This window comes from Oncorhynchus clarkii, chromosome 7, assembly GCF_045791955.1.
Source record: "Oncorhynchus clarkii lewisi isolate Uvic-CL-2024 chromosome 7, UVic_Ocla_1.0, whole genome shotgun sequence".
NCBI lineage: Eukaryota > Metazoa > Chordata > Actinopteri > Salmoniformes > Salmonidae > Oncorhynchus > Oncorhynchus clarkii.
The window spans coordinates 36,946,599-37,068,494 of record NC_092153.1 but is presented as its reverse complement, the minus strand read 5'-3'; the positions used below and the strand labels follow the sequence as shown (position 1 = coordinate 37,068,494).

General features: G+C 42.5%; 4 protein-coding genes across 7 annotated transcripts; 2 read left to right on the top strand and 2 right to left on the bottom strand.

Annotated features, from left to right (window-relative positions):
- The first annotated feature begins 1,014 nt into the window (after nucleotides 1–1,014).
- LOC139413248 (diphosphoinositol polyphosphate phosphohydrolase 1) lies at nucleotides 1,015–26,629 on the top strand. 2 transcript variants are annotated; one of them, XM_071160396.1, is made up of 6 exons: nucleotides 1,015–1,293; nucleotides 14,314–14,424; nucleotides 22,106–22,150; nucleotides 22,264–22,348; nucleotides 22,472–22,657; nucleotides 26,082–26,629. In XM_071160396.1, the coding sequence occupies exons 1-6, from the start codon at nucleotides 1,195–1,197 to the stop codon at nucleotides 26,084–26,086; spliced, it is 531 nt and encodes a 176-aa protein (XP_071016497.1). In that variant the 5' UTR covers nucleotides 1,015–1,194; the 3' UTR covers nucleotides 26,087–26,629. The 2 variants fall into 2 exon arrangements, with proteins under 2 accessions (XP_071016497.1, XP_071016496.1); XM_071160395.1 differs by lacking the exon at nucleotides 26,082–26,629 and having other exon boundaries at nucleotides 22,472–22,898.
- Nucleotides 26,630–26,885: 256 nt separating this feature from the next.
- On the bottom strand, nucleotides 26,886–31,172 carry LOC139413249 (small ribosomal subunit protein eS10-like). The gene is made up of 6 exons (XM_071160397.1): nucleotides 31,084–31,172; nucleotides 30,378–30,527; nucleotides 28,608–28,782; nucleotides 27,672–27,758; nucleotides 27,378–27,433; nucleotides 26,886–26,971 (listed from the first exon to the last, which is right to left on the bottom strand). The coding sequence occupies exons 2-6, from the start codon at nucleotides 30,525–30,527 to the stop codon at nucleotides 26,924–26,926; spliced, it is 516 nt and encodes a 171-aa protein (XP_071016498.1). The 5' UTR covers nucleotides 31,084–31,172; the 3' UTR covers nucleotides 26,886–26,923.
- A 1,315-nt stretch (nucleotides 31,173–32,487) lies between these two features.
- LOC139413247 (protein kinase C and casein kinase substrate in neurons 1b) lies at nucleotides 32,488–90,190 on the top strand. 3 transcript variants are annotated; one of them, XM_071160393.1, is made up of 10 exons: nucleotides 32,488–32,541; nucleotides 67,661–67,779; nucleotides 72,712–72,868; nucleotides 83,493–83,728; nucleotides 83,918–84,073; nucleotides 85,079–85,254; nucleotides 85,412–85,532; nucleotides 85,732–85,862; nucleotides 86,728–86,936; nucleotides 87,618–90,190. In XM_071160393.1, the coding sequence occupies exons 2-10, from the start codon at nucleotides 67,720–67,722 to the stop codon at nucleotides 87,725–87,727; spliced, it is 1,356 nt and encodes a 451-aa protein (XP_071016494.1). In that variant the 5' UTR covers nucleotides 32,488–32,541; nucleotides 67,661–67,719; the 3' UTR covers nucleotides 87,728–90,190. The 3 variants fall into 3 exon arrangements, with proteins under 3 accessions (XP_071016494.1, XP_071016492.1, XP_071016493.1); XM_071160391.1 differs by lacking the exon at nucleotides 32,488–32,541 and adding an exon at nucleotides 50,280–50,480; XM_071160392.1 differs by lacking the exon at nucleotides 32,488–32,541 and adding an exon at nucleotides 60,487–60,613.
- A 6,178-nt stretch (nucleotides 90,191–96,368) lies between these two features.
- Nucleotides 96,369–114,549, bottom strand: LOC139414214 (SAM pointed domain-containing Ets transcription factor-like). Its single transcript, XM_071162103.1, has 6 exons — nucleotides 114,476–114,549; nucleotides 99,547–100,024; nucleotides 97,883–98,080; nucleotides 97,452–97,499; nucleotides 97,073–97,207; nucleotides 96,369–96,935 (listed from the first exon to the last, which is right to left on the bottom strand). Exons 2-6 carry the CDS (start codon nucleotides 100,010–100,012, stop codon nucleotides 96,757–96,759), a joined length of 1,026 nt encoding a protein of 341 aa, XP_071018204.1. The 5' UTR covers nucleotides 100,013–100,024; nucleotides 114,476–114,549; the 3' UTR covers nucleotides 96,369–96,756.
- Nucleotides 114,550–121,896: the final 7,347 nt, after the last annotated feature.

The window sequence follows — 121,896 nt, the reverse complement described above, 5'->3', positions numbered from 1 at the left end:
ATCAACACTACCTCGTCATTCAATGTAATGGGCTTGCCTTCCAACCGCAGCCTGACTTACACCTTACTCATATATTCTCCATGGTGCCCGTTACGGAGGGGTGGGGAAATACTTATACGATATTTAACATAGTCAGTAGTATGTAAATATAATAACTTTAGCAACTAGAACTCACCTTAGAATACTAATCCACAATTGAAAATTAGGCTCTAGTAATTTCTTTAATTTCATATTAAAGGGTAATATTTGGGGAATGTCCTCACCTTGGAGACGTTTCTTCGTCTCCTGTTCTCTGCATCTATGCACAAGGTACAGAATACTTCCAGAGTTTTGTGTTTAAACTGGTTAATATTTCACACTGTCTTTCAGAATTCATGCAAGACACTACAAAACATTTGAATCGGTTTTTATTACATCTATCTAATCTATTTTATTGTGGTCGCGGTCACATACTGTTCAGGCTGTCCATAACATCACTATGAAATTGATGCATAAAACATGAATGAAACAAATAATGTAAAGCATTTAATGAATATACAATACTTTAGGCTAATCAATTTATTGCAACATTGAAGTATATTATTTGATATGCATAAATGGACATAAGTAGCCGATAGAAATTTCCCACTAATGTTTTTTTTTTTTTTTTACTTGTTTGATTTTAGGTAATAACCTACCAGGTTGCTGTCCATTGCCTGGTGTGCTGAAATATTGTCTGAAGTTTCGCGTGAACACACGTTGTATATGTTATTGTGGTTCATTTTACAAGCTCGGCGTTAACGTGCCATTTAGTCATTGGTATGAATTACAACCAAAGATAGAATATCGGTCTGTTGATAGTCATGGCGATGAATTCTTCAAAGCATCTCCATGAAATATATCAACAGAAACTAGCGTCATTAGCGTAAATTCTCTACTTCGTTTCGTTTTTTTGGCATTCAATATTGTATTCCTCAAAACAAGATACGTAATATCCTAATGCCACCATCGTTAAGATATGCCATGTTACGTTGTTTACGCAGTTATCTTCATAATGGCGACCGTGCTGGAGATGTGCTTATGCTTATGAAAATGAAGCGAAGAAGAAGTTATTTCTCATAAGAAAACGCCGGGGTTCCTCAAAGGAGGACTTTGCGTCGACGACAGCGTCTTTCCCAGTGTTTGAATTACAGTTTTGGTCCATTGGTACCCGAAATGATGAAGCTCAAGTCAAACCAAACCCGGACATACGATGGGGATGGCTACAAGAAGCGGGCCGCCTGTCTATGCTTCAGGAGTGAAAGTGAAGAGGAGGTGAGGCCAAGGATGCTGGGGTGTAGGGTGGGCCGCAGTTCAGGAAAGCACAGATAACATGGTAGATAGATGTTTGTCGCAGTACATTTGTTTTACTTTGCTAATTACGAAGATGAATTAGATAGCTAGTTAACGTTAGCTAACTATCTAACTGGCTGGTTGTTACTGGTTTTGGTTTGCTTTGTTGAATCAGCGACCACCCAGGGATAATTAACGTTGAGTTAGCTAACGGAAGCTAGCTACTCAGCTATACTGAGTATGCTATTTATTCTTGCAGCTAACCAAACATTGAAGTTAGAAAGATTATAGCTAACGTCATTCTCTTTTGTTAGATTGTTAGGTAACTGCTGGACACAGTCACCTCAGCTAGGTAGCAAGCTAGTGAACGTGTAGCCAGCAAACATTACTGCAACAACATATATTGGTAACCGGCTACTAGCTAGCAGTAGGACGTTATCGTCTTGCTAGCTAGCTTGAGCGCTAACAAGCACTACATGACAAAAGTATGTGGACGTCGAATTCCAAAATCATAGGCATTAATATGGATTTAGTTCTGCCTTTGCTACTAAGGCTTTTTGTTTACCTTTATTTAACTAGGCAAGTCAGTTAAGAACAAGTTCTTATTTTCAATGACGGCCTAGGAACAGTGGGTTAACTGGGGTGTTCAAGGGCAGAACGACAGCTCAGGGATTCGAACATGCAACCTCTTGGTTATTAATCCAACGCTCTAACCACTAGGCTACCTGCCTCTTCTGGGAAGGCTTTCCACTAGAGCATTACTAAGGTCGGGGCGGCAGGGTAGCCTAGTGGTTAGAGCGTTGGACTAGTAACCAAGAGGTTGCAAGTTCAAACCCCCGAGCTGTCGTTCTGCCCCTGAACAGGCAGTTAACCCACTGTTCCTAGGCCGTCAATGAAAATAAGAATTTGTTCTTAACTGACTTGCCTAAAGGTAAAATAAATAAATAAAAGGTCGGGCAACGATGTTGGGTGATAGGGTCTGGCTCAAGGGTGTTTTCCAATTCCTCCCAAAGGGGTTGAGGTTATGGCTCTGTGCAGGCCAGTTAAGTCTTGACCACATCTTGACAAACCATTTCTGTATGAACCTTGCTTTGTGCACGGGGGAATTGTCATGCTGAAACAGGAACCCCAAACTGTTGCCACAAAGTTGGAAGCACAGAATCGTCTAGTATGCTGAGATTTCCCTTCACTGGAACTAAGGGGCCTAGCCCGAACCATGAAACAGCCCCAGACCATGTTTCCTCCTCCACAAAACCTTAGTTGGTACTATGCATTCAGGCAGGTAGCGTTATCCCGCCAAACCCAGATTCGTCCCTCGAACTGACGTGATTCATTACTCCAGAGAATGCTTTTCCACTGCTCCAGAGTCTAATGGTGGTGAGCTTTGCGACACTCCAGCCAACTCTTGGCATTGCGCATGGTGATCTTAGGCTTGTGTGCGGCTGCTCGGCCATGACAACTCATTTCATGAAGCTCCCGACAAACAGTTATTGTGCTTCCAGAGGCAGTTTGGAACTCTGTAGTGTGTGTTTTAACCGAGGACATACTATTTTTACGTGCTTCATTACTCGGCGGTCCCGTCCTGTGCGCTTGTGTAGCCTACCACTTCGCGGCTGAGCCTCCTAGAAGTTTCCACTTCAAAATAACAACACTTACAGTTGACCGGGGCAGCTCTAGCAAGGCAGAAATTTGATCAACTGACTTGTAAGAAAGGTGGTGTCCTATGATGATGCCACGGTGAGAGTCACTAAGCTCTTTAGTAAGGCCATCCTACTGCCAACATTTTTGACATGGAGATTGCATGGCTGTGTGCTTGATTTTATACACCTGTCAGCAGTGGGTGTGGCTGAAATAGCCAAATCCACTAATTTGAAGAGTTGTGTGTGTGTGTGTGTGTGTATTGCTACTGCTAGTTAGTATCGTTCTGGTGATAATGGTAACATAAAACACTGACAATCAATGTTTAGCAGCATTATCAATGGCTCAAAACTCATGTCAACTCGTGACATTAGAGCTAGCGATAGTTAGTTAGCCACATTTACTAGATAGCTAGTTAGATATAGGCCTTGCTTAGATTGCCTAGAAGTTGGACTAACAACGAGTTATTTTACTCGACCGACCACTAGCTAACTGTGCTTGTGATCAAACTAGCTAGCTACCTACCCATTCAATATAACGTTAGCTAGAAAATAGTCTGATGTAGAGGTCGACCGATTAATCCGAATGGCCGATTTCAAGTTTTCATAACAATCTGTAATCAGCATTTTTGGACGCCGATTATATTGCAATCCACGAGGAGACCACCTGTTACGTGAGTGCAGGCAGCAAGGAGCCATGGTAAGTTGCTAGCTAGCATTAAACTTATCGTATAAAAAGCAATCAATCTTAACATAATCACTAGTTAACTATATATGGTTGATGATATTACTAGCAAATAATCAATGTGGTGCCTGAAACTGTGTCACTTCTCTTGTGTTCAGTGTAAGCAGAGTTGGGGTATATGCAGCAGTTTGGGTCGCCTGGCTCATTGCGAACTGTGTGAAGACCGTTTCTTCCTAAAAAAGACTGTAATAAATTTGCCAGAATTTTACGTAATTATGACATAACATTGAAGGTTGTGCAATGTAACAGCAATATTTAGACTTAGGGTTGCCACCCGTTCTTTAAAATACGCAATGGTTCCGTATTTCACTGAAATAAACTTTTTGCTTTCGAAATGATAGTTTCACACTTCTGTGAAATCAAACTGTCCACTTAGGAAGCAACACTGATTGACAATAAATTTCACATGCTGTTGGCCTCCTCCTACGGCCTCCTTCACGTCTCCTGATGTACTGGCCTGTCTCCTGGTAGCGCCTCCATGCTCTGGACACTACGCTGACAGACACAGCAAACCTTCTTGCCACAGCTCGCATTGATGTGCCATCATGGATGAGCTGCACTACCTGAGCCACATGTGTTGGTTGTAGACTCCGTCTCATGCTACCACTAGAGTGAAAGCACCGCCAGCATTCAAAAGTGACCAAAACATCAGCCAGGAAGCATAGGAACTGAGAAGTGGTCTGTGGTCACCACCTGCAGAACCACTCCTTTATTGGGGGTGTCTTGCTAATTGCCTATAATTTCCACCTGTTGTCTATTCCATTTGCACAACAGCATGTGAAATTTATTGTCAATCAGTGTTGCTTCCTAAGTGGACAGTTTGATTTCACTGAAGTGTGATTGACTTGGAGTTACATTGTGTTGTTTAAGTGTTCCCTTTATTTTTTTGAGCAGTGTATAACATTTCATACGGAAAGAAGTATGTTCAACAGGAAAATGATATTAGCAGGTGCGTCTTGTCTTTATCGCGCGCGCATACACGAATGTCCAAGTCTGTGTCCCTGTAATAAAACTCATATTTCTTACCTGTTTTGGAAGAAACCAGCCTGAAATCTTGAACAAAAACAACTGACACCCAGTGGAAGCCATAGGAATTGCATACTGGGAGCTAGATTGAATTATTTCCCTATATGTTCCATTGGAAGCGCATGGGCTCTCAAAAGAAAAAGAATTCCGGTTGTTTTTTCTTTGGATTTTTCTCCTACCATATTGTGTTATAGTCTCCTACATTATTTTAACATTTCTACAAATTGCAAAGTGTCTTCTTTCCAATGGTACCTATTATATGCATATCCTGGCTTCAGTGCCTGAGCAACAGGCAGTTTACTTTGGGCATGTCAGTCAGGTGGAAATTGAGAAAAAAGAACCCTAGCCCTAACAAGTTTTAAAAGGAACCACCAGCTTTCATATGTTCTCATGTTCTGAGCAAGGAACGTAAGCTTTTTTACATGGCACATATTGCACTTTTACTTACTTCTCACTTCTCTTCTCACTTAGTTTTTGCATTATTTAAACCAAATTAAACATGTTTCATTATTTACTTGAGGCTAAATTGATTTTATTGATGTATTATATTAAGTTAAAATAAGTATTCTTTCAGTATTGTTGTAATTATCATTATTACAAATACTTTTTAAAAAATCGGCCGATTATTCGGTATCGGCTTTTTTGGTCTTCCAATAATCGGTATCGGCGTTGAAAAATCATAATCGGTCGACCTCTAGTCTCCAGCCACCCAAGACATAGCCTGTTCTCTCTGCTACCGCACTATAAGCGATGCCAATGAACCAACAGGACCCCAAACAGCTACCCCCAAGTTATAAGACTGCTAAATAGTTAGTCCGGGAACTGATTAGGATAACTATTTGAATATCTGCATGACCCTTTTTTGCACTAACCTTTGACTCATCACATCCGCTGCTTCTACTGTTTGTCTATCCTGTTGCCTAGTCAGTTTATTCCTAGTTACAGTGCCTTAAAGTATTCACACCCCTTGACTTTTCCACATTTTGTTTTAAGTCTGAATTTATAATGTATTACGTTTAGATTTTGTGTCACTGATCTACACACAATACCCAATAATGTCAAAACCTCTCTCGTCACTCAATGCTCAGGTTTAACTCCACTGTATTCACATCCTACCATACCCTTGTCTGTACATTATGCCTTGAATCTATTCTTCTGCACCCAGAAACCTGCTCCTTTTACTATGTTCCGAATGCAGTAGATGACCAGTTCTTATAGCCTTTAGCCGTACCTTTATCCTACTCCTCCTCTGTTCCTCTGGTGATGTAGGGGTTAATCCAGGCCATGCAGCGCCTAGCTCCACTCCCATTCCCCAGGCGCTCTCATTTGTTGACTTCTGTAACCGTAAAAGCCTTAGTTCCATGCATGTTAACATTAGAAGCCTCCTCCCTAAGTTTGTTTTATTCACTGCTTTAGCACACTCTGCCAACCCAGATGTCCTAGCCGTGTCTGAATCCTGGCTTAGGAAGGCCACCAAAAATCCTGAAATTTCCATCCCTAACTAGAACATTTTCTGACAAGATAGAACTTTCCAGAAACAAGTCTCTCACAGTTGCCGCTTGTTATAGACCACCTTCAGCCCCCAGCCGTGCCCTGGACACCGTATATGAATTGATTGCCCCCCATCTATCTTCAGAGCTCGTACTGTTAGGTGACCTAAACTGGGAAAGCTTAATACCCCGGCAGTCCTACAATCTAAGATGGATGCCCTCAATCTCACATAAATTATCAATGAACCTACCAGGTACAACCCCAAATCCGTGAACATGGGCACCCTCATAGATATCATCCTGACCAACCTGCCCTCTAAATACACCTCTGCTGTCTTCAACCAGGATCTAATTTAATTTTTTATTTTACCTTTATTTAACTAGGCAGGTCAGTTAAAAACAAATTCTTATTTTCAATGACGGCCTTGAGTGCCTTGTTTAGAACGACAGATTGTCAGCTCAGGGATTCGAACTTGCAACCTTTCAATTACTAGTCCAACTCTCTAACCACTAGGCTACCCTGCCGCCCCAGGATCTCATTGCCTGCGTCCTTAATGGATCTGCGGTCAAGCGACCACCCCTCATCACTGTCAAACATTCCCTAAGACACTTCAGCGAGCAGGCCTTTTTAATCGACCTGGCCCGGGTTTCCTGAAAGGATATTGACCTCATTCCGTCAGTAGAGGGTGCCTGGTTATTCTTTAAAAATGCTTTCCTAACCATCTTAAATAAGCATGCCCCATTCAACAAATGTAGAACCAGGAACAGATCTAGCCCATGGTTCACTCCAGACCTGACTGCCCTTGACCAGCACAAAAACATCCTGTGGCATACTGCATTAGTGTCGAATAGCCCCCGCGATATGCAACTTTTCAGGGAAGTTAGGAACCAATATACACAGGCAGTTAGGAAAGCAAAGGCTAGCATTTTCAAACAGAAATTTGCATCCTGTAGCACAAACTCCAAAAACTTCTGGGACACTGTAAAGTCCATGGAGAATAAGAGCACCTCCTCCCAGCTGCTGAGACTAGGAAACAATGTCACCACTGATAAATCCACGATAATGGAGAATTTCAAGAAGCATTTTTCTATGGCTGGCCATGCTTTTCACCTGGCTACCCCTACCCCGGTCAACAGCCCTGCACCCCCCACAGCAACTTGCCCAAGCCTCCCCATTTCTCCTTCACCCAAATCCAGATAGCTGATCTTCTGAAAGAGTTGCAAAATCTGGACCCCTACAAATCAGCTGGGCTAGACAATCTGGACCCTCTCTTTCTAAAATTATCCGCCATAATTGTTGCAACCCCTATTACTAGCCTTTTCAACCTCTTTCGTAACGTCTGAGATCCCCAAAGATTGGAAAGCTGCCTCGGTCATCCCCCTTTTCAAAGGGGGAGACACTCTAGACCCAAACTGTTTCACACCTATATCTATCCTACCCTGCCTATCTAAGGTCAACGAAAGCCAAGTTAACAAACAGATCACCGACCATTTCGAATCCCACCGTACCTTCTCCGCTATGCAATCTGGTTTCCGAGCTAGTCATGGGCGCACCTCAGCCACGCTAAACGATATCATAACCGCCATCGATAAGAGTCAATACTGTGCAGCCGTATTCATCGACCTGGCCAAGGCTTTCGACTCTGTCAATCACCACATTCTTATCGGCGGATTCAACAGCCTTGGGTTTCTCAAATGACTGCCTCGCCTGGTTCACCAACTACTTCTCAGACAGAGTTCAGTGTGTCAAATTGGAGGGCCTGTTGTCCGGACTTCTGGCAGTCTCTATGGGGGTGCCACAGGGTTCAATTCTCAGGCCGACACTTTTCTGTTTACATCAATGATGTCACTTATGCTGCTGGTGATTCTCTGATCCACCTCTACGCAGACAACACCATTTTGCATACTGTTGGCCCTTCTTTGGACACTGAACACAACTCTCCTTCCGTGGCCTCCAACTGCTCTTAAATGCAAGTAAAACTAAGTGCATGCTCTTCAACCAATCTCTGCCCGCACCTACCCGCCCGTCCAGCATCACTACTCTGGACTGTTCTGACTTAGAATATGTGGACAACTACAAACACCTAGGTGTCTGGTTAGACTGTAAACTCTCCTTCCAGACTTACATTAAGCATCTCCAATCCAAAATTAAATCTAGAATCAGCTTCCTATTTCGCAACAAAGCATCCTTCACTCATGCTGCCAAACATACCCTCGTAAAATTGACTATCCTACCGATCCTTGACTTCAGCGATGTCATTTACAAAATAGCCTCAGACACTCTACTCAGCAAATTGGATGCAGTCCATCACAGTGCCATCCGTTTTGTCACCAAAGCCCCATATACTACCCACCACTGCGACCTGTATGCTCTCTTTGGCTGGCCCTCGCTTCATATTTCTCACCAAACCCACTGGCTCCAGGTCATATATAAGTATTTGCTAGGTAAAGCTCTGCCTTATCTCAGCTCACTGGTCACCATAGCAACACCCACCCATGGGCACGCGCTCCAGCAGGTATATTTCACTGGTCACCCCCAAAGCCAATTCCTCATTTGGCCGCCTTTCCTTCCATTTCTCTGTTGCCAATGACTGGAACGAATTGCAAAAATCACTAAAGCTGTAGACTTGTATCTCCCTCACTAACTTTAAGCATCAGCTGTCAGAGCAGCTCAAAGATCATTGCACCTGTAAATAGCCCACCTTATCCCCATATTATTTTTTTTCTTTCTATTGTGTTGTTGACTGTAAGTTTATTTACTTCAATGTGTTGTGTTGCTTTGCTTTAATGTCCAGGTCGCAGTTGTAAATGAGAACTTGTTCTCAACTGGCCTACCTGATTAAATAAAGGTCAAAATAAATAAAGTGGAATTATGTTTTTAGAATTTAAATGTTAATTTATTAAAGTCTTGAGTAAATAAGTATTCTACACCTTGTTTATGGCAAGCCTAAATAACTTCAGGTGTGTACATTTGTTAAAGTTGCATGGACTCTCTCTGTGTGCAATATGGTGTTTAACATGATTTTTACTACCCCATTTCTATACTCTACATATATAATTATATGGAGGTCCCTCAGTCAGCAGTTAATTTCAAACACAGATTCAACGACAAAGACCAGGGATGTTTTCCATTGCCTCGCAAAGGAGGGCACCTATTGGTAGAGGGAGAAAATAATCTGACAATGAATATCCCTTTGAGCATGGGGAAGTTATTAATTACACTTTTTGATGGTGTCTCAATACGCCCAGTCAATACAAAGATACAGACGTCCTTCCTAACTCAGTTGACGGAGAGGAAGGAAAACGCTCAGGGATTTCACCATGAGGCCAATGGTGAATTTATAAGAGTTATAGGAGAAAACAACTGAGGATGGATCAACAACATTGTAGTTACTCCACAATTCTAACCTAAATGATAAGAGTGAAAAGAAGGAAGACTGTACAGAATAAAAAATATTCCATAACATGCATCCTGTTTGGCACTAAATAATTAGGCAAAAAATGTGGCGATGAAGTTACATTTTTGTCCTGAATTCAAAGCATTATTTTTTGGGCAAATCTAACACATCTAGTACCACGCTTCATATTTTCAAGCATGGTTGTGGCTGCATCATGTTATAGGTATGCTTGTCGTTGGCAAGGACTAGCACGTTTTTTAGGATAAAAAGGAATAGAGCTTAGCACAGGCAAAGTCCTAGAGGAAAACCTAGTTCAGTCTTTCCAAAACACTAGGAGACAACTTTCAGCAGGACAATAACCTAAAACGCAAGGCAAAATATACACTGGAGTTAATTACCAATACGACATTGAATATTCCTGAGTGGTATAGTTAGTTTTGACTTAAATTTGTTTGAAAATCTATGGGAATATTTGAAAATGGCTTTCTAGCAATGATCAACAACCAACTTGACTGAGCTTGAAGACTTTTTGAAAGAATAATGGGCAAATATTGTACAATCCAGGTTTGCAAAGCTCTTTGAGACCCAGAAACACTCACAGCTGCCTAAAAGTGATAATTTTACTTATGGGGTTGAATCTAATCAAATATGTTTTATTTTCCATGACAAAATATATATATATATATATATATATATATATTTTTTTTTAACTTTGACATAGTATTTTGTGTAGATCGATGACAAAAACAATTAAAAATCAATTTTAATCCCACTTTGAAACACAACAAAGTTGAAAAAGTCAAGGGGTGTGAATGCTTTGAAGGCACTGTATGTACATATACACATACACATACTCCATTACCTTGTACCCCGTGTATATACAGTTCCTTCAAAGTATTCAGACCCATTGACTTTTTCCACATTTTGTTACATTATAGTCTTATTCTAAAATGTATTTTAAAAAACATCCTCAGCAGTCTACACACAACACCCTATAATGACAAAGCAAAACGTTTTTAGACATTTTTGCAAATGTATAAACTTATTAAACAGAAGTACCTTATTTTACATAAGTATTCAGACCCTTTGCTATGAGATTGAAATTGAGCTGAATTGCATCGTGTTTCCATGGATAATTATTGATGTTTCTACAACTTGATTGGAGTCCATCTGTGGTAAATTCAATTGATTGGGCATGATTTGTAAAGGCACACATCTGTTTATATAAGGTCTCACAGTTGACAGTGCATGTCAGAGCAAAAACCAAGCCATGAGGTTGAAGGAATTGTGCATAGAGCTCTGAGACAGGCTTGTGTCGAGGCACAGATCCGGGGAAGGGTACCAAAATATTTCTGCAGCATTGAAGGTCCCCAAGAACACAGTGGCCTCCATCATTCTTAAATGGAATAAGTTTGGAACCACCAAGACTCCTCTTAGAGCTGGCCGCCTTGCCAAACTGAGTAATCGGGAGAGAAGGGCCTTGGTCAGGGAAGTGACCAAGAAACCGATGGTCACTCTGACAGAGCTCCAGAGTTCCTCTAGGTTTGATGGGAGAACCTTCCAGAAGACAACCATCACTGCATCACTCCACCAATCAGGCCTTTATGGTAGAGTGGCCAGACAAGTCACTCCTCAGTAAAAGGCACATGACAGCCCTCTTGGAGTTTGCCAAAAGGTACCTAAAAACTCTCAGACCATGAGATACAAGATTCTCTGGTCTGATGAAACCAAGATTAAACTCTTTGGCCTAAAGGCCAAGCATCATGTCTGGAGGAAACATGGCCCCATCCCTATGGTGAAGCATGGTGGTGGCAGCATGCTGTGGGGATGTTTTTCATCGGCAGGGACTGGGAGACTAGGCAGGATCGAGGCAAAGTACAAAGAGATCCTTGATGAAAACCTGCTCCAGAGTGCTCAGGATCTCAGACTGGGGCAAAGGTTCACTTTCCAACAGGACAAAGACCCTGAGCACACAGCCAAGACAAGACAAGAGTGGCTTCGGGACAAGTCTCTGAATGTCCTTGAGTGGCCCAGCCAGAGCCCAGACTTTAACCCGATCTAACACCTCTGGAGAGACCTGAAAATAGCTGTTCAGCAATGCTTCCCATCCAACCTGACAGAGCTTGAGATGATCTGCAGAGAAGATTGGGAGAAACTCCCCAAATGCAGGTGTGCCAAGCTTGTAGTCATCCAAGAAGACTCTGCTGTAATCGTTGCCAAAGGTTCTTCAACAAAGTACTGAGTAACGGGTCTGAATACTTATGTAAATGTGATTTCTGTTTTTTATTTGTAATAAACTTACAAATATTTCTTAACCTCTTTTTGCTTTGTCATTATGTGGTGTTGTGTGTAGATTGTAACAATGTGGAAAAGTCAAGGGGTCTAATTTAGTGGTGCTCCGATATGACATTTTTGGCTGATACCGATATCATATATTTTCCTTACCAAAAGAAATGATACCGATATTACATTTTTTTTCGGCCTTTTAAACATTCTAGTACAGTTAACTATTTAACACACACACATGGACACAGCGGTCTAAGGCACTGCATCTCAGTGCAAGAGGCGTCACTACAGTCAATGGTTCAAATCCAGGCAGTATCACATCCGGACGTGATTGAGAGTCCCATAGAGTGGCTCACAATTGGCCCAGGTTCGTCCGGGTTTGGCCGTCGTTGTAATTAAGAATTTGTTCTTAACGGACTTGCCTAGTTAAATAAAGGTTACACACACTGACCAAAAAGCCATTTTGCTGGCTTTTACTTATGTCGCCATCACCAGTAAAACATAATCAAAACCTATTTCTTTCACTTACTTGCTGTGCTGTTTTGTTGTTCAGTCTCAACCAGGATTTCTATGGAACGCCGTTTGGGTCTTTGTGTGTCACATATACTATTTAACACGATTTGACGTGTCATAAAAAAAATTGATGCGTCAAATAAGCTTGTTGATCAATCAGGACCTGAATAGGATTGCACGTCACATAATAATTTAACACGTTCATACATTTTTTAAGTAGTTATTACAAATTGATTACACTATCACTTGTATTTCATTTGTCAAAAACGATTCAATGCAATGATGCTGGTAAAGTTGTCTTGCGCACCTACAGTGGTGGTCATTAAAAAAATAAATAGAAATAGCTAGCTCATGGATGCAAACAATGTTCTTCCCCAAAAACATAGCAAAACGACACCTGTTTCAGTAGCTATATAGTTAACACCTAGCTATATAGTTAGCCAGCTATCTAAAATAACCCTAATTTATTAGACAGTTCTTATTTGACTAATGGTGATCGGACCCATCTATGTGAAGCTAGCCACAATTAGGATTAGCCACAACAGTGGACTTTGCGTTTAGCCTTCAAAATAAAAGTACGGCATAATTATATTTATATTTATTTGCGTCACTGTCAATGACACTTTTATTTCGAAGGCAAACTGCAAATTCCACTATTGAGCCTAATCCTTATTGTGGCTAGCTTCACAACACAACCCGGTTCGGTCGAGCCTCACTAGCCAGATGAAGATAGCTGGCTGCTTATAATGTTTGCTTTTGGCAACAGGGTTATGTTGCTGGCTAGCTAAGTTAAATTTCAATAGGCGAACAACAAATGGCAACCTAGCTAATACTTACTCACAAGGGTTCCTAAATCATTGCTAAGAATAATAAAAATGAGTGCAGTTTCTACTGGTCATTGTTTTCAGGCTGGTTGTATTGGTGCTAGCTAGGTACCCCAGAAGTTGAGATCGAACAAATTACGCTTTATTACCAACGCGATATTGAAAACACATCGTTCGGGGCTGGTGTTGGCTTGTTTGCAGACTTTTTTGCTTTGACAGTGCTACTGTATCTTTTTTGAGATGCAAAGATCCAAACGGCGTTCCATAGTATGCATGTGTGGATGTTGTGCAGCTAATAGCAGTGACGCTATTACTGTGTAACTGCGGTAGGCCAACATCTAAAAAATAGTGCACTTAGTGTGTGGTGCTCGACCAGTCGCGAAAGCCAACATCACTCACGACAGAGAACGGTTGATTGTCAAGGGCAATGAAATCCATTATCTTGGCTTTAATGGATTTCGCCTTTGAGTTGTCTCACTGAAATGTTCTTACTCTTTCAAATGACTGCTCGACTTGACTGCTCGATCCACACAGCAGTCATTGTAGGCTAAGTTAGGAACGCTGTGTTGCGCTCGTAGCGCAACATTTTACATGGCGTCATTACGTCATGTGCATACCTTAATAACGTAGGTACGTCAGTTTTGACATCGGTTTTGCACATCGGCGTTAAACTAGACATTGGCTGATAACGATGTTGGCATTTTTAGCTAATATCGGCCGATTCTGTGATGTTCACCGATATATCATGCATCCCTAGTCTAAATACTTTCCGAAGGCACTGTAGCTAAGTTATCGTTACTCATTGTGTATTTATTTTTGACTTTTATGTGTTATTACTTTTCTATTACTCTCTGCATTGTTGGGACGGGCCCGTAAGTAAGCATTTCACTGTTACTCTACACCTATTGTTTATGAAGCATGTGAAGAACACAATTTTATTTGATGTGTTATTGAGAATATGTCACCTGTAATTTGAATAGGATTGAGGTGTTGTCTTTCAACTGAGTAGAGAAGTTGTCTCAAGCAACCTGAAACACTGGATTTGATTGATGGTGCTCAATGCTGTATCGTCTTTTTCTGCAGGTGCTGTTGGTGAGTAGTAGTCGTCATCCAGACAAGTGGATTGTCCCTGGTGGGGGGATGGAGCCAGAAGAGGAGCCCAATGTAGCAGCAGCACGAGAAGTCTGTGAAGAGGTTTGTTTCTTTCCCTCTCATTTCATTGACCTTAGCTTATTATTCAAACTACATTCTCACACTGTTCAGGGAACTTGTGGTGTTTTTCATAAGTGGTTATGGATATTAGAAATGGTCTCTTTGTTTTAAGTGTGGCTTTTTGGGTAGACAACCTCAAATGTTTTTTTCTTGCAAATCACACCACACTCAATTACAGTATGGTATTTGCTGGAATGGCAACCAGATATTAAACTGAGATTTGCCATTGTGACTACCGTCATTGTCATACTTTGAAAAATAACACATTTGGCCTGCCATTATTGGTCCCATGCTGATTACCTTGATAAAGCTTGTGGAAACATGGCTATTGAGCTCAACATAGGGATGGGTGATATGGCCAAAGAATCGCTAAATAACCTTTGTTGTACTGTTAAGGGTCAAATATACTGCATTTCAAACAGTCAGCGATAATGTAGTGATTTCAGGGCTTTACGTTGTACGCCAATGACGCGCGTGACAAACTGAGCAATCATTTTCGAGACTCAATGTTCATTGATACTCCCGTTTTTAGTGTTATCTGCTATGTGCGCGATTTGACCAGTTGAGACGTACTGTAAAAAGGGTATCGTTAGGAAGGTTAACTTCTCTATTACAGGTTCTAAATAACAGAACCTGTAATAGGTTCTAAATGTTAGTTTTTACCCTGTTATTTAGAACCTGACGGACAATTATAAAAGCTCAAACCAAGTTTATTCAGACAAAGACATGTTTCCACCAGTGGTAGTATATATACCCCAATTTTGGGTGGAGCATACTCCTTCCCTCTAAACATTAAATCTTTATTGTTAGGCAGGAAATTAAGTGATGCGGGCAATGAACCCTTTCCTTCTCCCTTACTGTGACCTGACCTGACCTCAGCCCCCATTCCTCACTAAACCACATTTCTCAACCCTTATCAGTGACTGCAACCATGTGATTGCCTTTCCTTTACTCATTACATTCCACGCTTAATTGACTCCACCATATACATTCATCCTACAGATAACCATTCACTTCTCGTGTAGAAACCAGTCTGGCACTCCGCATTGCCTTAGAATACTTGATAATTAACAATATTTCAAGTTTATGAGTCAGAACCCATCACAGTAAAAATGTCTCAATATGTTTCAGTGTCCATATGACCAACTATGTTGGACCAAACCTCAAATGCAAATAGCGAATTGAAACTGCTTGTCAGAAAGGAAGAAGTGATTGCTCATCTTTGTAGTGAGTGGCAGGGGGAGAGGCGTGTGTGTGAGTGTGTAAACAGAGGAAGAGGCGACATGAGAGGTTTCACTCTCGCAAAAATCATTACGTTTCTATAGGTTTATTTTGGACCTAAGCTTAAGCTTTTGGACCTAAGCACCTCGTCATTATATACACATATCTGGTCTAAATGGGAAGGTGCACACAGCACAGAAGGAGTGAAGGAGACAAGCCCAAAAACCTGAGAACAAGCGGACATAAACCATCATAAAAACGGAAAATAGCAAAACCCTGATTCTTGCGATACAGGCGTTTTGAAATATCACACAAAACATACATTTGAAAAACATACATTTGAATTAAAGTGATATATTACACAGAACTAGCTCAACACATTGTTATTTTGATGTTGGTCAAAGCACATTCACTGTTAGCACTTATCCCGAGCCCTGCTGGGCAGAGCAGTTGGTCTTGATCATACTCTGTTTATGTGTACTGAGAAAGCACATCCACAGTAAGCATGCAGCCAAGACTCGTCTCCCAGAGTCATGTTACACAGGAGTGTTAAAAGTGCCAAAGGGCACATACTGAAATTAAACACTGCCCTTTACACAATGCTGTGGCTGCAGGCCAGACAACCAAGCCACAGGCCCAACTCATGCTCGGAAGGAAGGAACATGTTTCCTCTTTCTATGGAGATCATTTTTGTTTGTTTACATAATGTAGCCTATTCTGTACTAATCACTAATTTAACCATGATGATTGAATATGTTCATTTAAGATTAGTTTTTTTTGCCCACTAGGGGGTAAAGAGGGTTTCTCTGTTGCCAAGTAGTGTCTCTTCAACTAAGGCTTAGGTTCCAGAAAATAATATGATAACTTAGCTTTCTGAGATAAGCGTTCCAGAAATCATAGCCTACTTACAAGATTGCATGGACACTTTGAAAGCCTGTAGACTATATGCAGGGCTCTAGACTAATATTTTCCCCTGGTGACCAACTTTTTCAGTTGGTGGCACCAGCCTAGGATTTGGTCGCACCCCCCCAAAAATTGCAGCTTCACGCAATAGAAAAAATAAGTAATCATGTTCTAAAGTAATTCACAGTGCTTTATTAAAGCTAGAATCTTTCTTTGAAACAATGTCACCCCACCACATCAATTAGATTTGCTCACCACCTGCGTCCTCTCTCGCCTCCTTTTGAAAAAGGTCAAAGTTAATCAATGAGAGTTGGCGAGGAGAGTGGAAATGCTCTTGCTTGAAAGGAGACTGTCCTTCTCCACTCGGGTGTCGTTCGGCAAATGACGTTACAGGGATGGATCCCAAAATAAATGTGTAAAGTGCTCAAAACAAATTAAGCTAGTTGTGCAAGACGTTTTATAGATAAAACAATAAGTAGCATATTGATTTTAAATGTATGCATGTTTTTCTCTGAGAAAACAAAAGCTGATTCGAAGGGGGTGTGGCAGATTTCAAAACTCTTCTGCGGTAAGATAAACATGAGTATCCTCAATGAAAGGTGGCTATCAAGGTGGGCAGGACAGTCATCCATTTGCCTACTAACGATTTGACACACTCCTCGACCACTTATATTTTACTGTTAACATAGGGCTCCAGAATTTTATTTTAGTCAATAGAGATGGATTTGCCTACATCTTTATGTGCACTAACAGGTATCCTAGGCTAATTTTGTTGGGGCTAATTCACCACGGAGTAAGTGGAAACTCAAAACACATTGGCTAGATCGCTAACCTTAACCGCTATGGGATCGGTGTGTGTCTGTCCCCCCACGGGAAGCTCTATCTCGCCCTCCATTTGGCAAATCTGACCATAATTTTATCCTCCTGATTCCTGCTTACATGCAAAAATTAGAGCAGAAAGCACCAGTGACTAGATCAATAAATAAGTGGTCAGAGGAAGCAGATGCTAAGCTACAGGACTGTTTTGCTAGCACAGACTGGAATATGTTCTGGGATTCCTCCGATGGTATTGAGGAGTACACCACATCAGTCATTGGCTTCATCAATAAGTGCATCGATTATGTTGTCCCCACAGTGACTGTACGTACAAACCCCGACCAGAAGCCATGGATCACAGCAGGCATCCGCACTGAGCTAAAGGCTAGAGTTGCCTCTTTCAAGGAGTGGGTCTCTAACCCGGAAGCTTATAGGAAATCCCGCTATGTCTTCCGACGAACCATCAAACAAGCAAAGCAGAGAGAACAGACTATGACTTCAAGTTTCTTGGTGTCCACATCACCAACAAACTATCATGGTCCAAACACACCAAGACAGTCGTGAAGAGGGCACACCTTTTCCCCCTCAGGAGACTGAAAAGATTTGGCATGGGTCCTCAGATCCTCAAAGTTCTACAGCTGCACCATCGAGAGCATCCTGATTGGTTGAATCACCGCCAGGTATGGCAACTGCTCGGCCTCCAAACGCAAGGCACTACAGAGCATAGTGCGTACGGCCCAGTACTTCACTGGAGCCAAGCTTTCTGCCATCCAGGACCTCTCTTCCAGGCTGTGTCAGAGGAAGGCCCAAAAAATTGCCAAAGACTCCAGCCACCCTAGTCATAGACTGTTCTCTCCACTACCTCACGGCAAGCGATACTGGAGTACCAAGTCTAGCTTATTGATGAGCTTTGAGGGCACTATGGTGTTGAACGCTGAGATGTAGTCAATGAATAGCATTCTCACATAGGTGTTCCTTTTGTCCAGATGGGAATGGGCAGTGTGGAGTGCAATAGAGATTGCATCATCTGTGGATCTGTTAGGGCGGTATGTAAATTGGAGTGGGTCTAGGTTTTATGGGATGATGGTGTTGATGTGAGCCATGACCAGCCTTTCAAAGCACTTCATGGCTACAGACGTGAGTGCTAGGGGTCGGTAGTCTTTTAGGCAGGTTACGTTAGTGTTCTTGGGCACAGGGACTATGCTGGTCTGCTTAAACCATGTTGGTATTTCAGACTCAGACAGGGTTAGTACGTGTCCTGGTAATCCGTCTGGCCCCGTGGCCTTGTGAATGTTGACCTTTTTAAAGGTCTTACTTCGGCTATGGAGAGAGTGATCACACAGTTGTCCAGAACAGCTGATGCTATCATGCATGTTTCAGTGTTGCTTGCCTCGATGCGAGCATAGACATATTTTAGCTTGTCTGGTCGGCTCGTGTCACTGGGCAGATTGTGGCTGTGCTTCCCTTTGTAGTCCGTAATAGTTTGCAAGCCCTGCCACATCCGACGAGTGTCTGAATCATACTACACCGGCTCCATCTTAGTCCTGTATTGATGCTTTGCACGTTTGATGGTTCTTCGGCGGGCATAGCGGGATTTCTTATAAGCGTCCGGGTTAGAGTCCTGCTCCTTGAAAGAGACAGCTCTACCCATTAGCTCAGTGTGGATGTTGCCTGTAATACATGGCTTCTGGTTGGGATGTGTACGTATGGTCACTGTGGGGACGACGTCATCAATGCACTTATTGATGAAGCCAGTAGCTGATGTGGTATACTCCTGAATGCCATCGGAAGAATCCCAGAACATATTCCAGTCTGTGCTAGCAAAACAATCCTGTAGCTTAGCATCTGCGTCATCTGACCACTTCCGTATTGAGCAAGTCACTGGTGCTTCCTGCTTTAGTTTTTGCTTGTAAGCAAGAATCAGAAGGATAAAATTATGGTCAGATTTGCCAAATGGAGGGCGAGGAAGAGCTTTGTACGCATCTCTGTGTGTGGAGTAAAGGTAGCCTAGAGGTTGTTGTTTTTTACATTTAACATACTGGTCGTTAGCGAGTTGGGTACTAGCAACACATCAGCCCCATTCATGTACAGAGCGCATAGGAGGAGATTACTGTGACTCAACGGTCACATGGAATTTGACTGTGGTCATAACTGCCGGTCACCACAACAGCCTGACAGGATGCTCTCTGGTGCATCTGTAGAAATTTGTGAGGTCTGAACTGAAAGACATAGGAGCAGGTTAAGGGTTATGCATAGTACCTTGTATTAGTGTCCACATCCAGTTAAACAACCTGACACAATGGAGGCAGCTCTACGGCTCATGGAATGCAGCTCTACGGCTCATGTTCTTCACTCATGTTCTCATTATGATATGGACAGGGTGGCCATTTTGAGTAGAGGTGGTTGAGGTTTACCAACGCTATCCAAACCCTGCCTATTCTCCAGTCACCCCAGTGCTGGTCTTCCCCATATGATCTGGTTGAAGGCATGAAGGGTGTGGGATTGATACTGGGGTACATACTGGTATATATTCACTATGGAGTCCAAGTTTATTAATAGGCTGAAACTAGAGGATGCCAGCAGTACGCACCAGCAGCCAAAGCCTATTACCAATGGGACCTGAACCTGCTGGCACAACCATCAGGGAAAAACATGGCCTTCCAAGGCAGTCTGCAGTTCTTTGGACCACTGCTCTGGAATATACTGGACTTATCCACACGGCAGCTAGCTAGCCAGCAGCTAGCTAGCTCAGTAAAAATGCAGCTAGCTATCACAAAAGAGCTGTACACAAATCTAGTAGGATATGTGAGTGTCATTTTGTATTTATGCTACTGCGAATGATGTGTGTGCTTCTGTGTATGCTGTTTTTATCTAGTCAACTTTTATGTGATGTGTATGTTTTTATTAATTAAATGGAACCCAGGACTCCCTAGAAAACAGTGGCAGTTGTTAGTGGACTATCCTGGCTAAATAAAATGACAATGTATTGAAAACTGGGGGACACAAACAAGATATGCCATTTTCACACTTTGAGTTGTACAGTACCAGTCAAAAGTTTGCACACACTTACTCATTCAAAGGTTTTTCTTAATTTTTACTATTTTTCTACATGGTTGAATATTAGTGAAGACATCAAAACTATGAAATAACACATTGAATCATGAGGTAACCAAAAAAAGTGTTAATCAAATCAAAATATATTTTAGATTCTTCAAAGTAGCCACCCTTTGCCTTGATGACAGCTTTGCACAATCTTGGCATTCTCTCAGCCAGCTTCACCTGGAATGCTTTTTCAACTATCTTGATGGAGTTCCCACATATGCTAAGCACTTGTTGGCTGCTTTTTCTTCACTCTGCAGTCCATCTCATCACAAACCATCTGAATTGGGTTGAGGTCGGGTGATTGTGGAGGCCAGGTCATCTGATGCAGCACTCCATCACTCTCTTCCTTGGTCAAATAGCCCTTACACGGCCTGGAGGTGTGTTGGGTCATTGTCCTGTTGAAAAACAAATAATCCCACTAAGCGCAAACCAGATGGGATGGTGTATCGCTGCATAATGCAGCAGCAAAGCACCATCACACTTCCTCCTCCATGCTTCACAGTTGGAACCACACATGCTAAATTAATCCGTTAACGTACTACTCTGCGTCTCACAAAGATATGGCAGTTGGAACCAAAAATCTCAAATTTGTATTCATCAGACCAAAGGACAGATTTCCACCGGTCTAATGTCCATCTCTCGTGTTTCTTGGCCCAAGCAAGTCTCTTCTTATTATTGGTGTCCTTTTAGTAGGGATTTCTTTGCCGCAATTCGACCATGAAGGCCTGATTCATGCATTCTCTTCTGAACAGTTGTTGAGATGTGTCAGTTACTTGAACCCGGAAGCATTTATTTTGGCTGCAATTTCTGAGGCTGGTAACTCTAATGAACTTATCCTCTGCAGCAGAGGTAACTCTGGGTCTTCCTTTCCTGTGGTGGTTATCATGAGAGCCAGTTTCATAACGCTTGATGGTTATTGCGACTTCACTTGACTAACTTTTAAAGTTCTTGAAATTTTCTGGATTGACTGACCATGTGTTAATGGCTTTAACCAAATAGGGCTGTCTTCTGTATACCACCCCTACCTTGTCACAACACAATTGATTGGCCCCAACTCATTAAGAAAGAATGTCCACAAATGAACTTATTTGTCACAGCTGTTAATTGAAATGTATTCCAGGTGAGACTACCTCATGAAGCTGGTTGAGAGAATGCCAAGAGTGTGCAAAACTGTCAAGGCAAAGGGTGGCTCCTTTGAAGAATCTCAAATATAAGATATTTGTTTAACACTTTTGTTCACTACATGATTCCATATGTGTAATTTAATAGTTTTGATGTCTTCACTATTATCCTACAATGTAGAACATAGTACAAATAAAGAAAAACCCTGGAATGAGGTGTTAACTTTTGACCGGTACTGTATATAAAACACCATTTGCTGTGAACCATGACGGGTAGAGGTACTGGTGTGTACACTTTATTACATTTTATAGCAGGACAGTTGTGTGAAGGATGTTTTATCTAATGGCATCTTCAGGACATATTGTAACACACAAGCTACACACACCTAATGAATCGATTGCCACAGTGACACAGACTCTTAAGATTGAAAGAGTAATGTTTTTAATCCTTAGATAGGATTTTGTTTTGATTTGCTTTCTTGTTTTTTGTTGTTCCACAGGCAGGTGTGAAGGGGACTTTAGGTCGCCTAGTTGGAATATTTGAGGTGAGTTTATGTTATGGCATGCTTAGGCATGCTAAAGCTTGTTTGGGAGTGGAGAGAAAATATGGACTTTGTTCTGAAAAAATAAATAAAGGTCAAAACTGTCTATCTTACAGAACCGAGAGAGGAAACACAGAACCTATGTCTACATTCTTATCGTAACTGAGGTCCTGGAGGATTGGGAGGACTCAGTGAACATTGGTGAGTGGCTTTTATTTCAATCTGATTATACTACATTGTTTGAATTCTGGTTATAGATGCCTCTCATGTCTGTCTTTCTAAATTTGTGCCACAATGGTGTCTGTTCTTGTCCATTTTTAACAGGGAGAAAAAGGGATTGGTTTAAAATAGACGATGCAATACAAGTGTTGCAGTGTCACAAGCCTGTGCAGGCCACATACTTCGAGCCTCTCAAGGATGGTTGCCTGACCAGCAACGGGACGCCCCTGGTGGCCACGATAGGCGGAGACCTCTCCCCAACCTACAACATCAGCCAGAGCTCCGTGTCGGGTATCAGATAACTAAAACACAACCCCAGGAGCTCTTGCCACCACTCTTCCTCTTACTACTTTTTTTTTTTTTTTGTCTCAAAATAACATGGTTTGCCTTGCCAACTCATTTGTGCCAGAATTGTGGTGCAGACTTGACAAGGGTTGAGTGAAGATTCTGAAACAATTTGGAAATGTAATTTTTGACCCCTTGTTCGTTTCGTTTTAATGAAAATTTTGTGAAGCATCCCTCACTCCCTCATTCTCCTACCTTGAACACACCCGTAGTGTGGTGTTTATTGAATGCAAGAACTACTTTTTACTGTTGTGATGTAAAAGTGTATACTTAGTGCTTAAGCGCAATGCTTTCAGTGGTCTTTTTAATGTCTCCTCTTTTGGTTATTGTCTGTGTATGATTGTGCCCAAGAGCCTGTTTTCCCTCTGTTAAGGATAGGAAATGTTCTGTGCATCTGAATAGACAGTTGTAGGAAGTGACTTGTTTTACATGAGTGCTGGCTATGTTTTGCACATTGGGGTCACCTGATACAGATTGTGCAGCAGGTAGTCTTTGGTGGTAACTAAGTTCTTTTGAATTCTCATTTAGCTCCACATTGTGGTTCTTGGTATTAATATCTTGCAGATTTCATCAGAAAGACGAGGCCCTTTTCCCCATTTGACCCGATTCGTCATCGTCAAGTAGCCTATACATTTTCCCTTAGTCTGGAAGCTAGCTAGCCATTTCAATATTCACTTTTAGGCAGAAAAAAATATATATAGAAAGAATGTCTACTCAACTAAATATGTAGCACAGTCCCCATTTTGGTGAGTTAGCATTGAGAGTTTACCCTGGTGTTTTACCCAATAGCCTGAGACCCTTTCTTTCTCCACAGTGTCCATACCTACTTAACGGTCTAGTAGTCTGTTAGTAGTGGTTCACTACAGACACCGAAACAGTAAGCAGACCCCCCCCCACCGACCAAAATGTAATGGTTTATCATTTATAATGGCATGGTGTGAACAACTGCAGTCTTCCTCCATTTATTTTGTGCCATCCATGGACTGACAATTGCCTTCACACAGCACCTTTTTATCCAGTTTTCAGATTCTCACCCCTTACTTTAACCTCTGTTTTATATCAGATGTTTACATTGCGTTCATAACATTTTATTTTTCACTTAAACAAGCACTAGAAGCTGTATGTATATATATATATATATAATAACGTAGATGGTTTTTTTTTGGGGGGGGGGGGTCAGTAAAAAATGTTTTACCCTTTTTAGTATTGAATCTGCATCCCCAAAACAAACACCTGCTTGATATTGAAAGTAATTGAATCTAAAATGCTGTCTTTGGCTAGATGCAGAACAAACAAACAAGCCTTGTACAGTTTGAGACCTTGTTTTTAACATGTAAAAATGCTTTGAATACTATTATTTTTTTCTTAAACGTCTAGCAAATCTCTAGCCAACCTGCTATACTTGCCTTAGATGTGGCATGGAGCAGCTGGCTCAATACTGTGAAACTGGAGGCCCTGTAGATAGCGTGTAAGACGTTTTTATTGTAAATTGTTTATTTCTGTATAGATCAAAGGTGAGTACAAATGACAAAACAGTTCCTCTGATGCATTTGTGAGGGCTATATTTTGCTCAGCCATGGCTGTAGAGTTGACTCGATCCCTAAACAAAGGGTGGCGTTGGCTTTGTAAGGTTTGTTGACGAGTTGCTTTGATACACAGTACATGTTAAGGCTGAAGAACAAGTAAATGTTGCTAGCTTTGTCTTGGGGGAGTGAAGACCCCATTTATTATGAATGATATAAGCAGCAGAGATGCCTCAGATGTTCTACAAAGACCAGAGGCTGAGGTGTAATAAAGTGAAGTCCATCATAGTTGAATTGTTAACATACAAAATTGAAGGTTTCCACTGGGCTGAATGCTGTTTCCAGACCACTACCATTGAGCTTTTGTCATTATCCTAGTCTTCTGACAGAACCAACTCTTATATGTATTATCTCTTCTGCCCTGTCATTGTTGCAGTAGCTCATCATTCGCCCTCCAAAATGAACATTATATACACTCAGTGGTCAGTTTATTAGGTACACCACCCCATTCCCGAAAATAGTTTGCTCCTCCAGTGTCACGTGGCTTGCTATTGTTATAAAAAGGAGGCATCCAGTTACCGGATGGGCACAGATGGGCTAATGCGGCAGACGACCAGGTTCCACTCCTATTAGCTAAAAACGAGCGTCTCCAGTGTGCACGCAATCACCAACATCACCTGGTCAAACGAATCCTGGTTCCTGTTGAGTCATGCAGTCAGGATTTTACATAAGCAGCATGGGGCAATGGTGTAGGGGATGTTTTCCTGGCACACGTGAGGTCCCTTGGTACCAATTGAGCAATGTTTCCATGCACTGAAGAATTCAGGTTCTGGAAGCAATGGGGGTCCGACCCGGTACTAGATGGGTGCACCTAATAACTGGCCACCAAGTGTATGTTATCCCCAATCCCAGACTCAAGGTCTACTCTATAATGTAAGGGTTGAACTAAATTGGTGAGTGGATTACTGATATCAATAGAAATTTTACTTTGAACCATTTATTGCTTTTTTATAAACTAGGTGGTTCAAGCCCTGAATGCGGATTAGCTGACAGCTGTGTTATACCAGATTTTATTCCACAGGTACAACAAAACATTTTGAACTGCTCTAATTACATTGGTGACCAGTTTATAATCGCAATACGGTAACTCGCGGTTTGTGATATATGGCCAATATACTATGGCTAAGGGCTGTGTCCAGTCACTCCGCGTTGCGTCGTATGTTTAAGAACAGCCCTTAGCCGTGGTATATTGGTCATATACCACACCCCCTCTGGCCTTATTGCTTCATTAAATGAGCTGCATCGAAAGGTGTGGGGGGCTAAGTCTTGGAACTGTCTAGTGGAAACCAATTTTTCCAATACCACCTTAGCCCCACAGAGCAGAATAGATTCAGGCCTATTATTGAATTTTGTGGTCAGCCTCCCTTAAAGTCCATTTTCTTTATATGATAACGAGCTATCAATCAAATTAGAGATGGAATTGGAAAATCTCTGATACAAGTGAAGGGGTTCTATTCAAAATGGGCACAAGCGAGGGCAATGAATGTGGATATCCATATGTAACAGCCGATGAATGACCACTTGTTCTTTAACCTGTTTGTACTTTTGTCGATTTTCTTGTGTTCCTGACAAGAAATCTTGTACATACTAGCTAAAGCAGCACTTATATCTAGATACACTTACTGACTAAAGCATAAGGTTTATTTTTCCCCTTTCCTTCCATCTCATATATAGTTCTGTTAATATAATGAAAGTTGGGTTTAATATTTCTCATTAGGAAAGGGGTAAGTACTGTATAAATATACCCTGCTCGAGTCCTTTAAGAAATGCATTTCTCTCTTCCTTAGGATGATTTCACACAGCACGCAGTGAAAGCCGGAAGTGGATGTAGGCATTTTAAAAGGCTCAAATGCAGCCTCTGCTCAGATAGGCCTCCTTGGTCCTTCACCGGAGTGATGTAAAAACCTGCCTATATCACACCACCTAGTGGTCAGGCAGTATTCTGCAACGCATGTGAAACAGTTTTGCCTCAGTCAGGGAATGTCCACTTGAGGATTCTTGCATTCTCAGCAGTATTTGGATAGTGACTACTCTTAACAGCTTGACTATTTTTCTATTGGACCATCCTGTAGGAGGGGTAATACGCCCTTGCTATATACAAATTGATAAAGCAAAATCACAATCAGATGGGATTCAGTGAAGAAAGCTATTTGGGCTACCTAAAATGTAAGATTGTGAAAGCCCTTGACCTTCCCTACATATTTGTAGTATCTGTTTTCTCCAAAGTGTACGTCACTGGAATATTTACTATTGTCATTTGGGACTGTGAAAAACCAGTGAGAAGACTGAAGATTGTAATATAAATGTGCCAACAAATAAACACCAGTATTTCAGATCTGGATTCCATTTGCCTTTTTTTGATCATTGTAAAAGTGTCTAGCTACTTGGTATTCCACTTTTAATACCTGTATTTACTATAGGTTGTTGATAAACCCCTGACTAAAGGACTGTACTTTGAATAACCTCTGCCACGCTTTAGCTAGTATAATTACTGTAGTGTGCAAAATAATAAATCTCCAGTCCACACAAACAATGCTACATTAATCCAGAATGGTCCATATTTAAAGTACTGACAAATAAAAAGGACAAAGTTGTGTTGTGTGTTTATTGTAAAGTAATTGATGGACATTTACTCCTGAGGAGGCTGCTGTCCTCGGCCACGTCCAAATCCACCCCTCTGAAAACAAAGAAAAGGATAAGCTTCCACATCACAAGATAGTTGGTCAGCAAAACATGTCCCAAATTTGTCTACCCGAATAACTTTACTCAATGCGTTAGAACAGTGCGTCTGGCTGCCCCATGCATGTTGTTTTTCACAATAGCGTATAATCAATTACAATTGCTCGTGGTAATGACATTTCGTTGAGTCTCAACTTAAATGCAAACAATTAAGGCTTTGAATTGCCTATTCTAGTACCATATAGATGTACAGTATACAACCTTTCAACAGTAGGCTATACAATAAACTTGACAATTTATTATTCAGACTTGTCATGGTAACCAGCATACTGAGTCGGTCCCCAGGAACAGAGTTGAGAACACCTGCTTCAGACTACATTACCATTAGGCAATACAGTACTTACAAATTGGAACTCTGTGGCTGAACCAGCACCTGCCTCTGCTTTCTTGTCTCCACCAGCTGTAAAGAAAATACCAGCTTGTAATCAAAACATATTCCAAAACGTTTTAATCACCATTCATACTAGTCACAAAGGTTGAGGAAACAAGTCATTACCAAGAACAAATGTGCTCACCAACTACTGGATCTCAAGGCAGATATTTGGAGCTACAAAGCACACTAGTCAGCAGATAGTGAAATGCCCAGTTGGTTGAAAGCGATGGTTAGGATTAGAGGGATTCTGTAAAACTATACATACGCGGTGCAGCAGATCTTCTGTAGTTGTCTCTATCACCCCCATCACGGTTGAAGCGGGCAGGCCTTTCTCCCCTCTCTCCCTCCATACCTGGAAAAGAAAAGACGCTCAGCTGGGTGGGATGTCAGACTCAAAAACACAGGAAGGAACATCCGTTTTGGGTCCAATCAGCACCTATGACTATACAGTACAAAATCCGATAGTCCTCACTGTCCAGCTCTTGAGGGATGCAGTGTATACAGACTTGTTCCAGCCTGGCTCTTAACACACCTTATTCAAAAAAATCAAGGTCTAAATCAAAGACCACAATTAGTTTTATCAGTTAGTACAGGGCTGGTATGAAAGCCAGCACACTGCAGCCCCCCAGGACTGGAGTCACCCAGACCAAAGTATCGATATGTAAAAATAAACAATCTGACTAATGAATACACCCCAGATATGGATAATCTCATCGCTGTAGCCCATGACAAACACACCTCATTCAACTCATTAAGGGCTTGATGATTAGTTGAATCAGGTGTGCTTGTCTAGGGCTACAATAAATGTGTACTGTTGGTGGTACTCCAGGACCAGGGTTGGAACACAGCGCCAGGTAGCATTAGCTAACGCTAGTCAGCTGTATATGCGCTAAAATGCCTGTATTTTTTCATCCTATAGCTTGTTTTTAAATAGTAAACACCCCCCCAATCACTTTCATTGCCATGACTGATCAAAAATGATCACGTCCTTGTCTTTCTGAAGCAGACATAGGCAGCAATGTTTGAAACATCAAATCGCAGTATCGAAATGTAATACATATAGGAAGTGAGGATCGCAATACATATTGTATCAGCAACTAAGTATTGTGAGGTTCCTGGCAATTCCCAAGCCTAATGTGTAACCAGTCCAGGACAGTGCAGCTCATTAGTGTGAAAATGGTTAGCCTATATGTGGACGTACCCTTGGGCCGGGGCCTCGCGGTCTCAGGACGCATCTGGCGACGCAGGGTGGCAGGAACAATCTCAGGTGGAAGGTGCAGGAAGTCTCTCAGGTACTGGATACCTTCATTGGTGAGGTACCAGTAAAAATGGCGCCAGGCAAATTGCTCCTTGACATACCCAAGTGACTTCAAGGACTGAAAAACAAACATGAAAAAATATAAAGACAAAGCCCCAAAATCCAACAGTCATGATCCAACAGTCATGCTAGGGAAACATTTTCCGTAACCCAACTGTGGCTGTAGTCTGAAAATCCATTAGTCGGAATCCGTTGAAAAACGTTTAGCAACAGAAACTGTTTACTAAAGGAACCAAACGGTGAGGGACATAGATAAAATGTGTCCAATAGAAACTCTCGTTTTCATTGAAAAGCGTTTTCAGATTGAAGTAAACAGTTTCTGTTAATGAATACACTAGGGGTGTGCCGAGTCATCTGACAAAATGAGTATCGTAACTGATATGGGCAATTTTCTGGACACAATTATATCAGAGTAAACTTTTTTTTTTTTTTTTTTTTCGGGTGCATGCAAGTATGTTTCTCATCTCTGTCACAGAGTTTCTAAACCATCCGTCTTTGAGGGTGGGCCTTGGAGGGCATAGGCCCACCCAATCAGAATGAATTTTACCCCCAAAAAATAGCTATATTAGACAGAAATATTCCTCAGCACCCGCCACCCCCCTCAGACGATCCCGCAAGTGAAGAAGCCGGATGTGGAGTTCCTGGGTTGGCGTGGTTACACGTGGTCTGCGGTTGTGAGGCCGGTTGGACGTACTGCAAAATTCTCTAAAACGACTTTGGAGGCAGCTTATGGTAGAGAAATTAACATTCAATTCTCTGCCAACAGCTCTGATGGACATTCCTGCAGTCAGCATGTCAATTGCAAGCTTCCTCAACTTGAGAATTCTGTAGAATTGTGTTATCAAAAGTGAATATTTAGAGGAGTGGCCTATTTAGAGTGGCCTTTTATTGTCCCTAGCACAAGGTGCACCTGTGTAATCAGCTTCTTGATATGCCACACCTGTCTAGTGGATATATTCTCTTGGCTAAGGAGAAACACTCACTAACAGGGATGTAAACACATTTGTGCATTACATTTTAGAGAAATAAGCGTATTTAACATTTCTAGGATTTTTTATTTCAGCTCATGAAACATGGGACCAACACTTTACATTGTTGTTTTGATATATATATATAAATAAATCACAAGGTGTGGATGTTAGCCAGCAAACTATCAATGAGCATAATATCCAACAAGTGGGGAAAGGGTAGGGAAAATAGATTAAACACTAATGCGCATTTTGACTAAGTGATGGCAAACTTAACCACTGCAAATTGAGGAAACAGACATGGTGAGAATGGGTAGGGAGGTATTTTCCCAACATCTATTTAGGCATATTAAAAACACTCCAGTTTTTTCCTATCACGAGTATAACACGATCCGACTATCAACTGTCACTTTACATATATGATTACGAGTATGGTCATGTTGGCACCCCCCCTAGAATACCCCAGAGATATACATAATTTCATCACTGTGACCCTTTTGTCCACGCACATCAACAAGTAACAAAAATCCCAGAATTCACAGATACAATCCAGTCTTTAACTCAACAGCCACAGTTTAACTGTGGACATCATACTACTTGACAATAACTGCACCGGTCTCAAAGGACAGAACCAACAAACTCAAACAGTAGAATCAATATCTCCTAAAGTTCAAGTGGCTCTCACCAGCATTGCTTTCATCACATGAAGGTTGGGCACGTTCTTGTCGGCCAATTCAGGGTGCTTGGGCAGATGCACATCTTTCTTTGCCACCATGACGCCCTCTTTGAAGAGGAGCTCATAGATGGCAATACGGTTCTTCTTGGGCATCAGCATCTATTCACACAACCGACAATGAGACAAGCGTTAGTGTACATGCAAAATAACAGGGATGTCCACCTACCCACATACTGGCTGGCTAACAGCCCACTACAAGATTGTAAGGTTACTAACGTCACAAGATTGGGAGTCCTAACTTATGTCAACTAACGTTACCCCAGCCGGTAGGAACGTTAAACTAGCTTCTTCGGGCAACTATGGGCTCATTTCCCATGTAAGGTAGGTAACAAACCTTTACCAGGCTTCTAGAGTCTAATGATAAAACTACATTTGTAACGACTTGCATCCGGCAGTGGTTACTACCTATCACACTAGCTTTAAAAAATAAATAAAAGATGAAGTGATGCGAGGACTTAGCAGGGAAGTCCTTGTAGGTAGCTTGACTACCCTGTGTATTTTAACCTACATCTCGAATAATATTAGGCTTTTTGGGGAAATGTGTGGATGTTTACAACAATGACATACACATCTATCTAAAATTGAGAGTAACAGCTTCATACAATGTAAGATGTCTTAGATTTATTCAGATTATTTTTGCTAGGCATTTGCCTACCTTGCCACTTGCTAGGGGACCGAAACCGGAAGGAACGACGGAAGGCGTTCAAGAGCGTTTATGCCCAGACGTTGGACCTAGCAGCTTTAGCGTCATCTACTGAACTGGCGGAAAAAGCGCAGTAGACTAAATGGAATTGCCGATAGACAGGGAATTATTGTTCCGCATCGTCATTTTTGCAAATTAGCCTATGGGTAAAATAGCCATGCACTTTTGTTAATCAAATACATGAATTGACACATATCTGCAATAGGTATACACTGTCTAAGCTTACACCACTTATCAAAGTGCTTTTCAACCTGAACCACCACTCGTCCTTTTTTTTTACGTTACAGGAAGCTTCAGATACATTTTCCCGTCTTGTGTGGGGATTCAGCCAGCGGTATTTGTACTGGGGTGTTAATTTAAAGACCATAACATTATTCTTCCATTGGACCATCCAGGGCCGGCTCCAGGCATAACCGACATAAGAAGTTGCTTAAGGCCCCAGGCTGCTAGGGGGCCCACCCCCCAAAATGTTTAGGAACTGTCTGTTTTTCAATTTAGAATAGAGAGTTAGAATAGTAGAACACACAAGGTGTAAATTCAACATTTGGTTGTGCTTCAGCAGTTTCTCCTGTTTTCAAATACAATTTTATTGGTCACAGGAGGCTGGTGCTGCCTTAATTGGGGAGGACGGGCTTGTGGCTGGAGTGGAATAGGTGGAATGGTTACCATGTGTTTGATGCCATTCAATTTGCGCCGTTCCAGCCATTATTATGAGCCGTCCTCCCCTAAGCAGCCTCCATTTACATACACATATTTAGCAGATGTTATCGAAATGCTTGTGTTCCTAGCTCCAACAGTGCAGTAGTATCAATTAGCCATGTCAGTTAACATTTTTTAGATTGTTAAATTAGTCTAGCCAGTAATCTAAATTCATAGCAATCATGGCCGAATACCGACTGGGCACGCAGAGCACATATCCAGGGGCCCTGACCTCCAGGTGGTCATTGATATCACTCAGATATCATTAACATGGCAAAATGCAGAAAACATGCTTTGAAACAGCAAATATATATCTCTGCCCAGTTACAAAATAGTAGAATTGCATGAAATGTGTTAAAAATTTGCAACATTTTCTCTCCTCCACATGGCAAAATGTGTAGAATTGCAGGAAATACACTTTTAAACATACATTTTCTACCCGTCAAGAGGGGGGCCAGACTTTTTTTTGATCCGCTTGGTGGGGGGGTCCCCAACCAAATCTTGCTTAGTGTCCCCAAAAAACTAGAGCCGGCCCTGGGACCATCCCCCATATGTTGCCTCTTGTCCTGCCGCTTTTTGTGCAGCAGAAGGCAAGCCTTCACGCTGTCAATTGACGGAGCAGGGTCTACCTTTTTTTCTAGTTGCTATAACGGGAACTATTTTTATATTTAGGCCAACAGGGGAGTCGGACACATCGCATTGTGTTCTCTGGTATGTTATGCATTTACAGGATATACGCATGCACCATTTCCAATTTGTTTCAGTAGAGACGGAAAGAATAGGCTAAGAACTGCATCTTAGACTGGTAGGCTACGCAACCCATCATATTCTGCTACCGGGGACAGCGAGACTTTTCAACCCTACAGTTTTTTTTTGTTGCATTATTCTTTAGTGGTCTACATGTTATTACAATATACACTACAAGACCAATAGTACATGGACACCTGCTCTTTGAACATCTCATTCCAAAATCATGTGCATTAATATGGAGTTGGTCCCCCCTTTGCTGTCACAACCACCCCCACTCTTCTGGGAAGGCTTTCCACTAGATGTTGTAACATTGCTGCTGGAACTTGCTTCGATTCAGCCACAAGTGCATTAGTGGGGTTGGGCACTAATGTTGGGCGATTAGGCTTGGCTCACAGTCGGCGTTCCAATTCATCCCAAAGCTATTCGATGGGGGTTGAGGTCAGGGCTCTGTGCAGGCCAGTCAAGTTCTTCCACCCAGATCTCAACAAACCATTTCTGTATGGACCTCGCTTTGTGCACAGGGGCATTGTCATGCTGAAACAGGATAGGGCTTTCACCAGACCGTTGCCACAAAGTTAGAGGCACAGCATATTCTAGAATGTCATTGTATGCTGGAGCATTAAGATTTTTCTTCACTGGACCTAAGGGGCATAGCCGGACCCATGAAAAACAGCCCCAGACCATTATTCCTCCTCCACCAAACTTTACAGTTGGCACTATTCATTGTGGCAGGTAGCGTTCTCCTGGTATCTGCCAAACCCAGATTCATCACTCCAGAGAACGCATTTCCAATTCTCCAGTGTCCAATAGCAGTGAGCTTTTAATAAAAAAAAAACATTTAACCTTTATTTAACTAGGCTTTACATCACTCCAGCCGATGCTTGGCATTGCACATGGTGATCTTAGGCTTGTGTTCGGCTACTCGGCCATGGAACCACATTTCATGAAGCTCCTGGCGAACAGTTATTGTGCTGACAATTTTTACGTGCTTCAGCACTTGGTGGTCCCATTATGTGGGCTTGTGTGGCCTACCACTTCGCGGCTGAGCAATTGTTGCTCCTAGACATTTCCACGTAACAATAACAGCACTTACAGTTGACCAAATTTGACAAACTGACTTGTTGAAAACGTGGCATCCTATAAAGGTGAAGTGGTAGGTCACACAAGCTCACAGAACTGGAACGGCAAGAGCTGGAGCGCGTAGCACATAGCGCGTAAAAAAGAAAATCGCAACACTCACTACCGAGCTCCAAACGGCCTTTGGAAGCAACGTCAACACAATAACTGTTCGTCGGGAGCTTCATGAAAGGGGTTTCCATGGCCGTGCTGCCACACACAAGCCTAAGATCATCGTGCGCAATGCCAAGCGTCGGCTGGAGTGGTGTAAAGCTCGCCACCATTGGACTCTGGAGCAGTGGAAACACGTTCTCTGGAGTGATGAATTATTATTATTATTATTATTATTATCTGGCAGTCCGACAGATGAATTTTGCTTTGGCGGATGCCAGGAAATTGCTACCTGCCCGAATGCATATGCATAGTGCCAATTGTAAAGTTTGGTGGTGGAGGAATAATGTTCTGAGGCTGTTTTTCATGGTTCGGACTAGGCCCCTTAGTTCCAGTGAAGGGAAATCTTAACGCTACAGCATACAATGACATTCTAGACGATCCTGTGCTTCCAACATTGTGGCAACAGTTTGGGGAAGGCCCTTTCCTGTTTCAGCATGACAATGCCCCTGTGCACAAAGCGAGGTTCATACAGAAATGGTTTGCCGAGATTGGTGTGGAAGAACTTGACTGTCCTAACCTCAACCCCATTGAACACCTTTGGGAGGAATTGGAAAGCCGACTGCAAACCAGGCCTAATCGCCCAACATCAGTGCCCGACCTCACTAACGCTCTTGTGGCTGAATGGAAGAATGTCCCTGAAGCAATTTTCCATCATCTCGTGGAAGCCTTCCCAGAAGAGTGGAGGCTGTTATAGCAGCAAAGGGGGGGAACAACTCCATATTACTGCCCATGATTTTGAAATGAGATGTTCAACGAGGAGGTGTCCACATAGAGTACTTTTGGTCATTTAGTGTAGGTTGGCCTTGGTGATACTAGGCACTAGGCAGACCCAATCATTCCAAAGTTTACCTTAAAGAACAAGGAGTACTGTTTGTCTTCAAAACTTTGTAAGAGTTGGCTCTGTTTAAATGTCCACGTGTTGTTTGGTCAGCACCAAAAAAAACAACCCAGTAAACTGGCAATAGGTATGTGACAGCAAGAGGATTTTGCAGGACTGATGTGTCATTCCTCTCGCCTCTGACGTTCTCATTTTCTCAACCATGTTTGCCTTCAGAGCATAAACGAGCTGCATGAAAGCCATCTGCCGTTTAAAAGAAATGCATGTATTTATGATTTTATCCGTCTGTTATTCTGAGTTCCACAATGTGTCCACACAAGGAATGCTTATGTTGAATACTTATATAGGACAGGAGGCGACTAGAAGAGCGGAGGGTCATATAGAGTGAAGTCTGTCTTGCTCTTTTGTATGTGTTTGATTAAGTGCATGCATGTCTCTGCATGCTTCTACGTGTTTGTGTCACGTGTCTGTGTATGTGTGTGTGTCTCTCTGCGTGTCTCTCTGTGTATGTGTGTGTGTGTGTGCGTGCCCTGTGTTAGTGTGTCATTTCCTTAAAGGGATGAACGGGGACCAGGGCACACATCTGATTTATACACCCCAATTCAGCCGACCCCACTGAAGGAGGAATGACAGATAGGCACCATTACTAATGTAATGAATTAGCCCATATCATTTGGATTTCTCTCCTCCGAATGATTGCCCATCTGCCAAGGTAGGGCCAGTCCCCATGGAGACATACGTGAATTGTTTGCCTCAGTCATTGTCATTCGTACCTACGAGCCCGCTTGTCCATTGTGCCCTCCACAATCTTAACCCTACGCTAATAGACACTGCATTTTACATGGCAGAAATCACTGGTTTTATCCGTTTCCAGATTGTGTAGCCTGAATATGCTTTATTTGGAATAGTGAGGTTCAGCATTGCTGTATACAGATTTTCCAGCTTTGTAGTAGGCCTAGATGGAAATAAATTACCTGGATCCATATTAAAACATATTTGGGTGGCAAAAACGGAATATGCTACTTTTCAGTATTGTGTGTGTGTGAATTTCACATGCATGTTATTCATCTGCAAGATGCCTTTTTACATGGCTTCCTATTACTCTAGAATTAACCACATCCATCTTCGTAATATAAACAACACTATTTTCTGTGATATCCATGGACTTTTTTGGCAACAAAATGGCTTTGATGAAATTGACTAGTAGCTCTCATGTCTTACTTGCTTAAACCTTTTTGCAACATACAGCGTTATACTACCATGTCCCAACTTCCCGCACCCTCTCCTCTCTGAGTACTGAAGCTCAAGGGGATTTCCCCCCTCAACCAACTACACCGCTAAATTAAAAGGTTGCTCCTAACACGTTCTGTGTGCTTGATCTGAACCATAGAAATCGAATGACTAGACCAGACAAAGCCCCTCAGACCATGGCAATGTATTCTTTGTTATTCTAGTCTAGTTCTATGGTCTGCCTGGTGGTGGAGTGCAAAGTTTAGGATTGAGCTGTTTGGTAATTGGAGATAGGATACTCACATGGGACAACTGGAGTGGACAGAGAGAGAGGCTGCATGCAGTGTCCTTAAAGGCCCAGGCCCAATATTTCCCATCGACTGTGTTATTTTTTTTCTTTACATTTGATATTTAAGACATTTAGCAGACGCTCTTATTCAGAGGGAGTTACAGTGGATTCATCTGAAGGTAGTTAGGTGAGACAAGCACATAGCCTATCAAATCAAATTGTATTTGTCACCTGCACCAAATCCAACAGGTGTAGACACTCTTACTTACAATCCCTTAACCAACAATGCAGTTATGAAAAATAAGATTAAGAAAATATTTACTAAATAAACTAAAGTAAAAAGAAATAAAAGTAACAACAAAATGACAATAACGAGGCTATATACAGGGGGTACCGGCACCGTGTCAATGTGCGGGGGTACAGGTTAGACGAGATAATTGAGGTAAAATGTACATGTAGGTAGGGGTAAAGTGACTAGTCATAGCAAGCAATTTCTTCTCGCAATTAAGCAGCTATTAGCAAAGTCAGTGCTAGTTAGAAAAGACAAGTGCAAGTGTTAGTGCAAGAAAGGCAATCATTTTTTGTTGTTGTTACGCTCACGTTACATCACTGCCTAGTTCACTGTCTGCATCGCAGAATGTGACTGGGGACTCGCTTACTTCAGGTATAGTGTTTTGTGGAGGCCCCTAAAATTAGCACTTAGAAATTGTTACACAGGTTGTTCCAAGTAAAGCACATCATGTGCTTTCATGAATTTGGTTGAGTCCTTCTCCTTCTTTGTTCATTTCTCCTATACACAACAGAACGACCTTTGCAAAATGTCCAGCAAACATAGGTCAGTCTCATCTGACGTCACAGCCATAACCCTTGCCTCTTTCTCTTGGATGAGGAGAGGGCAGACTGAGAATCTCTGACTATCTTTTCTGCTGTTATCTCCTTTCTGAGGGACAGACAGACAACGATGGCGAGCGACATTTGAAGAGAGGAGATCAGATGAATCTTTGTAAAGGTCCGGGTTGATATTGAGGGATTAGAGGAGATAGAACTGACGACTCCGTCTCAGAGATTCATCTATCTTGTTTGTCTGTCTGCCATTTTGTTTTATTTTGAAATCCGTCATCCTCTCTCTCTTGTCTCCTTAGTTGTGCCCCTTCAGGGGAAGGGATTCTATAGGGCTCAGTCCTAACCTAGGGCGGCAGGGTAGCCTGGGGCGTTGGGCTCGTAACCGAGAGGTTGCAAGTTCAAATCCCCGAGCTGACAAGGTACAAATCTGTCATTCTGCCCCTGAACAAGGCAGTTAACCCACTGTTCCTAGGCCGTCATTGAAAATAATAATTTGTTCTTAACTGACTTGCCTAGTTAAATAAAGATTAAAAACCTGGGGTTATATGGAAACCTGATTGACCCAATTGAGAAGGTAAAGGTTTTCACTGGTTTCTGTTTAGGCTAGGGTTGTGACAATGATGGAATATTGATTAATTGTCATGCAAATAACCACAGTGATTTTTGTAGATTTTCTTTTTTAGATTGTAATCATCATAATCCATTTTTGAAAATATACCTTAAGAAATACCTAATAAACGCAGCACAGCTTTGGTGTCTACATTTTTTAATGGTTTTTAACCGCTCGGAAGTATTGGAAACTAGTATTGGAAACTAAGCTTCTCCTCCCAACCGTGCCGTTCTGCTATTATAATGAACTTTACCCACTTCATGTAAAAATGTAAAACTGCTAATGGGTTAACTATATTTACTTGAATATAAAGTTGAATCCACCCTTCTCCTAAAATGAATGTATTAACGCAATTATGATGATTTTTTTTCAGTTCACGGTTATTCCATAATTGGTTACACGATTATACAATAAATGTGTCAGCCATAGATAATGCACTCAATGCATTCCACATAAACGTGCTACACTATGAGCATCTGTCACGCGGGACTAGGTGGGTGAAGGAATCAGGCGCAGAGAGTTCCAGTTGTGAAAAGTGCTGTTTAATATGGCACACAAAAATGATAAGCCCAACAACACGGGGTGCCAAGTTCCGAAAATATATCCACCACTACCTAAAACGCACACTCGTAACATAAAGACAATCCCGCACAAAACAAGGGCGGGTACACGTACTTAAAATAGGGAAGCTCATTAAGCCATACAACAGAACACAGGTGAAACTAATAAGACAAAACAAACAGACAAACGAAAAAGGGATCGGTGGCGGCTAGTAGGACGGTGACGACGACCGCCGAGCACCGCCCGAACAGGCAGGGGAGCCAACTTCGGTGGAAGTCGTGACAGCATCACACCCTCTGTATTCTACTGGTTACACTTCCTCTATAGATGCTGGCCTTGAGCTTCTTAAACGCGTCCCTACTTTCTCAAACATATCGAACTGTGCCTGACCAGTGATAGGGAGAAAGGAAGATCTGTAGTTACTCCAAGAAAGGGAGGATGAATGGATTTCTGGACTATGCAACCACGGCCATTGTATTATTGGGATCTGGATGAGTGGCGGTGAGGGCAGCAGGAAGGCCCAGATCAGGCAGGCCCGGACACCCAAACCAACCAGGCTTGTCAGTAATTGAGCAAAGGGCCCAATAAAGGCTCTGATAGAGGCTAATGGGCCTGGTCAAAAGTAGTGAACTGAATAGGAAGCCATTTTGGGATTCAAACAAAGAAGAACCCCTGTGGATGTTGGCTGCAGGTTTTAACTGTTCATCTATAGTATTGATTTAGAGTGTCACCTGGAGCCTGGGAGTGGGCAGTGAGGGGCGAAGGGGGAGGGAATGGCTTTATGTTGCCACAGCAACTGGATTTATTCAAGTTTGGTGCAGCAGACAGAGCTAAGGTATTTCCTTGGTGTGTGCCTGTGTGCATGCATTTGATCGTGTGAGAGAGAGAGGGAGAGAGAGAGAGAGAGAGAGAGAGAGACAAAGAATGAAATACCCTGGTAGCAGAGAGCGCTTGTTTGATTGTAGACTGCTCCAAGGCCCCGTTTAATCCTCTGAACCCATTTTAGCACGTCAAGGGTTTGTCACTTTTACAAGGGCCAGTCTCAGTATTAATGTGCTCTAATCTGCGCCTTAATTGTGCTTTGACTCCAGCATCTCTGATAATGTTGATAGGTAGGTATTTGTTTACCTGCATCCTTGAATGGTTTTCCCTCTCACTACGCAGCCGAGAGAGCTCATTCATGAAAACACCATCAGAGAATCTCTCTCTGTGTGGATAGTCACCGTGAGCAGCTGCAGTGTGTATTTGAGTGACTCATTTCGCCAAGTTGGCACTGTAATCTCTAAAACGATTGGCTGCCTCTCTACAGAGCTCTGTAGCGTTCCTGAGTATGGTTGCTCCAATGGTTGCTCTAGGCCAGGGCGAAGCACCGCCGCAACGTGTTTCAGTACGTTTCGACCAGAAGCGGTGCCTCCGCTTGACAACTCCTCGCTCCAAAAGATTGGTCGCTTTATGGGCGTAGACGTGAATCTATTCAAGTAAGTAAATACATTTTAAAAATATATATACGGACAGTACCAGTCAAAAGTTTGGACACACCTACTCATTCAAGGATTTGTCTTTATTTTTTACCATTTTCTACATTGTAGAATAATACTCGTAGCCTGGTTCCTCTCTAGGTTTCTTCCTAGGTTCCGGACTTTCTAGGGAGTTTTTCCTAGCCGCCGTGCGTCTACACATGCATTGCTTGCTGTTTGGGGTTTTACGCTGTGTTTCTATGCAGAACTTTGTGACATCAGCTGATGTAAGAAGGGCTTCATAAATACATTTTATTGATAAAAAAAAATGAACACATATGGAATCATGTAGTAACCAAAAAAAGTGTTAAACAAATCAAAATATATTTTATATTGGAGATTCTTCAAAGTAGCCATCCTTTGCCTTGATGACAGCTTTGCACATTCTCTCAACTAGCTTCATGAGGAATGCTTTTCCAACAGTCTTGAAGGAGTTCCCACATACGCTGAGCACTTGTTGGCTATGGCTTGTTGGCTGCTCTGCGGGCCAACTCATCCCTAACCATCTCAATTGGGTTGAGGTTGGGTGATTGTGGAGGCCAGGTCATCTGATGCAGCACTCCATCACTCTCCTTCTTGGTCAAATAGCCCTTGGGGCGGCAGCGTAGCCTAGTGGTTAGAGCGTTGGACTAGTAACCGGAAGGTTGTCAAACCCCCGAGCTGACAAGGTACAAATCTGTCGTTCTGCCTCTGAACAGGCAGTTAACCCACTGTTCCTAGGCCGTCATTGAAAATAAGAATTTGTTCTTAACTGACTTGCCTAGTTAAATAAAAGTAAAATAAAAAAAATTAAATAAAATTACACAGCCTGGAGGTGTGTTTTGGGTCATTGTCCTGTTGAAAAACAAATGATAGTCCCACTAAGCACAAACCTGATGGGATGACGTGTCTCTGCAGAATGCTGTGGTAGCCATTGTTATGCACGCCTCTTGGAGGGAACGCAACACCCTGCTACACTCAACTCCCCGTGGAGTGAAAGAGGTATGTGACTGCAGGTGCGGGTAAGGATGACAGAGGCAGGATATATTACCATTTACAGGGAATTTATTTCCTTCACACAGTAATTTGGGGAAAAGGGGCTGGACAAAACCAAAGCAAAGAAAGTAAAAGTTAGAGCCCCCCCTCCTACCTTACCTACCCACAACTTACCTAACTAGCACCAACTGGCGCACTAACCAAAATACAGGGGATGGTCCGCCCAGGTCTTATCTAGTGTGCATAGACATAGTAAATACTACCGGTATATGTATGCCCGCAGGCCTCTTACCTCAGCACTCCCAAGGTACCTTCCCCCCTGGGAACAAATTAAACAGAATAATACAAACTTAAAGTGAGCAATTTCTCTAATCAAAAACACAGTCCTATGGCATACACAAACGTCAGCAGGACCGGCTACAAAATACTATACAAATTATACAGACTAACAACGAAACACTGGATCTTTCTCTCTCTCTAACAACCAACACAGGACATACCAAGAAGCTCTCCCTTCCTAACAAAGGAACTCTGGCTTTTAAAAGCCATGCTGGCTGTCACTGACAGTTCCACAAGCAAAGCACCCCCACGCCATCACACCTCCTACATACTTCACGGTGAGAACCACATATGTTGAGATCATCCGTTCACCTACTCTGCGTCTCACAAAAACATGGCGTTTGGAACCAATAATCTCAAATTTGGACTCATCAGACCAAAGTACAGATTTCCACCATTCTAATGGCCATTGCTCGTGTTTCTTGGCCCAAACATGTCTCTTCTTCTTATTGGTGTCCTTTTAGTAGAGGTTTCTTTGCAGCAATTCTACCTTGAAGGCCTGATTCATGCAGTCTCCTCTGAACAGTTGATCTTGAGATGTGTCTGTTACTTGAACTCTGAAGCATTTATTTGGGCTACAATCTGAGGTGCAGTTAACGCTAATGAACTTATCCTCTGCAGCAGATTTTGATTTGAACTCTGGGTCTTCCTTTCCTGTGAAGGTCCTCATGAGAGCCAGTTTCATTCATCATAGTGTTTGATGGTGTTTGAAGAAGCTTTCAAAGTTCTTGAAATCTTCCAGATTGACTGACCTTCATGTCTTAAAGTAATGGACTGCCGTTTCTCTTTTCTTAGAAGAGCTGTTCTTGCCATAATATGAATTTGGTCTTTTACCAAATAGGGCTATCTTCTGTATAGCACCCCTACCTTGTCACAACACAACTGGTTGGCTCAAACTCATTAAGGAAAGAAATTCCACAAATTAACAAGGCACACCTGTTAATTGAAATGCATTCCAGGTGACTATCTCATGAAGCTGTTTGAGAGAATGCCAAGAGTGTGCAAAGGCAAAGAAAGGGTGGCTGCTTTGAAGAATTTGTTTAACACTTTTTTGGTTATTACATGATTCCATGTGTTATTTCATAGTTTTGATGTCTTCACTATTATTCTACAATGTAGAAAATAGTCAAAATAAAGAAAAACCCTTGAATGAGTAGGTGTGTCCAAACTTTTAACTGGTGCTCTATATACACTGCCTTTCAAACGTTTGGGGTCACTTAGAAATGTCCTTGTTTTCCATGAAAACATACATGAAATGAGTTTCAAAATGAATAGGAAATATAGTCAAGACGTTGACAAGGTTATAAATAATTATTTTTAATTTAAATAATAATTGTGTCCTTCAGACTTAGCTTTTGTCAAAGAATCCTCCATTTGCAGCAATTACAGCCTTGCAGACCTTTTGGCATTCTAGTTGTCAATTTGTTGAGGTAATCTGAAGAGATTTCACCCCATGCTTCCTGAAGCACCTCCCACAAGTTCGATTGATGGGCACTTCTTATGTACCATACGGTCAAGATGCTCCCACAACAGCGCAATAGGGTTGAGATCCGGTGACTGTGCTGGCCACTCCATTATAGGTCAGAATACCAGCTGACTGCTTCTTCCCTAAATATTTATTGCATAGTTTGGAACTGTGCTTTGGGTCCTGTTGTAGGAGGAAATTGGCTCAGGACCTCTACACCAGGCAGTGTCAGAGGATGGCCCTAAAAGAAGACTCCAGCCACCCAACCTATAGCCTGTTCTCTCTACTACCGCATGGTAAGCAGTACCGATGCACCAAGTCTGGAACCAACAGGACCCTGAACAGCTTCTACCCCTGTAGCGGTATTGTTAGAGGGGTAAAGATAATGATTTTTGTTTGGACGCCAGGCAGGTATTAACCCTGCAGAAAGAAAAATTGTAGGATAGATAGGGTACCGCTACCAGACACACACATCAGCAGAAGAGACTGCCTAGAGTGTAACCTGTTTGCCAGATAGCCAGTGTAGAGAAAGGATAAGACACCATCTAAAACACACGTTACCACACAGGGGTAACCCAACCAATAATACCTCATACAAGAATAATGGCTGAGCAATTCAAAAGCAACTTAATTGAAAGAGGGGTTATGAATGGGTGTGTTTATTGACAAAACAAAGAAGGCCTTAAAATGTCCAAAAATCTTCTTGATGCTGACACAATTGTACGCAAGCCACCACGCCTGTCTAGACTGTCGGTCTTCTGTCCTTTCAGACCTTTTTATGAATCCTGAAGCTGGCCATAGAGAGGGCAAGAACCTGGAGGATATTAGATCTTACACATTCAACACATAACTGGACTTTTGTCTTGGTTCTTGGGCTGAGGCTTTTTGGGATACCGGGATGAGGGAACAGGGTTTTGAGTTTAGAGGTGGTGCTTCCAGTCCTTATACAACGGAGTCCCATGACGCACCAGATCATCCACATTCTGCACACGTTCACGAAGTTGACTGGCAAGGTGGGGAACAATGTTCTTAAGAAAAAGTTTGACCATCTCCTGCTCAGTTATGTAATGTCAGCCTTCCATCTCCTACAAAGAACTCGATAGGAGAAGGCAAATTCCCGTATTGGGAGGAAGGCTGAGAGGAATAGTTTCTGAAACTCCTCCCAGGTTGACACATGTTCACGGGCTGTCTCCCACCAGTCTCTTTCTGTACGATGGAGAACACTGCAGAGGGTGGCGAAAACCTCCAAGTCAGTAAGAGGCCGGATAGAAAGGAAATCTTTACACTTAGATAGGAAAAGCAGTGGATCAACATCTTCTGGGCTGCCAAAAGTAGCTTGATAGGGAGGGAGCTTCTAGAGGTGGCATGACGGTGGCAAGGGGTCTTTGTGAAACGGGAGTTCTGTTGTTTAACAGTATCGTCAGGTTTTTTTTTCTAGTGCTACCTGATCCTATTCCTTTAATGGCAGAGGTAAACCCTGAGGGTGGTGCCGAGGATTTGTCCTGAAGGGAAAAGCACGGCATTACCTCCTTGTGCAGCTCCTCCAGTTGAAGGTCTGTGGCCTTCTGTGCTTTTTTCATCTCATTAGAGCTCTCCTTTTGAGACTGTTCAATCCAAACTCGTAGTTCCCCTGTCCTCCATAACATCTTTCAGATGAGAACACAATTGCTTCACAAACGAGGCGGACTCCTCTGCTCTGCTCCTCTGCTGAAACTTAGCATTTTCCCTTGAACAACCTGCTTCAGAGAATCTTGCAAATATTTCTGTCTCTGAACAGTTTGTTGGTTTTCCTCCACTTGACAGGGAACGTGAGCCAACCTCAGCTGCACATCTTTCTGATGAGCCTCCACACTTTGAGGGGGATTCATTTGCATTGTCAAACTATGGTTGGTGTGTGATCATTATTGTTCCATTTGTCCAGTGAGAACAGAGACACCCCTCCCAGTCTGTCTGGCAGGTTAACAGGAAGAGGTTGAGGGGATGGTAATGGTGAAAAAGTTATAGGTGAGCCAGTAACCAAACTAATAATACCTCATACAAGAATAACGTCAGAGCTTCAAAGGCAACTTCTTAGAAAAATAATTGACAAGAAAGAACCCAGTAATAAACATTAGAGAATTTGCAATATTCTGTATTACCTCCCGGTAGAAGAAAGAAGAGGGTATGAATGGGTGTGTGTGGGTGTGTTCATAGACAAAACAAAGAAGGCCTTAAAATGTCCAAAAGTATTTTTGGCCAAATTTCAATAATCCCCCAGAAAATGAATACAGTTCAAACAAAAATACATAATAAACAAACTCACAAAACCTCCCTTTTTAACTAAAATGTTAAACCATCCTACAGTGCATTATTAGTTCACCAAAGGCACTGAAGGCACTGAACATAAAAGGGAGCGCACCACAAAGGGAGACATTATTTCAGTGTAAAGCACTGAAGGAGATTGAAAGAGAGATGGGCTCAGCTGTTGCATCCAGGCTTGAACGTGCACTCGTCCGTCCGACACAATCCTCGGTTGTTTGTTTTGACAGGAGCTTGCAACAGTGTTGCTAGTAATCCATGTGATCCGAGGATGGAAAGGTTCTAATGCATCAGCAGTAGCGCGATAACGAGGCGATCAAACTTACAAACTTTGAGAAACTAGTGCTTAGTTTCGAAACTACACAAGACTTCTGCAGAGTTCCACACACCGTCAAAACTGCCGCGCTAACCGAGAGCCAGAAGAGACATCTTTATTTCCTTCTTCCTGACTGTTGCTGTGCTCTTAAAGTGGCAAGGCACAGTGATGGCTCCGTGCAGGATTTCGCCAGACCCCCAAGCCATAAGACTGCGAAATAGTTAACCAAATAGCTACCTTGACTATCTGCGTTGCCCCTTTTTGACTCAGCACCTTATTCCTAGTTATAAAAATAATAAATAACAAAAACAACCCAAGGGGCTGAGCTGGACCCAAGGAAAGAAAAAATATCCCAAAATACCCCTAAGCTAGACTAGCCTTCTTCAATACAGCTAACTAACTAACCAAAAATACAGTGGGTGGCCCGCCCAGTTCTAACTAGTGTTTTTTTAAACTAAGTTTACCTACGGGTAGTGTTTGCCCATGGGCAACTTGTCTTGGTTCCCCCTTTTCGCACCATCAAACACCATAACAAAAACAACACTCACAGGTGGGGACAAAGTGAGTTGCAAAAAACAAAACCAGAGAACTACCGAGAGATTGACAGAGAGATGGGGGTTCAGAGGAAACAACTGAATGGGTTTTTAAACCAAGGGAAAGGGGATGTGATTGGGTAATGGAAACAGGAGGAGGCGTGTCTTCTGATTAGCGACCGATTGATGACAGATTGGGGAATGATGATTGCCACCTGTGAGGAGGGGAGAAGGAGAGAAAAGAAATACACACACACAGAATACCTGTATCTGTAAAATTAGTCTGCTGAAGGGACACTGACCTGGAGGAGTGAAGGGTGCGTGTGGGGCAGGAGGGTAGAATGAGGTCTGACAGGTACTTGGGTTCAGAGCTGTGGATGACTTGGTAGGTGTGAAACAGGATTTTGTTGTCTATGCGTGAGCATATACGGAGCCAGTGACGGTTGAACAGTACTGGAGTGATCAGGATACTTGCAGAACACTTCTGGGAATCCTGTAGCCTGTTTAGGCACTTGGCAGACGCGCCAACAAAATGGGCATTACAATAGTCCAGACGGGGATGAGATAAAGGTGTGGATGAGTTGCTAAACTGCAGGTTGTGATAGCATAAATCGTAACCTGGCAATGTTCTGTAGATGGAAACATTTTACCTTGGTCATTCTCTTGATGTGGGCCTCAAATGAGAGCTGACTGTCAAATATCAACCCAGGTTGCAAACCTCACTGGAAGGGAGGACCTTGACACGATCAATATTGAGGCTGCTGATGTTGTTTATGATGGTGCGAGTGCTAATCAGGACGACCGTCGTCTTTTTGCAGGTTAACTGCAAGACACTCAACTGCATCCACGCTTTGATGTCCTGCAGGCAGCTGGCCAGAAGTGCAGTGGCAGTGGCAGTGTTTGTGGAGACATACAGCTGAGTGTCGTCAGCATGAAAGTGAAAGCCCTGTCCCTGTTTCCTCAAGGTAGTTCCAAGTGGCAGCATGTAGATACAAAACAGTAGTGGCCCCAGGACCGAGCCTTGAGGCGACCCCATGTCGGACCACAACTGTGTCTGACCTACTAGGACCGATAGCTATAAACTGGTAGCAATCTGTGAGATGGGACCTGAACCAGTTCAGTATCTGACAGGCCAAGGAGCTTCTCCATGCGGTCCAGCAGGATGGTGTGTCTGATCGTGTCGAATGCTGCATTAATGTCCAGCAATATGAGGATGCTTGCAGCCCCAGAGTCAGCATTCATCAGGAGGTCATTGGTGGCCCTTACCAGGGCAAACTCTGTGCTGTGTCTAGCTCCGAAACCCGACAAGAAGGGTTCAAGTAGGTTGTGAGTGACCAGATAGTTTTGGAGCTGGTTAGAAACAGCACATTCGAGGAGCTTACTCAGGAAGGGCAGGTTGGAAATAGGCTTGTAAACTCCTCTCACTGTCAACAGTATTTATTTTCAGCTAAATTAACATGTGTAAATATTTGTATGAACATAACAACATTCAATGACTGAGAAATAAACTGAACAAGAACCACAGACATGTGACTAACAGAAATGGAATAATGTGTACCTGAACAAAGGGGGGTCAAAATCAAAAGTAACAGTCAGTATCTGGTGTGGCCACCAGCTGCATTAAGTACTGCAGTGCATCTCCTCCTCATGGACTGCACCAGATTTGCCAGTTCTGCAAGAAGGGTGCCACATGAAGGAGGAGGATGTCTTCCCTGTAATGCACAGCGTTGAGATTGCAAGCAATGACAACAAGCTCAGCCCGATGATGCTGTGACACACCGCACCAGACGATGACGGACCCTCCACCTCCAAATCGATCCCGCTCCAGAGTACAGACCTCGGTGTAACGCTCATTCCCTCGACAATAAACGCGAATCTGACCATCACCCCTAGTGAGACAAAACCACGACTCGTCAGTGTAGAGCACTTTTTGCCAGTCCTGTCTGGTCCAACGATGGTGGGTTTGTGCCCATAGGTGACATTGTTGCCGGTGATGTCTGGTGAGGACCTGCCTTACAACAGGCCTAGAAGTCCTCAGTCCAGCCTCTCTCAGCCTATTGGGGACAGTCTGAGCACTAATGGAGGGATTGTGCCTTCCTCATGTAACTCGGTGTGATGTTCGGATGTACCAATCCTGTGCAGGTGTTGTTACACGTGGTCTGCCACTGCGAGGACGATCAGCTGTCCGTCCTGTCTCCCTGTAGCACTGTCTTAGGCATCTCACAATACGGACATTGCAATTTATTGCCTTTGCACATCAGCAGGCCTCATGCCTCCTTGCAGCATGCCAAAGGCACGTTCACGCAGATGAGCAGGGACCCTGGGCATCTTTCTTTTGGTGTTTTTCAGAGTCAGTAGAAAGGCCTCTTTCGTGTCATTAGTTTTCATAACTGTTACCTTAATTGCCTACCGTCTGTAAGCTGTTTGTGTCTTAACGACCATTCCACAGGTTATTGATTATTTATGGTTCATTGATCAAGCATTGGAAACAGTGTTTAAACCCTTTACAATGAAGATCTGTGAAGTTATTTGGATTTTTACGAATTATCTTTGAAAGACAAAGGGTCCTGAAAAAGGGACATTTTCTTTTTTTGCTGAGTTTAGTTCTAGAGGTTGTCAGGGTCAGATCCAGGCTTTTTAAGTACTGGTGTGACAGCGGCCAGTTTGAGCTGAATAGGGACACATCCAGTGACGAGTTGAATTGTTGATCATTTCTGTGAAGAAAGGCTCCAGAGCAGGTAAGCAGGTGGGGATAGTGTCAAGTGTGCAAGTGGTGGGCCTCATTGTTTTAACCAGCTTGGTTACATCAGCTGCAGTTACTGTGGTGAAGGTGGAGAACCTGGACTCAGGACTGGGCATCTCAACTACCGGGCCAGGAGAGGATAGGATGATGTTATTGACGTTTTCAATTTTGTGTTGGAAGAAGCACAGGTATTGATTGCACCGTTCTGGGGAAGCTGAGGTAGCAGAATTGTTCAAAGGTTGGAGGAGCTTGCTCACAGTAAAGAACAGCACCCCGGAGTTACCACTGCTGATCAGTTGAGAATAATAGGATGTCCGAGCTGCATTTAATATATATACTAGATATATACTTATATGTACATACCTACCTCAATTACCTCGTACCCCTGCACATCGACTCGCTACTGGTACCCCGTGTATATAGCCAAGTTATCGTTACTCATTGTGTATTTATTATGACCTTTTTATTTTATTATTATATTACTTTTTATTATTTCTCCATTTTCTTTCTCTCTGCATTGTTGAGAAGGACCGGTAAGTAAGCATTTCCCTGTTAGTCTGCACCTGTTTTTTTTTTTTTACAATGTGACAAAATAAGATTTTAATTAGAGCATCAGAGGGAAACAGAAGCAATAAGCATGGAAATATTTTACAGCAGGCATCTCATCAGACCTGCCCTCAGGTCTGTTGGTGCTACTCCCACTATGTTCAGGAATTACAGTCCGGATACATGCGAGCTGATGGGGAGGTCATGGGTCGAGAATTAAAAACAAAAATAAGTAAATAAAAAGCATGCAGGTGGTATAGTATATTATATGCTGCTCCCAGGTGCTTTGATTCAACTGCACCACAATACACAGACAATGTTTCAGCTCGAATGGCCTTCATCAGGTGGCTTTAAGTCTTTCGTCATAGGAGCGTCATTTACCGTGTGCAAGCTTTCTTTCTTTATTCATCACTATTTACTCTTGGCCCAGCACCCAGTGTGGGAATTTGGGATGTGCATATCATTTCCACATCCAACAGAAAGAAAAGATTGAGGTCAGTCTTGTGCAGTAGCCAGCAGGAGAGAGAAGCCTTTGTGTTTGAAGTGTAGGAGAATTAGTTTGATCCCCTCTCAATCTGAGTCAGTCCAGCTACACATTCTCTCAATCATTCCCCGAAGTGCTGCCAGAAAGGGAGGGAGGTGTGCGTTGAAAGCAGACTGAGTCTATGAAATGAGGCTGCTGCTGTTGCTTATACATTATATGCTCTGCTCTAAGGCAAGCTTTTGATGGGTGGGAGTGATTCCGCACCCCGTATTCGATAAACACACAACCCTCCTGCCAATTGTAATGTGTCCTTAGATCGCCACGTCAGCTTTGATCTGATCCGCTGCTGTTTCCTGCCAGACAACACACCTAACAGGACTCTTCTGTACCTATACGCACGTCCGGATTTTGTCATGAAAAAAGGTTTATTGCCTATTTCCTTCCTTCAGACCCTTATTTCCTTCCTCTCTTTTCTGTTTACCTCTTTCTCTCGTGCCCTCGATCTCTCCAACCTACCTCTCTCTCTTGCCCCCCTCTCTCTCCTGGCCCCTCTCTCCTGCCATCCTCTCTCTCTATGACCTTCCTTACATTCCTGCCTCCCTCTTTCTCTGCTGCCCCTTTCTCCCCTCCTGTCCCTTTTTCTCCTGTCCATTTTCTCTCCTGTCCTTTTCCCTCTCCATGACAACGGTTCTCCTTGAGACTTCCTAGGAATGTGTCAGACAGACAGGGAGGGAGTGCCCTCACTGGCAGCTGGCTAATTATTGATGGCCTTGCCGGTCTTCATGAGGATGTGTCAAAGTTCAGTCGGTGTGTATGTGTGTGTTTTTGTGTGTTTGTGTGTGTGTGTGTTGCGGGGGTGCTTAGACAACAGGGTGTGTCGTCTCCTTCAGGTGCATAGCTGTGCTAGTTGCCTCTAGCCTCTAACACTGTCCGTCTCGAGTGACACATCTCGCAAGCTTGGACACAGATCGTTCCGAGTGTTGCTTACAAGGACTTAGCCAGCTCACACAGACGAGTGACCAGGTACAGTACTGTTATGTTACTTTAAAATACACAATATAGATCAATATATACTTTCTGAAATATTTACAGTTTTAATAACCTAGTCTACGTACACGTCATGTAGAATGTTCTTTAGAGAACTCCTGTGCTTACGATTCAGTGGAGGCTGCTGAGGGGAGAACGGCTCATAATAATGACTGGAACAGCGCAAATGGGAATGGCATCAAACCATGTGTTTGGTGTATTTCATACCTTTCCACTGATTCCACTCTAGCCATTACCACGAGCCTGTCCACCCCAACTAAGGTGCCACTAACAACCTGTGTTATGATTTGTTGAGTATGTGAGCAATGCTCCTCCACTGAATTATGTATTAAGATCACTGCAGACATTCAAACAGGACACTGTGCCTTTGGATAACATGTTGATTTATCAATCCGTCTATCAAAAAAAAAAAAATCTCTCTCTCAAAAAAAATGTTTTATCTCAAAAAAAAAAAAAGGGTACACTTGTTTAACTTGAACTGCTTGCGCTCTTGAAATCCTCCTGAGTGTATGGGTGGTAGAGGGTGTTGTTCTCGGATACCTTAGATACACACGTGTTGCTAGGCAAATAGATGTCGTAATTTTATGTACCTATGATGTCACCACAATAGCGAAGTGTGAATGGTTGTTTTATGGATTTACTGCACTTTGTTATGCTCTTGTCCTTTTCTCTCATGGCCTTATTGAATCACTGAGCCCCTCTGCCCTTTCACAACACCAGGTGTCCTCTCTCTCTCTCTCTCTCTCTCTCCGCTTTCTCTCTCTCTCGCTTTCTCTCTCTCTCTCATTATTTCCAGTGTTACTTCCAGTGCCCATCTTTAGTTTTTGGGTGTTGGCCAAGCACTAGCCTCGTACTAAACATCCTGATCTCACAATCTGTTTAGCTTACATTCTGTTTCGAAGGGAGGGGCTCAAACGGTTTGAATCCAAGGGACCAGGGATCCAGTCTAGAAGCACGGCTCCCATTGTTTTGCTTCCGGTACTGCAGTTTAACTGACGCACCCGGCCCAAAACTACAATTTCCGTAGACGGCCACATAGAGAAGTCCGATTATTATTTTTTTATCCAATTGTCGCTGAGGCTGATTGTTTTTCGTTCAATCACAGTCGAAGATATTAACATTACATATTCATCCAAAGTCTGCCATGTTTTTGGATGATGTCATGACGTCGTCGCTGCTCACACGGCTCCCTGTGTGCACTGAGGGCTAGTGTGCATGTGATGTTGATCCGTATACACCGGATGCAACCCGGATATAGACGGTCCATGAATCGGCGTATGCAAATGTGAGTAGATAACCTTGAAAACAACGGTCGGACATATTGGACGCAGTCTCCAGTTAATATTACATCTCAGTGATTGAATCTGGTCGTGGCCAGACTGTATCTATGGAGCAAAACAGAATGTAGGCCTGCGAGATCAGGATGGTTGGTTCGAGGCTAAAGCATTCCCATCCCGAGGAGAAGTCTGTCAGGAGCAGCTCTGTTTGCTGTTTTCTTCCCTGTTAGTCAACTGTGCAGTCACCTGGAGTGTGACTCACACTTTTATATATATATATCAAGATGGCAAAATTCAGATATGACGTCATTGTTTTAGCACTATCCACGAGGATTGGGCGATGTCTGGAATGACTCATCATCCCATCGCTGAACATACGTATGTATATGGTACATATACGTATACGTACATCGTATATGGTATACGATTACGCACGGGCGTTCTTTATACGTTACTAATGTTTTCTTGTGTTTTTTTAGGGAAAGTTTTCTTAATGTTCTCAAATCAAATCAAATGTTATTGCTTACATACACATTTTTGGCAGATGTTATTGCGGGTGTAGCGACATGCTTGTGTTCCTAGCTCCAACAGTGCAGTAATATCTAACAATATACAACAATACACACTAATTAAATAATGTAATTAAGAAATATAGAAATATTAGGATGAGCAATGTCGAAGTTCAGAGTATAAATATATATATGGGATGTATAGACAACATGGACAGTATATGGATATAATATGTAGTATATTTGAAGAACAGTATATGTACAGCAATAGTTAAATAGGATAGGTCTTGACTAGAATACATTATATACATATGAAGTGGGTACAACAGTGTGTAAACATTATTAAAGTGACCAGTGTTCCATGACAATGTACATAGGGCAGCAGCCTCTAAGGTGCAGGGTAGAGTAACAGGGTGGTAGCCGACTAGTGACTGAAGTTCAGGACAGGGTACTGGGTGGAGGCCAGCTAGTGGTGACTATTTAACAGTCTGATGACCTTGAGATAGAAGCTGTTTTTCAGTCAGCTTCTTATTAATTCTAGGTAATGCAAAAGATGTTCTGAGCTAATAATGTGAGAAATAACCCACAAAGAAATGAAATACTGCAAAGTTGCTTAGGAGCCATGAACAGGGTGACCATGTCTATATCTTATATTCTAAGAACATGACTTTAAATAGAACCATGAGGAAACCTGCAGAAAACGTTATGCTGAAGAACTGAAATTCCCATAGAAGAACGTTGTTTCTTAACATTCTCTGAACGTTCTGAGAACATGACTTTAACGAGAACCATAAGGAAACCTGTAGAAAACGTTATGCTGAAGTACACTTGCAGAATATATATTTTTAAATATCAGGGCAAAGGATGGACAGACTACAAATGTCCACCAACATTGACATATCCATCATGGCGGCTGCTAGCTAAATATGTTTTTAAAAAACACTGAATTGCAAAGAAAGTAAATCATGCTCATAAAGTTATATGTTGGTAGGTGCTACCGAATGTCACTTTTGGTGAGTTTGGACATTTACAAGGGAATGAGAATGAGAGACATTGTGCAAATGAACAAAATTATGATGCATGCCATTCTGAAGGAAGAACAGAACTGGCTCTGAAGCAGCATGTATACATGCTGTGTCTGTGTGGAGACTGGAGTGGACAAGGCAACATGCCTGCCTGCTCTGTTCGTAGAAGAGGGGGGAGGAGCAGACGATGAGAACAGAGAAGAGGAAAACACAAGGAAATCAAGATAGCGGTGGCAGCTGTACAGATAACTCATCCAATGGGCTTTGACTTCTCAAACATGACAGAAAGCTAACACAATAATGCCCCGTCACCATTGTATTTCAACCTCTTACTTAGTTAAGTAGCAAGTTAAACTTAGGGGTTGAGTTAACACAGAATTCTGCATTTTTCACGCAGGAAAGAAAGATAAAACACATAAGAAATATCTTGTTGCATTTTGTAAACGCAGATCTAAAATGCGTCTTATTGTAATTTCTGCTTCAGTTGCATTCCAATCAGATGAGAGTTCACGATGGGCATTCTATCAACAAACAGCGCTCTGGCTGACATGTAGCTACTTTTCTCCAGTACTTTTCTTGGTGTCGCCAGCCTACTTTCCTCCGGTAAAATACAAGATTCATGTTAAGCACAACATTAGGAAATGTAGCTGTCTATGTTATTTCTATAATAAACATTATAAATAGGATGACCATGCTACGTTTTTGCAAAAAAATACCTTCCTTTTTTAATTTTCTTGTGTGGCTGCCAGCCAAATAGCATTGTACTTCTTTTGTCATCTGATGAAAATGAAGCAATTTTCTGCCGAATGTGTTGCACTAATGTTTTTTCTGTGACGGAAAACTACAGTTGCACGCCCGTGATCACTCTATTGAAGCAAAAACACACGGTTAACTTTCAATCTAAAATGCGACGCCTGTCAACACACAGCTGGACTCACCTACTCCCGCTTTCTTCCATTGAGCTATTTACAAACAAACACTTGACTGGCTCAACTTTTCTGTGAAACTAAGGAAAGCCTCCTAATGTAAAATAATGTGACAGGTGAAATTAAGAATGTGATCTGCTTTTATTGCAGAAGTTGACTGAAATGTCGATTTCATATTCAAACAACTTTCTGAGATAGAAATCCGTCCTATAGATTCATTCGATGGTTGATCGTGAAAGAGTAGGCTATAGCTAGGCCAAGAAGTCACATTCAAATGGAATGGGGATTGGGGAGGAAAAAAGGAAATTAAGATTTTAAAACAATAAGACAATGGAGTGTCCTCAGCAAAAGGCCCACGATCAACCGACATTGGAGAGGGAAAAAAACACATTAGGCCTTATCTGACATTTTGTGCTACTTTGGTGCTCTCCTCTCTTTCTACAATCTACATTGTTCTCTTGCATTATGTTAATAGTCTAACTACCACATACATTACTGTTCAAAAGTTTGGGGTCACTTAGAAATGTCCTTGTTTTTGAAAGAAAAGCATTTTTTTGTTGATTTAAAATAACATAAAATTTATCAGAAATAGTGTAGACATTGTTAGTGATGTAAATGACTGTTGTAGCTGGAAATGGTGTATTTTTAATGGAATATCTACATAGGCGTACAGAGGCCCATTATCAGCAACCATCACTCCTGTGTTCCAATGGCACGTTGTGTTAGCTAATCCAAGTTTATAATTTTAAAAGGCTAATTGATCATTAGTAAACCCTTTTGCAATTATGTTAGCACACTTGAAAACTGGCCTTTATTTATTTATTTATTTATTTATTTAACTTTTTATTTAACCAGGTAGGCAAGTTGAGAACAAGTTCTCATTTACAATTGCGACCTAGCCAAGATAAAGTAAAGCAGTTCGCCACATACAACAACACAGAGTTACACATGGAGTAAAACAAACATACAGTCTATAATACAGTAGAAAAATAAGTCTATATACAATGTGAGAAAATGAGGTGAGATAAGGGAGGTAAAGGCAAAAAAAAGGCCAGGGAAGTAAATACAATATAGCAAGTAAAACGCTGAAATGGTAGATTTGCAGTGGAAGAATGTACAAGGTGGAGAGAAATAATGGGGTGCAAAGGAGCAAAATAAATACAGTAGGGGGAGAGGTAGTTGTTTGGGCTAAATTATAAATGGGCTATGTACAGGTGCAGTAATCTGTGAGCTACTCTGACAGCTGGTGCTTAAAGCTAGTGAGGGAGATAAGTGTTTCCAGTTGCAGAGATCTTTGTAGTTCGTTCCAGTCATTGGCAGCAGAGAACTGGAAGGAGAGGCGGCCAAAGGAACAATTGGTTTTGGGGGTGACCAGAGAGATATACCTGCTGGAGCGCGTGCTACAGGTGGGTGCTGAAATGGTGACCAGCAAGCTGAGATAAGGGGAGACTTTACCTAGCAGGGTATTGTAGATGACCTGGAGCCAGTGGGTTTGGCGACGAGTATGAAGCGAGGGCCAGCCAACGAGAGCGTACAGGTTGCAGTGGTGAGTAGTATATGGGGCTTTGGTGACAAAAAGGATGGCACTTTGATGGACTGCATCCAATTTATTGAGTAGGGTATTGGAGGCTATTTTGTAAATGACATCGCCGAAGTCGAGGATCGGTAGGATGGTCAGTTTTTACAAGGTTATGTTTAGCAGCATGAGTGAAGGATACTTTGTTGCGAAATAGGAAGCCAATTCTAGATTTAACTTTGGATTGGAGATGTTTGATGTGAGTCTGGAAGGAGAGTTTACAGTCTAAGCAGACACCTAGGTATTTGTAGTTGTCCACATATTCTAAGTCAGAACCGTCCAGAGTAGTGATGTTGGACTGGCGGACAGGTGCAGGCAGCGATCGGTTGAAGAGCATGCATTTAGTTTTACTTGTATTTAAGAGCAATTGGAGGCCACGGAAGGAGAGTTGTATGGCATTGAAACTCGTCTGGAGGGTTGTTAACACAGTGTCCAAAGAAGGGCCAGAAGTATACAGAATGGTGTCGTCTGCGTAGAGGTGGATCAGAGACTCACCAGCAGCAAGAGCGACATCATTGATGTATACAGAGAAGAGAGTCGGTCCAAGAATTGAACAACAGGCCCGGACAACAGGCCCTCCGATTTGACACACTGAACTCTATCAGAGAAGTAGTTGGTGAACCAGGCGAGGCCATCATTTGAGAAACAAGGCTATCGAGTCTGCTGATGAGGATGTGGTGATTGACAGAGTCGAAAGGCTTGGCCAGGTCAATGAATACGGCTGCACAGTATTGTTTCTTATCGATGGCGGTTAAGATATCGTTTAGCACCTTGAGCGTGGCTGAGGTGCACCCATGACCAGCTCTGAAACCAGATTGCGTAGCGGAGAAGGTATGGTGGGATTCGAAATGGTCGGTAATCTGTTTGTTGACTTGGCTTTCGAAGACCTTAGAAAGGCAGGGTAGGATAGATATAGGTCTGTAGCAGTTTGGGTCAAGAGTGTTCCCCCCTTTGAAGAGGGGGATGACCGCAGCTGCTTTCCAATCTTTGCCTTTTTTAGACTAGTTGAGTATCTGGAGCATCAGCATTGGTGGGTTCGATTACAGGCTCAAAATGGCCAGAAACAAAGACCTTTCTTCTGAAACTCGTTAATTCATTCTTGTTCTGAGAAATGAAGGCTTTTCCATGCGAGAAATTGCCAAAAAACTGAAGATCTCGTACAACGCTGTGTACTACTCCCTTCACAGAAAAGCGCAAACAGTCTCTAACCAGAATAGAAAGAGGAGTGGGAGGCCCCGGTGCACAACTGAGCAAGAGGACAAGTACATTAGAGTGTCAAGTTTGAGACACAGACGCCTCACAAGTCCTCAACTGGAAGCTTCATTAAATAGTACCCACAAAACACCTGTCTCAACCTGCAAAACACCAGACTTTGGGATGCTGGCCTTCAAGGCAGAGTTCCTCTGTCCAGTGTCTGTGTTCTTTTGCCCATCTTAATCTTTTATTTTTATTGGCCAGTCTGAGATATGGCTTTTTCTTTGCAACTCTGCCTAGAAGGTCAGCATCCCGGAGTCGCCGGATAATGTATACCCTGCTAATGACCATAGAAAAAAAGAGTAACAGAAGGCGAAATTAGCACAACGAAGAATTTGTGTTAAGTGCATGGGGGCCACCATCTTCATGCACCTCAATTGGACATTGATGGTGTGGCCAGAGAGAGCTAGGCCCATACAGCTCCCTTCAGCTCTGTTCAGCTGGGGAGTGAAGTGGGGTGTGCAGAGCATCAGCATAGTCTCCCAGGGAGGGACGGTCAGGGTATCCTGTCATTGTTGGTAGAGACCCGAGCGTGCCAGGGCATTTTAATGGCCGTGTTTTGTTGTAGGAAGGTGTGGTCCGGTTAGTTAGTGTCTGATCGGTTTCTGAGGGCAGGCTGGACTCTTGATATTAAGTTTCAGAGAGAGAGGGAGGCGGTGTATGTCACAAGGAGTAGTCAGAAGTAAGATGATGATTATACACTGGGTATACAAAACACCTGTGCCTTTCCATGTCATAGACGGACCAGGTGAATCCAGGTGAACGCTATGATCCCTTATTGATATGACTTGTTAAATCCACTTCATTCAGTGTAGATGAAGGGGAGGATTTTTTTTTAAGCCTTGAAACAATTGAGACAGATTGTGTGCATGTGCCATTCAGAGGGTGAATGGGCAACTCGGTGTTAGGAAGGTGTTCCTAATGTTTGGTACACTATATTCTGGGTATTGTCTTCACACGCTGCATCGGGAGTTTTGTTGTCTCCTTGGATGTCTCTCTGCTACAGTATTCAGAGTGGAAGACGTTGCATAGAAAAGTGAGTGGAACAATGGAACTAAAGCTGATAAAGACTAACCCATACACTCAGCTGGCTCATAGTGATGGACTTTACCATTCTATCTGAGTTTATAATCTAGTATCATGAGTAGGGCCATCTGCGAGCAAATCTGCCGGTTTAGAATATCCTCAGAACCCCAGAAATGATTTGAATAGATAGCATCCCTCCTGACTGAGTCTGGCAGTGTGTGTAGCCTATGGGTAATGATTCAGTCTGGCAGTGTGTGTAGCCTATGGGTAATGATTCAGTCTGGCAGTGTGTGTAGCCTATGGGTAATGATTCAGTCTGGCAGTGTGTGTAGCCTATGGGTAATGATTCAGTCTGTCAGTGTGTGTGTACTGTATGGTAAATTATATTGGATGAGTTGGAAATGAAGGGCCCTGGCTGAGGCCTCCAGGTACATAGGGTTGGTCATCGCTCCTATCTGTTTACACAGTATGGCTGAATAATTGATGATATCTTCTGTCTCTATATAATGAGCAGGAATTTGATGAGAGCAGCAGGACGCAGCGTCTCCTGCAAGGCCGGCTCCAGGTATAAGCGACACAAGTGGTCGCTTAGGACCCCAACTTATTATGGAGAGTTAGAATAGTAGAATATACAAGGTGCAAGTTAGACATCTGGTTGGGCATCAGCAATTTTTCTCTTGTTATGGCAGTCACTAACAGTCACTCAATTAGCCATGTCAGCTCACAATTTTTTGTTTGATAAATTAGTCTAGCCAGTTATCTAAACTAGGAGTCATCATGGCCGAATACCAACCGGTCACAAAGGGCACGTGACAAGGGGCCCTGACCTCCAGGGGGCCCCCATTGATTTTAGTCACTCACTCAGATATCATTAACATGGCCTAAGTCATGGCAAAATACGTAGAATTTCAGAAAGTTAGCTTCAAAACTAAAAAAAATTGTCTCTCCACCCCTTGACAAAATGTGTAGAATAGCACAAAATGTGCTGTAAAACTGGAGAAAAAAAGACCTTTGCCCAATGGCAAAATTTGTAGAATTGCATGACATTTGTTATAAAATTGCAACGTGTGTGTGTGTGTGTGCATGCCTTTTCTTTGGCTGAGGGCAATTGAGCCCACAAGACCTACACTTGCACTCCCATTGGGTGCATTAGGTAGGCCTATTTGAAATAGCTTCCTTGCCTCCTCTGTCAGACTGAAAACATCTTGTGGTTGTCAGTGTAATAATATTCCATGTGTCAGACTTCCGCTTCGCTGAACACTGTTTTAGAAGCTGTCAGCAACCTTTCACACATATGCTTTGGTCTTTGAGTACTGTATCCTGTTACAGATTTGGACGAAGTCATCAGGTACTGACAAAGCTATTTTTTTAGGTTTTTTTTTGTCTTTTGATGTTGTTTACAAAGTGACATAAGTGAATGACGGCATGTGTCTCTCTCTTCTTACCCTGAGGAGAAACGTTTTATATTATGATGCCTTTTGGTTTTTCCATTACCTTGGAATGTATTACTGTTAATGTTATGTTATAAGTTGTTATAACGCTATCTGAACTGGCTAATGCAGTCGCCATATGAACTAGCCCAATGTGTCAGGAATGGACGAAAGCCTTTTCTACAGATGACAGTTTACAGCCATTCAGAGTAGCTCTTCAGGAGGTGGAATACAACGCACTAACCACTGGCCTGAAGAATATGAGTCGTGTTGATCCTGCTTTTTGTTTGGAAAAAAAGCTTTTTGAACAGAATAAGATTACATTTGGACTTTAAATGACCCAATATACCTTTTATTGATATCAATTTGCAGTTATCAGTATTGGGAAGTGTTGTTTCCTGAATATTTCCTCTACCTGACTTTCCAGTGCAGTGGTTTTATAGTGCCCTCACTCCTTCATCTATTTGTATGTCTGCTTCTCTGTTCACTCCTCACTGTGTCTCACTCTCTCCCCTAACCATGATGTCACCCTACATCTCCACTATGCATCTGAGTCTCTCTTCTTCGCACTATATTTCTTTACCTCCATTTTCCCTGTCTCTCCCACCTCTTTAACCCTAACTGTCTCTGGTCCTACCAATCACTGCAACCCTGTGCCCTCATGATGCCATGGTTAGTATATCCCGGCCATAAACACCCCCCCCCCCCCTCTCTTCTCCTCATCCCTCCTTCTGCCTCCCTCTCCCACTCTCTGTCTCTTTACCCTCCCTCTCTGTCTGAACCATTCAAGCACAACACCAGAGGATTATCCCCCAATTATTGAGAAACACTCACACTCACACGCTCTCACTCACTCTCTCTCTCTCACATACACACACACACACACGCGCACGCACGCACGCAAACACACACACATCGGTTGCCTGTTTGTGGTGTGATAATGCTTGCTCAGCTCTCTGAGAAAATGGGTCTCTGAGCTGAACAAAAACAAAGGGGCGAGAGGAGAGAGAGGAGAGGAGCCCACGTGCCTCAGAGCTGTATCTGTAGCTAGCCGTCACGTCTCGCCTTGCTGATGGGGGAATGGGGGTAAGGCTTTTGTTGGTATGACGGAGTAGAGGGAGGGAGGGAGGGAGGCTGCCTGCATTCTCCATAATTTTGGGTGCATTCATTTGTCTTGGCTACAGCCTAGAGTGGTTTCTCACTCTGGTTAATGCAGTCGGTTGATGGGCTGGTGTGTTTGAGGTTGAAATGTCTGTGTGTATATTTGTGTATATTTGCTTGTGTGTGTGGAGATGGAGAGATGGAGGTGCATGGTGTGCTTAGTTTACGAGTATTAGTGAAATGGGTTGTGATCTTCTTCGTGGTGTTGCAGGGGGATGTAGAGGAGGAGACGAGAACTTCATGTTCCTTTCGATGGTGAATTTGATGAATCAGAATGAATGGGTTTTTACTGCTTTTCCTTTTGTGCGTAACAGTATAGGTGGACTACGTGTTATTTTGTGCAAAAGACTAGTAGGCCCTAATGTATTTCAATTTTAGTTGATTTCAAATATTGATTTCTGTACATATTACAATGGTTTATGACAGACATAATTTAGAAATGTGCTGTCTGTTGAAAAACTCTCTCTCCTTAATCTTATTAAGTGCGTTCAGGTGTGTTGGCCGTGCACACTAATTGGCCACACTGGATGTGTGTGTGTCCTACCATCTAGCCTTGTTCCTAGAGAAGGCTGTCCTACATTAGAACAAAATCCTCCTCTTGTGGTTTGATGGATTAAACAACTGTAGTGCACATCCAGCTCGCATACTTTCCCATGCAGTCAAAGCCCCGTTTTCAACCAAAGCCGTTCTGCTCATGTTTTGTCTTAGGAGAAACAGAATTTTGGAGTATTTATCACTCTCTTTCTCTTGCTCAATTTCCCTCTTTCCTTCTCCCATTACCAAAAAATTATTCCACCCATTGGTTTAGGACTGCTGGGTGACCCAAATACAATGTAGTGCCTCCTCCTCCTCCTGACCACCACACTAAAGTGGAGCCCTCTTATTGTTTTCAACATGTCTCTCTCTCACAGCGTTGCTGGGCCTCAGTCCTCAGGAATGGAATAGTTTCTACATATATATACAGGGCTGAAGATGTGTTATTGCCCACTGCAGGGCAATAGAGAGACAATGCTGTGGCTGCTTTATTGTATGCCTGACTGTCTCTCATGGACACTCCCCTAGCCAGGATTGGTGTTAGTGCTGTGAGGCTCTTGGATAGGAGGGACCTGCCAGAGAAAGAGAATGGTCTAACCCAATGTATCAGAAATCAACAAAGATCCATTGACAGAAAGGAAGGCTTGTGAGGTCTGATGGAGGTATGTATCACGGCTAAGACCCATGATGCAGACACAGGAGGTGGATAGTACGAGTCTCAGAGTTTATTACAGTACAAGGGGCAGGCAAAAGGTAGGTCAAGGCAGGCAAGGAATACAAATCCAAATCCGAGTCAGGCAGGTACAGGATGGCAGGCAGGATCAGGACAGGCAGGATCAGGGTCAGGACAGGCAGAAAGGTCAGAACTGGGAAGACTAGGAAAACCGAAAATTCGAGCACAGGTAACGCGGAAACACGCTGGTAGGACTTGACGGGACAAGACACACTGGAAACAGACAAACAGAAAACGCAGGTATAAATACACATGAGGTAATGGGAGACACCTGGTGGAGGTTGGAGACAATCACAAGACAGGTGAAACAGATCAGGGTGTGACAGCATGAAACTATTAAGTGTTGGAAGCCATACAGAGCTACAGATCTTTGTTCCAATCCACAGTGACTCACCATCTTGTCTCCAACCCCACTCTCAACTCACTCTCAGTGTGCTCCCTTCTCCCTTGAGCGTGGGCTTGTTTCCCATCTAATGTGATGCTGTATGGCAGGCAGCTCTGTGTTCCACCGAACAGAAGTAGGCCTGGCATAGAGGTCCTGGATGGCAGAAATCTTGGCCCCAGTCATGTACTGGGCCGTACGCACTACCCTCTGTAGTGCCTTGCGGTCGGTGGCCGAGCAGTTGCCATACCAGGCGGTGATGCTCTCAATATTGTAGATGTAGAACCTTTTGAGGATCTGAGGACCCATTCAGTCTCCTGAGGGGGAATAGGTTTTGCTGTGCTCTTTTCACGACTGTCTTGGTGTGCTTGGACCATGTTAGTTTGTTGGTGATGTGGACACCAAGGAACTTGAAGCTGTCGACCTGCTCCACTGTAGCCCCGTCGACGAGAATGGGGGCGTGCTCGGTCCTCTTTTTCCTGTAGTCCACAATCCTCTCCTTTATTTTGATCACATTGTGGGAGAGGTTGTTGTCCTGGCACCACACGGCCAGGTCTCTGACCTCCTCCCTATAGGCTGTCTGGTCATTGTCGGTGATCAGGCCTACCACTGTTGTGTCATCGGCAAACTTAATGATGGTGTTGGAGTCGTGCTTGGCCGTGAAGTCATGAGTGAACATGGAGTACAGGAGAGGACTGAGCACGCACCCCTGAGGGGCCCCTGTGTTGAGGATCAGCGTGGCGAATGTGTTGTTACCTACCCTTACCACCTCGGGGCAGCCCGTCAGGAAGTCCAGGATCCAGTTGCGGAGTGAGGTGTTTAGTCCCAGGGTCCTTAGTAACCTCAAAGCTCATCAATAAGCTATGGTGAGTGGTAGTCAATGAATAGCATTCTCACATAGGTGTTCCTTTTGTCCAGGTGGGAAAGGGCAGTGTGGAGTGCAATAGAGATTGCATCGTCTGTGGATCAGTTGGGGTGGTATGCAAATTGGAGTGGGTCTAGGGTTTCTGGGATAATGGTGTTGATGTGAGCCATGACCAGCCTTTCAAAGCACTTCATGGCTACAGACGTGAGTGCTACGGGTCGGTAGTCATTTAGGAAGGTTATCTTAGTGTTGTTGGGCACAGGCATTATGGTGGTCTGCTTAAAACAGGTTGGTATTACAGACTCGGACAGGGAGAGGATGAAAATGTCAGTGAAGACACTTGCCAGTTGGGCAGCGCATGCTCACAGTACACGTTCTGGTAATCCGTCTGGCCCAGCGGCCTTGTGAATGTTGATCTGTTTAAAGGTCTTACTCACATTTGCTGCAGAGAGCTTGATCACACAGTCTTCTGGAATAGTTGGTGCTCTCATACATGTTTCAGTGTTATTTGCCTCGAAGCGAGCATAGAAGTAGTTTAGCTCGTCTGGTAGGCTCGTGTCACTGTCAGCTCTCTGCTGTGCTTCCCTTTATAGTCTGTAATGGTTTGCAAGCCCTGCCACATCCGACGAGCTTCAGAGCCAGTGTAGTACAATTCGATCTTAGTCCGTATTGACGCTTGCCTGTTTGATGGTTCGTCGGAGGGCATAGCAGGATTTCTTATAAGCTTCCGGGTTAGAGTCCCACTCCTTGAAAGCAGCTGCTCTAGCCTTTAGCTCAGTGCAGATATTCCTTGTAATCCATGGCTTCTGGTTTAGGTATGTACAGGTCACTGTGGGGATGATGTTATCGATGCACTTATTGATGAAGCCAATGACTGATGTGATGTGCTCCTCAATGACTTCGGAGGAATCCCGAAACATATTCCAGTCTGTGCTAGCAAAACAGTCCTTTTAGCTTAGCATCTGTTTCATCTGACCACTTTTTAATTGATCGAGTCACTGGTGCTTCCTGCTTTAATTTTTGCTTGTATGCAGGAATCAGGAGGATATAATTATGGTCAGATTTGTATGCATCTCTGTGTGTGGAGTATAGGTGGTCCAGAGTTCTTTTTCCTCTGGTTGCATATTTAACATGCTGATAGAAATTTGGTAAAACAGATTTAAGTTTCCCTGCGTTAAAGTCCTCAGCTACTACGACCACTGCCTCTGGGTGAGCGTTTTCTTGTTTGCTTATGGCGGAATACAGCTCATTCAAAGCTGTCTCAGTACCAGCCTCTTACTGTGGTGGTATGTAAACAGCTACTAAAAATACAGATGAAAACTCTCTAGGTAGATAGTGTGGTCTTTAGCTTATCATGAGATACTCTACCTCAGGCGAGCAATAGTGTGAGATTTCCTTAGATACAGTGCCTTGCGAAAGTATTCGGCCCCCTTGAACTTTGCGACCTTTTGCCACATTTCAGGCTTCAAACATAAAGATATAAAACTGTATTTTTTTGTGAAGAATCAACAACAAGTGGGACACAATCATGAAGTGGAACGACATTTATTGGATATTTCAAACTTTTTTAACAAATCAAAAACTGAAAAATTGGGCGTGCAAAATTATTCAGCCCCTTTACTTTCAGTGCAGCAAACTCTCTCCAGAAGTTCAGTGAGGATCTCTGAATGATCCAATGTTGACCTAAATGACTAATGAGGATAAATACAATCCACCTGTGTGTAATCAAGTCTCCGTATAAATGCACCTGCACTGTGATAGTCTCAGAGGTCCGTTAAAAGCGCAGAGAGCATCATGAAGAACAAGGAACACACCAGGCAGGTCCGAGATACTGTTGTGAAGAAGTTTAAAGACGTATTTGGATACAAAAATATTTCCCAAGCTTTAAACATCCCAAGGAGCACTGTGCAAGCAATAATATTGAAATGGAAGGAGTATCAGACCACTGCAAATCTACCAAGACCTGGCCGTCCCTCTAAACTTTCAGCTCATACAAGGAGAAGACTGATCAGAGATGCAGCCAAGAGGCCCATGATCACTCTGGATGAACTGCAGAGATCTACAGCTGAGGTGGGAGACTCTGTCCATAGGACAACAATCAGTCGTATATTGCACAAATCTGGCCTTTATGGAAGAGTGGCAAGAAGAAAGCCATTTCTTAAAGATATCCATAAAAAGTGTTGTTTAAAGTTTGCCACAAGCCACCTGGGAGACACACCAAACATGTGGAAGAAGGTGCTCTGGTCAGATGAAACCAAAATTGAACTTTTTGGCAACAATGCAAAACGTTATGTTTGGCGTAAAAGCAACACAGCTGAACACACCATCCCCACTGTCAAACATGGTGGTGGCAGCATCATGGTTTGGGCCTGCTTTTCTTCGGCAGGGACAGGGAAGATGGTTAAAATTGATGGGAAGATGGATGGAGCCAAATACAGGACCATTCTGGAAGAAAACCTGATGGAGTCTGCAAAAGACCTGAGACTGGGACGGAGATTTGTCTTTGAAAGTTTGAAAGACAATGATCCAAAACATAAAGCAAAATCTACAATGGAATGGTTCAAAAATAAACATATCCAGGTGTTAGAATGGCCAAGTCAAAGTCCAGACCTGAATCCAATCGAGAATCTGTGGAAAGAACTGAAAACTGCTGTTCACAAATGCTCTCCATCCAACCTCACGGAGATCGAGCTGTTTTGCAAGGAGGAATGTGAAAACATTTCAGTCTCGATGTGCAAAACTGATAGAGACATACCCCAAGCGACTTACAGCTGTAATCGCAGCAAAAGGTGGCGCTACAAGGTATTAACTTAAGGGGGCTGAATAATTTTGCACGCCCAATTTTTCAGTTTTTGATTTGTTAAAAAAGTTTGAAATATCCAATAAATGTCGTTCCACTTCATGATTGTGTCCCACTTGTTGTTGATTCTTCACAAAAAAAATACAGTTTTATATCTTTATGTTTGAAGCCTGGAATGTGGCAAAAGGTCGCAAAGTTCAAGGGGGCCGAATACTTTCGCAAGGCACTGTATCATGCACCAGCTGTTATTTACAAAAATACATAGTCTTCCGCCCCTTGTCTTACCAGACGCCGCTGACCTCTCCTGCCGGTAAGCTTATAACCAGCTAACTGTATGTTGATTGTGTCGTCGTTCCTCCACGACTCTGTGAAGCATATGATATTACAGTTTTGAATGTCCCGTTGGTAGTTTAATCTTCCGCGTAGGTCATCTATTTTATTCTCCGAACATTGCAAGTTTGATAGCAGAATGGAAAGAAGTGGGGGTTTATTCGATCGCCTACAAATTCTCAGAAGGGAGAATGCCTCTTCTTCTCGCAAATTCCGGGGTTCTGGGCCCATTCCCGAGAAAGCAGTATATCGTTCGTGTCGGTCTCGTCAGACTCAGTAAAGGAAAAAAACGATTCTGCCAATCCGTAGTGAGTAATCACAGTCCTTATGTCCAAAAGTTATTTTCAGTCATAAGAGACGGAAGCGGCAACATTATGTACAAAATAATTAAAACAAATGACTTACAAACAATGCAAATAAACGAACAAAAAAACACAATCGGTTGGGGGCACGTAAAACGTCTGCCTTCTTCTCCGGCGCCAAGTTTCAAGGAAGTTATTCAAAAACCTCCAAATGACCTTTAAATTATGCTTAAAACCATCACAACACTTAAGGAATGTTATCTGAACCATGTTTAATACTTTCAAATAACCTATAATTTCCTTTCTCAGAACGTTAATTAAACTTCACAGGAAAACTTTCAAGGAACCTCAGTAAAATGGTCTCAGAACCTCCCTGCAACCTAAACATTTTTGTTCCCAGAACAGGCAACATTTTCACTTCCGTTTTCAGAACATTTAAAAAACGTTCAGTTCCACCTGTCAGGAAACGTATGGCTTCATTCCCTGAACCAATGGGAAACCAAAAACATACATTCCCACAACTTCCAAGGAACCAAATGTGCTAGCTGGGTACAGTTGACTCCTCCATAATGCAAGGGGACACATCAGGGATTCCTTTATTAACAGACAAACAGTGCTTTATTAACAGATAAATCAACTGTGTCTTGGCACAATGTCTGTGTACATTCTCAGGATGAGCAACTTGATCACTTTCTTAATACTACCTCCTGTATTTGAAACTGGTAGCTTGCCTACTGTATATCTGAATTTGAAGGGACTGAGCGAGGACAGTGACTGAATAAAACTGTTGTTTTCTGTTGCTCTTCTGTCATTAGTTCTTTCACATCTTCTACATCTGAATAACATGTCATGATATTGTGAAAGAAGGGGAACATTATATTCACATGGACCACTTAAATAGTTGGTTTTCAATTCCCACACGCAATCTCTGAAATGGCCTCTTTGCATATTTTTTGTAGTTTGGATAAAAGCAACTGATCACCATTGTATTGCTATTATTGACAATCCTCTCTCTCCTCCCCTCAGTGCATGACGACCGTGACTCTGCTGCAGCCTCCCACAACCTCCTCAAGCCCTCTAGGATCATGTCGGGCATCTACGATGAGTCGGCCAGCCAGGAGGATGGCACAGACAGCTTCTGGGAGGTGAGAACAGACCACAACTGTTTGCCTACAGAGATACATTCATATAAAGTCAAACAGGCATCCCTTTAAGTGGAACTGGGATTTGGACCAGTAACCAAGGTGTCCACGCTCTGCATCACCCTCCTATGGCTTTGCGGCAGAGCTGGCAGCGTGACAGGCCGCTGACTAGGACTGCGGTTGTAGAGGGATTTTGTGTGTGTGTGTGTGTGTGTGTGTGTGTGTGTGTGTGTGTGTGTGTGTGTATGATACAGTATCCCACTCTAGGGATTACTGCTGCTGTAGATTACACGTTTGACAGGTGACCGGAACGTCAGTATGACGTCATTATATGAAGTCTTATTCTGGTAGCAAACTAGTTGAAAAAAGGAAGTAGTTTTACTGACCAGAATTACATATTTTTTTGACCCGCCATACAACCAGTTGGTCATAATTGTAATCTGTATCTGACTAGCTGGTCATAAATCATAAATGTGGATATTGAAAAGATTGTTCGTTACATTTATATTTGTTTCCATAGGCACCAATAAAGTTTACATCTAAAACATATTCTTACTGTTAAAATCGATCAAGCAATGGCAAAAACAAATCTACAACATTTATTTTTTTATTTTTTACATCTGCATAAAGTAAAGGACAGATCAACATTTACTGGCGGGGGAGGGGCTGGTCCAACTCAAGGTGTCATAAAAATAAAATGCACCACCCTCCTCAAAGTTAAAAATATTTTCACATGATTGTAACACCCTCCCCCTTCATAGAATTAATCCAAAATAATGTTTACGATCACAAATAACAATAACTGTAGTGACCCTGTGTTTATAAACGTGGATATCGACTTCGCCACTTCAGCATGCTTTTGTGGCACAGTCGATTCTACGTAAGGCTACAGGCCAGAAGGTTGAGGGTTCACCACAGACCACCACAGACAAGCTCACTCTTCCTGCCTGTTTCGTTACACTATGATCAGAGCCGGACAATGATCAGCGAGGGGTGAAATCGGATTGTCAACATTTTGATGCCATCTTTTCCGAATGTCATTAAACGTTTTGGTGTTTTGTGACAGATGTCGCTTTCCATTCATCAATTGGCCGCTGCACAATTTGAATTGATTGGTTGATTTTATTTGTCAGTTAAAACATACATACAGTGGGGCAAAAAAGTATTTAGTCAGCCACCAATTGTGCAAGTTCTCCCACTTAAAAAGATGAGAGAGGCCTGTAATTTTCATCATATGGACACTTCAACTATGACAGACAAAATGAACAAAAAAATCCAGAAAATCACATTGTAGGATTTTTTAATGAATTTATTTGCAAATTATAGTGGAAAATAAGTATTTGGTCAATAACAAAAGTGTATCTCAATACTTTGTTATATACCCTTTGTTGGCAATGACAGAGGTCATACACATACTTTGCATTCTCCTCCACCATGGCGATCAGGGGCATATTTTAGGACTTTCCAGAGGGCCTGCAACACATCAACCTCCTGAGTTGTCTGGCTTTTCATGACACTTTCTCTAAGCATAATTTTTTTTTACAAAAAATAAACGTTTGGCATAATGTGGGTATGCAGGACACAACAGAACAGTAACGCACAGTAAAATATTCTTACGAGAATCTACCAAAAAAATGTAATTGTCTATGTCAAATGTCTTAACAGCTCACATTTACTTACCAACTACAATGGAACACACATGAGTGGTAGCGAAGGCATGTTCGCTCCTCTGTCCCTTCATATTGAAGTGGGTCATTAATTCATTGGTCATCACTCTGAAACATTTTATAAAAGAGAATATCAACATTAGACAGGAGTTGGATAATGACAGTATTTTACTCATCCCTAAATGGTAAAGTTATGCTTGATAAAATAACTTTTTAGAAACACGCCGTCCCATAATCCTGTGGACATTGTCTCAGACAAGAGGTTCCCCCAATTGAGAACAGCTTGGCAGTCTTAAAAAAAAGAAAGGTAAATGCAAAAAATGGAAGTATGCGTAAAGAGACAATCCAATACAATATATTTCAAAAGCTGTGTTTGTCATATCACTCCTGCCACAAACATAGTTAGAAATGGGTGTAATTGGCAAAGCTATTCCTCTTATCTGCATTCTGCACACTTGTTTGCGTATTGCTTTATTAATTTCATATGTATATACTGTATTCTATTATACAGTGTCTTAGTCAAATGCCACTCCGACATCGCTCATCCTAATATTTATATATTTCTTAATTCCATTATTTGACTTTTAGATGTGTGTGTATTGTTGTGTATTGCTAGATATTACTGTACTGTTGGAGCTAGGAACACAAGCATTTCGCTACACCCGCCATAACATTCTTCTTGCGCTTCATCAGCTGAATAGCATGTACCTCTTGGGGAATCCAGTCTCCGTGAGACCTGATGCAAAGGAAGGGGTGGTTCTGCTCACTCCTTTCCATGGGGTGTGGCAGAATAGGTCCCTGCTAACTGAGTGGGTGGCCAAGCACTGCTGTAGAGGCCATGGGAGAATCTCAATTTCATACTCTTTGCGTCCTCTCCCCTCACTTCCTTCTCAAAACCCATTGGATGAGAAGGAAAGAGGAGCGAGGTGTATGCAATTGAGATTCTCCCCTCGCATCAGGTCATTGACATGTTTCAGGAGCTATAAAAACTGAGACTAATCATAATTAACCATTACCTAAGGTCTTCACTAAGTTAGTCAATGTACTTGCTATTCTAAGTCTATGTTGCCCCTCAGCAATCTTGCAGTCAGACAGACAGACGTAGAGAGAGAGACAGCAAAACATAGACTGTTTACATTTCTCAGTCAGCAGACTGGATAACTAATGTTCTCCTTCCCTTTGTTCCCTCCTCCATCCTTCCTTCCAAGCTAGAAGATTCCTGTTTTAAAAAAATAATCAGGAAATGAAATAGGCAGTTGACAGGTGTATTGTTAGAATTAGTGGGGATAGGCAAAATGTATTTGTATTGTCAAATACAAATACAAAATTCACAAAAGTATCTGATGAATGAAGAAAAACTTCACATCCACATTGGGGGTACACGTTTCAAGAATTAGTTTAGCTTATGTCTCACACACAATCAATGTTTCCTATATGTGTATTCATTAACCATCTCTCTCCCACACACACACAGCTAGCATGACAAAATGTTGACATGACAATATTCACACACACACACATACACACAATTACTGTCACTAACTAAACAGATATTAAAAAGCTAGCTAGGTACAACGAATGCCTACAACAGGTACAAATGTAAATGTACATGGACGATTAGCCAGAGAGCTAACGTTAGCTAGCTATAAAATCTGTCAGCAGTTTCCTTGATGTTCTTCTCCCCAACAAACCACTGCTTTACTTACAAAAGTAAAACAAGAATGCAGGAGAACAGGGACCACCATTTAGCAGATTAGAGATCTATTGCTGCACGCAAGGCACAGATTCCAATCCAAGTTTTATGCCTACCTCCTTATTTAGCTACTGAAATATGCCTACCTCCTTATTTAGCTACTGAAATATGCCTACCTCCTTATTTAGCTACTGAAATATGCCTACCTCCGTATTTAGCTACTGAAATATGCCTACCTCCTTATTTAGCTACTGAAATATGCCTACCTCCTTATTTAGCTACTGAAATATGCCTACCTCCTTATTTAGCTACTGAAATATGCCTACCTCCTTATTTAGCTACTGAAATATGCCTACCTCCTTATTTAGCTACTGAAATATGCCTACCTCCGTATTTAGCTACTGAAATATGCCTACCTCCTTATTTAGCTACTGAAATATGCCTACCTCCTTATTTAGCTACTGAAATATGCCTACCTCCTTATTTAGCTACTGAAAAATGCCTACCTCCTTATTTAGCTACTGAAATATGCCTACCTCCTTATTTAGCTACTGAAATATGCCTACCTCCTTATTTAGCTACTAAAATGAAAATACAACTACTGCACACATTATGTTAATTGCTTAAAAGCTTTAAGGGAAAATATAATAGTCATATTTTCAAGGTCAAATTCAGGTGCAGTAATATGACTAATTATTGATTAAAAAAAAGGGGGTTTTGTAAACCCTGGTAAATTGTAATAGGATATTGAAATAAAATGCATAGGCCTATGTGTTATTTGTTCAACCCTGAAAAGAAATGTAGTTAGTCATAATTGAACATCAAAATTGCATTCAGTTGAACAGAAGAAAATGTGTAGCACAATAAACCGTGTAATTGGCTAACACAGACAAAATATTACCGTTAGAAGCCAACACACACAGTAAGCAACCAGATGCCATTAATAAAACAACCATGATTTCATTGTACCACAGTTTTACTGCATTTTAACGGCAGTGCATTGTTGTAAGGGTATCCTGTATTATTGTGCACTTTTATCTTACATGCTGGTTGCATAAGAACAAACGTTATGGAAGTGAATGTGCACTTTTCAATTAGGTGGACAGCAACTACAAAAAACCCTACAATGGCCTGTAGTAAAAGCAAAAACATTCATACCATCAGAGATTTTCTAAATTAGGGACCATCTCTGACAGCTTTAGGACTGCAGAGACTGTCACACAGTTTAGCTTTTAATGAGCTAGCAAATTCGATAGAGGTTAAATATATCACATTTCTTTTTTTCTTTTTTTCAATTTGTATTTCATCCCCTGCTGAATAAAAAACTCAAATGGCCCTACTCCTGAAAAAGTGAATCGGGCTGGATGAGCTGAAATGGACTCGGCCCGAGTACCATTAGCCAGAGCCCAGAGTAATATGATTCTGCCGGACTCGGGAAGAGTCCAAGTCCGAGAGTCCGAGTCCATGCCAAATACTGTACAGCCAATGTAGATACCGGAATTACCATAAATTTGCTTTTAAGGTGGAATGTGTTGAATGTAATTGAAATGCCTCTCATTCTGGTGCCTATGAAAGGTGGGGAACTACAAGCGTGCTGTGAAGCGGATTGATGACGGCCACAGGCTCTGCAACGACCTGATGAACTGTATACAAGAGCGTGCCAAAATTGAGAAGGCCTACAGCCAGCAGCTGACCGACTGGTCCAAGAGATGGAGACAGCTGGTGGATAAAGGTACGAGGGGAGGGAGGGGGAAGACACAAACCCAGCAGCTCACAACGCTTTGGAGAGTTACTGCCACATGTTGGTGCCCAGTCGAAAGGCGTCGAAAAGACGTATTTTCCAGACGTTGAAGTTATGTTCATTTTAGGTTCAGAATAAAAGGTCAAAATAAACACATTTTCTGGATGTTGAAAATACTTATTTTCCGGACGTTGAAATTTTCTGAATGAAAGTTGAAAAAACATAATTTACAGACATTGAAAATACGTATTTTTGGTAATTGGTTCTGTCTAATTTCAACTGCACATATTGTACATGCTCAATGAAGTAAGAATTATATCACAATAATAATCACAATTCTAATCCATTTAATCTCGTAAAGAGGAGCCGACATTTAGCAGACAAGATTTGCTTAGAATTCCATGGCATTATTTTATATTATTTTATAGTATGAAGAATACAATTAAACAAAGCTGAATAAAATACGAAGGATATTTTCTCCAAACAATTTAAGGGAGTGTGCCCATGCCGCTATTCTGTGTTGAGTGGTTAACAAAGAAATACAGTGCCTTGCGAAAGTATTCGGCCCCCTTGAACTTTGCGACCTTTTGCCACATTTCAGGCTTCAAACATAAAGATATAAAACTGTATTTTTTTGTGAAGAATCAACAACAAGTGGGACACAATCATGAAGTGGAACGACATTTATTGGATATTTCAAACTTTTTTAACAAATCAAAAACTGAAAAATTTGGCGTGCAAAATTATTCTGCCCCCTTAAGTTAATACTTTGTAGCGCCACCTTTTGCTGCGATTACAGCTGTAAGTCGCTTGGGGTATGTCTCTATCAGTTTTGCACATCGAGATTCCCATTCCTCCTTGCAAAACAGCTCGAGCTCAGTGAGGTTGGATGGAGAGCATGATGCGACACTAATGATGATTTGAAAAAAGTTGCATGAAAGGCATGAGCTCAGCTTTGTTTTTTTGCGCAGGCTGTACACACTTCATCAGTCTCTCATTTACAATTTGACAAGCACTTGATAAGGCCTCGAATTTCCCGGCGGCATCCCCTTTGTGTGGCCATAACGCCCCCTAAAAGACTCCATGCCTTTTGCGGCCAGTAGTCGTTGTGCCCTTCTCCCTGAGTGTTGCGTGCTCTGAAGAACCTCTCACTCACATGGCTCTCCATCACATGATCGGGTCTTTCTCACAGGCTACAAGTGAAGACAGACACATCGGGGACGCAACTGTGCGAGTACTTATCCAATTCCGAGGTGCATATTGAAGATATTGGAAGAACTGTCCACATTTACTTTTTGTCAGCCAACAAGATGAGTAGACCTAATGAACATCAAAAGCACTAGCCTATGTCAATCTACTATCCCCCACAAAAGTTGACATACTCTATTCTGTGTGAGAAATAAATATTCCAAACATAGTCTGGGGCAGTTGTGGGATATGATAGATCCCAAATGAATACAACAACTAGCATAAAAAAAAAACATTTTTACGCAATGTGGCTGACACAACAGATGAACGTTTAGCTTAAAATGTTGATCAACTATTAGGCTATTTCTTCACATTATAAGCGCTGCAATGCACACAAGGCAGTATGCTATATTATTTTTCCGTTAGCGGGAAAACAACATTATCAAACGTTACTGCAAATGCGATTATGCTTTTAATATAAAGGTGCATTTATGTGAAAAAGATCTTCCCCAATCTTGAAACTCATGCACTGCTTACATATGTCAGTTAGGCTCTACACCCCTTGTAAAGCAGATTCATGTGCTTAATTTTAAGAAGTTATTTGGCCACTTTAGTTGTGATACAAACCTTATCAAAACATCTAGGCCTATGGGCTAGACTACTTGAGGTGTTCGATTATGACTAGAAAAAGTCAACAAAGAAAGACATTGTTTCTTGCCTTATGCTGGGCATAATTCACAAGTGATACATTTAATTCACAAGCTAATATTGTCGCCCATCAGACTATTCTTGATTTAATCTTGTCTTTACATATACTAAATAATATATGTGTGAAATTTGTTTTGATTTAGAATGCACTATTATCATGCACCGGTCTCGAAACAGGGGCAGCGGAAAAAAATACATATATGCACTTAAATGCACCTATGCACTTAAATAGCGAAAGGAGGACACTTTTCCCGAGGTTCATTTTCATGACAGCCAGGTAGGCTATATTCCTGTTGTAAATATAAGCAATGTACTTAATATTAGAAAAGTTGAGAAATAAACATAGTAGGCCTAGCCTGTAGAAAGCTCATGGGATTCTCCTCTTTTTAATAGAGGCCATCACTCTGTTTTCTTGCATAGCCTATAGAAATGTTTCACAAAATGAGCTCATGAGCTCTCATGAAGTGTTTGATTATATTTTCGATTACATTTGCATTGATGTCAGGGTGATTAGAGGGACAATAGAGTGCCAGGCAGTTAGCAAGTTTGGTAGGCTACTAACCATCAGCAGCATCATAGCTTGAAGAAGCCTAATTAGCATGACTAAGCGGTTACATGGAATTTGACTGCCTTCGTGACTTGTGACCGCCAGTTTGGCGGTAATACGGTCACCGTAACAGTCCTATTCTGGACAGGTTTTTAGTAAGTTGGAGAGGGTGAAACTTATTCCCAGGGATGTGATCGTTCTTCTGATCGTTTGCCTTTGATGTCGTTAGGTTTGACAGCAAAAGAGGACGTGGTCTGTCGTTTCTGCTGCAGGACAGTTGAGACATGAACCTGTTTTGTTTTTTCCTATCTTATGGAGACGGTGGTTGAGGCCGTTGTGACCTATTCACAATGGGTGATGATGGTTTCTGATCATCTTGAAATTAATTTGTGGTTATTGCTTATTGAAACCAGCGGGTGAATGGAGTGTAAATGTCTTCCTTTTCCCCTGCTGTCCATTCCTTTTGCCGTTAGTCGAACAATAGGTCTGGCCTACTGCGTGCGGGTGGCCTGCTGCGGGTGTGCAAGAGCATGCCCCCATCCACATCGATGGGCCTGTAGTGGAGTGGGTAGAAAGCTACATGTTCCTTGACGTCCACATCACTAAGGACTTAAATGAACATGGTCCACACAGTCCCGAAGAGGGCATGGCAGTGGCTCTTCCCCCTCAGGAGGCTGAACATTTTTGGCCCTCGGATCCTCAAAAATGTTTACAGCTGCACCATCGAGAGCATCTTGAGTGGTTGCATCACCACTTGGTATGGAAAATCTACCTCAGTTGACTGCAAAACGCTACAGAGGGGGGTGCAGAGAGCCCAGTACATCACTGGGGCCGAGCTCCCTGCCATCCAGGACCTCTATGTCAGGCGGTGTCAGAGGAAGGCCCAACTCCAGCCACCCAAGCAATAGACTGTTCACTCTGCTCCTGTCTGGAAAACAGTAGCAGAGCATCGGCTCTCGGATCAACATGCTGAGAGACAGCTTCTACCCCCAAGCCATAAGACAAAATTATTAATTAAATGGTTACCCGGACTATCTGCAGTGACTATATGCACACTAACAAGGCTATACACTCAGGGGCCAGTTTAGTAGGTATACCACCCCGTTCACAGTGAGACAAGGGGCCGTGGCTTGCAATATAAAGCAGGCAGACAGGCATCAAGGCATTTAGTTATGGTTTGATTCAACCTTAGAATGGGCAAAACTAGTTACATAAGCGACTTTAAGTGAGGTATCATCGTCAGTGCCAGGCGCGCACGAAACGGCCGGCCTCCTGGGATTTTCACGCATGACAGTCTCTAGGGTTTACATAGAATGGTGAGACAAACAAAAAATAACAAGTCAGCGGCAGTCCCGTGGTTGAAAACAGCTCGTTGATGAAAGAAGAAGAAGAATAGCAAGAATCGTACACCTTGTACAATCCATTCCGCGAAGAATTCAGGCTGCTCTGCAGGCAAAGAGTGTCCGACCCAGTACTAAATGGGTATACCTAATAACCTGGCCACTGAGTGTATGTAAACACTACTCACTCACACACTACTGCCCGACTTTGCTTTTATATGGCTATTTTGCTTGGAATTCTGACTTTGTTTTCTCAGGATGTTGGTTCAATAATTTCCTACGACCGACAACATTTCTGGATCATGAATCGAAAGCTACACACTTATCTCTCAGCCTCCCTGATCTGGAATAATACATTCACTCCTTTGTTCCCTGCACAGCAGGCTTACTTGTTGCTGCTGACAAGGATGACTGAAAGCAGCTCCGGCGATGAAGAAGAGGAAGAAAAGGGGGATCTCAAAGCTCAGCAGAAAAGACGTGCTATACGGTCTCCTTCTCCTAGTATCTTGATGGCCTATGTCAAATCACTGGAAAATAAAAGTTGTGAACTCAGAGCAAGGCTTCAATCGCAGAGGGACATCAGGGAATGCTGTGTTTTTGTTTTTTACAGAGGCATGGGTTATAGACGATACACTTGACTCTGCTAATCAACCAGACGCCATTTCCATTTTCCGTATGGATCAAATGGCGACTTTAGGTAAGCCTCCCGAGTGGCGCAGCGGCCTAAGGCACTGCATCTCAGTGCTAGAGGCGTCACTACAGACACCCTGGTTCAAATCCAGGCTGTATCACATCCGGCCGTGATTAGGAGTCCCATAGGGCGGCGCACAATTGGACCAGTGTCGTCCGGGTTTGGCCGGTGTAGGCCATCATTTTAAATAAGAATTTGTTCTTAACTGACTTGCCTAGTTAAATAAAGGTTAAAAATAAATAAAAATAAAAATAATTACAAAAAAATAATATATTTATAATAAAGTAGTATGTTTCGTCATCAACAATTCCTGGTGTACTGAAGTTGAAGACATGCAGACCCCACCATATGCCAAAGGAATTCACGAGTGCTATAATCACAGCTGTGTACTGTACATACTGCCACAAGCAAACGCAGCACTCAGGAATTGTACAAGATCATTCGTCAGCAAGAATACTCTCACCTGGAAGCAGTCTTTTTTTTTTTTTGTGGGTGACTTTAACCAAGCATCGTTAAAATAAATGTTTGCCAAAATATCAACAACATTTATTCTGCCCCACAAGAAAAAAAATGTGCTGGACCATGTGCTGTATATGCAAACATCTGTGACACGTACAAAGCCATCCCCTCCCCCCACTTCGGCCAATCAGATCATGTCTCTCTGTCCCTACTCCCTGCGTACAATCAGCAACTCAAGAGGGAGCCACCGACACAGAGAATAGTGTGGCGCTGGACAAAGGATGCAGACTCGATGTTGCAGGACTGTTTTGAGAATACTGATTGAAATATGTTCAAAGATTCCTCCACCCAGGACTCATCCATCAACATTCAGGAATATGCATTGTCAGTCACAGGCTTCATTAGGAAATGTGTTGATGATGTTGTACCCACAATAACAGTCCAGACATACCCCAACCAAAAACCCTGTATGAACGGTGATATCTGTTCCATGCTGAGAGCCCGTACTGCAGCATTCAATGTAGGCAGAATGAACCTCGATGACTCTGTGGTGCGCAATGTGTACAAGGCAAGCAGGTACAAGCTCCGCAAATCCATTAGGGATGCAAAAAGACAATACAGACTCAATACAGACTCTACTCGTGACGCATGTGGCAAGGACTACAGACTATCACGGACTACAAAGGCAAATCCAGCGTTGTGGTGCCCACCAAAGCCTCCCTCCCGAAACGAGCTTAACACATTCTATGCTCGTTTCGAGGCAGACAATACCGAGCCATCTTGGAAGACTGTCTCTTCTCCGGACTATCAAGTGCTTTCGCTCTCTGAGGCTGATGTGAGGGAAAACTCTCAAAAGAGTGAATACTCCTCACCAAACCGCCGGCCCAGGTGGCATCCCTGGCCGCGTCCAGTGTGTGCTGACCAGCTGACGGGCGTCTTCTCTGACATCTTCAACCTGTCCCAGGCTGAAATCCCCACCTGCTTCAAGGTGAACACCATCCCAGAGCCCAAGAAAAGGTGACATGCCCAAATGATTATCCCCCTGTCACACTCACCCCGGTCAACATGAAGCTCTTTGAGAGGCTGGTCATAATCCACACACTGGACCCACTCCAATTTGCCCACTGTCCCAACAGATCTATGGAACATGCCATTTCCAACACTATTCACACCGCCGTAACACATCTGGACAAGATTAACACCTGTTTGAGAATGCTGTTCATTGACTACCTTTCAGCATTTCCTCCAAGCTCGACACCAAGCTCACAGCCCTGGGTCTGAACACCACCCTCTGCAACTGGAACCTGGACTTCCTGAACGGCAGACCACAGGCTGTGAGGATTGGCAACAGCACCTCCTCCACACTGACTCTTAACACATGGACCCCCAGTGGTGTCCTCAGCCGTCTACTGTACTCTCTCTTCACCCACGACTGCGTGGCTTTGCACGACACCAACTCCATCATCAAGTTTGCTGACGACACCATGGTTGTAGGCCAAATAACCAACAACAACAAGTCAGCCAATAGGAACGAAGTAAGTGAACTGGCAATGTGGGGTAGGACAACAACTTTTCCCTCCAGAAGCAAATGAGTTAATTGTTGACTTCAAGAAGCAGAGGATGGAACATTCCCACCTCCGCATAAATGGGACTGCAGTAGAGAGAGTCAGCACATGACCGAGAACTTGACAAGGACCAACAACCCCACCACTCTTGTCAAGAGGGTGCAACAGCATCTCTACCTCCTAAGGCAGTTGTATAAATTGGCCATGCCACCACGGGTCCTCCAAATACTACAGCTGCACCACCGAGAGCATCCTGGTAGGTTGCCTCACGGCCTGGTACAGGAATTGCTCCGTCCACGACTGCAATGCCCTCCAGTGGCTGGTGAAGATGGCCCACCCATCCAGGATATCTACGCGAAACGGTGCCTGAGGAAGGCCCGCAGCATCATCAAGGATCCCACACACCCCAGCCACAAGCTGTTCAATTACTTATCGTCAGGGAAATTGTATCGGAGCATGAGGTCTGATACCGGCAGACTCAGAGACAGTTTTTATCTACAAGCCATGAGACTGCTGAACACTTGAACTGGACTGACCTGCTCTGATTCTCCACACTTTAGCACACAGACAGACAGACACACACACACACACGCGTGAACACACACATATACACACACACACACACACACACTCATGCTACACACACATCACAACCTCTGCTACCAGACTCCTCCCCCAATCCCCCCTTCCCCAAAACATGTGTAAATAACGGACTATAAATTGTGCCGGCCTGTATTATGCTTACGTTAACATGAATATATTATTCTATTGAGAATTTTACATTTACTTTATGTTTGTATTCTTATCTTTTATTATTTCTTATTGTTGTTGCTTTGTCGAGAAGGAACCTGTAAATAATAATTTCATTGGTACCATGTGTATCCCATACATACGACTAATAAAACACTCTCACACAAAACCCACACACATTCACATACACTACATATGCACACACACACACATAACACCAACACTCATACCAACACACCACAAACCCAAACCCGGACACCGACACAACACAAACAAACAGAGACAACTACACGCGCACACACTTTTTACACTCATAATATGCTGCTGCTACTCTGTTCTTTATTTCACTCTTATTAATATCTATCCTGATGCCAAGTCACTTTACCCTGCCCTCATGTACAGACAGTATCTACCTCAAACACCTCATTCCCCTGCACATTGATCTGGTACTGATACTCCCTGTATATAGCTCCATTATTGTGTCTTTTATTCCTCTTGTGTTACTATTTTTCTTTGTATTATTATTTGTTATAACTGACTCACTGGGACAGGCACGTAATCAAGCATTTCACAGTAAAGTCTACACCTGTTGTATTCGCCACGTGACAAATAAAATGTGACCTTCGTCCAGTGTTTGTAGGCCTGAGGTAGAGTCTGTACAGATGAGTGTGCTTGGTGGTCTATTCTCTTCTATCCAGGTTAGGGCTAAGATATAGGCCAACCAGTTCAGAGGTGAATTACCAAAGGTTATTTGTTAGTCTTTTTTTCTTGGCGAACTGTATGGGATAGTGAAGGCTGCTGAGAATGTGTGTTAGAGGCGTGGTATTGTGGCTTTTCATACTCTGCTGTCAGCAGTCCTTCCGCCTCTTTACCCTCTCCTTCCCGAATCATCTACAGTAGGCTAAAATCGACTTTTACTAGTCCAACCTACAGAATAAACCAACAGCCCACTTCAACTGCAATAACATTCTCAGTAGCGGTTACTGTAATTGAATGCACTGACTGTAATAACTATTGTTATTCATTAATGAGCTCCGCCCCCAAAACAAGTACAAATCTGTTCAGCCCGGACCAGACCAAATCTGAACGAAACACAGACATCTACGCTATGTTTCACAAGTTTGAACAGCACAGTAGTATGGCACAGTTCAGTACAGTAGAGCACAGTAGAGTACAGCATGGTACGGTACATTTTATTCAGTAGAGTACGGTACGGTACAGTAGAGTTTAATTCAATAGAGTACAGTACAGTTTAATTCAGTAGTGTACAGTCGAATACAGTACTTTAAAGTACGGTACAATACAGTACATTATACTGTGCCATGCTCTTCCGTGCCGAGCTGTACTGAACTTTACTTTACTTTATTTACTGTACTCTGCTGTGCTGTACTGTATTGAACTATAATATAATTTTCTTTACTGTAGGGGGAAAGTGGGGTAAGTTGAGCCAAAGGGTTAATTGAGCCACCCCTTGTTTCTCGGAAACCATACACAAAATGAATAATGTGCCCAAATGTTTAGGAAGAGGTCATCACTTCAAGTTGCAAGTTAGGTCCACAAAAAGTATTTTCACAAAGTCTCATTCATTTAGTGTGTTATAGGTTCTATGATGCTTGTATCTAAACCAAAGTAGATCATTTTAAGATTGTTTTGTGCTAGGTTTTGAACCAACAATGAAATTGCATCCTTGTATATGTGTGGGCTAATATAGTGAAAATGTTAACCTTGGGGTAAGTTGAGCCAATGGCCACCATACCCCATACAAATGATAATTGCATTTTGTCAGTTTTACTCACATGCATAATGTTTTTGCAACGTGTCATGCATATGAACTCAAGATAGTGTATTTGTACTGTTCCAGAGCAGACATCATCATGTCCCGTGCATACAAACGTAAAACAAGCAGAGGTCTGCCCCCCCCCACTTGAGGTTCTTGAGAGAGCAGCCAAGAAAGTGAGAGACAGAGGGCTCTACATGGAATCCAAAAGTGTTCTACGTGGAACCAAAAAGGGTTATTCAAAAGCTTCTCCTATGGGGACAGCCAAAGAACCGCTTTAGGTTCTAGGTAGTAGTTCTTGTTGTAGCTTCTCTTTCTCACAGGAACATGTTTGTTTTCTTTTCTTGTTGTCAATGTGCCTCTTCAGTGTCATTCAGTCTATTTGTTCATCCCTTGCTGCTGCTCCAATGGACTTATTCCCTTCTCTCACTTCCTTGGCTGCTCTCTCAAGAACCTCAAGGGGTCTTGACCGGTAACTGCCGGAGTACCGTTTTGGAACCCATGTTTTTGAGTAGCAGAGAGGCACACAAGGTCTTAGCTGATGACATGGAGTCTGAGCTTGCTAAACATATCAAGAACCTCGCAGACCAGTTTTCATGGGCTTAGTAGCTTCAAATGCAGAGAACTTGCCTACGAATTGGCAAATCGAAACAACATCCCTTTCCCCAGATAACTGGTCAAAAAATGGAAGGGTAATTAATATCGAAAAGAGGGATCCATATCTGAATGTAGGCATACATTTAAGATATACAATATACCACACCCATATTCCATGAATTAAACTTTGACCTACCAACACCATCACCCACTGTCACATGACACTATCAGCCACATACTCCTCTCTCCTCTCCTGTACTGTAGTGTGCTGTACTGTGCTTTCCAAACTTGGGAAACATGGATTTCTATGATTGGTTCAGATTTGGTACGGACCAACCAAAGCTGAACCAATCATAGACGTCTATGTTTGGGCTAAATATAGGCTAGTCCGGACTGGATGTCTGAGGATGTTGAAATCAAGGCCACCAGACAAAATCTGGACCAAACATAGATGTCTACGATTGGTTCAGAAATCAAGGCCGGTCCGGACCACACCAAGAACAGACCAAAAAAACATGTCGGGACAGGACCAAAAAAAGACATCGAAACAACGTCGGCATTAGTCTGTGCTTAGTGGGTGCATGCTATTTTTAAGCAATAAAGTCTAGGGAGGTGTGGTTTATGGCCAATATAACAAAGATAAGGGCTGTTCTTAGGCACATATCTCACAAACCTCCGAGGTGCCTTATTGCTATTATAAACTGGTTACCAACGTTAATTAGAGCAGTAAAAATAAATACATGTTGTGTCATACCCGGGGTATACGGTCTGATATACTGTACCCCGGCTATCAGCCAATCAGCATTCAAGGCTTGAACCACCCATTTTAGAATTTGTAATAAACTCTTTCTAGTTTTGTCAGTACCGTAAACGCAATGTGCGGGATCTTCTTTTCTCTAGACAGTTTTGCCATGGAATAAAACTGCTATTAGTCATGAAGTAATACTGTTTCTAAAATTGCTAATGGACCTCCCCCTTCTCCCTCTCCCTCAGGACCCCAGTACGGCAGTGTGGAGAGGGCCTGGGTGGCAGTGATGACAGAGGCTGAGAAGGTAAGTGAGCTGCACCAGGATGTGAAGAACAACCTGGTCAACAATGACTTTGAGAAGGTGAAGAACTGGCAGAAGGACTCCTTCCACAAACAGATGATGGGAGGCTTCAAGGAAACCAAAGAGGCAGAGGAAGGCTTCAAGAAGGCCCAGAAACCGTGGGCCAAGAAGCTCAAGGAGGTGAGGGGCAACCACCTGAACTACACTTAGAATGATGTAGCATTTTCCTCAAATTGAGCTGTCATTGACGTTGAGGTCCGGATCAGAACATGCACCATGCTCTGCTGTAACCTTGAAGTCGTTTGCATTGAAATGATGTCCCCAAAGGGTTCATGTCCTTCTAAAATATACAATTTCTTCTCTCCTCAGCTTGAGACTGCCAAGAAGACGTACCACCTGGCTTGTAAGGAGGAGAAGGTGGCGTCGATCAGAGAGGCCAACAGCAAGGCAGACGCCTCAGTCGCGGCCGACCAGCAAAAGAAGCTCCTGGACAAGGTGGACAGGTGCAAGCAGGATTCTCAGAAGGTGAGCTACCCAGACCCCTACTGCCCAGATCAGGGCGTAAGAGCTTACATCCACCAAGGCATAGCAGTAGCACCCACCTGGCTGAGACACGACAGCCATTTTGTGCCGGAACACTGATTACCACACATCAGCTATCATCACAGTGAAGAGTCCTTTCTGCTAATCAGTATTCACACTGAGAGCTGCAATCACGGCGAGTGGAGAGGAGAGTGTGAATCAAATCAACTCCAGCTATTTTAAGACTAATCTGGGTCGCACACTGCAGAGCTTAATCCTGCAGTTGCCACCTTCCATTGCTCAATCCTCCTCTTCCTCCTCCTTTTTTATAAATGTTTTAATTTTTATTTCACCTGTATTTAACCAGGTAGGCCAGTTGAGAACAAGTTCTCATTTACAACTGCGACCTGGCCAAGATAAAGCAAAGCAGCGCGACAAACAACAACAACACAGAGCTACACATGGGATAAACAAAAAGTACAGTCAATGTTAGTGAGGCCTCTCATCTCATTGCCATTACTAGTTCCAGGAGTATTTCTTGACCAGTTAAAGAACTACAGCCCAGAGAGGACCTATTTACTAGTATAGTGGACTTTACTCTGCTGAGGCCACTGGGATGATTTCACGGCCTTGCTGCCCCTTGACCCACTCGAGCCATGACTTATGTTCAATAACACTGTCTTAGAACTACTGAGAGGAGCCCTAATTATCATTCAACCTTGGTCAACATCAATCACCACCACTTCTTAGTAACCCCAAGCCTCTAAAGACCTTGCTATGCAGAGGCTAGAACGATCTAACTGAATAGAAAAGGAAAGTCACTGTAGAATGTTTAGAACATTGACAGTAAAATACCCCGTATGAAAAGTCCCTGACACATTAAAATACAACAAATATTAAGCTCACTGTGTAGGGGTCAACCACCCCTCAGCTCTGAACTGTACAGCCAAGTGTGGTTGTTTATCCCTTAACACGTTATTAACATACTGTGTGATCTTCCCCATGCAGGCTAAGGAGAAGTATGAGAAGACTCTGGATGAGCTGAGGAACTGTACGCCCCAGTACATGGAGAACATGGAGACAGTGTTTGACACGTGTCAGCAGTTTGAGGAGAAGAGACTGCGGTTCCTCAGGGAGGTGCTGTTGGACATCAAACGACACCTCAACCTCACCGAGAACCAAAGGTAGGGCCATACTCACACACGTGCACGCACGCATGCACGCACGCACACACACACACACCTTGGCCCACCACCTGGGCACCACCATACTAGTACACTGAGTCAAGATGAATGTGTCAGAACAGAGGTGTAACTGCTGTCTATCTCCGTCTGTCTTCAGCTATGCCACAGTGTACAGGGACCTGGAGCACACCATCGCCTCTGCCAGCGCACAGGAGGACCTGAAATGGTTCAGCAACAACCACGGCCCTGGCATGCATATGAACTGGCCCCAGTTTGAGGTACACACCCACTGCTTCCCAGTTAGCCTCACAATACATGTGTTTAATTGATCGCTTTTAACTCATGGTATGAATTCATTTTAATTCACTTCCCCCATTGACTGAACAGGAACAACCAGGCTTCGACTGGTAACTATGGCTTGCTCCCTGTCTTCCCTCCGTCTGTCCGTCCTTCCTTTCTTTCCATCCTTCCTTCCAGGAGTACAACCCAGAGATCACTCACATGATCAGCAAGCGAGAGAAGTCAAAGAAAGGAGCAGACGGTATCATGCTGACCAACGTGACAGCGGCACCGGACTATGTGGCTGCATCGGCTGGAGACAGGGGCAGGTAGGTCTCACAGACACCTCCACCACTACGGTTACCTTCTGTAGTAGAACAGATATGCCTCTTTAACGTGTTTTAACGATACTAACAGCAGAATTTATCTCAAAACATCTCGTTTTTACATTGTGCAGTATGTCAGTGATGTAATTGGCATTTTGCAATAGTAAGCAAGTACTTTAAGTCTTGGACAAGCAAGCTTTGTCCGAGCCAGAATGGCCCATAGGTGCAATGGGGAATTGTGCAATAGGCAAAGTATGAATTCTGTGTATGAGATGTTATATCTGTTGTTTGCTCAAGACCATCTTCCCACGTATTGGATGGGGGCTATAAAATGTATCTTGTCTTGTCTTATCGGATGTCCTTGCGATAGCAACAATGATTCATGTGGATGTAAAGTCAACGGTTCATAAATTGCAAAGCACGCAATGTCATCGCAAGCTAGAGTATCATTAACTCGATGTGAAATGTCACAGTTGAGTTTGGTAATATCTCCCACAAGGGCTGTTTAGTGGCCAGAAGATGATGTCACCCCAGTTGTTTTTGCATTGTCAGTATAATCATAGCAGAACAGTGAAGTGGGGGGTGTATTCTGTTGCATGTTTTCTCGTGCTGGGTCAACATGAATGTATGGGAGATCAGCTCTTAAAGGACAATGGAAGTGAAACATCCAGTTTATGTCTCCAATTCACTCACCTTGGTTCGACTGGAACGTAGCAACAGCCCTTTCTCCTCTGTGCTGGTCACATGATGACCATGATGATGGATAGTGGTCCTAGTTACTGGAGGAAACTTGTGTGGAAACTTGTGGTCAACTGTTCTGCAACTGATGATGATGGTCCATGATGTTGAAACATCTCCTCCTCCACAGTGTGAGCAGCTCTGATAAGAACCAGGCCTACTCCTCCCAGGACCAGTCGGCAGAGTGGTCAGACGATGAGCAGGCCGCGCCAAACTCCGGCTCAGACACAAATGGGGGTGGGGCCAACCCCTTTGAGGAGGAGTCAGCGAAGGGTGTGCGGGTGAGGGCGCTGTATGACTATGACGGGCAGGAACAGGACGAACTCACCTTTAAAGCAGGTGAGAATCCCAACGAGAACTAACAACTCTATTTGGTTGTTTGGTTGTAATTCTGTGTTTTTTTGTCATGTCGCCATGTCTATCTTTTTCAAATGTAATGCCACAAATCAATTTTCCATTTGGGACAGTAAAGTTACTACTACTACTACTACTAAGAACTGAACATTTTAGAAACAGAGCCTGTTGATTGGATGCTGTTAAGAAAGACACTAAATTGTGCCCTGAACTTTTCAAATATATTTGTTTTGTTATTTATTTTATATATGATATAAACCAAACAGTAGGATGCGAGGTTTCCAGAGTTAAAAAGGAAGTTATTTTTTGTCTCATTACATTTTTCATCCCAAAAAGAAAACAAACAATAGCAACACCCACGGCACCTGGCATGCATATGAACTGGCACCAGTTTGAGGTACAGTTTGCAAAAAGTCATCAACACACACATCTCAGATTTAACCCAGATTTCAACCAAAAATCAACAACAGAGTTTCAAGGTTTGGTTGATTTCAAATAGAATTGTAATTGAATTCATGTTTGTTGATAACTCAATCTAATATAAAATCCAAAATCGTACAGTATGTCAATATGATGTCTCTTTCTACCTTTACCTTCCTCTCTCTCCCTCCTTCTCTCTCGCTCTCTTTCTCTCTTTCTCTCTCTCTCTCTTTCCTGTGTACACAGGAGACGAGCTGACTAAACTAGAAGACGAGGATGAGCAGGGTTGGTGTAAAGGCCGGTTGGACAGTGGCCAGCTGGGCTTGTATCCTGCTAATTACGTGGAGCCCGTCTAGCTGCTTGTGTACGTGGAGGACACTGCCCCATTGGTTAGTCACCCAGACTGAACCGTCTGATCATACTGCACATTACCAGAGACTTCAAAGCAATGCTTCCCCACCCCTCCTCTCTACCTGTGCAATCAACACACAGACTGAGCCGTCTTTATTTAAACACTCCCCTAGGACCCACATCAGACAAAGGCAGTACCATCACGACCAACACATATCAACCACAACACTGGGCTTGGGACCATGGTCGAACCACGTCAGTATACGTGTGCCAACAACAAACACCACAACCGAGAAGCGCAGGAAAACAATTCAGCATTTTTGTGTAGCTGTGTTCTATTCCAATGTTGTGCAGTGGTTATGATGACATTCACATGGCAGAAAGTACGTTCCCTCATAACATAAGACATGGTTTAGTCCATGGTGCTTGCATAGCCAGAATTAGCTATGTAAATGAGCTAGGTGCATTGTAAATATGTGCTGACGGGTCTGTCATTCCATGTAAGGTTCTAAAAGTCCCCCTGTGAAACAGAAGCAGCAGCAGCATGTGCTGCTGTATGACATTAATGACCTTTAGCTGCAGGATCACTGACAAATCACTGTTGAGCAGAGCAGAGCACAGCAGTACTACGCTGTTGAGCCTTGTTCAGTGTAATGGCATCGAACAGTGTTTCTCTACCCTCGTTGTACCAGAGACTGGCAAGCTATGGTTCTCCTCTTTGGATGACCGTTTAGTTGAAAAGCTTCTCTCAAGATCAGACGATGTTGGTGTCAGACAGATGAGGGACCACTCAGTAACGTCTCAGGGGCCCGGTGCCAGACCAGGGACTGAGGGTTGAAGAAATACCGGTATAGGACATATTCTTTCCCTAAATCAGCATTGAGATAATGTACTTGTAGACTCATCACTTTATGTCGTTTTTCTTTTGTCTTAAAGTGCACACTGTGTTCATTGAGAAATATGAAAAATATGCTTTATTGTTTTGATTTCTTTTGTCCTTTTTTTCTTTAGCACGTATTGGGTTTAGGTAGTGCATTCCTCAGCCTATGTGGGCCTCCACAAGGGTTCAGCGCAATGATAGCATTGACCCAACTCCACTAACGGGTTAAACGGTTTGTCATCAGAAATGAACTGTCGCCGACCAAATTAAAGTTAGACAAAGACATTTAGGAATATGAGAGAATCCTGGGAATTCACTGTATAGATGACACATTTATCGTAGCAAACTAACGAGAGTCCCACTGCCCCATGCGAGATACTAGATTCTATCCATAGATAGTAAACACGTGCATTTTCTTTTATGTCACCTTAACTGTATCCCTGCTCAGTCTCTGTCTCTCTCCACCTTGCTCTTCCTGATCTAACGGTCATTGCATACTAGATCACAATATGCTGTTAAATACTACTGAAAGTGAGCCTACTGTACATGTTGACCAAATCATTCCTTCTTTTTAGTTAATGTTTTTATCCTGTCAGTTGAATCCTTAATCCTTAACATCATTTTAGAAACTGATGCCAATGATTTGTGTCTCTTGGCAAAATTGAGACTTATCCAAATAATGGGGATAACGTGAATCTATACAGCACACAATCCTTAATCCTTGTCTACTGAACTCGTGAATCAAAGAGAATCTGCAGCGGAGATAATACCTATAAAATGTGTGACTGTTATTATATACATACAGTATGTATATATATATATATATATATATATATATATATATATATACATATATGAGGAAACTGTCTTTTCTGCTGCTAGAAGTTCATTTTGGAGATCTGGGATATAGCTAACGGGGGACATTTTGGGACTGCACTTCCGATAGTGGGATAAAACGTTTTAACCATCAGCTCTCCAAATGAAACCCAAGCCTAGCTAAATCAGTAAATGCTTCACCTGAGCCACACCACCCATGCCCACAACACACACACACACACACACACACACACACACACACACTAACAGAGAGAGAAGAGAGCCTGTGTACAGACACTGGCTCAGTGCATCTGGAAAGACCCAGTTAAATTACCACCATGAAAAGACACAACTAGTGCACATGCTCTTTTAAACTATTGTAGACTCCTTTAGCCAGTTCAGCGCCCCAATAAAGTGCAGATAGTACACTATTGTCTGTGTACCCAGCACACACAATGCATTGTATCTAAATCAAAATGAGATTGTTTACAATACTGTTGTACACATGTCATCTAATTTGAATATGATTATGATGTAAAGTACAGTCATTTACATCCTGACCATGGTGTTCACACAGAAATTCACGTGAAGCCGCGACAGGATGGTGAATATGTAAAGATGTTTTAACCTTTTATTTGACCTTGTTTTGCATACAGTATGTAGGGGAACCAGTGGTTGTGGGAAAGCCCTAGTGGTCTACAAGTCTGTCTGTTGAGAATAGTAGTTTTGTAATCTTGAAACTGTAGTGCCTGTTCATCTGCATACAACAAAATAAAAGGCTTTATCAGAGCATTGGAACGACTATTGTGATGATAGGTATATTATGCATTATGTGGATAGAGGGGTGATATACACACATCCATTAAAAAAAAAATGTTTTTTTTTGTACACTGCGAATTGACCGTTTGATTACATTGAGGCATGATCACTTTTTGTTGTTGTTGCTATATTCCTGGTGATTTGACTATTTGTTGACCAAAAATGTTGGTCATAAGCATGTATGAGACTCTATAATGTCTTTTGGCAAGTCTTATAATAATGAATTATCCTGCAAGCTGTAAATATAGCCTTACCTATAACACACCACTAGAGGTCATCAGTAAACACAAAGAACTTCAGCTCCTACTCTTTCTGTATCAAATGCCCCTAACAACAATCACTATTTGGGTTGACATCTAATGGGGGAGGAACATCTACAAATACAGGTGCTATGACTTTTTATGTATGAATGAAATTATGGTTGCAGATTTTTTTTTAAAAGTAAATATCATATTTTATGGCACCGTTACTTTTTGTATTTATTCCCTGAGCGAGACATTCTGACCTTTCTATCAAGCCGCCATGTTCACCTCGAGGTGATATATGTTGAACTTGTTATGACCTTTATAGATGAATATCATATTTCAACCAGTATTTAAATAGTGTAGATCTTACAGTGTCTTTTCTTACAGGAACTTTTTTTGGCAGCTGCATTCATAATAAAGACCAACGATGAATCGTGCAGAAAATATTTTTTTGAAATATGATGATTTTACAGTTCATGGTAATAAAAGACCAATTAAAGCCAACAAATAAAATGTAACAAACAATACATCAGTTGCACGTTTAACATAAAGATAAATATTTGAGGATAGCATGATAAAATAGGTATGAACAGGCAGGGTAGACAGCAGTAGAGAGGCTGGAGGTGGAATATTTTATGAAGAGATTTTATGAAGAGATTACCCTTGTCCAGGCCCGACTGACTGATGAAATCTGACATACACATACAGTGCTTTAGGAAAGTATCGCATCCCTTGACTTTTTCCACATTTTGTTGTGTTACAGCCTGATTTTAAAATGGATTAAATTGTGTCACTGGCTTTCACACAGTTCCCCATAAGTGGAATTATGTTTTTAGATTTTTGTAAAAAATGAATTAAAAATGAAAACCTGAAATGTCTGGCGTCAATAAGTATCCAACACCTTTGTTATGACAAGCCTTCAGGAGTAAAAGTGTGCTTAACAAGTCACACAATAAGTTGCATGGACTAGAGTTTTGAATGACTACCTCATCTCTGTACCCTACACATACAATAATCTGTACGGTCCCACAGTTAAGCAGTGAATTTCAAACACAGATTCAACCACAAAGACCGGGGAGGTTTTTCAATGCCTCGCAAAGAAGGCCATCAATTGGTAGATGGATAAAAAAATAAAAAGAAGCAGACACTGAATATCCCTTTGAGCATGGTGAAGTTATTGATTACACTTTGGATGGTGTATCAATACACCCAGTCACTACAAAGACACAGGCATCCTTCATAACTCAGCTAAGCAGAGTCAAAATCCTAGAAGATAACCTGGTTCCGTCTGCTTTTCAACACACTGGGAGACAAATTCACCATTCAGCAGGACAATAACCTAAGACACAAGGCCAAATATACACTGTGGTTGCTTACCAAAATTACATTGAATGTTCCTGAGTGGCCTAGTTTCAGTTTTGACTTAAATCGGATTGAGAATCTATGGCAAGAATAGAAAATGGCTGTCTAATGATCCTCAACAACCAACTTGATAGAGCTTGAAGAATTTTTAAAAGAATAATGTGCAAATATTGTACAATCCAAGTGTGCAAAGCTCCTAGGGACTTACCCAGAAATACCCACAGCACAGTGCACTTGGAAAATATTCAGACCCCTTTCTACATTTTGTTACGTTACAGCCTTATTCTAAAATGGATTCAATAATTAATTTTTCTCATCAATATAATGACAAGATTTTGCACATTTATTAAAAATTAAAAACAGATACCTTATTTACATGTATTCAGACCCTTTGTTATGAGACTCGAAATTAAGCCGAGGTGCATCATGTTTCCATTGATCATCCTTGAGATGTTTCTACAACTTGATTGGGCTCTGGCCCAGTCAAGACAACGCAGGAGTGACTTCGGGACAAGTCTCTGAATGTCCTTGAGCGGCCCAGCCAGAGCCCGGACTTGAACCTAAATTGAACATCTCTGGAGAGACCTGAAGATAGCTGTGCAGCGACGCTCCCCATCCAACCTTACAGAGCTTGAGAGAATCTGCGGAGAATGGGAGAAACTCCCCAAATACAGGTGTGCCAAGCTTGTAGCGTCATACCCAAGAAGACTTGAGGCTGTAATCGCTGTCAAAGGTGATTCAACAAAGTACTGAGTAAAGGGTCTAAATACTTATGTGTAAATGCTAAAAAAAAAGGTGCTTTATCATTTTGTGGTATTGTGTGTAGGTTGATGAGGGGAAAAACTATTCAGTCCATTTTAGAATGAGGCTGTAAAGTAACAAAATGTGGAAAATGTCAAGGGGTCTGAATACTTTTCCGAAGGCACTGTATTGACTCAGAGATGTGAATACGTACGTAAATGAGATATTTCTGTATTTCATTCTCAATAAATTTGCAAAAAAAATCTTTAAACATGTTTTCACTTTGTAAATATGGGGTATTGTCAATGCTAAATATATTTTTGAAGTAAGTCAAGTTGTATGAATACTTTCTGAAGGTACTTCACATCATCTTACAAATATTATGTGCAAAGTGAATCTTTGGTCGCAATCAGTGTTTTAATGTTTCTCATTTAAGTCTTGTTTATACCTGGTGCTAAAATATATCCTGTGTTCTGATCTTGTCCACCTTCTGATTGTGCCCACATGTTTAGACAGGTGCAGATTACTAAAACACTGTGTTCTGATTGTGATCCAATCTTCCTGACCATCTCCGGAGGTAGTCAGGGACCCATTGTCTCTGTAAACAGACCTGGATTTAAATCATAATTATTCCGCCCTGTAAAATCATGGACAGGTAACACCATTGACTAATGGCATCAATAACTGTCTTACTTCTTCCAAATAATTTGCATACAGGGAGGGACCAGAAAATCTGATCACAGTGCAGATTAGGTTGACAGATAAGAGCAGGGGTGCAACTTTCACTGGGTACGGACGGACGGGGGACGGGGGGGCATGACCCCTCCCACATTCTGAAATTGCATTTTTGCCCCCCCCCTCCCCAATTTTATCACTGCATTGTGTTACAAAAAGCGGCATAGGTGTGCTTTAGGACCATGCGGATGCCACAGAGCGGTCGGGTAGGTGATTTCAGTGGTTTCAGCCGGCTGGATTTAGGACCGTGCAGACACCACAGAGAGTGTGAACTGAGGTAGCTGTTGTCTGTATGTACTGTGCTTTTTCTTTAAGTTGCAAAAGCAAGCACATCAGAAACTGGCTTCTCTTTATTTGACTGATATAACTGGCCAGGTAACAGCTGTTTGACTCAACAGAAGAAAAAAATATTCCCAGTGCTGAGCTAGTAGTGCAACTGACATGTTAGATAATGTTTCATCCCCTCTAGTTCTGTTTGAAATGAATTAACTAGCTAGCCAGCTAGTGTACCACAGTCAGTTCAGCTCTAGCCTCTAGCTATCTGTCAGGTAGCAGTATCTAACAGCTGTTGTGTGTATGGAAATGTTTTGTAGCCTTTGTTTGGTCAACAGAAGTAAATTAACTTGGCTCGTTTATGCCAGTTAATGTACCATTGGAGCTAGTCAAAAGTTGGCTAAAGTTAGATGTCATTTTGGCCCCAATCACAGTCAGTATAGCATTGATCTGTCAGTTTCCCTAGCTAACTCCCTACTTTTCACACTGACACGGTATAAACAGCTCTGTAGGCTTCACAGTCACGATGCACAGTCAGCACACAACACTATGCTCATCATCTCTTAGCAGGATCAGATGGTGACAGCTGTTGGATCAGGGTCAGACAGCCAGGGAAGAGCAGTCTACAGAGCTCAGGTGAATTTTGCAGTGTATTATAACAATCAGTGAATGGATGACAGGGGTCTCAGCAGGAGACCTCTCACCATTACAATAACAGGGGAGGTTAGCATTTTGACATTTGTGCATCTATAACTTTCTCACTCATCATTAATCACAATTTATTCAGGATTATTCATAATCATGGTAGCATCCACATTCATGTAAAAGTATTTAGAAACATATTATATTCTTATTTTCAATATAAGTGACCCCAAAAGGGTCATATTCGATTTTGTGGAAATGCAGGAAATGAGCTTAAGATGTCCATAAATTCTGAGGGAGGACCTCCCCCACCAGATTATGTCCCCCCCACTTCTAAAACCAAAGTTGTCCCCCTGTATAAGAGATACATTTTATTACCATTTGCAGACTTAACAGACCTTAATCAGATAGTGATGGAATCATCTTGATCAGATGATGAAAGCCTCATGTTAGATAGCACAAGGTGTGAATGAGGCTTTAGTTTAGACTGGATTGTATGCTCAGACGAATATATCCAGCTAGCTGGAACTATGCAGGTTACCAAGAATGTGCTTGAGATCGTAATAATACATGGGGACAACAAGACACGAGCCGAAGTCAGCCACCTATGATTCCCCACATTGCAGCTTCTTGTCATTGTTGGTAGCTGACTGTTCAGAATCATAACACCACACGGCCATCTACCTCATCGATGCGAGCTCATTATTTCCGTGAAGTTGTCAGCCAACCCGTTTATATGTGGAACTTTTCTTCTATAAAAACCATGCTCATAAGGTTCTAAATGGAGCCTGTATGGTGCTCTAAAGAACCCGTTCCTAATGTTTTATAAAGAAGCATAAAAAAGATTCTATATAGCACCAAAAAAGGGTTCCGCTATGATTACATCCCTTTTTGGGGCAATATAGAACCCTTTTTTTTATGGTTTCGATATAGAACCTTCACGGAGACTGCTTCAATAAAGAACCTTTCTCAATCTCAGTGGTTCTTTGTAGAAACATACATGGGTTTTTATTCTGGATTAAAAGCCATAATATACGGTTAAAATGCAATAGTTTTTATTATTGTGTTTATTAACAAGTTCAATCAGGTGTGGTAGCTCTGGAATGGCTGGGGGTCCCTGAGGAGAGAATTGAGAACTACTGACTTAGTCAACCATTCTCAATTGACACAAGGCCATACGTGAGTCTTTCACAAGACACTGTCACTGACCATAGTCATACATAACATGTAATAAATAGCGTAACACAACAGATTAGATCAAATGGAAGGACAGTCACTCACGGTTGCACAGAAAGAGCTGTGAGCAAGCCAAGTCCCAAAGTATTTGAATGAGCTGCTGCTGCTACATGTACTTTTTTTGAACCTCAAAGAACCATTGAAGGGCTCCAAGGGTTCTTTGGGTCATTATGGTTCCACATAGAACCAGCACCCTTACCAAAAACCCCTCGAGGAACCCACATTTTTTTATTGTATACTTCATAGAATTCAACAGAATTGGTAATGATCAATTATGAGATTAGTGATGCTGCTTGTTTTCAAGAATTGAACCTGTATTGCAATGGTAAAGATGGTGGAGGATACAGTTTTTGATGTAGATATTCCTATCTATATTTTTTTGGTTACATTTCAAATAAAAAATTGCTATTACAATTAAACGCAAGCAAAAGGTATATGACATATATGGTAATATACAGTGGTCTGGTGCTTTCTAGATGTTTTCTACGGCAGGGTGGAAAACCAACGGCTTTTACCAGTCAGTTACAGACTTTGACTGCATGAGTTTATTATGAGGGGGTTGTTGCTGCACTCCCATTCGGGTTCAGCGAAATGCTCTATTGTAAAAGCCTTTTGGGAGAGTTCGGAAGTGTGCCATGTGAATAATGAAAAAAAAGAAAGAGTGAGCTGTTTGCCTCTCTGGGTGACAGCCAAAAGCCAGAGCTGAACCCTATAGCTGAAGCAAAACTCCTAACCACATTCCCAGAGGAATGAGTAGAACAGGCTCTGATAAACAAGCACACGCAGACTGTTCTTCGTCCTACACACAGGGACACAGCAGCACATACATAATGTATAACTGTGGGCAATGGCAATTTCACTTCCTTATGTGTGATGCCAATCAAATGTTGTCTTCCGGTGTTTTAAGATACGGGTTATTGATTAAATGATATAATAGGGAAAAGGACAGGCAGATCGTGCAAATGAAAAAGGCAGTTAAAAAGTTTTTTTTTTTTCTTTCTTTGTTGTTTTGTGGTTCTGAAGAGGAATCAGCCCGGAGAAAAAGCACTTTCATTTTAGTCTCAAGTTTCTTCTCTGCATTAAAAAAAAGCGAAATATTAATTTGCCAACTTTGACTGCTGACACTTACTGGCAAAGGCTGGCAAAGGCTATGTGTACTTACAGGGGTTGGTCAGTGCATGCTTGTTAGTTTCACCCCTTTTCAGCTTGGCGTTGGTGTAATGTACAAGTGCAAGGTGTGATCGTGTGGCCCTTTCCTTGGAGACCTCTGTCCTCCTCCGTCCCCTCATACTGGGTGGACAAACTGATAGACCAGTCTCTGGGAGACATCAGGCTTGCGGATGATGCCCTTCTTGTAGTACTGCCGTATGGAGCGGCTCAGCTTGTCGTAGTTCATCGCTGGACGGTTCTTCCTCAGTCCCCAGAGTCTCGCCACGTGAGCCGAGTCCTCGATTTTGAAAATACCTGACAGACAGCAGAGTGAGATTAGATATGGATTACTTTGTCACTGCATTAAATTGTCATTCTCCGTCTTAAAAAAAAAAAATGCTTCTGAACTAATCCCATCAGTTCTCGGCGGTCACACAGTCTGTCCTGCTCACCTTTCTCCTTGTTGAGCCAGCGGATACAGCGTCCGTAGTTGTGGGGTTTGAGGAGCAGCTCTCTGAGGAACTGCCACAAGTGGATGGGCTGGCCTGAGCATGACGAGTCTGCCTCCAACCACAGCTCCTCTCCGCCTGCACAGAGGGATGAGCTATGAACACACGCGCGCACCCCCCCCCCCCCCCCCCACACACACACACACATATTTTCTAACAAAACTGCACTATACATGACCCTCTGGTCTTCTTCCTAGGAGCTATGAACTCACACAACTGCCACTACTCCTTCCCAAGGGCCATGAACACTCTGGCCCTCGAGAAATGAGATTCATGTCACTTTCTTTCCTAACAAAGCTAATAAAGTAGAGGCTAAACCTACCTGTGATTTTGCTGTCTCCAACGGAACACCTCTCTTTCATCCAGGCAGCTGTAGAGAGGGAAAGAAGGGAGAGAAAGAGAGAGATGTATTGTTGTATTGTTTGAACGGAATGATAAAAGCTTCATTATCCTAAGGAGAAAACAGTAGTAAACTACAGTTTGTGCAGAATATCTGTCTAAACCAGTCATCAGGGCCAGCCCCATGCATAGGCAACACAAGTGGTCACTTGGGGCCCCCGCAAAAAAACATTTGTAATAATAATGGCTGAATACCGACCAGGCACGCAGAGCATGTGTTTAGGGGACCTGACCTTCAGAGGGCCCCAATTGATTTTGTTAGTGTTTCTCACTCATCTATCATATTAACATGGCATAAGCTTAGGGCCCCCAAAAGTCTAGGGCCCTGCCAGTCATACAGATATTATAACACACCTGACTTCCAGATGTCCAGGTGGGCGTGCAGGGTGTCTCCACACTGAGGGGACCTCTGCCTGAAGTCCTCTTCACTCATGGCACACAGGTCTTTTCCAGTGAGCTCCTGGAAGGCCTTGCCGGCCTGAGGCAGTCTATACAGGTGCTCTGTCCACAGCAACCACTTCTGGACGTTCCCCGAGCTCCACTCTATGGGGTCTGGGGATAACGGATAAGAACGGTCGCAATAACACTATATTTTGAATTGTCCCCTATACATCTATTGATGTTGAACAAATTATTAGCAAACTAGCAGTAACATTTACTGTAAATGTCAACTGCATGTCTGTTGGCCTGCAATAGGGAGGGATCTATTCAGGATAGGGGGTTACCAAAACAACCATGAACACAGTGGAGACCCTAGATGTGTGTGCTCCCCACACTGCAGAATCAGTTTCTCTGGTCACACACACACACACACACACACACACACACACACACACACACACACACACACACACACACACACACACACACACACACACACACACACACACACACAGATACAGAGTGCAATCAAAAGCTGTCAATCAGAGGCCAATTACTGTCTTCACCATAAAGTGTTTATTTGCCTTGTCTTTTCTCTGCGAGCTTCGCTCTGGGTGAACTCTAATCGCAGGCGTGGCCTAGGGAGAATGGTGGTTTGCATAAGGTGGGGTACTGTTCTGTTGTGTACAATCATTTTCATCAGTTGAAACGCACCACAAGGCCACATTTTGGATACAGCGGTAGCAGCAGGAGAAGAAGTAGGGTCTCTGTGATGAAAGGGTGTGACTGACAGAAGACATCTTACAATACACACAGTACTGTATGCCCTTGACCTGCTGTTTGCTTTGCCAGTTGAACAGACCTCACCCATGCACTGTGTACACGGCTGTTGGCAGGCAAGCAGTACCGTCATTCCCACTAGGTCCTGTTGGGTATTTGTTAAACACATGCAAAGGTTGGGATTATACAGATCCTGGAGCAAACAAGCATGACCTGCGTCAGTGAGACATAGTTCATCATTAAGAGCTGTCATCCATCTCATTATCATCTTGCGGCAGGCGTATTCTGCAGATGTGTCTGCTCTGAATCAATATATCAATACCTTGTGTCAACACCTGATTGGACAGTATGCATGAATAGGCTAGAATGAATGGCTCTGGTGTTTTTCATGCTCATGAAAGGGAGACAGGATCATGCAGTAGAGGCAGCCATAGATGAAGAATTAGGAAAACGTGTAAAGTCTCTCAGTCCACGGACTATGGCTCATCAAGCCTAGTGGTTGGAGCATTGGGCAAGTAACCGAAAGCATTGGGCAAGTAACCGCTGGATCGAATCCTCAAGCTGACAAGGTAAATATCTGTCCCCGGGCGACGAAGATGTGGATGCCATTCACGGCAGCACCTATCTGATTTAGAGGAAGACACATTTCAAAGGCGGTTGTACAGTTGTACTGCATTCAGTTGTACAACTGACTAGGTATCCCCCTTTCCCTTTTCCAAAATACGTGACAAGGATCAATTAATCCTACATAGAATTGGTACCCACCACAAAACATATCTTTAAACAGGAATGTCTATTCTACTAACTCCACTAATTATATCACGAGAGTGGCCGTTTACTACTGTAACAGTACCTACCTGGGATGATGTTGAGCAGCTTGCAGGCCGTCTCGATGTCCTTCAGCACCTCCCCGACCACCATGCTTTGGACCTGCTCCAGGGATCGCTCCTCCTCCTGGCCCTCCAGCCCCGGGGAGAGTCCCATGGCCTGGCTGTCGATGACGGGGCACTGCTCTGGCTCCTCACAGTGCTCGGCCCTGGTTATGGGAAGAGGCACGGGACAAGCCTGACCCGAGGAAGCCTCAGTCACCTTCACCAGCCAGGTGGAGTCCTCGGTGAAGAGCATGTCGAAGCAGGACATGTGGAGGCCCGGAAGGCCGCGATGCTCAAGAGCCTCCATGCAGGGCTTGGTGTCCTCCATCTCCCAGGCCATACCAGCCTCTGCACCTGTCCTGTCTCCCAAGGGGCTTTCAGGCAGACCTAGGCGGGACGGAAACAATGGGCTGCTGCCCTCTGATGATAGACTCTCCCCTGGACTCGACATGGCTGCTGCCTCCTTGTGAGGGAAGAAGAATGGATATTTAGTTTACAATAGTCAAAAAGATTTGCCAATTTCAAGAATGTGATAGTACCAACAGTATTTCCTATTTGATATGTTAATATATTGTGTGTGTGGAGATCAGTGGTGTAAAGTACTTAAGTAAAAATACTTAAGTACTACTTAAGTAGTGTTTTGGGGTATCTGTACTTCACTTTACTATTCATATTTTTAGCAACATTTACTTTTACTTCACTACATTCCTAAAGAAAATGACTTTTTACTCCATACATTTTCCCTTACACCCAAAAGTACTTGTTACATTTCGACAGGAAAAGGGTCAATTCACACACTTATCAAGAGAACATCCCTGGCCATATCTACTGCCTCTGATCTGGCGGACTAGGTAAACACAAATGCTTTGTTTGAAATTATGTCTGAGTGATGGCGTGTGCCCCTGACTATCCGTTAATAAAAATAATTTTAAAAGATTAATAAGGAACTTGAAATTAATTATACTTTTACTTTTGATACTTAAGTACATTTTAGCAATTCCATTTACAGTTGATACTTAAATATATTTAAAACCAAATAAGTGTTTTACTTTTACTCAAGTGGTATCTTACTGGATGACTTCACTTTTACTTGAGTCATTTTATATCAATGTATCTTTACCTTTACTCAAGTATGACAATTGAGTACTTTTTCCACCACTAGTGGAGATACAGGGCATTGACAACATTCACACAGTTCATGACAGGATAATGAAAACCAGCAGTTTGCCATCAAACTTGGTATGATCCTGCAACACCTGTGTGCTATGTGGATAATTATCTGACAACTTCCCATAGCCAACTTGTTGACCCAGGGTAAACAAGTGTTTCTTCATTTGTGTGGGAATGAGCAGAATCAAGCTCTAGTTCTCTTTCATATATCCAATTCAGTTTGATGTAACACTGGAAAACATGAATACTTATTTCACTGAAAACCCTGTAGAGAAAGTGTAACCAGTGACCTACGTGAACATCCTGATAGCCAAACTGTAATAACCTCTTGGAATTAGTCAAATTCGACTAAGAAGTATTCTTTTTTTAAAAACAACATTATACAGTAGATGATGTTCTTGCAGTAAATCAAAAGCACAGTACCTTCAAGAAACTATACCTTCGCGCCCAAAGCTCCGGCTGCTAAACGTGCAACAGTTTCGAAAACGTTAAGAAAGCCCATCAGAGGGACGGACTGCGGGTGTGACTCCTCCAGAGTGATGCACAGTGAACAGAACAGAAACTGAGGTGAGAGCATGTTTGCAGAGGCTCTTTAAATGTGTCCTGAGTCAAGTGAAGACACAGGGGGAATGACCCTTTAGAGAGTGCACAGAACCAGCAGGGCAGGCATGGGGCAAAATGGATTGCACTGAGTCTCTTACTTGTGGGTCAGTGGCCCAGAATGGGTGGTGACTTGGGGGTAGGTGACTTGTATTGAGGCCTAAAGCGGTACGACCGCCTGCCTTTTCCTTTCAAGGTGCCGTCTCCACAGCCCTCTGGCTCCACTGTCAGCTGGAATTTTTAATCAAATGAAAGAAAGATAGTGTGGAGGAGAAGACACCTCAAATGTAGTATGACGGTGGGCCAGTGCTGTTGTCTGCCAAGGAACAGTCCCATAAGAATTTGGAGGAATTTGTACTTCTTGTGTCAATTCACTCTGTTTACGTACACGCTGGTTTCAAGAGTTTTGCCCTGCCTCATGTAAAGCGGCCCAAAGTTATTCCTCACCATGTGACCTGAACAGGAAAAACGCCTTTCCTTAGAAACTTTCCACACAGCTGCAATACGACTGGCATCAGAGTGGCATCCTAAGTCAACATCAGAGGTTGTCAGCTGTACCACTGACCAGTGTAATCTCAGGATGACCTCACTTATGGTTCACAGTGTACCTGGCTACCTGCTGCCACAGGTGGTAAATGGGAAGAAACTTAGCTGTCATAGAGACAGGGGTTATCAGTAGTTGTGCCGTGGTAAAAGACGCCTGCTGTCGCACAGCACATGTTCAAGGAGAGACATGGTTTGTTTGCCCAGATAGACTGTAATAAAACAACTATAACACTATTGTACCACACCCAGCAACTGCAATCCAAACCATCTATATTTATGTTGATCAATTGTTCCACTTGTTATATGGTTGTTTTTCAAAGAAACTAAGAAAGTGATTGAACTGATCAGACTTTGAATATTCCTTGGGGTGAGGATAAGGCTACTTTAGCGTTGCAACAATGATCCTTGCGGGAACACAGTTGACAGACTGTACCAGTCCTATTAACCCTAAAGGAAATTAAGTTATCCTCTCCAAAAGAGCCCTCCTCTCTCTCTCTATTCTCCACATCTCCAAACCCCTCCCCATTCCTCCTTTTATCTCCCAATTTCCCGCTAAGGGTCTGGGGATAACCCAATGTCTCTTCTCTTCATCAGGAGTCAGATTAAAAAGCGCCAGGCGGTGTACCGGCCAGCCTGCTGTGTGTCCACTCTCCTCTGTAACAGCTTGCGCTAAGCCCATTAGCCCGGCAAATTTAGCCACATTAGCTTTTTCCAAAAGGGGAGGGGATGGGAGAAAGAGGCACAAACATGCTCCCCAGGGGAAGGATTAAGGGCCTGACTGATCTCTAAATGAGTTCGGTCAAGACGGTGATATTCATTTCGGGAGAATTAGGCTTCGCTCCATTTGCTAGCCAGGCCTTAGACACACAGTCAGATGAACCATAGCCATGAAGGCAGCCATCCTCCCTGGTAACCATTTAACCACTTTTTATTTATCTTTCTTATATTTTTTGTTGACATTCTCTGTAATAAAAGCATGGATGAGTCTCTCTGTATCAGACTGAGAAATGAAACAGAAGCACCATGGCAATGTTCCTCAGGTGGTAAAATTTTGGTCACATTCCTAATGTGTGATTCAAAATTGTGTTCAGAATCTAAAATAACACCTAGGTTTTTTACCTGGTGTTTTATCTTTATTGCCAGTGAATTAAAATGTGCGGCTAGATTCCCTCGCTGTGCTTTGGCTCCAACAATAAGTACATCGGTCTTGTCTTGATTTAGCTGGAGGAAGTTGTGAGCCATCCACGTATTTAAATCACACTAATACTAATAACTGATCCGTGGAGCTAAAATCCTCTGGTGACAAAGAAATGTAAAGTTGTGTATCGTCTGTGTAGCAGTGAAAATCAATGCTGTGCCTTCTGATAACACTGCCATTTTTTCAGGAACAGGAGTTGAATACCCTGACTGCTATATATTCTGTAAAACAACTCTTGAAACAAAAGAGTGCATCAGTAATAGATATAGGGAGACACAACAGTCACCAGATTTCACTTGTTGAGTCCTCTCCCTGTGCACTTCCAAAGAAAGGGCTCCATTGTTTGATTTTGGAGTTAAAGAAGTATATACAGTCAGGTGTGACTGTTTGCTGTGTGTGTATGGTTTAAAGAGAGATTTCAAATCAAATCAAATCAAATCAAATCAAATTTTATTTGTCACATACACATGGTTAGCAGATGTTAATGCAAGTGTAGCGAAATGCTTGTGCTTCTAGTTCCGACAATGCAGTAATAACAAGTAATCTAACTAACAATTCCAAAACTACTGTCTTGTACACAGTGTAAGGGGATAAATAATATGTACATAAGGATATATGAATGAGTGATGGTACAGAGCAGCATAGGCAAGATACAGTAGATGGTATCGAGTACAGTATGTACAAATGAGATGAGTATGTAAACAAAGTGGCATAGTTTAAAGTGGCTAGTGATACATGTATTACATAAGGATACAGTCGATGATATAGAGTACAGTATATACGTATGCATATGAGATGAATAATGTAGGGTAAGTAACATTATATAAGGTAGCATTGTTTAAAGTGGCTAGTGATATATTTACATCATTTCCCATCAATTCCCATTATTAAAGTGGCTGGAGTTGAGTCAGTGTCAGTGTGTTGGCAGCAGCCACTCAGTGTTAGTGGTGGCTGTTTAACAGTCTGATGGCCTTGAGATAGAAGCTGTTTTTCAGTCTCTCGGTCCCAGCTTTGATGCACCTGTACTGACCTCGCCTTCTGGATGATAGCGGGGTGAACAGGCAGTGGCTCGGGTGGTTGATGTCCTTGATGATCTTTATGGCCTTCCTGTGACATTGGGTGGTGTAGGTGTCCTGGAGGGCAGGTAGTTTGCCCCCGGTGATGCGTTGTGCAGACCTCACTACCCTCAAGAGAGCCTTACGGTTGAGGGCGGTGCAGTTGCCATACCAGGCGGTGATACAGCCCGCCAGGATGCTCTCGATTGTGCATCTGTAGAAGTTTGTGAGTGCTTTTGGTGACAAGCCAAATTTCTTCAGCCTCCTGAGGTTGAAGAGGCGCTGCTGCGCCTTCTTCACGATGCTGTCTGTGTGAGTGGACCAATTCAGTTTGTCTGTGATGTGTATGCCGAGGAACTTAAAACTTGCTACCCTCTCCACTACTGTTCCATCGATGTGGATAGGGGGGTGTTCCCTCTGCTGTTTCCTGAAGTCCACAATCATCTCCTTAGTTTTGTTGACGTTGAGTGTGAGGTTATTTCCCTGACACCACACTCCGAGGGCCCTCACCTCCTCCCTGTAGGCCGTCTCGTCGTTGTTGGTAATCAAGCCTACCACTGTTGTGTCGTCCGCAAACTTGATGATTGAGTTGGAGGCGTGCGTGGCCACGCAGTCGTGGGTGAACAGGGAGTACAGGAGAGGGCTCAGAACGCACCCTTGTGGGGCCCCAGTGTTGAGGATCAGCGGGGAGGAGATGTTGTTGCCTACCCTCACCACCTGGGGGCGGCCCGTCAGGAAGTCCAGTACCCAGTTGCACAGGGCGGGGTCGAGACCCAGGGTCTCGAGCTTGATGACGAGCTTGGAGGGTACTATGGTGTTGAATGCCGAGCTGTAGTCGATGAACAGCATTCTCACATAGGTATTCCTCTTGTCCAGATGGGTTAGGGCAGTGTGCAGTGTGGTTGAGATTGCATCGTCTGTGGACCTATTTGGGCGGTAAGCAAATTGGAGTGGGTCTAGGGTGTCAGGTAGGGTGGAGGTGATATGGTCCTTGACTAGTCTCTCAAAGCACTTCATGATGATGGATGTGAGTGCTACGGGGCGGTAGTCGTTTAGCTCAGTTACCTTAGCTTTCTTGGGAACAGGAACAATGGTGGCCCTCTTGAAGCATGTGGGAACAGCAGACTGGTATAGGGATTGATTGAATATGTCCGTAAACACACCGGCCAGCTGGTCTGCGCATGCTCTGAGGGCGCGGCTGGGAATGCCGTCTGGGCCTGCAGCCTTGCGAGGGTTAACACGTTTAAATGTCTTACTCACCTCGGCTGCAGTGAAGGAGAGACCGCATGTTTTTGTTGCAGGCCGTGTCAGTGGCACTGTATTGTCCTCAAAGCGGGCAAAAAGGTTATTTAGTCTGCCTGGGAGCAAGACATCCTGGTCCGTGACTGGGCTGGATTTCTTCCTGTAGTCCGTGATTGACTGTAGACCCTGCACATGCCTCTTGTGTCTGAGCCGTTGAATTGAGATTCTACTTTGTCTCTGTACTGGCGCTTAGCTTGTTTGATAGCCTTGCGGAGGGAATAGCTGCACTGTTTGTATTCGGTCATGTTACCAGACACCTTGCCCTGATTAAAAGCAGTGGTTCGCGCTTTCAGTTTCACACGAATGCTGCCATCAATCCACGGTTTCTGGTTAGGGATTGTTTTAATCGTTGCTATGGGAACGACATCTTCAACGCACGTTCTAATGAACTCGCACACCGAATCAGCGTATTCGTCAATGTTGTTATCTGACGCAATACGAAACATCTCCCAGTCCACGTGATGGAAGCAGTCTTGGAGTGTGGAGTCAGCTTGGTCGGACCAGCGTTGGACAGACCTCAGCGTGGGAGCCTCTTGTTTTAGTTTCTGTCTGTAGGCAGGGATCAACAAAATGGAGTCGTGGTCAGCTTTTCCGAAAGGGGGGCGGGGCAGGGCCTTATATGCGTCGCGGAAGTTAGAGTAACAGTGATCCAAGGTCTTTCCACCCCTGGTTGCGCAATCGATATGCTGATAAAATTTAGGGAGTCTTGTTTTCAGATTAGCCTTGTTAAAATCCCCAGCTACAATGAATGCAGCCTCCGGATAAATCGTTTCCAGTTTGCAGAGAGTTAGATAAAGTTCGTTCAGAGCCATCGATGTGTCTGCTTGGGGGGGATATATACGGCTGTGATTATAATCGAAGAGAATTCTCTTGGTAGATAATGCGGTCTACATTTGATTGTGAGGAATTCTAAATCAGGTGAACAGAAGGATTTGAGTTCCTGTATGTTTCTTTCATCACACCATGTCACGTTGGCCATGAGGCATACGCCCCCGCCCCTCTTCTTACCAGAAAGATGTTTGTTTCTGTCAGCGCGATGCGTGGAGAAACCCGTTGGCTGCACCGCTTCGGATAGAGTCTCTCCAGTGAGCCATGTTTCAGTGAAGCAAAGGACGTTACAGTCTCTGATGTCCCTCTGGAATGCTACCCTTGCTCGGATTTCATCAACCTTGTTGTCAAGAGACTGGACATTGGCAAGAAGAATGCTAGGGAGTGGTGCACGGTGTGCCCGTCTCCGGAGTCTGACCAGAAGACCGCCTCGTTTCCCTCTCTTTCGGAGTCGTTTTTTTGGGTCGCTGCATAGGATCCACTCCGTTGTCCTGTTTGTAAGGCAGAACACAGGGTCCGCGTCGCGAAAAACATATTCTTGGTCGTACTGATGGTGAGTTGACGCTGATCTTATATTCAGTAGTTCTTCTCGACTGTATGTAATGAAACCTAAGATGACCTGGGGTACTAATGTAAGAAATAACACGTAAAAAAACAAAAAACTGCATAGTTTCCTAGGAACGCGAAGCGAGGCGAGGCGGCCATCTCTGTCGGCGCCGGAAGCTCTACAGATTTGGGGCTCTATTCAATCAGATCTGCTTTAGTTGACATCTGCATAGCGGATGCAACAGCTGTCAAATCCACAAGAGGCTCCTGGCATTATACCTAAAGCGGGCATTGCCATTAGCAGCACGGAGTCGCATTATGAGAAATCCCATGCAGCCTTATTCACAAGTTCAAAGTTTGAACACTACACTAAACTGAGATGTAGGATTATCTACACCTCCATTAGGCTGTGGGAAAAAATGTGTATCCCCTTTTTCTCCCCAATTTTGTGATATTCAATTGGGATCCAATTATGATCTTGTCTCATCGCTGCAACTCCCCAACGGGCTCGGGAGATGGCGAAGGTCGAGTAATGCATCCTCCGAAACATGACCCGCCAAGCAGCGCTTCTTAACACCCGCCCGCTTAACCCGGAAACCAGCCACACCAGTGCTACAGCACCTACATTTAAATGTGTCTACCATGTCCACAGTGTGTCCGGATTCCCTTTTCCGGCGGTACATTCAAATGCCAGTATGCATTCTACAAATGGTGGAATGGTCAAAACATGATAATAACGCAATAACAACTGATGGGAGTAGCTAAATACTGTAGCTAACTAACTTGGGGTCCCAAGTGGCACAGTGGTCTAAAGCACTGCATCAAGGTGTCACTATAGAAACGCTGCTTCGAATTCAGGCTGTATTGGGTGCCCCATAGGACGATGCACAATTGGCCCAGCGTTGTCCGGGTTTGGCTGGTATAAGGCGGTCATTATAAATAAGAATTTGTTCTTAACTGACTTGTCTAGTCAAATGTTAAATAACAACATTTAAAATATGCAAACTAGCCAGCTGACATCTGTAGCAAGCAATGCAAAAGGAATTGCGAACGGGTTAGCATAACTCTAGCCAAACAATTCTAGGAACATATTTCCTCCATTCGGTCGCAAAACACTGTCTTCTGCAGACTACTGGGAGTAGTGATGATGATGTCATCCACTGTATGGGCTTTCCGATTGTGTCCAGACTGAGAAGAAAACCGAACACAATGCATACCTGACAGCCTCATGAAGTGGTCAGCCAGCTCTAAACACAATCAGACCACAAAGTGACTTTTGTGCGTCTAGACCCGTCTTTTCAATGCGTTCTTCGTATTCTGATAGCGGAAGTCGTGTGTAAGTGTCAAGTGTAGACATATGACCTTAGTGAACGGTTTCTTTGTGTGCTCGCTGTTTTGCAGTTGTTGTAACATGGGACCATTTTCACCTGTAATGCAGGTGCATTGGCATCAGGCCAGGTACTTCAGAGAGGAACACCCTTTTGAGTGGGTGGCTACAGTTACCTATAGGGGTGTGCCAACCTGAAAATACTGGTATTCATAATCGTAGGACTATTAGTAATTGACAGTTAATAGTTGGATCGGATGATACTTGTGATCGGAAAACACACAAGTGTTATAATATGCCTAAAATAGATGTTGGCAAAATACCAATCTCTCTGCGAAATAAACTGCAGATTATGATCAGCGCGTGGAGGGGTTTGTGTCCTCAATTTGCAGCAAGCAGTTTGCTGTCACTCATTCAGAATGCGCATCCACGTTTAATCTTTTCTCCGTACCCTCGCCCCGCTTCCGTTAGATACAGTACACTGCACATTGATAGCTTGAGCAAACGTCCTACCCATTTGATTTATCATAGCAGCAGGAAGCAGCAAGAAATGATCAGACCGAAACATGCAAGGAGAAGTGGTTAGTTGAAAATACGAGGCGAATCCAGTGGATTTAGAAATACTGCTTAGCTCTATCCAATCAGAGCAGCTAGGTCAACGTACCCTTCTATTTACAGACAGTCAGACTAACCAGTTGAGTTATTTAGACCACGTAGCACCTTGCATTTTATTGAAAGATCTGAACCGGGTCTGGCAACCGAAACGTACTTTTTCCCCGATCACGGATAGGCTAATAACAAAAAATGATTAGCCTACCGATTGCCCATATCTGCTCAAATACTACCGATTAGGCTACTCGGCACACCATACTTTTGACCTTTTCCAAATGCTCACATAACACTCAATCTTGACAGAATATTATCCTTACAGAACTACACACGCACGTTTTGAGTGTTTAGTGCTATTGAGCAGCTGTACCCTTAATATTTCCTATCTCTAAAGTGGCCGTTGCCATGCTCAAGTGCTGTGGTGTTATGGTTTGGGTAGCAGCCAAACCAAACCATTGTCACTTTTCTGATAAATGTACAGTGCCTTCAGAAAGTATTCACACCCCTTAACCTTTTTCACATTTTGTTGTGTTACAGCCTGAATTTAAAATTGATTACATTTAGATATTTTTGTCACTGGCCTACACACACAACCACATAATATCAAAGTGGAATTATGCTTTTGTCTACATTTTTTACAAGTTTATAAAAATGTTTAATCTGAAATATCTTGAGTCAATAAGTATTCAACGCCTTTGTTACGGCAAGCCTGAATAAGTTGAGTAAAAATGTGCTTAAAAACTGTTAGGATCCGCCCCTTTTTTACATTTTCGCCTAAAATGACATACCCAAATCTAACTGCCTGCAACTCAGGCCCTGAAGCAAGGATATGCATATTCTAGGTACCATTTGAAAGGAAACACTTTGACGTTTGTGGAAATGTGAAAGGAATGTAGGAGAATATAACACAATAGATCTGGTAAAAGATAATACAAAAAAACAACAAAAAATGTTATTTTGTATTTTTTTTGTACCATCATCTTTGAAATGCAAGTGAAAGGCCATAATGTATTATTCCAGCCCAGCTGCAATTTAGATGTTGGCATCTAGATGACAGCAGTGTATGTGCAAACTTTTAGACTGATCCAATGAACCATTGCATTTATGTTCAAAATTATGTCTCAAGACTGCTCAAATGTGCCCAATTTGTTTATTATTAACTTTTCAAGTTCAAAACTGTGCACTCTCCTCAAACACCAAGGAAGTGAAAAAGAAAGCCAAGTTAACAAACAGATTCCCGACCATTTCAAATCCCACCGTACCTTCTCCACTGTGCAATCTGGTTTCAGAGCTGGTCATGGGTGCACCTCAGCCACGCTCAAGGTCCTAAATGATATCATAACCGTCATCGATAAGAGACATTACTGTGCAGCCGTATTCATCGACCTGGCCAAGGCTTTCGACTCTGTTGAGCACCACATTCTTATTGGCAGACTCAACAGCCTTGGTTTCTCAAATGATTGCCTCGCCTTGTTCACCAACTACTTCTCTGATAGAGTTCAGTGTGTCAAGTCGGAGGGCCTGTTGTCCGGACCTCTGGCAGTCTGTATGGGGGTGCCATAAGGTTCAATTCCCGGGCCGACTCTCTTCTCTGTATACATCAATGATATCGCTCTTGCTGCTGGTGATTCTCTGATCCACCTCTACGCAGACGACACCATTCTGTATACTTCTGGCCCTTCTTTGGACACTGTGTTAACTAACCTCCAGAAAAGCTTCAATGCCATACAACTCTCCCGTGGCCTCCAACTAATCTTAAATGCAAGTAAAACTAAATGCATGCTCTTCAACCGATCACTGCACGCACCTGCCCGCCCGTCCAGCATCACTACTCTGGACGGCTCCGACTTAGAATATGTGGATAACTAAAAATACCTAGGTGTCTGGTTAGACTGTAAACTCTCCTTCCAGACTCACATTAAGCATCCCCTATCCAAAACTAAATCTAGAATCAGCTTCCTATTTCGCAACAAAGCATCCTTCACTCATGCTGCCAAACATACCCTCGTAAAACTGACCATCCTACCGATCCTCGATTTCGGCGATGTCATTTATAAAATAGCCTCCAATACTCTACTCAACAAATTGGATGCAGTCTATCACAGTGCCATCCGTTTTGTCACCAAAGCCCCATATACTACCCACAACTGTGACCTGTACGCTCTCGTTGGCTGGCCCTTGCTTCATACTCTTCACCAAGCCCACTGACTCCAGGTCATCTACAACTCTCTGCTAGGTAAAGCCCCGCCTTATCTCAGCTCACTGGTCACCATAGCAGCACCCACTCATAGCATGCCCTCCAGCAGGTATATTTCACTGGTCACCCCCAAAGCCAATTCTTCCTTTGGCCGCCTTTCCTTCCAGTTCTCTGCTGCCAATGACTGGAACAAACTGCAAAAATCACTGAAGCTGGATCACAGATCACTGCACCTGTACATAGCCCATCTGTAAACAGCCCATCCAACTCCCTCATCCCCATACTGTATTTATTAATCTTGCTCCTTTGCACCCCAGTATCTCTACTTGCACATTCATCTTCTGTACATCTACCATTCCAGTGTTTAATTGCTATAGTGTAATTACTTCGCCACCATAGCCTATTTATTGCCTTATCTTACCTCATTTGCACTCACTATATCTAGACTTTTTGTTTTCTTTTTTTCAACTGTATTATTGACTGTATGTTTTGTTTATTCCATGTGTAACTCTGTGTTGTTGTATGTGTCGAACTGCTGTGCTTTATCTTGGCCAGGTCGCAGTTGCAAATGAGAACTTGTTCTCAACTAGTCTACCTGGTTAAGTTGAAAAACAAAAACAAAACAAAAAACAATAGCATGGTATTATTTTACTGTAATAGCTACTGTAAATTGGACAGTACAGTTAGATTAACAAAAATTTAAGCTTTCTGCCAATATCAGATATGTCTATGTCCTGGGAAATTGTATTGTTAGTTACAATCTCATGCTAATCGCATTAGCCTACGTTAGCTCAACCGTCCCGTGGAATGTACACTGATCCCGAAGAAGTTTTAAGAAGTCACATAATAAGTGGCATGGACACACTTTGTGTGCAATAATGGCGTTTAACATGATTTTTGAATGACTACCCCATCTCTGTACCCCACACATACAATTATCTGTAAGGTCCCTCGGTCGAGCAGTGCATTTCAAACACAGATTCAACCACAAAGACCAGGGAGGTTTTTCAATACCTCGCAAAAATATGGGTAAAAAATGGGTAAAAAAAACAAACATTGAATACCCCTTTGAGCATAGTGGTCATTAACTACATGTTGGATCGTGTATCAATACACCCAGTCACTTCAAAGATACAGGTGTCCTTGCTAACTCAGTTGCCGGAGAGGAAGGAAACCGCTCAGGGATTTCACCATGACGCAAATTGTGACTTTAAAACAGTTGAGTGTAATGGCTGTGATAGGATAAAACTGAGGATATAGTTATTTCACAATACTAACCTAATTGACAGAGGGAAAAGAAGGAAGTCGATACAGAATACAAATATTCCCAAACCTGTTTGCAACAAGGTACTAAAGTAGTACTGCAAACAATGTGGTATAGCAATTCACTTTTTGTCCTGAAAACAAAGTGTTACATTTGGTGCCAATCCAATAAAACAGATTACTGAGTACCACTCTCCATATCTTCAAGCACTGTGGTGGCTGCATCATGTTATGGAGATGCTTGAAATCGTTAAGGACTGGGGAGTTTTTCAGGATAAAAAATAAACGGAATGGAGCTAAGCACAAGCATAATCCTAGAGGAAAAACATGGTTCAGTCTGCTAGTAGATTAATTTGCCTTTCAGCAGGACAATAACCTAAAACACAAGGCCAAATCTACACTGGAGACAGTGATTGTTCCTGGGTGGCCGAGTTACAGTTTGGACATAAATCTGCTTGAAAATCTATGGCAAGATCTGAAAATAGTTGTCTAGCAATGATAAACAACCAATTTGACAGAGCTTAATGAATTTTGAAAAGAATAAAGGGAAAATATTGCGCAATCTAGGTGTGGAAATCTCTTAGAAAGAAAGACTCACAGCTGTCATCACTGCCAAATGTAATTCTAACATGCATTGACTCAGGGGTTTGAATACTCAAGATACATTGGTGTTTTATTTTTCATGTGTTTTTTTATAAATGTTAGAATATTTCTTCCACTTGGACATTAAAGTATTTTGTGTAGATCGTTGACAAAAAAAAAATCACAATTTAATCTATTTTAATCCCACTTTGTAACACAATAAAATGTGGAAAGAGTCAAGGGGTGTGAATACATTCTGAAGGCACTGTAAATCCATCAGGCACCAGTGCCATTCTGGTCGTCCACCAGGTGAGGGTTTTTGATAATGCCATATTTCTCGTTTTTATTACCTCAGGGAATCCTTCACTATCTATAATTGGCAAGATACCTTTCATGTAATGGCAGATAAATTGGTCTGTGGTCACATTTGTGATCAGTCCCCTCCTTTATTCCCTGTACTCCCTGTTCCCTCATGACTGCACGGCCAGGCACGACTCCAACACCATCATCATTTGGGGTGGCAGGGTAGCCTAGTGGTTAGAGTGTTGGATTAGTAACTGGAAGGTTGCAAGTTCAAACCCCCGAGCTGACAAGGTACAAATCTGTCGTTCTGCCCCTGAACAGGCAGTTAACCCACTGTTCCTAGGCTGTCATTGAAAATAAGAATTTGTTCTTAACTGACTTGCCTAGTTAAATAAAAGTAAAAAATAAAATTAAGTTTGCGGATGACACAGCATTGGTAGGCCTGATCACTGACAATGACGAGACAGCCTATAGGGAGGAGGTCAGAGACATGTGGTGCCAGGACAACAATCTATATGGCAACTGCACGGCCTTCGACCGCAAGGCACTACAGAGGGTAGTGCGAACGGCCCAGTACATCACTGCCATCCAGGACCTCTATACCAGGTGGTGTCAGAGGAAGGCCCTAAAAATTGTCAAAGACACCAGCCACCCTAGTCATAGACTGCTGTGCGAGCACCAAGTCTAGGTCCTAGAGGCTTCTAAACAAGCCATAAGACTCCTGGACACCTAATCAAATGGCTACCAATACTATTTGTATTGCCCTTCTTTTACACCGCTGCTACTCTGTTGTGTCACTTTAATAACTCTACCTACACATATTACCTCAACTAACCGGTGCCCCCGCACATTGACTCTGTACAGGTACCCGCCTGCTTTTAAATTACTTCTTACTTTTATTTCGTATTCTTATCTGTATTTTCTTTTTAACTGCATTGTTGTTAGGGGCTCATAAGTAAGCTAAGCATTTCACTGTAAGGTCTTCAATCAAATGAAATTTGATTTGATTTGAAATTGATTGACAAACATCAGAAGTACTCAGACAGGTGCAATGTTGCAGAGTTGGAGCATACAGATTCTCGAGTACCTTTATGTTGAATAAAATACAATAAAATGAAATACCACATCGTGCTGTATGACAGGAAATTATAATATTTTATCAGCATTAGAGCTGCATCTTTATAAAATGTAACCCCACATACCTTTGAAGTTATCTTATGGGGTAAAGTAATTTTCTTTCAGAAATGTTAAATTAAGACCAATGCAGAGCGAACAACACCTGATAAATTACTGATAAGAACACACCTTGGAGACAATTCTGTGGCTTTTTCACCCATACACACAGACTCCACAAAAAGTACATCCTGTCTACCTGTCCGACTCCTTACCTGGGCCAAGGTGTGCTGGCCTCTGGGTGGTCTCAGGCAGGGCTGAGACTGGTGCTGAGTGTAGACAATACAGGACCCCAACAGGTGTAAGGTAGACTTGTGGTGATGATTACCTCTAGTCCAGTTAGCTCAGATTCCAGTCTCTTCTGTCAGTCTGCAGGTGTCTGGTGTTTTATGATGGGCCAGGAGATGAGCCAGGCAGCCGAGCAGGCTGACAGCAGGTAGGGAAAGCAGGCCTATAAGTAACCCAGAAGACTGATGAAGAATCCTATACCTGGGGGCCTGAGGCAGTCTACTAGTCTGTGCTAGATCTTAAAAGGCGCAGACTTATAAAGGCGCAGCCCAAAAGCACACTAAGGCTAACTAATGCTATCAGTGACAATGTACCTGCTGTGGGTGTGACAGAGGGAGAGTGAGAGTGTGTGAAGGAATTCCAGTACCATTGACTGCAGGTCATATTTATACTAGGGCAGCCTTGTTTACCTAAGCACACACAGTCTGTGTGTATGTGTGTGTGTGTAACACACATAACACAAAGTAATTTCTCAACCCTGTTAGTACAACGGCATCTGATCTTAGTTCAAAGTATATGGGTGTCTGAGTGTCCATGACAGCTTCCTGTTTAATCTGGAAGATTCTGTACAGGTTAAGTGAAATTTCATGGGGAAATAGACTGTACGTCAGTTTGAAAAAGGATTCAGGTGGTTAGAAAATGATACTTGAAAATAGTTATTTTGATGTAAAAAAAAAAATGTAGTTGTCATCTTTACTTGAATGTAGTTTGTACTTTACTCTACTTCACATGTCCAACCATCTTGGGAAATGAATTCAACATAGATATTACACTGAACAAAAATATAAACGTAACATGTAAAGGCCCATGTTTCGTTAGCCAAAATAAAATATCCCAGAAATGTTCCAAACATACAAAAAGCTTATTTCTCCAAAAAAATTGGCACATCATTTGTGCCAAAATATTTGATCCCACTTTGTAACACAACAACATTTGTGCTAAAACATTGACACACTAAAATGTGTGCAATTGTTTTGGGAAAAATAAGCTTTTTGTGAGTATAGAACATTTCTGGGATCTTTTAATGTGTGTTTTACCCCAGTTTTAGTGATCATTTCTCCTTTGCCAAGATAATCCATCCACCTGACAGGTGTGGCATATCAATAAGCTGATTAAACAGCATGATCATTACACATGTGCACCTTGTGCGGTGACAATAAAAGTCCACTCTAAAATGGACAGTTTTGTCACACAACACTATGCCACAGATGTCTCAAGTTTTGAAGGAGCGTGCAATTGGCATGCTGACTGCAGGAATGTCCATCAGAGCTGTTGCCAGAGAATTGAATGTTAATTTCTCTACCATAAGCCACCTCCAAAGTCGTTTTAGAGAATTTGACAGTACGCCCATCGTGACATGGGTTATGGTATGGGCAGGCATAAACTACGGACAATAGAGATACCTTGATGAGATCCTGAGGCCCATTGTCGTACCATTCATCACCCTGTTTCAGCATGATAATGCATGTCGCAATGAATCTGTGTCGCTGACAAAAGGCAACACTATACCTTAAAGATGCAGTCTGGGATCTTAAGCAAAAACAATGTGTAACATATTCTATGAATTGGATTAGTATCATATCATATGAATACAAAATGGATGACGTAGTACACAATTGGATGACGTAGTACACACAAAACGGGGAACCGTTTTGGCTCGTGAGCACCACTTTCAAAACTACTGTCTGAAATTATACAAAAGTTCTGGAGCATCACTTTAATGACTGTTCAATCTTCAGTGGATTAAGCTGTTTGTGCTGATACTGAGGATGCATCCTGTTCCCTTTCACTTTCACAAAACCACTGAGGAATGTGTGAAAGTGTGTCATTTTCACTACATGAATTATTACTTCCCTTCACTTGCATCAATATCTTAGGTGCCACCTACTGCTGACTGTGTATATTGGAGGTGTTGGGCGGAAAAAGCAAAAGACAAATTCTTCTTTTTCTTCTTCTTCTTCTCCTGGGACCTGGACCCGTATTCATAAAGTGTCTCAGAGTAGGAGTGCTGCTCTAGTATCGGTTTCACCTTTTAAATCAAAATGAATAAGATAACAAGGAGAAGGGGGGACCTGATTCTAGAACATCACTCCTACTCTGAGACGCTTTATGAATACGGTGCCTGATCAGAAAAAAAAGAGGTGGCCCTAAACCCGCCAATTATAATGTAAAGAAAGTGAATGACGACAGGTGGACTAATGTAGAAATCTTCCCCTTTGGCAATACATTATGCATTCTCCCCCAAATGACAGTAGAGTATAGCTATTTCCCCCATTCATAACGTTCTATTTGCACTGTAAGCCATTAATGAATAGTTATCAGGATTACCAGATGTAAAAAAAAATGCCACAATGCTGCTCCCTTAGCTATGGGGCTTTTGTGTTTAAGGAACAATAGGGTAACAAGACATAATTTGGTTTCATGTGTGAAAAAACCTGTGGGAAAGGGTTTGGTATATGAAGCTTGCATCCATTCTATATACACTACACATATCGACACGGATGATAAACAGCTCAAACGAAAAAATCTAGTGAATGATCTCTAATCAACTGTGCCTTTTCATCTGTAAGAGTTTTTTTTATTTTTTATAACGAGAGCGTGAGTTAGATATCATTACGCATGCAGTGTTTGAATGGAGTAATTGGGAGATTGGGAGAGGGAGTGCTGCTAGCTGAGTCACAGGATAGACACGGGGCCTTTAAAGAGACTGATCCTGGCGTGTGTTTACTGTTAAACAGACACACCAATACAAACCCAAACTAACCATGCTATTTTACATCTGCAATAATCACAGGAATCATGAAAGACGGCCTCCTCTCTCTGGACCTGTTATAATGGACCCAAGGCTGGTGAGTGTGTGTGTGTGTGTGTGCGCATGTGTGGTTTATTGAATCATGAAGCAGTTAAGTGTGTGAATGAAGACTATTGGAATATTATACAGTATATCCAGACTGAACTTGCCTGCAAAAATTATGAAATATCACGCATTGGAGCTACACTTTAAATTGGCAAATAATCCTAACCACATTCATTCAACGTTACCACAATGAGTCAAATGCCATAAAAAAAAAAGAATCTCAGTTGAGCTGAGTGGTACAGGCATCACTCTCTTCTGTTTGTTTTTGGATTTGCCGACATCCCATATGAAAAAATTTGCATGGCAGTTACTTGAACCATGGGAAGAAAAGGTGTTGCTCTTAAAGCGTTTAGAAAACTTTGCTTTAGAATAACGTTCTCATGGTTGAGGCAAGTATTTTGGAGAGTTAAGAATTCATCAAGTTGTCACAGTTCCAATTTACAAACGTGAACCTTGATGTTATTTAACACACTGTAACCTCCCTCTGTGACTTCCAGGGTTGGAGCCGGTGTTTTTGGCATGAATAATACATTCAGTTATGGGTTGATGGACTGTTCTGGCTCCTTGACTTATTTTATATGCATAAGTATTGACAATCTTCTATCAGTTGATAGAGTGAAATTAATGGGATTATGTCCTCAAATCACTTTGACTAAATGTGGTGCAACAAATTAGCCAACTAAACTGTGTTGACAAGAATGAAAACTTAATTTGGGGAATGTTTATGGTAAATACATTGTTGGGGGTATTAATAACATTTCAACAATATATACTGCTATGTTATGGATAAAACCCTACCCGTTAATCCAGGTAATCCATCTTTAATTGATGTGGTTGTCAGTCAGGCACATGGCTGCCAACTTTGTGAATTTCATTGCCTCCTGGCACAACCGCTAGATGGGGATTAGGGGTCCTCCTGCAGGAACATTTGACTGTTTTAAATCTAATTTCCTGCAATTTTATGTATTTTGAAATGGCTTAGGCCATTGGCCAGGGTGGAAAATAAAACCATTCAGGTATATATGCTTTGAACATTAAATGAACACTCAAAATTAGACGATTTAAAGTATGTAAAAAAAAAAAGAATGTTTTTTTTAGGTGATTTTGACACACAGGAGATAGGCAAATGTTAGAAACAGTTGGAAGGAGGGATTGATCCTTGTTCTCATGTAGAAAGTTGTATGTGACACACGGGACATTGTAATATTAATGGTTGATGACCGTGGGTAACAAAATCATAGATTGCAGTCTCCTTGTCCATACACTACTTTCAAGGTAAGGACGCAAACATTTTGTATTTTGTAATTTGGGTAAACTATCTCTTTAAAATAGGGCTAATTTCGCAAAATCAGCCAAACTTCAACAAAAATCGAATGAATATCAATATTCAAGTGGTTTATGCCTACTAGTCAAAGATCCTTGCCATCATCTTACTCTACATAGACAAAATAGGATGTGATTATAAATTGTGAGTACCCCTACAATCTCTGCCTAGCATGTGTAGATGGTTTGATTCTTGGAGCATTTAATATCCAATGCTTATTTGCCAAAACTGTCCATGAATGGCTGCAAAAAATACATGGTCTCGTATAGTTCATTTTTAAAAGGCACAATTAGGCATATCAGATTTCAAATATGTGATTACAACGGAAAAATTGGGAAGAAGTGGAATAATAAAATAACTGTGGGGAATAACAGTAGTTTTCTTGCTGCCAAGCACAGTAGCAACCCTTTATTTTAGCCCATTGTTAAGAATGAAAGATGATCTACATCTCCCCCTATACCCTAACCAAATGAATGTATTGTCCCCTCTCTAGAATCAAATGTACAAATGTACAATTGTGGGTTCACAACCTGAAATTATTTGACATAAATCAGGTCACACTACCAAACTTCCCTGCTAAAACATACTGTAGGTCTGTCTGCTGCCTTTTCGTTGTCACAGCCTAAATGCCAATCACCAAACAAGGGGACTAACACAAGTGGGGATTAAATAGACTTTAGTAAATGCTGTCAAAAAAATATGCTTTCTGCATCAGGGATAGGGAGTAACAGCAACCTAATTTTGTTGACAACATTGTACAGTAAACTGTGCTGCTACTGTGTTATCTTTGTACAGTTTTTACAGTTTTATAAACTCGAGAACGCCTTCTCTCTCCATTCATCTCCACTCTCATCTTGAGGTGCGTAAAAAAGGTGCACCCAATCCAGTTGATCCCTTACATAACTAGACCAATCATAGGCTTCACAGTGCAGCAGTTCACAGTGTTGTGGCAAGACATTACAAAGACAGAGGTTTAAATGCAGTTGCAAGATGCTCTGATTTCAAAATGATTTGCTGCACAGGTGAAAAGTGAATGCACTGACGATACAATGGACTAATTAAAAACGTAAAAGCAGGGCTTTTCAATGTGTGAGATGTAAGAGGTGTACAGCGAGAAGAGGGTGAAATGCGTGTGTCTCACAGCCAATGAGTGAAAGTTGGCAGCTCTGAAGGCATAAAGGTGGAAAACACTCCCAAGAAATGTTTTTCTTATGAAATATTATTTTCGGGTTTCTGTACACAGAGGACGCAAAATGAAATGACTACAGAGAACATGTGTTTGTCTTTGTACAAGCATGTGTCACGTTCTGACCTTAGTTCCTTTGTTTTGTCTTTGTTTTAGTATGGTCAGGGCGTGAGTTGGGGTGTGCAGTCTATGTTGGTTTCTGTGTTCGGCCTAGTATGGTTCTCAATCAGAGGCAGGTGTCGTTAGTTGTCTCTGATTGAGAATCATACTTAGGTAGCCTTTTTCCACCTGTGTTTCGTGGGTGTTTATTTTCTGTCTTTGTGTATGTCGCCAGACAGGACTGTTTCGGTTTTCGTTTATTGTTTTGTTCTAGTGTTCTGTTCAGTTTTGATTCATTAAATATTACACCATGAACACTTACCACGCTGCAAATTGGTCCTCTGATTTTTCTCGCTACTCCTCCTCAGAAGAGGAGGACGAGATCCGTTACAGCATGCTTTCTTCAAGGACGAACATCATCCATGTTTAACCTCTGACTTGCATTCAACACAATGCACTTTCTTCCAAATAATAAAAGCAACCACCCACTTCACTGCCGTGACCTCCTTGTTGAACCAAGGAAAGATATTTGCTCTTGAGCCATTTCCTTAGTGTTTGGAACAACAGCTGTGAAGTGTGTCAAGCCGTCAGCCTGTAAATGGACATTGCAATACAATGGACAAGCCCTATCCTGCAAACATACGACCAAAGTGTGCACGCACTGGCGGATGGAAGGACATCAACCAGTTGTTTAGACATGACGTCGCAATTCAGAAGCATGGAGGCCAATACATTTTCTGAAGTGTAAATACACTAAGAGTGGTTGGTGATAAGTTGAATGAAATTCTAGTGCAAGTTGTTAGCTTGTCCTTTATGAGGTCTTCAGGGGGACCCACGCCCAGAATGATGTTGTCTCTTGAGCTGTTATCACTGAAGCTTACCGAGCTCTCTACCAACCATATGCCATATGGTAGTACATGCCCGCCGCCTTGTTTCATCGTGTCCCTGTTGTGTCAATGAGGGAGCTGGAGGCCTACATCGGCGTCCAGCATTTAGAACCCAGAACACACACTGGCTGACTGGCACCACTTTATCACAGGACTATAGAGCTTCAGGGTCATAAACAAAATCAAGGCTTTTCTGAGATTTCAATTCATATTGCTTTTGTTTTAGGTGAACTGTGATGTAATTATTCACCTCTTTATAGACGATTTAGAAAGAATACCTTTACTTTAACACACACACACACAAAGACCATGTTGCAACATGCAGGGCCAGCCCACCCTTTAGGCAGGAATAGGCAGTCGCCTAGGGCAACAGATTGACAAGGACGGAATTTCCCGAGCTAAACTGACCACAACGCTCCTCCAACAACACATATACCTTACTTAATTCTGCCCAAAGAGAATTTCACTCTCACTCAGTGGCATATGGGCTATCCAGGTGAGCACTGAGGCTGCCCCGTGATAAGTAGCACCCACTTTGTTAAAGGCAGGGGTGCAAAATAAGGTCCATGCCCAGCGCGCCTCTCCAGGGTGCTGTCGGAGAGACGAACTGCTGCGGTGCTCCACCAATGTTCTGTCAAAAAATGACCTAACACAAATCATGTAGCCTATAGCCTACGGTAGAAAGAGTGGCATTTTCTGTAGCCTCAGAAAAGCAAGCAGTTTATTAGGCTACAGATGATATAAACTATGATGAACTTCACAAGGTGTTGAAAGTGCACACTGATGAGCTTGATGCTCCTTTCCAATAATTATTGAGGGTCTTATTCTGATGACATGATAATCGATGCTTGGCTGCTGTTTGACATATAAAAATGTTGTCGCTGTTTTGTCCATAATAATCTCATGTAGGCAAGCCCCACTGTGTCTGTGAGCTGTTGGCTACAGCGCCAATACCAGAATGAGCACATTCGCTATATAACATAACTTTTTTTTTT

Coding starts and splice junctions, on each gene's coding strand:
- LOC139414214 (XM_071162103.1), bottom strand. CDS start 100,012: ATGTCGAGTCCAGGGGAGAGTCTATCATCAGAGGGCAGCAGCCCATTG. Junction 97,500..97,882: donor CCTGGACATCTGGAAGTCAG/GTGTGTTATAAT, acceptor CCCTCTCTACAG/CTGCCTGGATGAAAGAGAGG. Junction 96,936..97,072: donor CTGGCTCAACAAGGAGAAAG/GTGAGCAGGACA, acceptor GCTGTCTGTCAG/GTATTTTCAAAATCGAGGAC.
- LOC139413247 (XM_071160393.1), top strand. CDS start 67,720: ATGTCGGGCATCTACGATGAGTCGGCCAGCCAGGAGGATGGCACAGAC. Junction 84,074..85,078: donor GCAAGCAGGATTCTCAGAAG/GTGAGCTACCCA, acceptor TTCCCCATGCAG/GCTAAGGAGAAGTATGAGAA. Junction 85,255..85,411: donor AACCTCACCGAGAACCAAAG/GTAGGGCCATAC, acceptor GTCTGTCTTCAG/CTATGCCACAGTGTACAGGG.
- LOC139413248 (XM_071160395.1), top strand. CDS start 1,195: ATGATGAAGCTCAAGTCAAACCAAACCCGGACATACGATGGGGATGGC. Junction 14,425..22,105: donor CACGAGAAGTCTGTGAAGAG/GTTTGTTTCTTT, acceptor GTTGTTCCACAG/GCAGGTGTGAAGGGGACTTT. Junction 22,151..22,263: donor GCCTAGTTGGAATATTTGAG/GTGAGTTTATGT, acceptor TCTATCTTACAG/AACCGAGAGAGGAAACACAG.
- LOC139413249 (XM_071160397.1), bottom strand. CDS start 30,527: ATGCTGATGCCCAAGAAGAACCGTATTGCCATCTATGAGCTCCTCTTC. Junction 28,783..30,377: donor ATGTGATGAAAGCAATGCTG/GTGAGAGCCACT, acceptor TTTGTTTTTCAG/TCCTTGAAGTCACTTGGGTA. Junction 27,434..27,671: donor CAGAAGATCTGCTGCACCGC/GTATGTATAGTT, acceptor TTTTCTTTACAG/CTGGTGGAGACAAGAAAGCA.